The 144,179-nt window shown below is 42.3% G+C and overlaps 1 protein-coding gene across 1 annotated transcript; it reads left to right on the forward strand.

Annotated features, from left to right (window-relative positions):
- The first annotated feature begins 7,353 nt into the window (after window positions 1-7,353).
- On the forward strand, window positions 7,354-96,462 carry RABGGTA (Rab geranylgeranyltransferase subunit alpha). Its single transcript, XM_073671026.1, has 17 exons — window positions 7,354-7,483; window positions 19,538-19,567; window positions 23,959-24,069; window positions 28,391-28,515; window positions 29,132-29,319; window positions 29,406-29,603; window positions 30,456-30,539; window positions 30,848-30,930; window positions 38,500-38,592; window positions 38,976-39,078; window positions 39,167-39,218; window positions 39,431-39,519; window positions 76,425-76,513; window positions 89,030-89,146; window positions 89,227-89,340; window positions 90,869-90,956; window positions 96,257-96,462. Exons 2-17 carry the CDS (start codon window positions 19,565-19,567, stop codon window positions 96,403-96,405), a joined length of 1,686 nt encoding a protein of 561 aa, XP_073527127.1. The 5' UTR covers window positions 7,354-7,483; window positions 19,538-19,564; the 3' UTR covers window positions 96,406-96,462.
- Window positions 96,463-144,179: the final 47,717 nt, after the last annotated feature.

Raw genomic sequence — 144,179 nt, forward strand, 5'->3', positions numbered from 1 at the left:
ACCAAACGTGGACACCCGGCCGCCGGGCGGCTGGGGACTGAGTATGAATACCAGGCTACCGACGCAGCCATGACGTGGTGGCCAGATTCCACCTCCACATGCCTAAAAGGCCCAATTTCAAGTGCAAGCAAGCTAGCAGTATGGTATTGCAGCCTGGGGGTGGGTGGGTGTCAGGCTGCATACTTGCGCTTGTATTGCAAGTTATGGGGGAGGTACAATTGAACACTGCCCTGGGGCAAGGACTTGCACGGGGATAGTTGCAAGTCTGCATCTTCTGATGTGGCAAGGATCACTTCTGATGGGCACACTTTTAGGCAGTGACCTGGGTGTCAGAGATGCTTCCAGGGGTCTTCCCCATGCTGTTCCCATGTCTTTTTAGCACTGTATGCATGTGTCACACAGCACATGGCCAGATAAGGTTGTAAAATGTTAAAATGACATTTCCCGGTGAATGCATTTGTCACGGTTGAAAGCAATACAAACGTGCAAAAACGCATAAAAAATGCTACTTGTGAACATAGCCCAAGGTGTGGAGGAGTATTTTTGTTTTTGTTTATTTATTTTACCTTATACACAAGTCTTTACCCTGGAAAGGATGTTCCTTAACCCCTTTCCGACCTGGTCAGTAATAGTACGCACCAGGTCAGGAAGGCCGGTTCAGCGGGGGCTCCGGCGGTGAGCCCGCACTGAAGCGAGCACATGTCAGCTGATTATTGGAATCGCAATCCACTCGCTGCTGTTAACCTGTTAAATCTCTGACAGTGGCATTTAACTCGCGCTTCCGGGAGTCCTAAGCCCCGCCCATCAGTGACCCCGTCACGTGATCGCGGGTCACCAATGGGTGGGCATGACAACTCAGGGTCTGCAGCAGACGCCTGTGGTTGTCATGTCTCAATTGCTATGAGCGCCACCTAGTGGTCAGCGCTCATAGCAAGTGAGCATTTCTCCTGCATACAAGCTATCTGCTCATCGCTTGTATGCAGTAGAAGCAATCAGACAACTGCTGCTTCTAGTCACCTCTGGAGACTATAGAAGCAAGCAGAAAGTGTAAAAAAAAAAAAAAAAAAAGTTTTTTAAAAAATATATAAAAGTTTGTCACCCCCCTTTCGCCCCATTCAAAATAAAATATATATATATATAAAAAAAAAACCACATACACATATTTGGTATCGCCGCGTTCAGAATCGCCCGATCTATCAATATAAAAGAAGAATTAATACAAACAGTAAACGGCGTAACGAGAAAAAAATTTTAAACGCCAGAATTAAGTTTTTTTGGTCGCTACAACTTTGCAATAAAATGCAATAACGGGCGATCAAAACATCGGATCTACCCCAAAATGGTATCAATAAAAACGTCAGCCCGGCACGCAAAAAATAAGCCCTCACCTGGCCCCAGATTCCGAAAAATGGAGAAGCTAAGGGTCTCGGAAAATGGCGTCGTTTTTTTTAGCAAGCTTTGGATTTTTTTTTCACCACTTAAATAAAAAAGAACCTATACATGTTTGGTGTCTATGAACTCGTAACGACCTGGAAAATAATGAAGGCAGGTCAGTTTTAGCAATCTGTGAACGTGGTAAAAAAAGGACCCAAAAAACAACAGTGGAATTGCATTTTTTTTGCAGTTTCACTGCACTTGGAATTTTTTTCCCATTTTCCAGCACACGATATGGTAAAACCAGTGATGGTGTTTAAAAGTACAACTCGTCCCGCAAAAAATAAGCCCTCACATGGCCATATTGAACGAAAATTAGAAAAGTTCTGGCTCTGGGAAGAAGGGGAGCAAAAAAGGAAAACACAAAAACAGAAAGACCCATGGTCGTTAAGGGGTTGACATATTTCACAGGAAAGCACTTTCACTTTCGTTTTTGAACGTTTTATTGTGAGCCTGTAAAAGTGGCTTAATACCTCTGACCACGTTGTTGTCAGCAGTGACCTGGGGGTCAGAAATGCTTCCAGGGGCGATCTCCATGCTGTTCCCATCTCATTTGAGCACTGTCACTATCGTTTTGGGCACTTTTTAGGCTTTCTACAGACTGCCGGGGGAGCCACCGCAAAAATGCTCGGGTCTCCCATAGACTAACATTGGGCTCGTTGCTCGGGTCGAGCACCCGAGTATCACAGTGAGCTCGGCCCAAGCTTCGAGCACCCAAGCATTTTAGTGCTCGCTCAACACTATTCAGGATCTTTCTTAACTCTGTCCATTGAATGGTGTTATGAATCTAATTTCTTCAGATTTGTCCCTTTTCCTACCTGTATCTTTTCCATATAGAAGGGCATTTCTGGATGTTTTCCGTGCTCGAAGGTATCCCTTCCGGATGACCCTATTATTGTATCCACGGTCCTGAAACCGACTTTGGAGGTCAGTAGCTTGCTTTTCAAAATTATCCTCAGACAAACAGATGCGTGTAATACGCAAAAATTGACCAACGGGAATTCCCTTAATTGTTGATGGTGGATGTGAAGATTCTGCAAAGAAAAAAGAATTGGTGGCAGTAGGCTTTCTGAATACATCAGTAACAATAAGTCCTTCATCATTAGTGTCAATTTTGATATCCAAAAAGTCGACACTCTTGCCATATTTGTAGGTATAAACGCATCTGTTCGTCTGAGGATAATTTTGAGCACAAAAGGGGGATTTTACTTTGTAAGGGACATATAGTGGTGGGCATTATTATGTGGGGTACTAAGAGGATCAGTAATGGTGACACATACGGCAGCAGCTCAGCATTGGGGTATCAGCAGGATGAGGAGCTTGTGCAGGTTGGGGATAGATAGACGGTGCCTGAAATGTGAGAAGTCAAATGTATCTTTGTTGTAATCCCTGTAGAGAAGTCCTGGCTGGAGAAGTCGTCATGTCGATCTGGGCCAGATGGAAAACACGAGAAAAGTGAATGACTCCACCAGAAAGAACGTCAACTGTAAGTCACTATCTATAACTGTACTGTAATCTCTTACATGTTCTGTAGCACTGGTATCTACCACTATACGTCACCATATGGCGATAATATCAGTGTTGGTCATTGTATAAACATTTTTTTTAGAAACAGTCCTGTCATCTGCTGAGGTTCTCCTACATCGACAATTGGGGTGCACTACCATATTTGTAATCAGGGTTACATGGTTAGGGGCCCACTCAGAAGTTTCCACCCCCCCCCCCCCCCCCCTTCCCGAGCCAACCCCTAGCTACGTCTCTGGTCAATAGCTTTGCTTACCCAACACAGATACAATAAAAAGAAAGGGGGGGGGGAGAAAAAAAAGAGTGGAAAGGTGTAAGATGTCACTGATTTTCACATTTTAGTAGTCTGAACAAACCTTTATTATGTAGCTATTGAATAAAATTGCCTTGTATGAACCATGTCTGAAGGTGGTTCGATTCTTTGAACTAGATCCAAGGGTACCATATAGCATACCATACTGAATCCTACCTTTTATCAAACACCCCAAGCTCCTCCACTCGCTGGAGCGCATTTATTGCCTCTACCCAGTCTATTATTTTTGGTGAAAGAACATTTGCATAGCCGGGGTATCATTTTTTCGAGCGGCCACCATGAAGTATGGCAAAAAAGGTTCTTAGAAACAGACCCCAGGAACACAGATAAAAACGATATCTCAGGATCTGACTCAGTCTGGGAATTGTGTAGGCGGTTGTAGAGACAGAAGATTTCATTCTAGAGTGGTTTGATTCCCTGACAGCTCCACCAGATATGTAACATTGATCCGAGAGCACAGGAACCTCTCCAGAAAACATCCAACAGCTCCCGATAAATTCTATGTAAATTAACAGGTGTCCTGTACCACTGGGTCAAGATCTTATAATTCTGTTTCTGTAGTCTCCAGGACAGTCAGTTGATGGGTGAGTATAAAGGATTTCGTCAGTCTCTTAACTGTAATGACACATCCCAGCTCCTTATGCCATTGACCAATACAGTTCAAGGGCTTGTCTTCAATCTCTCCTGACACTACTATATTATATATTTGAGATATTACATGAGTTGGTGCCTCCTTCGTGAGACATATTTGTTCAAAGGAGGTATGGAGCCCGGGATTTAATATAGCTATGAAGTTGAAAATATTGTAACCAATGTCCAGGTGCCCTCCTCCTATCTCCTAATATAGCCTCTAGAGTTTTAATTCCTGATTGATCAGTTATGTCTCTGAGACGAGGTATAGCCCCCTGTGGTGAGGAAAGCAACACATGAGTGGGATCTTGTAGGGTGACGGGGAACTGGGAATTATCAGCCAAAGGGGGTAAGTGGTCCTGGTATATTTGCCAAACTAAGGCATCTGGCAAACCTCCTCCAGGTGGACATAACTTGGGGAAGATTAATATGTCCCCTAACATTTAGGCTATGTGCGCATGGTCAGGATTTGAAGCAGAAATTTCCTGAGCTTTTCTGCATCTCCTTGGCAGGAAAAACTGTGTTTTTTTTAAGCGTTTTTGTACATCAATAAATGCTTTTTAGAGCTAAATAAAGTTATTTGATGGGACATTGCTTAAACGCTTGGATTAGTGTCAGAACTGGCATGAGTATATTGGTTAATTTAAATGATTAAAGAATGTCTGTTGTATTTCAAATAAAGTGTTTACTCTGTTTATTTAACTCTTTGCTTTAATTAGGTTTGGTGCTGAAAGGGTCTCATTTACACCTTGTCATCACCAAACAAAAGAGCTAGGTGTCAACTAATCCCATTTGCCCATTCATGTAATTTACGCGCCAGCTGTGAGCTGCTATTTTTAGCCTAGGAAGGTGCCATTTGCAAACATGGTCCCTGGCCATTATTTACAGCTCACAGCTGTTTGGTTAGCCGCTACTTCCCCCCAATCAGCACTCAGCAGTGCTTTAGATGCAGAGTATTTTTGCAGCGTCCAAAACTCTGTGTTCTAATGCCACACTTTTGTTGTCAGTACATGTGAATCCACCACATATAATGACACTTCAATCGGTCAAAATCTGCAGCGGAGACTAGAGTGTCCGCTACAGAAATTGACATGCTGCGGGTGAGTTTGGGTATGTCGCCACGATCAGGAGCCGCTGTGTGTTTATGCAGCATCAAACCTGCAGCATTCAGATGTTACAGCATAGTGGATGGGATGATGTTACAGCATAGTGGATGGGATTTTTAGAAATCCCATGTCCACTATGCGTGCATCAGAGGCTGCAAATCACTTGTGGACACTGACATGCCGCACGTCTTTCAGGACCGCAGCATGTCAAATTCTCTTGCGGAGTCGCTAGTCTCCGCAACATAAATTTGACCACTAGAATGTATTGAGTGTGGTAAATCCGCATGGTTCGGTCAACACGTGGATTTACCTGCGTTCAATAGAATGCAATGTTTTGGACGCAGCAAAAAATATGCATCCAAAGTGCTGATACTTCTGGATCGTGGGCACAGAGCCTAAAATAAAAATAAAAAAATGGCGTGGGCTCCCGCATCATTTTTATAACCAGCAGAGGGAAAGCTGACCACTGGGGGCTGATATTAGTAGCTGGGGAAGGGGCCATTAACAAAAATGTATATATAAATGTAATATCACCCCTCAGCTGTCCCAGAAATGGTGCATCCATAAGATGCGCCAAATCTGGCACTTAGCCTCCGCTCTTCCCACTGCCCTGTAGTGGTGGCGAGTGGGGTAATGGGGTTGGGGTTCACGTCAGCCTTGTATTGGCGGCTGACGTGAAGCCCAGGTTAGCAATAGAGGGCGTCTCTAAGACGCCCCCATTACTAACTGCGTAGTAAAGTTATCGCCGCTTTTTCAATAAAAGACATGGCTAGAATAAAGTATTTTAATGCAATAAAAACACATGGTTTTAAAAAATTTTTTATTGCACTCTGTCCGCGAAGCCATCGATCTTTTGAAAAAAAAGTAAAAAAACAAACAACCATATCCCTCACCTGTCTGCCGTCAATGACGCAGTCCACAATTACACCAACGATTGTCCCTCAGCTATCCGGGTCACTTCTACGGCAGTGACATCAGCAATCACTGGTGCCACTGCTGTAGAAGACATTAATGTACACTGACCCCAGGCGTGTAAAATCACTCCAGTCAGTATACATGCTGCTGCAGGAGTGAGGTCACTGGGGTTGATCAGCTGAAGATCAGCTGATCAGCCCCGGTGAGCTCAGTACCATGGGAACATTCTTCAGAATGTTCCCACGGTGAGGTTACATGAGCGATCACCTGATTGCTCATGTGACCGCAGGTCCTGGCAGGGCAGTACACTGCTGGGAACGAGCGTGCTCGACGCAGTGGTGTACCGCCGGGAGCATCGCATAGCTAGGGACCAGGACTAGGAGGACACCAGGGGGCACTGTACAGGTGAGTATAGTGATTTTTTTATTATTATTTTAATTTTTACTTTTGTTTTTCCTTTTTTTTTCAGTGGGCACGCCAACTCAGCAGAGCAGACTACTGCCCCCCCCCCCAGTCGACCCGCTCTCGCTGTTATCAGTGGGAGCGGCGGTCGAATAAGAGGAGTAGTAGTGCTCCTCTCCCGACCCGGGTACCACTTGCAGCACATTTCCGCTGCAAATTTGCGCCTATTGGCTTTAATTCAAACACAGCAAATCCACAGGTATAAATTTTATACCTGCGGAGTTGCTGCGGTTCAAGTCAATGGGCGCGAATTTGCGGCGGAAACACCCGCACAATGGTCATGCTGCGGTTTTTACCGCAATGGTTATCCTGAGCGGAAATTTCCGCATCATGTGCACAGCACATCAGGATTGCCATTGCTATAGCTGACAGACCTATTAACGAGTTTTTGCAGAAAAAACGCAGCGGAAACACAGTAAAAACGCTTTGTGTGCACATAGCCTTATGGGAAAACAAAATATCCCTTGATAGAGTGTTGCGGAGAGCTCATGTTCTATTTCTACCCATAGTTTGGATTTCCTATTATGAAATAAGTGTAGAATGCAATTTCCAATGGTTGCACTCTGCCTCTTCCCTCCACTGTGCCTTTGCTGTAGAGCTGGGCTGCCTTGTGCTATACTTATGATGTTATAGATCCCTGCAGCTCCTGGATGTAGCTCCACATCGCCCCCTGCTGCTGGATAGTAAGTGCTGCATACACTCAAATGAAGGGGTTTACATAATCTCATGCAGCTTTTGCATTTTTTTTTATCAAACACTAGGAAGAATAAGTGTGTGTACTGCATCTTAGAAATCCCTTGTATATGGTGTAGCTTTGCTAATAGCACTGACAGTGCAGTCCTGGTGTAACAGTTACATGTTTTAGTCAGGATATTCCTTATGTCTGACTGAACGACCCAAAAGAGGTCTGCGCTTCTCCCCTCTTGGCCATGCCAGCGTCCAATCACAGCTCTCGTCTCATGCCGTGACGTAGAGGTTCCTGGTGTAAGCCGCGCTACTACTGGTAGAGTCTCCTCCGGGGAGGCGGTGCCTGGCTTCTGGGAAGTGGTGCAGCGCAGCTTCCTGTACATTTCGGTCCGGAGCCGGCTGTCAGCTGCAGGTATGCGGGTGTGTTCTTAATGCCTAGTGCTGAGGTGTCGTTACGTGGACAGCTTATCCCGTCCCCGCAGCTGTCCTGTACGCCGAGGTGCTCGGGGAGACTATTTATACCGTGCACACACTCTGCTGCCATATTTGGCCCCTGCAGTGTAATGAGGCAGGGCTATAGATGTACCTCCGGTTATACAGTGCACCATGCTGAAGTTGGTTTCTTGTACATTTTATTAATAACAAGCAGAACTGGTCACAATAATAAAATACAACGCAGGGCGGTGCCTGGGTGTGAAGACATTTTAAGCGGCTCCACAAAATATAAAAGTGGGCCCTGGTGGGTGTTAGCAAAGGATGAAATGACCTTAGGCAACTGATCACTCACACTGCAGACACAGGGATGCCTCATCGATTGTGGGGCCCTCCATCCTGCCCCAAAGGGTTCTGGGCATCAGACCTGGCGTTAAGTTGGGCGATTTCACAGATTCACCTGTTGTTTCTAAAGGGTTAAATGACTTTGGGTAATGATCCCAGGAGTAAGACCGGTGAAGGCCTCATCATGGCATTGCCCATGTGGTCTCCAGCTGGAATGGAGCAATGGAGGACTATCCTCTCCATCGATGAAACCCACATTTGTCTTGGGCTGGAGACTATGTTAGCAATACCTTGAAAGGCCTCCACAAGGCAATATCACACTGCTCCTACTCCCAGGATTATGGTGGGTGCTGGCATAGCGTACAGTAGCTGGACCCCTCTAGTATTCATTCCAAAGACCCATTGATTTGGTGAATGGAACCAGTGGTACGGCCATTTCTCCAGTGTCCCAGGTGCTGTTTTCCAACACGCTGATGCTAAGACCACGTGTCGCTCATGCTATTGTGAGCAGCCTGTGTGGCCTACACATGCTACTATGGCCTGAAGCATCTATAGACTTGCCTCCATTGAGCACATCTGGGATGTTATTGATCAGCAATTGCATAGGGAGTGGCCAACCAGGGCTGTGGAGTTGGTATGAAATGGACCAACTCCTAAAATATATGATAAATTGGGTACAGTAATTCAATGCAGTTTGTGGGGAAAATTTTTTCATAAGGATTTGGGAAAGTTATGAAATGTCCTATAAATGTCTGTCTTATTCCTGATCTAAGGGTCTAGACTTTTAGCTGAGATGAATCTGTGCTACAGTAAATTTATCACTTAGATATGAGCCATGTATGAGGGAGTCGGAGTCATGGAAATTGAGGAGTCTGAGTCAGAGGTTTGGCTTACGGACTCCACAGCCCTGTGGCCAACAGCGGATCTTGATGACTTCCATGTCGAAGTGCATTCAGTGTGGCAGAACTTTTCTCAGAAAACCATTAATAACCTCAATGAAGCATGCCAAGGCGTAAAAGTGCGTGTATTTCTGTACTTGGCACTCTTACTTGATTCTGAATAAAGCGAGATGTTTTGAAAATATTCACATTTTTTTGATTTACATATCATTAACACATCTATCAATCCTGTTATTTTTATAATCCTATGACGTTTCCTTCGTGGTGTTGCAATTTCAATGTTGATGGGTATATTTGCCAGACAAATGGGAAACCGTAAGAGTCTGTGAGCCTTAACACGGTTCAAATTGTGAAGTATGGGTGACTGGGTCTTGTGGGTCCTCACAGTGTGCAGCCATTAGTACCTACCCAATGTGGTCTACAGAATGTCGTCATCATCATCGGGTCATCGTCACCTGAAGGTCATTGATGCACAAGGCTAGTCCGTCTGATCCCACAGAACAGCTACAGCACAGATTGTTGAAAAATGTAAAGTAGCAGTCTGTGGTTAGCAATATATAATCCATCTGTAGGATACTTCATCAATATGAGATCGGTGGGGTCATCTGGCAACGGGGCTGTGGAGTCGGAGTCGGTGTCTATTTTGGTGGAGTCGGTATAAAATGGACCGACTCATAATATATATAATAAATTGGGTACAGTAGTTCAATGCAGTTTCTGGGGAATATTTTTTCATAAGGATTTGGGAAAGTTATGAAATGTCCTATAAATGTCTGTCTTATTCCTGATCTAAGGGTCTAGACTTTTAGCTGAGATGAATCTGTGCTACAGTAAATTTATCACTTAGATATGAGCCATGTATGAGGGAGTCGGAGTCATGGAAATTGAGGAGTCTGAGTCAGAGGTTTGGCTTACGGACTCCACAGCCCTGTGGCCAACAGCGGATCTTGATGACTTCCATGTCGAAGTGCATTCAGTGTGGCAGAACTTTTCTCAGAAAACCATTAATAACCTCAATGAAGCATGCCAAGGCGTAAAAGTGCGTGTATTTCTGTACTTGGCACTCTTACTTGATTCTGAATAAAGCGAGATGTTTTGAAAATATTCACATTTTTTTGATTTACATATCATTAACACATTTATCAATCCTGTTATTTTTATAATCCTATGACGTTTCCTTCGTGGTGTTGCAATTTCAATGTTGATGGGTATATTTGCCAGACAAATGGGAAACCGTAAGAGTCTGTGAGCCTTAACACGGTTCAAATTGTGAAGTATGGGTGACTGGGTCTTGTGGGTCCTCACAGTGTGCAGCCATTAGTACCTACCCAATGTGGTCTACAGAATGTCGTCATCATCATCGGGTCATCGTCACCTGAAGGTCATTGATGCACAAGGCTAGTCCGTCTGATCCCACAGAACAGCTACAGCACAGATTGTTGAAAAATGTAAAGTAGCAGTCTGTGGTTAGCAATATATAATCCATCTGTAGGATACTTCATCAATATGAGATCGGTGGGGTCATCTGGCAACGGGGCTGTGGAGTCGGAGTCGGTGTCTATTTTGGTGGAGTCGGTATAAAATGGACCGACTCATAATATATATAATAAATTGGGTACAGTAGTTCACTGCAGTTTGTGGTGAATATTTTTTCAAAAGAATTTGGGAAAGTTATGAAATGTCCTATAAATGTCTGTCCTATTCCTGATCTAAGGGTCTAGACTTTAATCTGAGATGAATCTGTGCTACGGTAAATTTATCACTTAAACATGAGCTATGTATGAGGGAGTCGGAGTTGTGGAAATTGAGGAGTTGGAGGTTTGGCTTACCGACTCCACAGCCCTGCCTGGCAACCCTACCAATCAGCTGATACCTGCTCCAACTTTGGTTGGATGTAAGTAGTGTATGGAGCGGAACACCAGAGCCTTGTACATTGTTTAGTGACCCCTGCCGAGGACCGTGGTTTTCCCATATTAGGGATTGACTTGGTCTCCAAATTTTCCATTTCACAATCCAATCTGTGGGGTGTGCTGGAAATACAAGACCTGCACTCAGTGGGTCAGTAATGTTTTGGTGGAATAAGGAGCATAAACAATATTTAGAACAGGAGCATTAAAGAGCAACATGTTATATAAAATAATGCTATTAACCCCTTCATGACCTTGGACGTACACATACATCAAAAGTCGTGTCCCTGTCTTTGATGTGGGCTCACAAGGCAAGCCTGCATATTTAGAAGGTAAATCATCACGCAATGTTGCAAAAGATGTTGGTTGTTCACAGTCAGCTGTGTCTAAAATCTGGCCCAAATACAAACAACACGGGAAGGTTGTTAAAGGCAAACATACTGGTAGATCAAGGAAGACATCAAAGCGTCAAGACCAGAAACTTAAAGCAGTATGTCTCCAAAGGAGGAAATGCACAACAAAACAAATGAGGAACGAATGGGAGGAAACTGGAGTCAATGTCTGTGACCGAACTGTAAGAAACCGCCTAAAGGAATTGGGATTTACATACAGAAAAGCTAAACAAAAGCCATCATTAACACCTAAACAGAAAAAAACAAGGTTACAATGGGCTAAGGAAAAGCAATCATGGACTGTGGATGACTGGATGAAAGTCATATTCAGTGATGAATCGCAAATCTGCATTGGGCAAGGTGATGATGCTGGAGATTTCTAAAGATGATTGCATGTAGAGAACATGCGAATTTCCAGTCATTGATAATATGGGGCTGCATGTCAGGTAAAGGCACTGGGGAGATGGCTGTCATTACATCTTCAATAAATGCCCAAGTTTGCATTGATATTTTGGACAGTTTTCTTATCCCATCAATTGAAAGGATGTTTGGGGATGATGACAACATTTTTCAAGATGATAATGCATCCTGCCATAGAGGAAAAACTGTGAAAACATTCCTTGAAAGAAGACACATAAGGTCAATGTCATGGCCTGCAAATAGTCCGGATCTCAATCCAATTGAAAATCTTTGGAAGTTGAAGAAAATGGTCCATGACAAGGCTCCAACAAGCAAAGCTGATCTGGCAACAGCAATCAGAGAAAGTTGGAGCCAGATTGATGAAGAATACTGTTTGTCACTCATTAAGTCCATGCCTCAGAGACTGCAAGCTGTTATTAAAGCCAGAGGTGGTGCAACAAAATACTAGTGATGTATTGGAGTGTTCTTTTGTGTTTTGTTTTTCATGATTCCATATTTTTTTTGGTCTTAAAAAAATTACCCTTACTGAGTACCACATTTTGTATCTTGATTTCTCTTAGGCTATGTGCCCACAATGCAGAAATGCTCAGGATTTTTTCCTGAGCGTTTCTGCATCTCCCTGGCAGAAAAAAAACGCATGCAGATTGTACATGCGGATTGTACATGCGTTTTCCTGCCAGGGACATGCGGAAATGGAGCGTTATTCATTGACCTTTCCGCATGTGGATTGAAAAGCGCTTATCAAGCGATTAGCATCACGCAAACAGCATGGATTTATATAGTGTGACCCGAGAGAGTGGTAAAAATAAAAAAATAAATATATACTTACCCTCCGATGGCCGGCGCTGGCTTGATTCGCCCGGTCCCGTCGCGTGACCCGTCACATGACTCTGACGTCAGCGCTGGTCCTTCAATTCACTGCAAAGTGCCGGGAAGCAAGGAGGAGCGCAGCGCGGGCCGACAGAAGGCAAGTATACATTTATTTTTTATTCTTTTTTACAGATTTTTTTAATGGTACCTGGGTGTGGATGAGACTCTCCTCTCATCTACACCCGGGTACCATCCGCACATTAGAACGCTTGGATTACGCATCTACATATACAGTGATATGGATTCATGAGGGATCGCTCCTGCCAAACAAACCTGATCGCCTTGTACGAGGAGGTGAGCTCACAGCTGGACCGGGGAGAGTCAGTGGATGTTGTATACCTTGACTTCTCCAAAGCGTTTGATACCGTGCCACACAAAAGGTTGGTTTATAAAATGAGAATGCTTGGTCTGGGGGATAATGTGTGCAAGTGGGTAAATAGCTGGCTGAGTGATAGAAAGCAGAGGGTGGTTATCAATGGAGTAAGCTCAGGTTGTGTCAGGGTTACTAGCGGGGTGCCTCAAGGGTCTGTCTTGGGCCCTATATTATTTAATATATTTATTAATGATCTAGTGGAAGCGTTGCATAGTAAAATAGCAATATTTGCAGATGATACTAAACTTTGTAAAGTAGTTAATACAGATGAGGATAGGGCACAGCTACAGGAGGATTTAGATAAATTGGGGAGTTGGGCCAAAAAATGGCAAATGGGGTTCAATGCCGATAAATGTAAGGTCATACACATGGGAAAGAAAAACAGCAGTCACCCATACATATTAAATGGGAAACCTTTGGGGAAATCTGACATGGAGAAGGACCTGGGCGTCTTGGTTAATAGCAAATTAAATTGGAGTGCCCAGTGTCAGGCAGCAGCTGCGAAGGCAAATAGAGTCATGGCATGCATCAGAAGAGGAATAGGGGCATATGATGAGAACATTGTTCTTCCTCTGTATAAAGCGCTGGTTAGGCCGCACTTAGAATATTGTGCACAGTTCTGGGCTCCGGTGCTCAGGAAAGACATATTGGAGCTAGAGAGGGTACAAAGGAGGGCGACTAAGGTAATAAAGGGAATGGAGGGACTAGAATACCCAGAGAGGTTGTCAAAATTAGGCCTATTTACGTTGGAAAAGAGAAGGCTTAGGGGAGACCTCATAAACATGTATAAATACATCAGGGGGCAGTACAGAGATCTCTCCCATGACCTGTTTATACCAAGGATGGTGACAAAGATGAGGGGGCACACTATGCGTCTGGAGGAAAGGAGGTTCCTGCACCAGCATAGAAGGGGATTCTTTACGGTCAGAGCCGTGAGACTCTGGAACTCTCTGGGAGAGGAAGTGGTGATGTCCAACTCACTTAATGAGTTCAAGAGAGGCCTGGACGCCTTTCTTGAGAACAATAAAATTACATCTTATGCTTAGTTAATTAATCCAGGGATTTAATCTGACTGCCAGATTGGTGTCGGGAAGTGAATTTTTCCTCAGTTATGTAAATTGGCCTATACCGCATGGTTTTTTGTTGCCTTCCCCTGGATCAACGCTGCGGAATAGCTGCAGTGCACAAGAAATAGGCTGAACTGGATGGACGCTTGTCTTTTTTCGGCCTTATAAACTATGTAACTATGTAAGTCAATGGTGGCGAAGACGCAGCAGTTCCGCAAAATAATTGGTAGTGCTGCGTTTTTTTCCGCAGCGGAAATTTCCGCAGCATGTGCACAGCACATGCGGATTATCATTGGGGAACATTGCTGCCCTTCTACCATGCGTTTTTAATGCGTTTCCGCAGCTGCGGAAACGCATTAAAAACGCATCATGGGCACACAGCCTTAGTGTTTCTTAAAGCCATAAAGTTGCCATTTGAAATGACTTTAGTTTTGTGCCATGTCTGTGATCTGCTTTTTTTCAACAACATTAAACAACTGAATGAACATCCTCCGAGCCCGGTGATTCCATAATTTTTGCCATGGGTCGTACATGTTGTCCTACTCCAAGCTGCATAAGCTTGAGAGCCAACTGCCAATTGAGTAAATCTGGTGATGTGCATCTCTGTAATGAGGAGGGGTGTTGACTAATGACATCAACACCCTATATAAGGTGTGCTTAATTATTAGGCAACTTCCTTTCCTTTGGCAAAATGGGTCAGAAGAGAGATTTGACAGGCTCTGAAAAGTCCAAAATTGTGAGATGTCTTGCAGAGGGATGCAGCAGTCTTGAAATTTCCAAACTTTAGAAGCTTTGTCACCGAACAATCAAGCATTTCATGGCAAATAGCCAACAGGGTCGCAAGAAGCGTGTTGGCCAAAAAAGGCACAAAATAAAATAACTGTCCATGAATTGAGGAAAATCCAGCGTGAAGGTGCCAAGATGCCATTCGCCACCAGTTTTGCCATATTTCAGAGCTGCAACGTTACTGGAGTATCAAAAAGCACAAGGTGTGCGATACTCAGGGACATGGCCAAGGTAAGGAAGGCTGAAAAACGACCACCTTTGAACAAGAAACATAAGATAAAACGTCAAGAATGGGCCAAGAAATATCTTAAGACTGATTTTTCAAAGGTTTTATGGACTGATGAAATGAGAGTGACTCTTGATGGGCCAGATGGATGGGCCAGAGGCTGGATCAGTAAAGGGCAGAGAGCTCCACTCCGACTCAGATGCCAGCAAAGTGGAGGTGGGGTACTGGTATGGGCTGGTATCATCAAAGATTAACCCCTTTAAAGCCCAAGACGTATTAATACGCGTCAGTGCCCTGGGCTTAAGAGCCTGACCCGTATTAATACGTCATTGCGATCGCGCGCGCACACAGGCTGTGCGGGCGCGATCGCCGCCAGGTGTCAGCTGATAGCACCGGGTGTCAGCTGTGACAATGTGCAGGGAGCGGTCCCGCACCGCTCTCAGCACATTAGCCACCGCAATGCTGCGATCGACTTTAATCGCCGCATTGCGGGGGTTAAGGGGAGGTGATCGCAATGCTCACCTCCTCTTCCGACCTCCAGCGCTGTCTGCCGCGGCTTCCCGGATGTTGCCATGACGACCCAATGTCGTCATGACAACATCCGGGTCACCAGACAGCAGGAAGATTTTTTTGGTCATGCGCAGTGCATGACCAAACTATCTTCTCCCTGTGCAGGGCTGACAGCCTGCATAGCACAGGTATGGTGCTCCATTCCTGTGCTATGCAGGCGATCAGAGTAAAAAAAAAGCGAAAGTCCCATAGTGGGACAAAGTATAAAGAAAACTGTCAGAAAGTGAAAAAAATAAATTTGTAAAAATATTAAAAAATAAAAAAAATAATCCACCAAAAATTTATAATGTACCTATCAATAAATATTATGACAAAAAAAGCAATAAAAGTACACATATTTGGTATCGCCGCGTCCGGAACGACCTGACCTATAAAATTGTCCCACTAGTTAACCCCTTCAGTGAACACAGTAAAAAAACGAAGCAAAAAACAATGCTTTATCATACCGCCAAACAAAAAATGGAATAACACACGATCAAAAAGACGAATATAAATAAAAATGGTACCACTGAAAACGTCATCTCGTCCCGCAAAAAACAAGCCGCCATACAGCTCCATCAGCCGAAAAATAAAAAAGTTATAGCTCGCAGAATAAAGCGATGCAAAAAAATAATTTTTTCTATAAAATTATTTTTATGTAAAAGCGCCAAAACACAGAAAAACGATATAAATGTGGTACCGCTGTAAACGTACTGACCCGAAGAATAAAGCTACCTTATCAATTTTACCACATGCGGAACAGAATAATAAAAAGAAAAAACAATTCCTGAATTGTTTGTTTTTGTTCTGCCTCCCAAAAATCGGAATAGAAAGCGATCAAAAAATGTCATGTGCCTGAAAATGGCACCAATAAAAACGTCAACTCATCCCGCAAAAAACAAGCCGTCACATGACTGTCGGCCAAAATATGGAAAAATTATAGCTCTCAAAATATGGCGATGCAAAAACTAGATTTTACAAAAAAATGCGTCTTTTAGTGTATGACAGCTGTCAATCCTAAAAACCCGATATGCTTCTGGTATCTCTGTAGTCGCACCGACCCGAAGAATAAAGTCATCTAATCACTTATACCACACGAGGAACGGCGTAAAAAATAAACTCTCGGGTTAGGGTTGTGCTATGGTTAGGGTTGGGGTTGGCGTTAGGGTTGGGGTTGGCGTTAGGGTTGGGCTAGGGCTGGGCTTGGGTTAGGGTTGGGATTTTTTTCAAAATTAAAAAAAAAAAGAGGACTATATGTCAACTAGTGTTGAGCGCAAGTGCTCGCTACTTGAGTTTGCATCGGGTGCTTGGGTACGAACTGAGTATTGCGGGTGTTCAAGTGACATGCTCGAGTCTCCGCCCCATATGCTTCGCGGCCAAAAAAAACTGATTGCTTGCCATGCACGAGTGATCCCCGCATGTTTTTTTTTTTTGGGGTGTCTAATAACCGTGAAACATGTGGACGGGGACTCAAGCATGTCATTCGAGCACCCTTCATACATGGTGAATACCTGAGTACCCCATGCAAGCTCAAGTAGTGAGCACTTGCGCTCAAGACTAATGACAACTTATTCAATGTGATGACCTAATGTTATCAAATTCTGTGTCTTACCTCTGGGTTCATAATGTTCACTATACCCCTTGATAAAATCCTTGAGGGGTGTAGTTTCCAAAATGAGTTCACTTGTGGGGGGTTTCCACTATTTAGGCACATCAGGGGCTCTCCAAACGCGACATGGCGTCCTCTCTCGATTCCAGCCGATTTTGCGTTCAAAAAGTCACACAGTGCTCCTTCCCTTCTGAACTCTGCCGTGCGCCCAAACACTGTATTTTCCCCACATATGGCGTATTGGCTTACTCAGGAGAAATTACACAACAGTTTTTGGGGTCCATTTTCTCCTCTTACCCTTGTGAAAATAAAAAAATTGGGGCTAAAACATAATTTTTGTGGAAAAAGTTTGATTTTTTTTATTTTCACGGCTCCATGTTATAAACTTCTGTAAAGGACTTGGGGGTTCAGGGTGCTCACCACACATCTAGATAAGTTCCTTGAGGGGTCTAGTTTCCAAAATGGTATCACTTGTGGGGGGTTTCCACTGTTTAGGCACATCAGGGGCTCCCCAAACTCAACATGGCGTCCGCTAATTATTCAAGCAAATTTTACATTCAAAAAGTCAAATGGTGCTCCTTCCCTTCCGAACCCTGCCGTATGCCCAACCAGTGGTTTTCCCCCACATATGGGGTATCGGCTTACTCAGGAGAAATTGCACTACAAACTGCATGGTGCAATTTCTCCTGTTACCCTTATGAAAATGCCAAAGTGGGGGCTGAAAAACATTTTTGTGGGGAAAAATGTGAAAATTTTATTTTTACGGCTCAATGAAATAAACTTCTGTGAAGCACCTGGGGGTTCAAGGTGCTCATCACACATTTAGATAAGTTCCCTGAATGGTCTAGTTTCCAAAATGGTGTCACTTGTGGGGGGTTTCCACTGTTTAGGCACATCAGGGCCTCCCCAAATGCAACATGGCGTCCGCTAATTATTCAAGCAAATTTTACATTCAAAAAGTCAAATGGCGCTTCTTCCCTTCCGAACCCTGCCGTGCGCCCAACCAGTGGTTTTCCCCCACATATGGGGTATCTGCGTGCCCAGGGGAAATTGCACAACAAATTTTAGGGTCCATTTTTTTCCTGTTACCCCTGCGAAAATAAAAAAAAAATTGGGTCTAAAGTAACATTTTTGTGAAAAAAGTTAAATGTTCATTTTTTTCTTCCACATTCCAAAAATTCCTGTGAAGCACCTGAAGGGTTAATAAAGTTCTTGAATGTGGTTTTGAGCACCTTGAGGGGTGCAGTTTTTAGAATGGTGTCACTTTTGGGTATTTTCTGTCATAAAGACCTCTCAAAGTGACTTCAAATGTGATGTGGTCCCTAAAAAAATGGTTTTGTAAATTTTGTTGGAAAAATGAGAAATCGCCAGTCAACTTTTAACCCTTATAGCTCCCTAACAAAAAAAAATGTTGGTTCCAAAATTGTGCTGATGTAAAGTAGACATGTGGGAAATGTTATTTATTAACTCTTTTGTGTGACATATCTCTCTAATTTAAGGGCATAAAAATTCAAATTTTGAAAATTGCTAAATTTTCGCCAAATGTCCATTTTTTTCACAAATAAACGCAAGTGATATCATAATTTTACCACAATCATGAAGTACAATATGTCACGAAAAAACAATCTCAGAATCAGGGGGATCCGTTGAAGTGTTCCAGAGTAATTACCTCATAAAGTGACAATGGTCAGAGTTGTAAAAATTGGCCTGGTCATTAACGTGCAAACCACCTTGGGTTGTAAAGGGGTTAACTTGTGGGACCTTTTCGAGTTGAGGATGGGGTGAAGCTCCACTCCCAGACCTACTGCCAGTTTCTGGAAGACAACTTCTTCAAGCAGTGGTACAGGAAGAAGTCGGTATCGTTCAAGAAAAACATGATTTTCATGCAGGACAATGCTCCATCACATGCATCCAACTATTCCACAGCGTGGCTGGCCAGTAAAGGTCTAACAGAAGAAAAAATAATGACATGGCCCCCTTGTTCACTTGATCTGAATCCCATAGAGATCCTGTGGTCCATCATAAAATGTGAGATCTACAGGGAGGGAAAACAGTACACCTCTCGGAACAGTGTCTGGGAGGCTGTGGTGGCTGCTGCACGCAATGTTGATTGAAAACAGATCAAGCAACTGACAGAATCTATGGATTGAAGGCTGTTGAGTTTCATCATAAAGAAAGGTGGCTATATTGATCACTATTTTTTTTGTTTTTGCATGTCACAAATGTTTATTTCTAAATTTTGTGCACTGATATTGGTTTACCTGGTGAAAATAAACAAGTGAGATGGGATTATATTTGGTTTTTATTAAGTTGCCTAATAATTCTGCACAGTAATAGTTACCTGCACAAACAGATATCCTCTTAAGATAGCCAAATCTAAAAAAAAAAAACACTCCAACATCCAAAAATATTAAGCTTGGATATTTGAGTCTTTTGGGTTGATTGAGAACATAGTTGTTGATCAATAATAAAAATAATCCTCTAAAATACAACTTGCCTAATAATTCTGCACACAGTGTATAGTAGTGCAATACTATATACATGTAATCTTTAAGTGATTCTTTTGTCTGACCAATTTTCATTTATTGCAGATCTGCTATCCCTGATTCCCAGACACAATGGTAAGTCCAAATTCTCCTTCACTATGAGAAAGAAAGTATATTTATTTATTTAAAGATCAATTACCAAAAAAATGTACTCAATAGAAGTTACCAGATTCAAGGCCTCGTCTCCTGTTTTGGTGTCCGCATGAGAATTCTTCCTGTCCTGTGCGCTGGTGGTTTAGCCTGTTCAGAAGGACGTTGGTGCACTTAATTATCAGTTCAGACTGCATCTTAGAGTACTTGTAGGGCATAAAATGAAGCAAATACAGTACAGACCAAAAATTTGGACACACCATCTCATTTACAGATTTTTCTGTATTTTCATGACTATGAAAATTGTACATTCACACTGAAGGCATCAAAACTATGAATTAACACATGTGGAATTATATACTTAACAAAAAAGTGTGAAACAACTGAAAATATGTCTTACATTCTAGGTTCTTCAAAGTAGCCACCTTTTGCTTTCATGACTGCTTTGCACACTCTTGGCATTCTCTTGATGAGCTTCAAGAGGTAGTCACCGGAAATGGTCTTCCAACAATCTCGAAGGAGTTCCCAGAGATGCTTAGCACTTGTTGGCCCTTTTGCCTTCACTCTGCGGTCCATCTCACCCCAAACCATCTCGATTGGGTTCAGGTCTGGTGACTGTGGAGGCCAGGTCATCTGGCGTAGCACCCCATCACTCTCCTTCTTGGTCAAATGGCCCTTACACAGCCTGGAGGTGTGATTTGGGGTCATTGTCCTGTTGAAAAATAAATGATGGCCCAACTAAACGCAAACCGGATGGAATAGCATGCCGCTGTAAGATGCTGTTGTAGCCATGTTGGTTCAGTATGCCTTCAATTTTGAATAAATCCCCCACAGTGTCACCAGCAAAGCACCCCCACACCATCACACCTCCTCCTCCATGCTTCACGGTGGGAACCAGGCATGTAGAGTCCATCCGTTCACCTTTTCTGCGTCGCACAAAGACATGGTGGTTGGAACCAAAGATCTCAAATTTGGACTCATCAGACCAAAGCACAGATTTCCACTGGTCTACTGTCCATTCCTTGTGTTCTTTAGCCCAAACAAGTCTCTTCTGCTTGTTGCCTGTCCTTAGCAGTGGTTTCCTAGCAGCTATTTTACCATGAAGGCCTGCTGCACAAAGTCTCCTCTTAACAGTTGTTGTAGAGATGTGTCTGCTGCTAGAACTCTGTGTGGCATTGACCTGGTCTCTAATCTGAGCTGCTGTTAATCTGCGATTTCTGAGGCTGGTGACTCGGATAAACTTATCCTCAGAAGCAGAGGTGACTCTTAGTCTTCCTTTCCTGGGGCAGTCCTCATGTGAGCTAGTTTCTTTGTAGCACTTGATGGTTTTTGCAACTGCACTTGGGGACACTTTCAAAGTTTTCCCAATTTTTCGCACTAACTGACCTTCATTTCTCAAAGTACTGATGGCCACTCGTTTTTCTTTACTTAGCTGCTTTTTTCTTGCCATAATACAAATTCTAACAGGCTATTCAGTAGGACTATCAGCTGTATATCCACCAGACTTTTGCACAACACAACTGATGGTCCCAACCCCATTTATAAGGCAAGAAATCCCACTTATTAAACCTGACAGGGCACACCTGTGAAGTGTAAACCATTTCCGGTGACTACCACTTGAAGCTCATCAAGAGAATGCCAAGAGTGTGCAAAGCAGTCATCAAAGCAAAAGGTGGCTACTTTGAAGAACCTAGAATCTAAGACATATTTTCAGTTGTTTCACACTTTTTTGTTAACTATATAATTCCACATGTGTTAATTCATAGTTTTGATGCCTTTAGTGTGAATGTACAATTTTCATAGTCATGAAAATACAGAAAAAGCTTTAAATGAGAAGGTGTGTCCAAACTTGGTCTGTACTGTACATGCAAAAGATTTTATAGCATCTGGCTGGGCGAAATTTTTTTTTTTTTTTTTTTTTTTTTTAAAGCATACCCATTACTTTTTGTTCATGGATATAGGTAGCCAAACTTTTATGGAATGTTTTCTATTTCAAGAATTTGCCAGCGAGCCAACACCAAATACATAGAAGAGGTTTACTACAGCTGAGTTGGACACTTTAATGTAGGACTTCACTAAGTTACAAAGTTATTTTGTTTTAGTTGCTGGCACTCCCAAAGATATATAAATGGCAAAACTCAAAAAGATGGGCATCGGCATCTCCCTTTTAGGCCTCTTTTTCACACGTCCAGATATTTCCTATACTGGAAAAACCAGTATCGGAGATATTCGTGTCCGTGTTTACCTGTGTGGCAACTGTGTGCTGCATCAGTATCACACATACCGGCACCTGGGAATCAAGGTACAGTTCGCGCTGTTCCCAAGCGCTGGGTGCTGCAAGCAAGTCTCATCTTTGTCCCCTGCTTGTGCTGCAATCAGCACGAGCAAGGGACAATGTTGAGTAGTATTTGGCCCCCTCTGTCTCCAAGTGTTAAAATAAGAATAAAATAAAAAAATCATTATACTCACCTGAAAGAAGTGTCCCACGCTGTAATCCATCTGACCGACATTTCTTCACCAGCGCGATTGGTTGCTTGAGGTGACCGCACACACTGAGGAGCAGAGGAGAATGACTCACTGTAGCGACAGGGCACCGCTCAGTGAGCTCCGTGCCAATTCAGGGACCGTTCTCTGCAGCGAGTCATTGTGTGCGGTCACCTCAAGCAACCAATCGCACAGGTGAAGAAATGTCGGTCCGATGGATTACAGCGTGGGACACTTATTTCATCTTCGGACAAGTGAATATAATGATTCTTTTATTTTATTCTTATTTTTATACTTGGAGACAGCGGGGGCAGAATTCTACTCTCAACATTGTCCCTTGCTCGCGCTGATCGCAGCACAAGCAGGGGACAATGATGAGACTTGCCTGTCTTCAAGGGACAGCGTTGCAGTTACCTACTAGTTTCCTGCATCACCACACTCCTCTGAAGACATCCTGGGTGATGGACGCTGTGGGAGATGTGAGTGCAGCGCCAGCACTCTGCTTCTATTACCACCGTAGCTTCTGTGAAAGAATACATCAGGAGGTGGAGCTATAAGAAGTGAGTGACACCAGCGCTGCCCCACAGCTTCTAGCACCACACTCAAACAAATCGTCAACATGGGGCAGTGTTGGTGTCACTCACTGCTTCTAGCACCACCCCCCGATTACTAATTTGAGGGTGATGCAAGAAGCTGTGGGGTGGAGCTGGTGTTTCTCACTGCTTCTAGCACTGTCCACTGATGCCGTCTTTCAGTTAGAAGCTTTTACGGTGGAGATGGAAGCAAAGTGCTGGTGCTGCACTCACATCTTCCATCACCAGGATCCAGGGCGTCTTCAGATTGGGTGGCAATGCAAGAAGCTAGTAAGTAACTGCAGCGCGGCCCCCTGATGACGTCCTGTTCCAGGAGGGGCAATGGATGGTGCAGAGTGAGTGCAGCCCCAGCCTCCTGTGATATCACGTTTGAGACTCCTCTCAATTGAAACATCACAAGAAGTACTGTTTAAAAAAAACAAACACCACAAGGATTAGTAGGTTAGGGAGAAGTGTAGGGTGTTGTATAATAAAGCTAATTACAAAAGTGGTTAGGGTGTAAGGATAGATATTTAGAAAATACATTTTAACTGCCAGACCAACCCTTTAACACACTTTATCTGATTAAAATACTGTTGCTACACTGGCCACAGATCAACTTAAGTAGTCAGAATGGCATCCATTATGGTGTGGAACGGAGTAACAATAAATTGACATGGCAACCAAATACAGATTAATAATTACCATGTCAAGTGTCTTGCAGCATTGGTACACTATTCAGTAATGTTTAAAAACACAAAATTATGGTAAACGGTATTCAGTATTACTTCAGAGGATATAGAGGCGCCACAATGCTGTCTCTTACATGACAAGTACAGTGGAGGAAACGGAACTAGCGTCATTGGCACAAGAGGCCAGGAAATCTTCATGATACTTTGCCGCTACATAGTACAGCGACAGCGTAGTCTGCATCCACTTTAATTATTCGTAATTATTTATCATGGGTTTTGCAACTGGAGAAGAGAACAAACCAATATTGCTGTGGCAGGGTAAAATCTAATCTGTGGATGATCTATTTGTTCTGCCCTGCAGTGACATAACTCTTGTGACTCATGTGAAGTCTCTGTCTCCTAAGCAGTAACATTGTGATTTGTGAAAATTGTATTTTTTTTTTTTTTTTTACATTTAGCCTTGGAGACACTTTTTTTGTTTTTGACAGTGTACGCTGCATAGGCTTATACACCATACATCAGTATGAACATACAATAACATTATTTCCCATATGTGATATTAAGGGGAACTGCTTGCTGTATCTATGTTCTTAAATTTACAAAGGCATAACCTATATTCTGTACTTAGCACGGGCGCATTAAAGTGAAGACTACGTTGGAGCAACAGGAGGCAAAGCGTAAGGAGAGAGAGAAAAAATTACAACTGTACGTTAGTGCTACAGAGGCAGCCTTCGATAAGGTAACTGAAACAGTCATTAATTGGCGCTCACTTTTCCACTAATATGCTTCCCATTTTGCATTGTGTATAAAGGGGTTTCCAAAATCTGTAGAAGAGTAGGGATCTTTTTTTTAAAGACCAGAAATAATCATTACTTAAATGCCTCACTGCTTTGTGAAAATCATCGGTCCTACTTCATTCACCTGACCTCTGCAGCCAATCACTGGCGTCAACAGTCACGTGCTGCCTATGAAATCCTCACAAGGCCAGTGAGTGGCTGCAGAGGTCAGGTGAATGATGTTTGCATCTTCATCACTGCTGGACCAGAGTGACCACTGGAACAGTGTCTTGGCTACTTAGTAATGCTTTTAGCATATTTACTACTCTTACGTGGTAATGTGTTTTTTTTTTTTTTTTTGTTTGTTTTTTTTGTATGATTCCTCAAAAATCCTTTAAATCAGTATTTTGATGAAATATAAAACCATTTCTGTTTAAGGAGATTTGATTAGGTACATGTATATGCAGATTTCTTGGATTTTATCTGTATTAAACCTTTTCTGACATTTGACATATATACAGGATAATGGGTAAAGAGTTCCCACATTATGACATAGTTATGTCTTAGTGATTTATGGGGGCACAGGAGCTGAGCCTGCATAATAACTTTCAGGAGCTCTGCCTAACTGACAGCTGAGCTTCTGCAGCAACACCCAGTGCCAGCACCATCCCTGGCTGTGCAATCCTCAATATCAATTGCAGCTCTTAAAGGGGTTGTCCACTACTATGACAACCCTTTCTCAATCTGAACATTTGTTCCCATTAAAATAAAAACACTTATACTCAATGTCGGTGCTGCTCCTGCGGTGTTGGCACTTGCTCACATGAGGTTGTTGCGTCACATGAGACCTGCGTCCATTCAGCACCGGCTTCACTGTCCTCGTCTTCAGATAAATAAGTAGGAAGTCAGAGCTGTAGTAGCTGCCCTCTCACTTCCTATTTATTACATAAATGTGTGAAAGCACGGACAGTGAAGCCGGCGCTGATTGGGCACAGGGCTCATGTGACATAACCTCCTGTGAGCCCTGGAACGCAAGTGCCGACACCGCAGGAACGGTCCGGCATGGGAGGTGAGTATAGGTGTTTATATTTTAACGAGGACAAACACTCTGATTGGGGGCGGGGGGCCCTCTCACTCCATCAGCCCCATCCTTCTCTCCCCCAGGGGATCAGTCACAGGTAGCAGATAGTTATCATGGCACATGGAGATCAAAGAATGACCACAGGGTCAGCCTGGTACAGTGGTCCAAAAGAATCTAAAAAGTGTCTTGCCAGTGTAGCATTGACAGGTTTAGCACCCTGTAGTGCATAAGTAGTGCAGGTTATTACACCAGTGATCAAACTACAATTTTTAAGTCCCGTAGAAGGACTAAATAAAAAAGTAACAAAAAATTGTAAAAATCTAAAATAAGCAATATAAAAATCACAATTTTCTACCATTAAATATGTATTTTTCTAAAAACCAAAATAACCCCCAAAAAGTACATATTTGCTATTGTCGTATGCAGAACGATCTATAAAATTGTTACATTTCTTAACGCCTACAGTAGACATGATAAAAAATAAATAATTAAAAATCACAGCAAAAAACATGGTTTTCTAATCATTCCGCTGCATAAAAAGTGGAACACAATGCATTCAAAAAGGCATATGTAACTAAGAATTGTATCACTGAAAACATTGTCTCATCTATCAAAAAAACAAGCCACGCATTTAGCTCCGTCGGCAAAAAACAAGTTATAGCTTTGAGTATGATGTATAAAAAAGGTGTCTTATTCTTAATTCCGCACAGTGAATGATGTAAAAAAAAAAAACCCTTATTGTTTTTTTGTTCATTCTGCCTTGCGAAAATTGGAATGGATAGCAATTAAAAAAAAAAAAAAAAAAAAAAAAAAGCTACATATCCCAAAAATAGACATAACCTAAGATAAAAACAAAATGATCACATACCCTGCAGTAAGTAAATAAATAGCAATAGTACGTGTAAATAACACAAGGCACTTACTTAACACTACTTTTTATCAAAAAAGCGTAAAAGCCATCCCGCCGCAACAAGGTGTGTGCTCATTTTGTTTTTATCTTAGGTTCTATCTGTTAAATGGGCAGAGTGTGAATGTGCACCTACACATTACACGTATTCCAACATATGTTCCTGCTCATTTCTTTGGCACCCCAAAAATAGTACCAATGAAAACTTAAACTCATCCCATGAGTGCTCATGCAACTGTTGGCAGAAAAATATAGCTCTCAAAATATGGCCATGCATTTTGTACATTTTTTTTAGGAATGCACAGAAGCTCAGTTGACCATTCTTTTGTGCAATTCTAAAAAGACAGGCACCGCCAGAACAACAGCCATGCAAAGTCCAAAGAGGTTCTATCTGAATCATGTATTTTACAGAAACCCGACGTACTTACTCAGTATAGACTAGAGCATTGGGTAAATATGAAGCTAGCTTTAAAAAATGATCCAAAATGTTATGTACTCCAAAATAGTACCAATAAAAACTTCTACTCTGATCACAAAAAACAAGGCCCCTTGGGTCCTTCACCTGACAACAGAAACATAAGGGATTTCCATGCACTTAGCTTCCATAGGCTTGGCATTACTGTAGTTGGGAGAGCCCACCTAACAATTTACAGGGTGCGTGTCTCCTGAAGCACAAGTTGGGCACAATGTACTGGGCATTAATCTGACATATTTTCAATTTTCACTTTTGCCACACTAACCCAGGCTTATTTCTGGAAAACACTTGTGGGGTCAAAATAGTTCCTGTACCTTTTTAGATGAATTCCCAAAGGGGTGTAATCACCAATATGGGGGGTGTCTGCTGTTTTGGCTCTTTGGGGCCTCTGCAAATGTTTCCCTCAAACTATTCCAGGAAAATCTGCATGCCAATAGTCAAATAGTGCTCAGACCTTCTGAGCTCTGCCATGTTCCCAAACAGTACTGTATGACCACATAATGGGGTATTGCTACGTTAATGAAACATTAATAAAGAAACAAGGGGAATAAATGGCATATGAGTGTGGCACAAAGGTTGATGTAAATATGTTAGTATATAAAGTGAATAAACACTAAAAAATGTACATGATAGTAACACGAAAAAACAGACAGTCTGTAAATTAATGGATAAAGGAAAAGGACAACAAGCAAACGGACCATAAAAGTTTAGTATAGTCAAAAGTATATTAGAATATAATTATGCTTTATTGAAAATTAGGAAGGTAACAAGTGGGTATACAAAGATGCAGGGGGTACACACATCAGAATTCATAAAACTGTATGAAGTCATATATACATAACGTGGTATAATGCCAATAAAAGTATAGAACCGCACATGATGAAATATGTATATGTCAATATGGCACATGTCACCAATTAACAAGATGCAGAAGTGCCCCTTATAAAGTGCCAGTGCAAACAATCAGACAGGAGGCAATATGGGCTGTGCTTGCTGCAATGCAAAGAAGTAACTGGAGACTTCCGGCTGAGTGGTGTTCACCACGACAGGCGTTTCGGTCATGGCCTTTGCCAGGGATTTTTTCTGACAAATGGGCCCCTCAAAGCTACTTCAGCAGTCAAGTGGTCTCCCCCTACCTACTTCTCCCAACCCCCCCCCCCCCCCCAAAAAAAAAAAAACAAAAAACAAAACAGGCTTTGTAAATTTCACTGACAAATTTCTGCTAAAGTTTTAAGACTTTGGCCAGTTAAAAAATGATGGTGATGAAAAAGTAAACATATGGCCAATTTTTAAGGCCATAAAAACTACGGTAAACTTGAAACTGGCGAAAAAAATGTTTAACAACTTTCAATATTTTTTTGAAGCACAGATTCTTTTCAACCTAAATTTACCATTAGCATAAAATACAAAGTGTCAAGAGAATCAACTTCCTAATCACTGGTATAGGTAGAAGCATTCCAGAGTTCACACCACATAAAGTGACCCTTGTCAGATTTCTAATATTTGGCCTGGTCAAGAAGGTGAACTGGCTTAGATGGGAAGGGGTTTAGGTCCTGATATATTCACTGCTTTCTAGCTCAGGTATTGTAATATTCCAGTTCCTTTAAGCTGTAGATATTTAATTGTATTGCATTCTTTTATAGAAACCTGTGATTTCTCTCAAATCTTGCATTGAACCCGTCTAGTATCTCTAATCTGTCAAACATGAACGGGACATGAACATAACTTTGACAATATATTTCTATGCCTGCTTTAGCATCTACATTTTTCCTTAGTATCAACCTTCTCTGCTATGACAGCTTATTTTTGTTTTTCCTCCAGCGAAAAGCTGGACAGTTGGATAAAGAAGCCTTGGAAATAACAGCTCAGATATTGGCTTTAAATCCAGACTTTGCCTCATTATGGAACTTGAGACGAGAAGTTTTTCTTGCACTTGGATCTGACAGGTGACTTTTTTTTCTGTACGATTCTGATATTGTATAAATTGTAGATTGTGAGCTCTCACGGGCAGGGTCTTCTCTCCTCCTGTACCAGTCGGTGTCTTGTATTGTTCAAGATTACTGTACTTGTTTTTTAGTGTGTATACCCCTTTTCACATGTAAAGCACCATGGAATAAATGGCGCTATATTAATAAATAATAATAATAAATTGTGAAAAGGTGTTGTGTTAGCATGTATGGTCAAATGGAAATTAGACTGATCACATGCATTGAGAAGGTTTGCAAGAAGTAAGGCTTGGAGACAGATGGAATGGGAACGACGACATGTATGTAGGATCAGACTACACACACATTTGTTCGTAATCTCTAACCACGGAAACCCAGATCTGCAAAGTAGCTGTACAATACTGAAAGATATTTTTAGTCAAACTGTTTGAAACAAATTTTTATTGCCATTTTCAAAGGTGTTCATACGTTTTCAGAAAAGCCACCCAATTAAAGGTACATGTGGGAAAAATGTATTAGACTAACTGCTGTTGTTATATCTTGTTGATGGCAACGGTAAGTGGTCAGTTGTTAAGCACATAAATGGTATACTTTTTGTTTTCTTTTTGTATTTGAGGTCAGATGAAGAGATGCGTTCTCTGTATTCGTCAGAGCTCTCCTTTCTAGAGAATTGTCTACGAGTCAACCCAAAATCGTATGGCACTTGGTATCATCGTTGTTGGATCATGAAACATATGCCTGAACCAGACTGGTCTAGAGAGCTAACACTTTGTAATCGATTTCTGGAGATAGATGAAAGGAATTGTAAGTACAATCTAACTAGAGTCCAATCTTGCACAGTATTGTGAAGTTAATCATGTTTGTTTTTTTTCATCTGGTATACTGTACAGTTCATTGCTGGGGTTACAGAAGATTTGTTGCACAATCATTTCATGTGCCTCACTCTGATGAGCTTGAGTTTACTAGCAACCTTATCACCAAAAACTTCTCCAATTACTCATCCTGGCATTATCGGAGCAAGCTTCTTCCCCAGATTCATCCAGACCCACAGCGTCTAGGCCGAGCAACTGAAAAAGTCTTGCTATCAGGTGAGAAGACAAAGATTACTTGAGAAATGTCTGTCACAATTATATCCATATTTCATGCAGGAACCCTTGGTGAAGGAATTCTGAGCATCAGGGTAGGTTCACAGGAGCGTATCAAAAAGAAAAAAAATCTGTTTCATCCAGAAAAGTGGGACTTCTTTTTTTTCATGGACAGCACTCAAAGCGAACATATAGTAAAAGTAACCTGTCAGGTCAAATAACGCTATTAACCTGCAGATGTTGGGTTACTGTCCAGGTTAGAATCGTTAGGAAGGTGCCTGGCCAGTGTACTGGAAGTGTAGCACCCGGGCATGCAGGCGTGCCAGTGTGGCACCAGTCATTGCTCACTGTACTGTGACTTACTCATAGCTGGCTCTGCAGTACATCACATCACCGCAGAGCAGGCTGTCAGTCAAAGTGTCGGAGCTTGCTTACAGCCTCCTCACAGTATAGTGAGCAGTGACTAGCCACACTGGCACGCCGGTATGACTGAAAGCTCGCACGTCCCGGGAAGAATAAAGTTCACTTTCTTCTGGGTACCACGCTTTCAGTATGACAACCAAGCACCTTTCCAATGCTATTAATCTGCAGATTAATCTTACCTGCACGTTAAATGGGTTCCCTTCTAATATACTCCTGATATAAGACAATTGAAAATTTTCATGCTGAGACTCTGTAAATTAGTCTAGTTAATATAAATTTGCATTCCATAGTGATCATACTTCTCTGCTTGATTGATGTATATGTCCTATATTTTTTTTTCTTTCCAATTTAGTGTTCTGTCATACATTTGACTTTTACATGTGTATAATGTGCTCTGTAATATACAGCACTTTGATTGTATTTTTCTGCTAGAACTGGAGCTTGTACAGAATGCATTCTTCACAGACCCAAATGATCAGAGCGCCTGGTTTTACCATCGATGGCTTCTTGGAAGAGGTGAGTACCTTCTAGTAAGACTTTCTGCCTTTGACACAAGTTACAAAGCCCCATCTCTGGCCTATAGCGATGATGGTATGTAGATGATGAACCAGTGTTTGCTGATTCATCTTTGATAGTTCCTTCAACGCCTGTGGTTATTAATGGAAAGCTATCACTGTTAAAAGAGAGAATTCTTACTAATAATGCTAGATCAAGAAATTACTGTTTCTAAATTTCCCTTATATATGTTTAACCAGCGTCAATGTAACTTTTTTATGTTTCTGAATTTCTATAATAATCTTTAAAATTGTCTATTCTTGTTCCAGCTGATCTTCCTCTGTCTATCCGATGTATCTCTGTTGATGTGGCTGGCTCCTGGATATCAGTAACCTTTTCTCAACCAGTTTTAGTAGGTGTACAGAAGTAAATTCCATGATATCATGTTTTAATGTACTACTGATTAATTAAGATAATATTATTTGGCTAATATATTACATAGTTACATAGGTTGAAAAAAGACCTAGATCGATTAAGTTCAATCTTCCTCCCCCAATTGTATATTTTGTCAGTAATTTAACTGTAGCCCACAATGTTATGTGTATTGAGGAAATCATCCAGGCCTTTTTTGAAAGCTATTATAGAGTCGGCCATTACTATCTTTTGTGGTCGGCATTCCTCAGACTGACTGCTCTGACTATAAAGAACCCTTTCCTATTTACTTGCCAGAATCGCCTTTCTTCCACTCGTAATGAGTGTCCCCTGGTCCTTAGTATGGTCTTTAAAGGAATAAGTCATGTGCTTGTCCTTTCTACTGACTACACATATAATTATATATGTAAATGAGATCCCCCTCTGAGGTGTCTTTTTTCAACCTCTAATCATATGAGCGGCCCCCATCCCTTGTAGTAATCTAGTTGCCCGCCTTTGTACTGACTCTAACTTCTGAATATCCTTTTTAAAATGTGGAGCCCAAAACTGTATCCCATATTCTAGATGTGGTCTCACCAGTGATATATAAAGGGGTAACAACAATACGTTGGGATTGCAGGATTTTTATCTCTTTTTATGCTCTCTAAAATCTTGTTTGCTTTTGCAGCTGCCTCTTGACATTGAGTACTGCTGCTCAGCTTACTTGTAACCAGAATACCCAAGTCCTTCTGTTCTGTTGGCTAAACCAATACTTGATCTCCTTGTAAAGGCTTACAGTTATATGAAAAAGTTTGGGCACCCCTATTAATCTTAAGCTTAATGTTTTATAAAAATTGGTGTTTTTGCAACAGCTATTTCAGTTTGATATATGTAATAACTGTTTGACACAGTAAAGTTTCTGCCTTGAAATGAGGTTTATTGTACTAACAGAAAATGTGCAATCTGCATTCAAACTAAATTTGACAGGTGCATAAGTATGGGCACCCTTATCATTTTCTTGTTTTAAATACTCATACCTACTTTTTACTGACTCACTAAAGCACTTTTTTTGGTTTTGTAACCTTATTGAGCTTAGAACTTCATAGCCAGGTGTATGCAATCATGAGAAAAGCTACTTAAAGTGGCCACTTGCAAGTTGTTCTCCTGTTTGAATCTCCTCTGAAGAGTGGCATCATGGGCTCCTCAAAACAACTGTCAAATGATCTGAAAACAAAGATTATTCAACATAGTTGTTCAGGGGAAGGATACAAAAAGCCGTCTCAGAGATTTAACCTGTCAGTTTCCACTGTGAGGAACATAGTAAGGAAATGGAAGAACACAGGGACAGTTCTTGTTAAGGCCAGAAGTGGCAGGCCAAGAAAAACATCAGAAAGGCAGAGAAAAAGAATGGTGAGATCAGTCAAGGACAATCCTCAGACCACCTCCAGAGAGCTGCAGCATCAACTTGCTGCAGATGGTGTCACTGTGCATCGGTCAACTATACAACGCACTTTGCACAAGGAGAAGCTGTATGGGAGAGTGATGCGAAAGAAGCCGTTTCTGCAAGCACGCCACAAACAGAGTTGGCTGAGGTATGCAAAAGCACATTTGGAGAAGCCAATTTCTTTTTGGAAGAAGGTCCTGTGGACTGATGAAACCAAGATTGAGTTGTTTGGTCATACAAAAAGGCGTTATGCATTGCGGCAAAAAAACACCGCATTCCAAGAAAAACACTTGCTACCCACAGTAAAATTTGGTGGAGGTTCCATCATGCTTTGGGGCTGTGTGGCCAATGCCGGCACCGGGAATCTTGTTAAAGTTGAGGGACGCATGGATTCCACTCAGTATCCGCAGATTCTTGACAATAATGTTCAAGAATCAGTGATAAAGTTGAAGTTACGCAGGGGATGGATCTTTCAGCAAGACAATGATCCAAAACACTGCTCCAAATCTACTCAGGCATTCATGCAGAGGAACAATTCCAATGTTCTGGAATGGCCATCCCAGTCCCCAGACCTGAATATCATTGAACATCTGTGGGATCATTTGAAGAGGGCTGTCCATGCTCGGCGACCATCAAACTTAACTGAACTGGAATTGTTTTGTAAAGAGGAATGGTCAAAAATACCTTCATCCAGGATCCAGGAACTCATTAAAAGCTACAGGAAGCGACTAGAGGCTGTTATTTTTGCAAAAGGAGGATCAACTAAATATTAATGTCACTTTTCTGGTGAGGTGACCATACTTATGCACCTGTCAAATTTTGTTTGAATGCAGATTGCAAATTTTCTGTTAGTACAATAAACCTCATTTCAAGGCAGAAACATTACTGTGTCCAACAGTTATTACATATATCAAACTGAAATAGCTGTTGCAAAAACACCAATTTTTATAAAACATTAAGCTTAAGATTAATAGGGGTGCCCAAACTTTTTCATATAACTGTATAAGCCCCATCTGCTGTTAGGTGTTAGCCATCCATTTTATATATGCAAAAATTTATGGTATAGAATCTGAAAAATGGCTAAAAAAAAGTTTTGATATTTTCAGCTTTTAAACACTAGGAGGAGCAACTGCTCTTGTTTGACATTAAGACCAAGCGTAATTGTAGCTTGCATTATGATTGCAGTAAATGTGGACAGAATCTGCTTGCCTGTGTCTGACGTCACTTCTCGCCTACCCTTATGGGTGGTTGCAAAAGGAGAAGGGAAGATAATTTTGTTGGTGACTGTCCACTTCGGTATCACATTGTAGTGACACAGAAGACTGCTGGCAGTGCCTACCCTAGCTTACCTGCTAACTGAGGCAAAAATTGACATATCGCCCCTCCTCACAGGGCGCAATGTCACAATTTGTTGTGAATTAGTCAATAAGTGCTCATTTTTCACACTGAGTAAAGCAGCAAGATGTTTGTTTTTTATCCAAGACAATGAATGCTAACAATATGTAAAAAAACAAATAAAGATCTGAAAGTAATGAATACTAGCAGTCTAATACAATACTTTTCCTATAAGAAGGCAGCTTTGAACAGTAAAGTGAAATGTGCAATGAGACAGAACTGAAATGGTATTTTCCACTTCCCTTTATCCTTCTTCACTTCCCTTGGTACAAAATTTTCCATAATGGCCATTTATTGAATAAAGGAGGAGGGAAAGAGATTTGCTCTTTGATATTACTTCCTAAAGTAATGTACGTTAGGGCATAGAAATGAAATTAACCGGTTCCCGACCGCCCACTGTAGATAAACGTTGGCGCTTGCCGGGCTCTGTGCAGCGCCGACGTTTAAAAACGGTGGGTGGTCTCGCAGTGCTCAGGACCCCCAGGGTCCTGCAAGCACTGCAATTCCGGTGCAGAGCGTTAGCTCTGACAGGGTACATCATCGGGACCTGATTAGATCAGGTCCCAGTGATGTTAACCCTTAGCTGTCTTCTATATGCTGTGATCTATAGTGATCGCGGCATATAGGAGACAGCAGGAGGAGAGGGGGTCGTCAACTTACCTCTCCGAAGACCTCCGAGTCCTTCCAGGACCTGGGGTTGCTATGGCAGCTGGAGGTCACATGACCGCCTCCAGCTCTGCCATATATGGTGTCCTGTCTGGCTCAGCTGCAGCTGTAGCCAGACAGGAGACTCTGACTGAAACAGTCAGGGAAGATCTCATGTAATGTAATATATGTCTATTACATTACATGAGATCAGTTATCAGAAAAATAAAAATTAATGTCCCATACAGGGACTAAGTAAAAATGTAAAAAAAAGTAAAAAAAAAGTTTTTAAACTATTAAAAAAAAAAAATCACAAAATAAATAAAATATTAAACCAATAAATCCGTAAATTATTACAAAACCAAAAAAAGTACACATATTTGGTATCGCCGCGTCCGAAACAACCTGAGCTATAAAACTGTCACACTAATTAACTCCTTCTGTGCACACCGTAATAAAAATAAATAAAAAACGGAGCAAAAATATATGCTTTTTCATCATATCGCCAAACAAAAAGTGGAAAAAAATGCGATCAAAAAGCAGAATAGAAATAAAAATGGTACCACTGAAAACGTCATCTTGTTCCGCAAAAAAAAGCCGCCATACAGCTCCATCAGCCGAAAAATAAAAAAGTTATAGCGCTCAGAATAAAGCAATGCAAAAAAAATATTTTTTTTTCTATAAAATTGTTTTATTGTGTAAAAGCGCCAAAACATAAAAAAAATACAGTAAGTGTAGTATCGCTGTAAACGTACTGACCCGAAGAATAACGCTGCCTGATCACTTTTACCACACGCAGAACGGCATAAAAAAAAACAAAAAACAATTCCTGAAGTGTTTGTTTTTGTTAACTTTACCTCCCAAAAAACGGAATAGAAAGCGATCAAAAAATGTCACGTGCCCAAAAATGGTTCCAATAAAAATGTCAACTCGTCCCGCAAAAAACAAGCCGTCACATGACTCTATCGGCCGAAATATGGAAAAATTATAGCTCTCAAAATATGGTGATGCAAAAACTAGATTTTGCAAAAAAAGCGTATTTTAGTGTCTGACAGCTGTCAGTCATAAAAACCCGATATAAATCTGGTATCTCTGTAATCGCACCGACCCGAAGAATAAAGTAATCTAATCAGTTATATCACACGAGGAACGGCATAAAAAATAAATAAAACAAATATTATTCACCTGCTACTGATTTGTTTATTATGTCTCCCAAAGATCCCAGTAAGGCTCTGCTCACATTTATCCTGTGCTCTGCGCTGAGCACTTACACCAGAGTTTCCGTGTAAATCTCTGAAATACGTGATTCAGCCAGAACCCATGATGGAAGATTCCCTGTAATGAGGCAGATATAGGCCACTGTGGATGCCGTCTAGCCTGGGATCCCACGGTGTCATTTGTTTTAGGCGTGCATAAAAGTGCGGTTGGCCACAGTTTTGTGCACTTCTGAAAAAAAGGACACCACTAAACAGAGGCCAGACGGAGTCCAGAGTAACTCTGCTGCCTCATTACAGTGAATGGATCCCGCAGGGGTTTCATCTGAATTACATCACTTGGAAAATTAGATGGAAACCCCGATGTAAGTGCTTAGCCTAGAGTGCCGGATAAATGTTACGTAAAATGTTCCCAATAAAAGCTTCAACTCAGTCCTCAAAAAAAGCTAGTCCCCACTCAGGTCCATCATCTGTTAAAAATATAAGGGACTTCCAAGTTACTGGTAGCAGAAAGGCTCTGGAAAAGCAAAATGGTCCTTGCCCCCCAAAAGAAATTCAGAAAATTTTGTGCTCCCAAATCCAAATGCCTATTCTACAATAATTTGTTCTCCAATTGTCAAATAGCGCACCTTCCCCCTCAAATCTCACCGTATGGCTAAGTGGTACGATACAGCCACATATGGGGTATTGACACTTTTAGAAGAAATTGTGTGACACATTTCGGCACCATTTTTATCCATTGCCCTGTGTGAAAATGTAAAATCTGAGGGTAAAACATTTTTTTGTGGTAAAAATATAATTATGCTTTTTCCACTGCCCAATGGTATAAATTTAAAAATTAAAAAATGCTCACTACTTCCCTAGATTAATTCCTTGAGAGGTGTAGTTTACAAAATGGGGTCACTTGTGGGGGTTTCTGCTGTTTTGGCATGTCAGGGGCTCTTCAAATGTGACATGGTGTCTGCTGCCTATCCCAGCCAACATAGCGCTTCTTTCTCTTCCGAACCCTGCCGTACACCAAAGCAGTGGTTTTCCCCCACATATGGGGTATCGGCGTACTCAGGAGAAATTGTACAACAAATTTCATGGTGCAATTTATCCTGTTACCCTTATTATAATGCTAAATTAGGGAATGAAAAACATTTTTTATGGGAAAAATGTGAAAATTTTATTTTTACGGCTCAATATTATAAACTTCTGTGAAGCAGCTGGGGGTGCAAGGTGCTCACCACACATCTAGATAAGTTCCCTAAGGGGTCTAGTTTCCAAAATGGTGGCACTTGTGGGGGGTTTCCGCTGTTTAGGCACATTAGGGGCTCCCCAAATGTGACATGGCGTCCGCTAATTATTCAAACAAATTTTACATTCAAAAAGTCAAATGGCGCTCCTTCACTTTCAAACCCTGCCATGTGCCCAAACAGTAATTTGCCTCCACATATGGGGTATCAGCGTGTTCAGGAGAAATTGCATAACAAATTTCATGGTGCAATTTATCCTATTACCCTTATGATAATGCAAAATTAAGGGATGAAAAACGGTTTTGTGGGAAAAATGTGAAAATTTTATTTTTACAGCTCAATATTATAAACTTCTGTGAAGCACCTTGGGGTTCAAGGTGCTCACCACACATCTAGATAAGTTCCCTAAGGGGTCTAGTTTCCAAAATGGTGTCACTTGTGGGGGGTTTCCACTGTTTAGGCACATCAGGAGCTCTCCAAACGCAACATGGCGTCCGCTAATTATTCAGACAAATTTTACATTCAAAAAGTCTAATGGCGCTCCTTCCCTTCCGAACCCTGCCGTGCGCCCAAACAGTGGTTTTCCCTCACATATGGGGTATCAGCGCGCTCAAGAGAAATTGCACAAAAAAATTTGGGGTCCATTTTTTCATGTTACCCCTGTGAAAATAAAAAAATTGGGTCTAAAGTAACATTTTTGTGAAAAAAGTTAAATGTTAATTTTTTTCTTCCACATTCCAAAAATTCCTGTGAAGCACCTGAAGGGTTAATAAAGTTCTTGAATGTGGTTTTGAGCACCTTGAGGGGTGCAGTTTTTAGAATGGTGTCACTTTTGGGTATTTTCTGTCATAAAGGCTCCTCAAAGTGACTTCAAATATGATGTGGTCCCTAAAAAAATGTTTTTGTAAATTTTGTTGGAAAAATGAGAAATCGCTGGTCAACTTTTAACCCTTATAGCTCCCTAACAAAAAAAAATTTGGGTTCCAAAATTGTGCTGATGTAAAGTAAACATGTGGGAAATGTTATTTATTAACTATTTTGTGTGACATATCTCTCTGATTTAAGGGCATGAAAATTCAAAGTTTGAAAATTGCAAAATTTTCAAAATTTTCGCCAAATTTCCGATTTTTTCACAAATAAACGGAAGTGATATCGAAGAAATTTTACCACTATCATGAAGTACAATATGTCACGAATAAACAGTCTCAGAATCAGGGGAATACGTTGAAGCGTTCCAGGGTAATTACTTCATAAACTGGCAGTGGTCAGAATTGAAAAAATTGGCCTGGTCACGAAGGCAAAAACAGGCTCTGGCGCGAAGTGGTTAATGTAAGCTGTATTCTTGGAAAATCTGTTTTCAGTAATATTTAAGGGTAAAGATCAGAAACTACCAGGGAAAATAAGAAGCTAATAACAGCACCGTATCTCGTTCTTATAGACATATACACTATACTCTATATTCACATTTTTACGAATCCATTATAAAAAGTATTTTTTTCCCCATTCTAACAGAGGAAGTGATCCTGATTGTAGTTTCAAAATGGAATAGAAATATGTGAGTTATGTCAGATTTTTGTAAAACTCTGTTTATTTCAGCATGGTTAAATTATTATTTTTTCTTCTACATGTTTTAGGTGGAGAGTGATTTGATACTGTTCATTGATGAGAAGCCAATAATGGTCACGTGGAAGACACCAGATGGGAAAGAGAAGCCCAGTTTACTCTGGGTACTGCGGCATGTTTTTTTTCTTTTCTTTTTTTTTTCTTGTTTTCATATGTTCATTCGTCATCAACTTTCTTCCTATGTTTTTTTGCATCCATTTGGCCCCTTTTAGCCAGGATTTGTTATACCTTTGTAGTTGATACAGCAGGAATTTGGTTAAAAAAAATAAAAAGAAAAACATATGCCTCGTTTTTTTGTTTTGTTTTTATAAATAAAAGTGGAACCCTATTTATTGCACTGTATTCCTATATAGTGGGATAACTTGGTCTTCCGTGTGAGTTTTGTATAGGGGAATCTTACAAATATATACTTTAGGCTCCAGTGCAGTGTGCACAAAGCCTTCATGCTAGTGCTTTTTTGTCATGTATATTTATATATTTTTCCCAGATCTCTGAATTCCCCAAGGATCGTTTCAGTGACCATTGTCAGCATAACTTTAAAGTTATCTGGAAGGACGGAGAAGCTCAAAAAGAGTGCGTCTTATACCCAGGTAATCACTGCTGAATGCAAGTTATCAGGAGATGGAAAAATGAACATACTGTACTTCCATCATTTGGTTTTCTTCCTTTTCAATCTAGGAAAACTCAGCACATGGTTTCGAGATTCTGCAACAGAGGATAAAATCTTCAGGTAAATATTGCTTGTGCATCAGAAGTGCCGCATTTTGAGAATCGCCACCTTTTTTTTCTTTGCAGTGTATCTTTTGTGCTGTAGTGGTGCAGCTCTTTTTCATACCACTACTGCCTTTTGTGACAAGGGCTTTACACTTCTGGCTGAGGGTAATGGTTGTGTTAGTACAATTGATGGCAGAACATAAATGCAAACCTATTTATCTTTTTCAGTTTGGAGCTATCTGAGGGAAAAAGCAACGTATTGCAACAAGAATTGCAGTCCTGCAAGGAGCTGCAAGAGCTGGAGCCTGAGAATAAATGTAAGTGTCCATTATTCTATGAAAATACACAATGGCAATTCATCTTTGTACAGACGAGTTCACTTGCTTGTTTTATTGTCAGTATTTGGAGTGATATACTTTCATTGCTGTAAAGCCAACATATTCTGAAGATCATAGTAGTAATTGACTAATGTGAAAGCAGGAAAGGATGTATGGCACAATGCATTAATACATAGCTTCATTTACATAGCGTATTGCTGATTTGTCTGTCAAGAAAGAGAGGTTGCTAGACATCATTGAACTTATTTGCGTGCATCATACTGATAAACCATTTTACCCATTATTGCAATTAAATATGTTTTGTTATAAACATGTTTATTTCCTTTGTGTGTATTGGAACAACACAAAAAAGAGGAATAAAAGGCAAATTGGCCATAATTTCACACACAACCCCAAAAATTGGCTGGACAAAATTGTTGGCACCCTCAACTTAATATTTGGTTGCACACCCTTTGGAATAAATAACTGCAATGAATCGCTTCATGTAACCATCAACAAGCTTCTTACACCTCTAAAGTGGAATTTTGGACCACTCTTCTTTTGCAAACTGCTCCAGGTCTCTCATATTTGAAGGGTGCCTTCTCCCTACAGCAATTTTAAGATCTTTCCACAGGTGTTCAATGGGATTTAGATCCGGATTCATTGCTGGCCACTTAAGAACTCTCCAGCACTTTGTTTCTATCCATTTCTGGGTGCTTCTTGAAGTATGTTTGGGGTCATTGTCCTGCTGGACGGAGGACGCAAATCCAGCTTTCTGACACTGGGCATTACATTGCGACCCAAAATCCTTTAGTAATCTTCAGATTTCATGATGCCTTGCACACAGTCAAGGCATCCATTGCCAGAATAACCAAAACAACCCCAAAACATTTTTGAACCTGCACGATATTTGACTGTAGGTACTGTGTTCTTTCCTTTGTAGGCCTCATTCCGTTTTACGAAAACAGTAGAATGATTTGCTGTACCAAAAAGCTCTATCTTAGTCTCATCTGTCCACAGGACTCTTTCCCAGAAGGATTTTGGCTTACTCACGTACATTTTTGCAAAATGCAGTCTAGCTTATTTATGTATCAGCAGTAGGGTTCCCCTGGGTCTCCATCACATGCTTGAAACAAAGTTACCCACAATTTTGGAAAGGTGCCAACGATTTTGTCCAACCTATTTTTGGGGTTTTGTGCGAAATTGTCTAATTTGCCTCTATCATTTTTTTTTGTGTTCCAATACTCACAAAGGAAATAAACGTGTGTAACAAAACATGTATGATTGTAATAGTTTTCTGGGAGAAATATTTCATTTTCTGGAAAAAATTTAAGGGTGCCAACAAGTTTGGCCATGACTGTACATGCCGAATCTCTGTGAATGGAGTGGGTTCAGGAGTTGAGCCCGCACCATACCCAAGAGATGCCTGCTGCAATACACAGCCGACTTGTTTCTGTAACAGCAGCTACCAGAGTTTTCATCGATTTTCTGCTGTTTAACCATTTAAACGCCATTTTCAAATGCTGACAGCTGCTTTTAGCTGGTTAAAGCTGAAGGCCACATTCACCATTGCTCTATATACATCAGCTCCCATCAACTCTGCGTGATGAGATTGTAGTGATGGGTTATCCTAGCAGCCAGGGGCTTGCTGAAAGCTCTCACGGCTGTCATCGTTGTCCTCATGTGAAGCCCAGCCTGTGGCACGGCTTCATAAGAGAATGTTGTTATGTTAATATACTGCAACAAACGTGTTGCAGTATATAGAACAAGCAATCAAATCATTGCAGGTACAAATTTCTTCCTGTTTAAATGGCCTGACAGGAACAAGCATTCCTAGGATTGTATTTTCACCAGATAGCGGCCTGTCTAAAAGCAGCAAGGTCATAGTTCTTAAGGAGTTTACCATGATGGCTTTCAAGTAATATTTATGGAATGTTGATCTTTTAACCCCTTGGCTGAGCCCACCTCATATAGTGCAGGGAATAGTAACTGCTGTGATCTGAGCTAGTTCCGGTCGCAACAGTCTAATCTCTGAATTGCTGCTGTCAAGCATGATGGCAGCATTTAAGAGGCCTCCAACATGACAATCGTTAATTTAACAAATTAAAGCTGCACTCTAAAATGTTATAATATGTAAACATTGAATATATGAAATTGAAACTGCATTACTGCTGTAGAAAACATGTTAAAAAATGAAGGTACTTGGCGCACAAATTGGCCAAACAGCCAGCGGCAAGACATACCCCTTTGTTGGGACCCTAAACCTAACATTATGTCTCTCCTGGGCTAAAAGTCTACAATTATATGGGCAGGTACGATAAAGCTCCATTTAAAAACGCCTTAGGCTGATGGGAGGAGTGCTCAGAGGGCGTGTCCTATAAATTTATAAAAACTGACCAGCACTTCAAAACAGAAAAGGGCAAGTGTGAACAGGTGCAAGCTAACAGTGCCACTCTATATAACTAACAAAACTGCACTCTGAAACACTATAATATGTAAACACTGATTATATGAAATTGGAAATCTTCCCATCAGCCTAAGGTGTTTTTAAATGAAGCTTGATCCTACCTGCCCATATAATTGTAGGCTTTTAGCCCGGGAGAGACATCATGTTAGGTTTAGGAGCCCAACCAAGGGGTACAACTTGTCTCTAGCTGTTGGGCTGACATGAATTGGTCAATTTGTGCGTGAAGTGCTTTTATCTTTTAACATGTTTTCTACAGCATTAATGCAGTTCCAATGTCATATATGCAATGTTTACATATTATTATAGTGTTTCAGAGTGCAGCTTTAATTTGTTAGTTATATAGAGTGGCTCTCTTAGCTTGCACCTGTTCACACTTGCCTTTTTCTGTTTGGAAGTGCCGGTCAGTTTTTTGATAGTCGTTACTCTAGAGACCATGGCCCTCACTACCGCATGACACAATATTATTGGGGACTGATTACGGTATTTAATTTCTGGTCTTTCATGCCATGGCAAACAATTGACTGCTGTTTTGCAGTTAGGGGTGGGTGATTTTGTCCAAAAAAAAATCATGTATGTGTTTAAATTATAGATGATGATTTTAAATGTAAATCTCAATTGTCTTTTTGTTCAGCTAAACTTATTCCAAGTAAGATTAAAATAAAAAATTTAAAGTGAGGAAAAAAAAAATCCACACCAAAAGCTGCTTGACTAGTTGCTGATTTGATGAGCAGATTTCCAAACAGTGTTCTCTGAATTTGCTGTGGCAACTTTTACTAACACATCTAATATATGTGAACCCTCTACCAGACATTTTTATTAACTTGTAAGCTGGTCGGACCAGGATTGGTTGAAAGCCATAAAAAGGGTCAAGAATCATCTCTATTACAGTTTATGGAGAGCATGGAGTGAAGATGAAAAATGACAAAACCGGGGGGTGGGGTTGCGGGGGGCAAATGTGATGGGGATAACCCTTACCTCTTCTTCTGCATAGAAAAAGCAATATAGGGAAAAGGACTGATTGGATGCAGAAGGTAACAAAAGGGTGAAGCAATTTGGGAAGATGTGGAGCTAGTACATTCTATTTCTCAAGGGGAGTGGCTGTTGGAAAGAAGAGGAGTACAAGGGGACATTTTACCTTAAAAACGCTCCCCAATGTAAAAATTGAAGGGCGCGTCTCACTTGTGCTAAGCATTCATCAGGAATACTTAAACCAAACTTTGTATCGCTTTATTTTTTTTTGAACTTACAGTAGTTACAGGGAGATGCAGAGTTACTAATCAGCTGCTGTTATATGGCCAGATTAAAGGGGGTTGTCCAGGACTATTTTATTATTTTTACTATGACCCTAAAAACTAACAGGCAGGTAGTTGCTAACAGACGCAACTACCTGTCTGTTGTACCCATCACCGGCTCAGAGCTGTCATTAAAGGGAACCTGTCACCAGAAATAACACTGTTAATTTGTAGATATGATGTTAATCTGTAGGTTAACAGCGTTATTATGCTGCCCAGCGCCTGCACGCAGGCAAATGCAGTGGGGAGAAAATTAACTTTTTTCTCCCTGCCAGCATTTGGTTTCAGTCATGGAGGCGGGGGCGGTGCGGGTTCAGTCATTGCTCTGAGAATATAGAACAGCCGCTTTAACTGCACTCCCGGCCCTGACTAACGCTGGCTCTGTATTGGGGCCAGCTGTCAGTCAGGACCGGGGGCGGTTACAGCGGTTCGCTCTGTATTCTCCTACATGACTGAAACTAAATGCTGACAAAGAGAATACAGTTAATTTTCTCCCCACTGCATTCGGCTGCATGCAGGCACCGGGCAGCATAAGAACGCTGTTAACCTGCAGATCAACCGCATATCTGCAAGTTAATAGCATTATTTCTGGTGACAGGTTCCCTTTAACTGCTCCTACCAGCGATTTCAGCTGCTCCATGTCAACAAACAGCTCTTGCTCTTCTGTGCTACTATCGACGGGTGTGACTGCCAACATCATGCTGATTGACAGCCAGCTCCCCGCAGTTAGGCTGCAAGGAGCCGGCTGTCAATCAGCATAACATCGTCAGTTGCGCCCTGTCAACACAGCATAGCATATGAGCATCCGCTGCTCTGTCGATGTGACGTGGGCAGGAATGGTCTGTGGCCCCTCTGTGCTGGCAGAGATCGGCGCTGGGCACAACAGGCAGCTACCTACCTATCAGTTCTTGGGCCCATAGTAAAAAAAAAAAAAGTTCTGGATAACCTCTTCAAGTTGGTGTCCTAGATGTACGGTGGAGGGGAGGGATGGGTTAGTGTCATAAGAGTGCAGACTGCAAAACTGATCACAGCCCACTCCTATTGCCTTAACACCACGTTTCCAACTAAATCTCCAGTACTTGCAAGCTGGCTGCTTCCTAGCTTTGTGCAGCAGCTCAGTACAAGATGCCCCACTCCCACCAATGGTAATACAGTGCTGCTGTGGGAGCGTGAGAACAATTTGATTTTGATTCCTAGAAAATAAGAATCTTACTGCATGCGGACAACGATATAAGTCTAATTTGTATAGATCAAAAGATTCAGCAGATTCAAATTTCATAGAGTGTAATAAAAAAAAATACGTAAAGTATTTTAAAATATATAAAAGTTTAAGCTGGCTCCCTTTGCCTCAAATGTAAATATTAAAATATTCATCACATGGTGAACAATTTTCTCACATAGTGCACCGAAGTCTAATTAGCAGAAAACTTCAAATGCTGATTAAACAAGAACAACTAAGTAAATTTCTTCACCAAAGGTTTCAATTTAATCAGTATTACAGCCCCATTACAGCAATGTCTTTATTACTAAATTGTGCTGACAGGTTCTTTTTAAATTCATTCATTTTAACATAATGTACTGATAAATGGGTAGGCGTCATTCAAAATTACTGTCTCCAATAGGGCTTAGTCTATGTCAGTATGTCTTTGGAGTGTGGAAGGAAATCTGAGTACCCCGAATAAATCCATGTAAACTCATCTTAGCATTGATAAGCCATACATAGCAAAGTATTGTCCTAAACAGACTGAAAAAGATGGCGTTCATCAAAATACAGGTGCATCTCACTAAATTAGAATATCATCAAAAAGTTAAAAGGGTTGTCCACTACTATTCAAAATAGCCCAATGTATTTTTATGATGAAAAGAAGCTTCTTTCTAATTACCTCCTGCTGCTGTTTCTGTCTGTGAGCGGCGCTATCGTAGGCCGCTCACAGGCAGCACGTGACCCCGAGGCGTGACTCAGCGCTGGGGTCCCTGCGGTGGCTGCTGGGTTGTGGGCGGGGGTTAACCCACGCGTCACACCCAGCATCCACCACGCGCTTTCCCAATGAATGGGGAGAGGGAGAACGCGCAGTGGATGCTGGGTGTGATGCACTGGATAACCCCGCCCACAACCCAGCAGCCACCGTGAAACGCAGAAGAGGTAGCCCTGGCTGCATCCGCAACCATGACGTGACATCAGCGGATGTCAGAGCCGGCTGCAGCCGGGGGTCACGTGATGCCTGTCAGCGGCCAGCGATAGCGCCACTCACAGGCAAGAACAGCAGAGGGAGGTAATTAGAAAGAAGCTTCTGTTCAGCATAAATACACATTGGGCTATTTTGAATAGTAGTGGACAACTCCTTTAATTTATTTCAGTTCTTCAATACAAAAAGTGAAACTCATATATTATATAGAGTCATTACAAACAGTGATCTATATCCAGTGTTTATTTCTGTTAATGTTGATGATTATGGCTTACAGCCAATGAAAACACAAAAGTCATTATCTCCGTAAATTAGAAAACTTTATAACACCAGCTTGAAAAAGGTTTTTAAAATCCGAAATGTTGGCCTACCGAAATGTATGTTCAGTAAAAGCACTCAATACTTGGGGCTCCTTTTGCATCAATTACTGCATCAATACGGCGTGGCATGGAGGCGATCAGCCTGTGGCACAGCTGAGGTGTTATAGAAGCCCAGGTTGCTTTGACAGCAGCCTTCAGCTCGTCTGCATTGTTGGGTCTGGTGTCTCTCATCTTCCTCTTGTCAATACACCATAGATTCTCTATGAGGTTATGGTCAAGTGAGTTTGCTGGCCAATCAAGCACAGTGATACTGTTGTTTTTAAACCAGGTTTTGGTACTGTACTTTTGGCAGTGTGGACAGGTGCCAAGTCCTGCTGGAGAATGAAATTGCCTTCTCCATAAAGCTTGTTGGCAGTGTAAGGTAGCGCTATTCATCACGCTGGGGGGCACGCGCTTCACCGGGTCAATTAAAGCACACATGCAACGTTTTTCGGTAATTCACAGTCCAGCAGTTTATTACATCTCATAAACCGCTCATAACATAGTCCATCTCACTGGCTCGCCGACATATTACATATAATATCCCAGAGCCTTTCTAGTGACTGACATGCCCACTTGGCTCCAGATACAGCCTTCAGCAAGGTAACAATATCAATGTCCACATCAAGCAGCGTTTTTACCTTTGCCGGGTCATAGCTGCTTCAGTCAGCTCGGTTCTGCCACAGCTGTGGCTTTAAGGCTTCCCAGATGAGGCCTCCGGGCCACGTACCTTCCAAGGCTACTGGTATCTCAAACACAGGGGATCCAGCCTTTGCCTTCCAGGCTAGTGGAGTCCCACTCAGGGACCAGGCCTCTTGCCCTCCAAGGCTACTGGTATCTCAAACACCGGGGATCCAGCCTCTACCTTCCAGGCTTCACCAGGCCTCTCTCTCTCTAGGCCTCACCAGGCCACTCTTTCTCTACCTGTTTCAAAACTACCAGGGTTTATATATCCTTTTGTGCACACAGGACCTGTGATGATGTCAGTCACGTGATCAGTCACCTGAGGGGGAGGTAAATGGTCAGCTAGAGCACACCCCCTGGACATTCTAGCAATGCAGCAAGCCACTGCATTACAGCAGAGAGAAGCATGAAGTGCTCTAAAATTTCCTGGTGGACAGCTGCGCTGACTTTGGTCTTGATAAAACACAGTGGACCTACACCAGCAGATGACATGGCTCCCCAAACCATCACTGATTGTGGAAACTTCACACTAGACCTCAAGCAGCTTGGATTGTGTGCCTCTCCACTCTTCCTCTAGAATCTGGGACCTTGATTTCCAAATGAAAATGGGAACTCTGGGACCTTGTGGAGTGTGTCAATGACTGCCTTCTGGACATCTGACAAGTCAGCAGTCTTCCTCATGATTGTGGAGCCTACTGAAACAGACTAAGGAACCTTTTTAACTGCTTAGGAAGCCTTTGCAGGTGTTTTTTGTTAATTATTTAAATTTACTGAGATAATGACTTTTGTGTTTTTATTGGCTGTAAGCCAAAATCATCAAAATTAACAGAAATAAACACTTGAAATAGATCGCTCTGATTGTAATGACTCTACATAATGAGTTTCACTTTTTGTATTGAAGAACTGAAATTAACTTTTTGATGATATTCTAATTTAGTGAGATGCACCTGTATATTTCAAAGGGCTTTAGAGTCCATCATCATTATCACAGACCTCAGTTTTTTATTTCCCTGTGAACTTAGGGGAAACTTTTCTCCTCATAGAGAGTTACGTGCCGGGCCTGGCATGTCAGTGAAGAGACTCATACGCCATGCATGCTCCTCTGGGAAATTACATTTGCAAATTGCCTGTTCAGAGAGGAAGAGGACTTAAACTCTAGTGCCACCTATTCGAAGTAGCAATACGAATAGTCAATATCGACCCTTTAACGAGCCTTGCTGAGGATAAAAGCCTTGGCTTTTATCCTAAGTTATATGTCAAGACTTTAAAGCCCAAGATGTACTAATGCGTATCTGCGCCCTGGGCTTTAAGAGCCTGATACGTATTAGAACGTCTTTGCGATCGCGCCCGCATACAGGCTGTGCGGGCACAGTTGCTGTCGGGTGTCAGCTGATTGTCACAGCAGACTCCCGGTGCTATGTGCTGGGAGCGGTCCCGCACCGCTCCCGGCACATTAACCCCCGCAATGCTGCGATCGAAGTCGATCGCAACATTGCGGGGGCAAGGGGAGGTGATCAGGATACTCACCTCTCCTGCCGGCGTCCAGCGATGTCTGCCACAGCTTCCCGGATGTTGCCATGAAGACCCGATGTCGTCATGACAACATCTGGGTCACCAGGCAGCAGGAAGATATTTTGGTCATGCGCAGTGCATGACCAAAGTATCTTCTGCATCTGCAGCGCTGACTGCCTGTGTAGCACAGGGATGGTGCTCCATCCCTATGCTATACAGGCAATCAGAATAAAAAAAAAAGTGAAAGTCCCATAGTGGGACAAAGAATAAAAGTAAAAAAAAAAAAAAAAATGTGTAAAAATATTAAAAAAATAAATAAAAAAAAGAATCCACCAAAAATAAAAATATAATGTACCGATCAATAAATATTATTATGAAAAAAACAACAAAACATTAAAAGTACACAAATTTGGTATCGCCACGTCCGGAATGACGTGACCTATAAAGCTGGCCCACTAGTTAGCCCCTTCAGTGAGCACGGTAAAAAAAAAAAAAATTTAAAAAACGAGGCAAAAAACCATGCTTTATCATCATACCGCCAAACAAAAAATGGAATAACACGCGATCAAAAAGACGAATATAAATAAAAATGGTATTGCTGAAAACGTCATCTTGTCCCGCAAAAAACAAGCTGCCATACAGCTCCATCAGCCGAAAAATAAAAAAGTTATAGCTCTCAGAATAAAGCGATGCAAAAAAATATTTTTTTCTATAAAATAGCTTTTATTGTGTAAAAGCGCCAAAACATAGAAAAACGATATAAATGTAGTACCGCTGTAAACGTACTGACCCGAAGAATAAAGCTACCTTATCAATTTTACCACACACAGAACAGAATAAAAAAATTAAAAAAAAACAACAATTCCTAAATTGTTGGTTTTTGTTTATTCTGCCTCCCAAAAATCGGAATAGAAAGCGATAAAAAAAAAATGTCACATGCCTGAAAATGGCACCAATAAAAACATCAACTCATCCCACAAAAAACAAGCCGTCACATGACTGTCGGCCAAAATATGGAAAAATTATAGCTCTCAAAATATGGCGATGCAAAAACTAGATTTTACAAAAACAATGCGTCTTTTAGTGTGTGACAGCTGTCAATCATAAAAACCCCATATGATTCTGGTATCACTGTAATTGCACCGACCCAAAGAATAAAGTCGTCTAATCACTTATACTGCACGAGGAACGGCGTAAAAAATAAACTCTAGGGTTGGGGTTAGGGGTTGGGGTTGGGATTTTTTTCAAAAGTAAAAAAAAAAAAAAAAAAAGATGACAATATGGTGACCAGTGTTGAGCGCAAGTGCTTCCTACTTGAGTTTGCATCGGGTGCTCGAGTGACATGCTCGAGTCTCCGTTCCCCATATGCTTCGCGGACAAAAAAACCTCGCGAGGATTGCCTGCCATGCACGAGCGATCCCTGCATGTTTTTTTTTTGGGTGTCTAATAACCGTGAAACATGCGGGCGGGGACTCGAGCATTTCACTTGAGCACCCGTGATACATGGTGCATACCTGAGTACCCGATGCAAACTCAAGTAGCGAGCACTTGCGCTCAAGACTAATGACAACTTATTCAATATGATGACCTAATGTTATCAAATTCTGTGTTGTACCTCTGGGTTCAAAATGTTCCCTATACCCCTTGATAAAATCCTTGAGGAGTGTAGTTTCCAAAGTGGGGTCACTTGTGGGGACTTTCCACTATTTAGGCACATTGATTTCAGCCAATTTTGCATTCAAAAAATCACACAGTGCTCCTTCCCTTCTGAACTCTGCCGTGCGCCCAAACACTGTATTTTCTCCACATATGGGAGAAATTGAACAAAAGTTTTTGGGGTCAATTTTCTCCTCTTAACCTTGTGAAAATAAAAAAATGGGGCTAAAACATCATTTTTTTGGAAAAAGTTAGATTTTTTTTTTTTTTTTTTCACGGCTCCATGTTAGAAACTTCTGTAAAGCACTTGAGGGTTCAGGGTGCTCACCACACATCTAGATAAGCTCCCTGAGGGGTCTAGTTTCCAAAATGGTGTCACTTGTGGGGGGTTTCCACTGTTTAGGCACAACAGGGGCTCTCCAAACGCAACATGGCGTCCGCTAATTATTCAAGCAAGTTTTACAATCAAAAAGTCAAATGGCACTCCTTCCCTTCCGAACCCTGCCGTGTGCCCAAACAGTGGTTTTTACCCCATATATAGGGTATCTGCATGCTCAGGGGAAATTGCACAACAAATTTTGGGGTCCATTTTTTTCCTGTTACCCCTGCAAAAATAATAAAAAAAAATGGGTCTAAAGTAACATTTTTGTGAAAAAAGTTAAATGTTCATTTTTTCTTCCACATTCCAAAAATTCCTGTGAAGCACCTGAAGGGTTAATAAAGTTCTTGAATGTGGTTTTGAGCACCTTGAGGGGTGCAGTTTTTAGAATGGTGTCACTTTTGGGTATTTTCTGTCATAAAGACCCCTCAAAGTGACTTCAAATATGATGTGGTCCCTAATAAAAATAAAAAAAAATAAAAAATGGTTTTGTAAATTTTGTTCGAAAAATGAGAAATCGCTGGTCAACTTTTAACCCTTATAGCTCCCTAACAAAAAAAAAAATAAAAAAATATGGTTCCAGAATTGTGCTGATGTAAAGTAGACATGTGGGAATTGTTATTTATTAACTCTTTTGTGTGACATATCTCTCTGATTTAAGGGCATAAAAATTCAAATTTTGAAAATTGCGAAATGTTCAAAATTTTCGCCAAATTTCCGTTTTTTTTTCACAAATAAACGCAAGTGATATCGAAGAAATTTTACCACAATCAGGAAGTACAATATGTCACGAAAAAACATTCTCAGAATCAGGGGGATCCGTTGAAGCTTTCCAGAGTAATTACCTCTTAAAGGGACAGTGGTCAGAATTGTAAAAACTGGCCTGGTCATTAACGTGCAAACCACCTTGGGTTGTAAAGGGGTTAAGGGGTCGATAGTGACTTTTAGGATTGCTACTTCAATAGGTGGCACAAGAGTTCAAGTCCTCTTCCTCTCTCAAGAGGCAATTTGCTTATTTCCCAGTGAAAGTCAAATAGGAAGCTGTGCATAAATCTATTGTGCACTACACAGGTGGATAAACCACTAAACAGTCTCTGTACTGTATGTCCTTTCTGCACATATTGGACAATGTGTCATTTATTGAATGAAAATTACTGTTCTTATTTAACATATTATTCTAGAGAAGACATTCCTTCTAGAGAAGACATTCCTTAAAACAAATTAAGTGTTCATTGTTAACCATTAGGAAAGGATGAGGAAGAATTGAATGGTTTTTAACATACTACTTTTAGAGGCTGCAGTAATTTGTGGCTGTTTTTTCAGTTTCACGTCAGAGTTAACAGAAGCCACAACTATCAAAAAACATATTATGAATTAAATAATGAAATTGAGTGTTCTGTAATACTGCTATTAACCTGTAGATGTTGCCATTTATTGGGATTGACTATTGATGTTTAATACTGCAAAATGAATTTCTACAGGGATCAAACGGTAAAATCACACTGACTAATGCTTTTCTCGTGCTGACAGTGCTACTTCTAAGACTTAAAGAAATTTATAGCAACCGGGGTGCTGAGATTTCAGTATTATCATGATAGAATTTTTACAAACGCCATCAAGCCTGCTAATACTTTTTAAAAATCAGTTCCCAAGTGCAGATTTTTCTATATTTATTCATAGTGTATGATCCATGGTAGGGGATATAGGTGAAAGTCCTGTCCAGGAAGCAACAGGTCATGCACAGATTTACAATAGGTGCCTCTTCCTGCAAGCACAGTCCTTGACATAAGCTAAAAATGGATAATGTTAATGTAAGCAAACAATACATGGGGCAGGGTCTGCAAACGGCAAACGTTATCCCCACTTATACTGTCAGTGTGTAACGGGTCTGGGAGACGGAACCTCTAAGCCAGAGGTCCCCAACCGCCGGTCCGCGGACCAGGACCGGGCCGTTGGGGTTTTTCAGCCGGTCCGCGGCGCCGCTGACCAGGGCCGGCGTCAGCACCCGGGCAAATGCCGGGGCTCTGAGCAGGCAGAGGGGCCCACTGGCGGTCGCGCACCCCGCTGGGCTATGGGCGGAGGAGAGCGGTGTCAGCGCCCGCCCTTCTCCGCCGCTTGCTCAGGGCCCCGGCAGCCCGATACTTACCTCTCCCCGTGCCTCCGCAGATCAGCTGTCTTCCTGCTCTGCGCTCCCTGTGACGTCTCAGGTCAGAGGGCGCGGTGACGTCTTTACACCGCGCCCTCCCCTGAGCCGTCACAGGGAGCGCTGAGCGGGAAGAAACGACAACGCTGGAGTTCGGAGCCGAGCAGCGAGCGGCGGGCAGCAGGTAGCAGGTGAGAAGGGAGGTGAGTATTTGATTTTTTTTTTTTTTTTAATGTATGGAGGCATGGGGCATTATAAAGAGGGGAGGGGGGGCATCCTGCTTGGGGCATTATAAAGAGGGGAGGGGGGGCATCCTGCTTGGGGCATTATAAAGAGGAGGGGTGACAGCCTGCATGGGGCATTATAAAGAGGGGGGGCAGCCTGTATGGGGCATTATGTGGGGGGTAACAGCCTGCATGGAGCATTAAAAGGGGGGGCCTGTATGGGGCATTATGTGGGGGGGAACAGCCTGCATGGAGCATTATAAAGGGGGGGCAGCCTGTATGGGGCATTATGTGGGGGTAACAGCCTGCATGGAGCATTAAAAGGGAGGGGCCTGTATGGGGCATTATGTGGGGGGTAACAGCCTGCATGGAGCATTATAAGGGGGGGACAGCCTGTATGGGGCATTATGTGGGGGGTAACAGCCTGCATGGAGCATTATAAGGGGGGACAGCCTGTATGGGGCATTATGTGGGGGTAACAGCCTGCATGGAGCATTAAAAGGGGGGGCCTGTATGGGGCATTATGTGGGGGGGAACAGCCTGCATGGAGCATTATAAGGGGGGGGGGGCAGCCTGTATGGGGCATTATGTGGGGGTAACAGCCTGCATGGAGCATTAAAAGGGAGGGGCCTGTATGGGGCATTATGTGGGGGGTAACAGTCTGCATGGAGCATTATAAGGGGGGGACAGCCTGTATGGGGCATTATGTGGGGGGTAACAGCCTGCATGGAGCATTATAAGGGGGGGACAGCCTGTATGGGGCATTATGTGGGGGGTAACAGCCTGCATGCAGCATTATATGGGGACCGGTATCCTGTATGGAGCGTTATATGGGGGCCAGTATTCCGTATGGGGCCTTATATGGGGGCCAGTATTCCGTATGAAGCGTTATATGGGGGCCAGTATTCCGTATGGGCGTTATATGGGGACCAGTATTCCGTATGGGGCCTTATATGGGGGCAAGTATTCCGTATGGGGCCTTATATGGGGGCAAGTATTCCTTATGGGGCCTTATATGGGGGCAAGTATTCCGTATGGGGCCTTATATGGGGGCAAGTATTCCGTATGGGGGCCAGTATTCCGTATGAAGCGTTATATGGGGGCCATTATTCCGTATGGGCGTTATATGGGGACCAGTATTCCGTATGGAGCCTTATATGGGGGCCACTATTCTGTGTGGAGCGATTCACCGGTTTCTGAGCTATTGTAGAATTTACAATAGATATCACTCATGAAGTGAAATCTTTGCATTGTACTATATATATATATTTCTCCGCCGTATCTCTGCATCATGAATCGTGGTATGTGTTAAAGGGGCCCACTGAGACTCTTTCGCCCGGGGCCCAGAAAAACCTGGAGCCGGCCCTGCCGCTGACAGCTAGCTCCGCGGCCCTGCGCCTGGTCAGAACTCGCTCTGTGTGGATTTATAATGTTTTCTGCCATAGCCGTGACAGCTCGCAGCTCCCGGCAGAGAACATTATGCAGGACGGGGTGGGGCGTCGGGCGGGTCTTAGTGACGCAGCCCTCCACAGCACAGCATGGTACCTGTTGTACGTCACGGGGCGGGTCTTAGTGACGCGGCCCTCCTGCACAGCATGGTGTGTTCCTGACGGGGTGGGGCGGCAGGCTCTCCTCACTGACACGCCCCCGGCAGAACATGTTATATGGGGCGTGCTGGGGCAGCAGACTGGCTTCAGTGACGTGGCTCCCGGTACCGGTGTTCAGTGTGTAGCGCTGCTAAGCAGCAGCGCTGTATACACTGACGCTCAATGTACAATGCTGCTACTTAGCAGCGCTGTACACCGAGGTCCCGCCAGCATCCTCCCCATACAGCTCCACCCCTCCATAACCCCACCCCCATATGACCAAAGCCCCGCCCCCACCCCCACCGGGCCATGGAAAACTGGTCTTGCTTAAAGCCGGTCCCTGGTGCAAAAAAGGTTGGGGACCTCTGCTCTAAGCAACTATACAAGGGGGCGATCCTTGTAAGGAAGCGGGTGGTGACCAGGGAAGACGGGCAGGTAGTCACAGCAGGTGACCGGGACAGTCTCTGGGTAAACGGGCAGGAGGTCACTGCAAGTGACCGGGACAGTCTCTGGGTAAACGGGCAGGAGGTCACAGCAAGTGACCGGGGCAGTCTCTGGGAGAACGGGCAGGGGGTCACAGCAAGTGACCGGGACAGTCTCTGGGTATAGGGTTGGTACGACCTGTGACGGCTGAGCCTCCAGGTAGGCTAGCAGGCGGATGGCAGGTGTGTGCTCCCAAGTGAGCAGGCGAGAGTCTCTGGATAAGCAGGTGGTCACAGCATGTGACGGCGGAGCCTCCAGGTAGGCTAACAGGCGGATGCAGATGAGTGCTCCCAGGTGAGCAGGCGAGAGTCTCTGGATAAGCAGGTGGTCACAGCTTGTGACGGCGGAGCCTCCAGGTAGGCTAACTGGCAGGTAGCAGATGAGCGCTCCCAGGTGAGCAGGCAAGAGTCTCTGGACTGGCAGATGGTCACAGCACGTGACGGCGGAGCCTCCAGGTAGGCTAACAGACAGGTAGCAGGTGAGCGCTCCCAGGTGAGCGGGCAAGCTGGTCCATAGACAGACTGACAGGTGTCGGAAGGCAGACCTTCGGACCTCAGGCTAGCAAGCAGGAAAGCGGATGACAGGCAGCAAACTGGCAGGCAATTGGCAGGTAACTGGCAACGGGACCTGAGGGCTGAAGCAGAGTAGTGAACAGTGCAACAACATTGCTCGGGCACCTCCATTTTAGAGGAGGTGCCTTATATATGGTGAAGTCCTCCGGCCATTGGCCGGGGACTCCTTAGGACGGCGCGCGCGGCCCCTTTAAGAGGGAGGGAGCGCGCGCCCTAAGCACTGTGGCCGGGAAGGAGCGCGCGCTGCCAGCAGAGCGGGAGGAGGACGCCGGGCTCGAAGCGGAGGGGTGAGGGGAACAGCGTCCCTGCCTAGCAGGGGGCAGGGACGCCAACGCTACACAGTGAGCATTCTCAGTGACTTGCATTCTGCTATTGTCTGCTGACACCCTATTGTACTTCATGAACATGGATGCCAAAGAGCTAAGAAAGAAGACCCTTATTTGGAGTTACTAGAAACCGAAGCGTCCTTGAAGATTATTGTTTGATTTGGCCAAACATTTCTTATTTTCACTGATAAAGGGGAATAGGATAAGGGGCAGCCAGATAAGTCTTGTTGTGTTTATTTCCCCAGGGAACATGGGACTGATCATGTTAAATTTCAGAATGCCATTTCCTTCCACTGACCCATCCCATTTAACAAATGTGTTACAGCTGCCTTCATACATATTGCACAATCATCAGAATCCTCCAACATTTATCTAATAAAAATGATCAACGCTGCCATGCACTGGGAAACTTAATTCATACTTTTACCCTATTGTACAATGGTGAAAGCTTGAATTAAATTAGGAGTTAACAATAAACTTATTTTGCATGCATTATTGTAAGAGTGATTCATGTATAACCCCTGTATTTTGATATGGTGGTGATACTACAGTGGATATAATAAGTCTTCACACCTCTGACATGGCAGCTTGTTATGTAAACTATTATAGCAAGAAGAACTTTTCCATCTTTTAATGTCAACCCGTAATCTGTACAAGTCCATTGAGAAACAAACTGAAATCATTTTGAGGATGGTGGGAAAGAGGGATAAAAATAACAAAACTAAAATGGTGTGATTGCTTAAGTGTAAACACCCTCTTAAAATTGAGTGGTGTTAAGAATTAGCCAATCAAATTTAAAGGTTTTTTTTACCACTCAGACAACCCCCTTCTCAATCACTGCTTGTACTGGCTCTCCTGGAGCTACTATGACATTGTCACGTGATCCCTGCTGCCAATCAGCAACCACTTCACAGTCTCCTCTTTCAGCTGTAACTGATATCCGGAGATCGTGAGAGCTGTGGCTGTTCTCACTTCCTCCAGATGTCTGAATTGTCCGAAGGAGGGAAGGGTGAGCGGCTGCTAATTGGCCGCAGGGATCGCGTGTCTTAATGTCACGCAAGAGGGCTAGCATCTGCTGAAACGGCATCGGAGGTGATGGCCGTTTTACTTGGCAGAAATGGTGATTGAGAAGGGGTTGACCAATTATTGGACAACCCCTTTAAACGCCTGATAAATAGTAGTCAGTATACAGCTGCTAGCATTAAAAACGATTCTACTTAATTCCATATGAACCTTGGCTGTTCTAGTAGAATTTTACTGACATTTTATCAGTTTCATTTTACTGCAAAGCCATGGTCCACAGACAGCTGATAACTTGCAACTATGAGATCCCTATGCTGGTTTATCAGTCAGGAGAAGGGTACTAAAAAATGAACTAGATATGCCATGTAACACTATTTAGACTGTCATTAAGAAATTACTTGAATTTAACATTACCTAGAACTGGTAGCCCCTCAAAAAGTAATGAAAAGACCAGAAGAAAAATGGGTGAGGGGCTGCCAAGAGGCCTACAGCAACATTAACCGGTTCAGGACCGCCCACTGTACATAAACGTCGGCGCTGCCCGGGCTCTGTGCAGCGCCGACGTTTAAAAACGGTGGGTGGTCCTGCAGCGCTCAGGACCCCCAGGGTCCTGCTAGCGCTGCGGTACCGGTTCAGAGCGATAGCTCTGACATGTGGCATCATGGGGACCTGAATGGATCAGGTCCCCATGATGTTAACCTGTTCCTATCTTCTAGATGCCGCGATCCATAGCGATCGCGGCATTTAAAAGATAGTAACAGCTGCTGGTCGGCGATCGGGACCCCCCACATACCTCAGGAGCGGCGGGGATCCCGGTGCTGTGACCTCTGACATCATTGAGACCTGATTGGCTCAGGTCTCGATGATGTCAGCGTCACACCAGCCAATCAGAGAGATCACCAGGGAAGTTTGTTTTAGCAACAAACTTTCCCGGGCGATCTGCCTGATAAATACACTGTTTCTCCTCCGATCTCAGTGAGAGAGCAGAGGAGAAACAATGTGACAAGAGCTGTGTCAGCCTTGCCACTGTGAAAGTAAAAAAAATAAAATAAAAAAGAAAGTAAGAGTTAGGGTTAGTGAGTCAGTCAGATCTGTCAGTCAGTCAGTCCTGTCAGATCTATCAGTCAGTCAGTCCTGTCAGATCTATCAGTCAGTCAGTCCTGTCAGATCTATCAGTCAGTCAGTCCTGTCAGATCTATCAGTCAGTCAGTCCTGTCAGATCTATCAGTCAGTCAGTCCTGTCAGATCTATCAGTCAGTCAGTCCTGTCAGATCTATCAGTCAGTCAGTCCTGTCAGATCTATCAGTCAGTCAGTCCTGTCAGATCTATCAGTCAGTCAGTCCTGTCAGATCTATCAGTCAGTCAGTCCTGTCAGATCTATCAGTCAGTCAGTCCTGTCAGATCAGTCAGTCAGTCAGTCAGTCCTGTCAGATCAGTCAGTCAGTCAGTCCTGTCAGATCAGTCAGTCCTGTCAGTCCTGTCAGATCTGTCAGATCAGTCAGTCCTGTCAGATCTGTCAGATCAGTCAGTCCTGTCAGATCAGTCAGTCCTGTCAGATCAGTCAGTCCTGTCAGATCAGTCAGTCCTGTCAGATCAGTCAGTCCTGTCAGATCAGTCAGTCCTGTCAGATCAGTCAGTCCTGTCAGATCTATCAGTCAGTCAGTCCTGTCAGATCAGTCAGTCAGTCAGTCAGTCAGTCCTGTCAGATCAGTCAGTCAGTCAGTCCTGTCAGATCAGTCAGTCCTGTCAGTCCTGTCAGATCTGTCAGATCAGTCAGTCCTGTCAGATCTGTCAGATCAGTCAGTCCTGTCAGATCAGTCAGTCCTGTCAGATCAGTCAGTCCTGTCAGATCAGTCAGTCCTGTCAGATCAGTCAGTCCTGTCAGATCAGTCAGTCCTGTCAGATCAGTCAGTCCTGTCAGATCAGTCAGTCCTGTCAGATCTGTCAGATCAGTCAGTCCTGTCAGATCTGTCAGATCAGTCAGATCAGTCAGTCCTGTCAGATCAGTCCCGTCCGTTCAGTCCGGTCCGTTCAGTCCAGTAAAAAAATCTAAAAATAAAATGGCCCGTCAGACTTATAGAGGAGGCGTATGCCCTGCTGTGTTCTGATAGTGATGACAGCGCAATCTCAGATGGAGATGTGGATTTTGAGGGCTTTAGTAGCGGCGACACTGAGAGCTCAGAAATGAGCAGTGATTCTGGTCCATCATCAAGCCCAAGGACCAGTACAGCAATAGGGGCAAATAGCGCTACTGGAGAAACGTCTCCAAATCAGGGAACACTGCCCAGTATAAGCGCTGTCCCTGCTACTAGTGAATTGGCGCACGCCAGTGTACAAGGGGCTTTGCCACATGATCTAGCATTTCCCAGATGGGAGGCTTCGGATTCGGCTGCTCCATTCAGCCCTGATTTCAACGCCACTCCTGGTATAAATGTGGAGGTGGAAGATTTTGGACCAATTCATTTTTTTAATTTGTTTTTTACAGACAGCTTGCTAGAGCATATTGTCGTGCAAACAAATTTATATGCATCCCAATTCATAAGCCAGAATCCCCGATCTTACTATGCTAGGGCAAATTTATGGACACCAACTAATGTCCCGGAAATAAAAAAAATTTTAGGACTTACATTTGCCATGGGGCTTGTTAAAAAACCGAGCATTCGATCCTACTGGTCCAACCACCCTGTTCAAGCCACCCCTATGTTTTCAGTCGTTCTGCCTAGGACCCGTTATGAAATGCTCATGCGGTTTTGGCATTTTAACGACAATAGTCAATGCCTGCCCAGAAATGCCCCAGAACATGACAGGTTATATAAAATTAGACCCATCATTGAAAATTTGTCAGAAAAATTCTTAAGCCTCTACACCCCAACACAAAATATTTCTATAGATGAGTCCCTTGTAAAATTCAAAGGAAGACTGCACCTCAAGCAATTTATCCCATCTAAAAGGGCAAGGTTTGGAATAAAGATCTATAAAATGTGCGAAAGTTCAACCGGATACACATCCGCTTTTCGCATATACGAGGGGAAAGATAGCCAACTAAACCCACCAGGATGCCCTACTTATCTGGGGACATCTGGAAAAGTTGTTTGGGAGCTGATAAGTCCATTTTTTCAAAAAGGCTACAATCTATATGTGGACAATTATTACACCAGCATACCCCTATTTAAAAGTCTGGTTGAACACAACATCGGGGCTTGTGGGACCATCCGTAAAAACCGTCAGGGGTTTCCACAACCATTGGTCAACCAAAAGTTCCAAAAGGGGCAGTCAGGGGCTGTACGCAACGGAGAGCTGCTTGCCCTGAAATATAGGGATAAGAGGGATATTTTTGTCCTCAGCTCGATCCACACAGATGCCACAAGGGCCACTGTAGAACTAGGATCCACCACTCCGAAGCAAAAACCTGTGTCAGTCATTGACTACAACAAACACATGGGGGGTGTGGACCTTGCAGACCAGGTTCTACAGCCATACCAGGTATCAAGAAAGTCCTATACCTGGTATAAAAAGTTGGTTATCTATTTGTTTCAGGTGGCCACATACAATTCTTTTGTGTTGTACAAAAAAGCAGGAAATTCAGATCCTTTTCTTGATTATCAAGAAAAGGTACCGTATATTCCGGCGTATAAGACGACTTTTGAAGACTGAAAAATCTTCTGTCTAGTCTGGGGTCGTCTTATACGCCGGTAATGCTTTTGAACTTTCAGAAATTGACATGCGGGGATACTCTGGGGGTGTTAATAAGCTGCCGTGGCCGTATCCCTGCCATGTCGGAGTTAATATAAGGTGGAGGGAGTTAAAATACGGCGGCGGTAGGTCCAGACAGTCAGCGCTTCTGTGCTGAAACTGACACATCGCTGCGTATTCCCAGCTCCGGACACAGCGCAGGGCTTCTGTGCCGACAGCTTTCACTTGTCACAGAAGCGCTGCGCTGTGTCCGGAGCTGGGAAGTTCGCATCGCTTCTGTGACCATATATGAAAAGCCGGCAATTCAGCAGCGGCATAAGCCGGCACCCGACAATTTAGAATAGAAAGAATAGAGCTTCACACATAGATTAGATAGATAGAAACATGTCAGTCACATATATATGAAGTACAGTGACAGTGTTGGTTACTGTACTTGTCATTTAGTGTAAAGGATTTATTAAAACAAATAATAGTGTTTTCATGCACCGTCTCTTTAAAAAAGCCGGCCGGCAATTCAGCAGCGGTACCCGACAATTTATAACAGACAGAATAGAGCTTCACACATAGATTAGATAGATAGAAACATGTCAGTCACATATATATGAAGTACAGGGACAGTGCTGGTTACTGTACTTGTCATCTAGTGTTAAAATAACGGATTTATTAAAAAAAAAATTGGCGTGGGGTTCCCCTTAATTTTAGTCTCTAGCGGAGGTTAAGCAGACGGCTGGGGCAGATGTTTGAAGCCTGGGAAGGGGGTAATACCCACGGAGCTTCCCAGGCTACTAATATCAGCCCCCAGCTGAATACCTAGCCTTTACTAGCTATTAAAATGGGGGATCCCAAAAAAATGACGTGGGGTCCCCCCTATTTTAATAGCTAGCAAAGGCTAGGCAGACAGCTGGAGGCTGATATTAATAGCCCAGGAAGGGAGCCATGAATATTGGCCCCCTCCCAGGCTAGAAACACCAGCCGTCAGCCGCCCCAGAAATGGCGCATTCATAGGATGCGCCAATTCTGGCACTTAGCCTCGCTCTTCCCACTGCCCTGTAGCAGTGGCAGTGGGGTAATAGGGCTGGGGTTGATGTCAGCTTATAATGCCAGCTGACATCAAGCCCAGGTTAGTAATGGAGAGGCGTCTATAAGACACCCCCATTACTAACCCCATAGTCAAAGTTAAAAAAAACACAACACCCAGAATAAAGTCCTTTAATTGAAATAAAGACACAAATCTTTATTGTTCTAAATTAAACCATACTTACCATCACGCCCATTCCAGCTGAAGCCAACGATCTCCTGTAATAAAAATAAAATAATAAAGCAACCTCATCCTTACCTTTCCATGGTTCCCAGGACGGGTCCAGCTCTGCTACATCGAGATGACAGGCTGGACCGCAGCAGAAAGCTGCCATCCAGCCTGTCATCCCGCAGACACTGAGAAGCGCAGGCATGCTTGCGCTCCTCAGTGTCTGACTGTGACGGCATCCAGATGAGCCGACAATGAACTCAGCTCACCTCCTGGACGTCCGTCACTGACAGCGTGGGAAACTTCTACTGCGCATGCGGGGAGCAGGAGAATTTTCCCACGCTGTCAGTGACGTGCATGAGGTGAGCCGAGTTCATTGGACATGATCTCGGCTCATCTGGATGCCGTCACAGTCAGACACTGAGGAGCACAAGCATGCCTGCGCTTCTCAGTGTCTGCCGCATGGCAAGCTGAACGGCAGCGTTCTGCTGCGGTGCAGCCTGTCATGTGAATGTAGCAGAGCTGGACCGGTCCTGGGAGCCATGGAAAGGTAAGGATGAGGTTGCTTTATTATTTTACTTTTATTGCAGGAGATCGTTGGCTTCAGCTGGAATGGGCGTGATGGTAAGTATGGTTTAATTTAGAACATTAAAAAATTGTGTCTTTATTTCAATTAAAGGACTTTATTCTGGGTGTTGTGTTTTTTTTAATTACTTTACTAGAAATTCATGGTGGTCATGTCTAATATTGGCGTGACCCCATGAATTTCGGGCTTAGGGCCAGCTGATAATGCCAAGCTGGCCCTAACCCCTTTATTACCCAGTGAGCCACCGCACCAGGGCCCTGGATGAGTTGGGTACAGCGCCAGAAGATGGCGCTTCTATGAACGCGCCATTTTCCGGGGTGGCTGCGGACTGCAATTTGCAGCGGGGGGGGCCCAGAAAGCTTGGGCCTCCCTGCGCTGCGGATTCCAGCCCCCAGCTGCCTAGTTGTACCTGGCTGGACACAAAAATAGGGCGAAGCCCCACGTATTTTTTTTTTTAAATTATTTCATGAAATAATTTAAAAAAAAAGGGCTTCCCTATATTGTTGTGTCCGGCCAGGTACAAATAGGCAGCTGGTGGTTGGGTGCAGCCCGTTCCTGCCTGCTGTACCTGGCTGGACACAAAAATATGGCGAAGCCCCACGTCAACATTTTTGGGAAAAATTAATTACAAAATTAATAATAATTTAGGGACTGCATCTTTATTAACCCCTCAATTGTCATTTAGTGTTAAAATAAAGGATTTTTTAAAAAGAAAATTGGCGTGGGATCCACCATCATTATAGTCTCTAGCGGAGGTTAAGCAGACGGCTGGGGCAGATGTTTGAAGTCTGGGAAGAGGGTAATACCCACGGAGCTTCCCAGGCTACTAATATCAGCCCCCAGCTGAATACCTAGCCTTTACTAGCTATTAGAATGGGGGACCCCCCCAAAAAATGACGTGGGGTCCCCCCTATTTTAATATGTTTATGAGTGACAGTTTTCCTGCTATATACCTGCATGTCATAAGAATTGAAATTAAAAAAAGGACAATGTTAAATTCAAATCTGTTTTTTTTTTAATTTTTACCGGTGTTTGGTATGCGTTGGAAAAGGGGTAGTCTTATACGGTGAATATATCCTAAACTCGATATTTTAACAGGAAAGTAGGGGGGTCGTCTTATACACCAGGTCGTCTTATACGCCGGAATATACGGTAATTGAAAATCTTGTCTTTCAAAGTGTTAGCCCCGCTCATCCATTAGAATCTGAGGATGTGAAAAGACTCACTGAGCGACATTTTATTGCACTTATTCCAGCAACGGAAACAAGAAGGAACCCCCAGAAAAGATGTTGTGTATGTACTAAGAGAGGAATGAGGCGTGATACCTGCTACTATTGCCCACAATGCCCATCATTGCCAGCCTTATGCGTCACTGACTGCTTTAAAATCTTCCACACAGAACCACGTTTTTAAACTGTAAAAATGTATCCCAATTTGTCATTCAAACATTTGGTTCATTTAGTGAATGACACATTCGAGTAGAGCTCACTTAATTTCCAGGGGGGTTCTCCAGAATCTAAACCTTCCATTGCGTGCTTGTTTCTGGAAATCATCCATTGAGTTAAAATGGTCACTAAACCCATAGATGAATTCCCAGAGGGGTATCATTTCCAAAAAGGGTTCACTTCAGGGGGGATTCTTTAGCTCTGGTACTCTGAAAAGTGCCAGAACAGCATAATCCCCCCTGAAGTGACCCCATTATGGAAATGACACCTCTGTGGGAATTCATCTATGGGTTTAGTGACCATTTACCTACTTATTTTCCCACCACTAGATTAATTTATACAGAGGAGTAGATTGTAAAATTCGGTCACTTGTTGTGGGTTTCCTCTGTTTAGGCACCTCAGGGGCTCTCCAAATGCAACATGGCGTCCGCTATCCATTCCAGTCAAATTTCCATTCCAAAAGTCAAATGGCGCTCCTTACCTTCCGAGCCATGCCGTGCGCCCAAACAGTGGCTTTGCACCACATATGGGGTATCAGCGTGCTCAGGAGAAATTGCACAACACATTTTGGGGTCCATTTTTTCTGGCTGCCCTTGTGAAAATTAAAAATTTGAGGCTAAAGTAGCAGTTTTGTGTTAAAAATGTGTTTTTTATTTTCACCCTTCAACATTATAAAATTGCGTGAAGCCCCTGGGGGTTCAAGGTGCTCACCACACATCTAGATAAGTTCCTTGAGGGGTCTAGTTTCCAAAATGGGGTGACTTGTTGGGGGTTTCCTCTGTTTAGGCACCTCAGGGGCTCTCCAAATGCAACATGGCGTCCGCTATCGATTCCAGTCAAATTTCCATTCCAAAAGTCAAATGGCGCTCCTTACCTTCCGAGCCATGCCGTGCGCCCAAACAGTGGCTTTGCACCACATATGGGGTATCAGCGTGCTCAGGAGAAATTGCACAACACATTTTGGGGTCCATTTTTTCTGGCTGCCCTTGTGAAAATTTAAAATTTGAGGCTAAAGTAGCAGTTTTGTGAAAAAAAGTTAAATGTTCATTGTTTTCTTCCACATTCCAAAAATTCCTGTGAAGCACCTGAAGGGTTAATAAACTTCTTGAATGTGGTTTTGAGCACCTTGAGGGGTGCAGTTTTTAGAATGGTGTCACTTTTGGGTATTTTCTGTCATAAAGGCTCCTCAAAGTCACTTCAAATAAGATGTGGTCCCTAAAAAAATGTTTTTGTAAATTTTGTTGTAAAAATGAGAAATCGCTGGTCAACTTTTAACCCTTATAGCTTCCTAACAGAAAAAAATTGTGGTTCCAAAATTGTGCTGATGTGAAGTAGACATGTGGGAAATGTTATTCATTAACTATTTTGTGTGATATATCTCTCTGATTAAAGGGCATGAAAATTCAAAGTTTGAAAATTGCAAAATTTTCAAAATTTTCGCCAAATTTCCGATTTTTTCACAAATAAACGCAAGTGATATCGAAGAAATTTTACCACTATCATGAAGTACAATATGTCACAAAAAAAGCAATCTCAGAATCAGGGGGATCCGTTGAAGCGTTCCAGAGTAATTACCTCATAAAGTGACAGTGGTCAAAATTGAAAAAATTGGCCCGGTCACGAAGGCAAAAACAGGCTCTGGCGCGAAGTGGTTAAAGGAGCTGAAGCAATTTCTGGTAAGTACTGCATGTGATAATAATCTCCCATTTTCCCCTTCTCCCATGACAGCACCACCTGAGAGAGGGTATCCACCCACCAAGGACAGGAACCTACTGAATAAAAAGGCGGTACCTCTCTTCTGCATCAGTTTTGGTTCCTGTCCTTGATGGGAGCCTCTCCAAGGTGGTAACTCGTACCTGTCGTGGGGTCTGGAGTGGATCCCGGGATCGATGCTGCCTGGAGGCCGTGAAGAGACAGCAGATGGCCTTCTGTTCCCAGCCCCATCTTGCTGTGCCTGGGTCTGCGTGCGGGGGGGGGCGCCTTCCGGGATACTCTCCCGCGTGCGCCGGGTCCTGCAGCCGGGTCTGCGCACGCACGATGGTCGTGGCTGGGCGCGCCGTCAGGCAGGCCTTCCGGGCTGCGCACGTGCGGTGTCGCGTCGCGCCCTGTGACGTAGTGCGCCGGAAGTCCGGGCTGCGCATGCGCAGGGTCGTGTCATGCCCTAGCGCGAGTGCGCCGGAAGCCCAGGTCTGCGCTTGCGCGGGGTACGATTTCTGGGTCATCCCCGTGCAAACGCGCCCGGAGCCGCTGGGCTGCGCAGGAGGGATCCTGCGGCATGGCGCGCCGGCAGAAAGAAAAAATATATATATATATATGTATTTTATTATAAAAAAAAGAAAAAATACAATAATTAGAGTTAATGGAAAAGAGAGAGCACACTGCTGCCGGAAGGGGAGGAGCCCAAAGGAGGTGGAGCCCCTTATGCTTTTAAGGAATGGGAAGCTGTCAAGATGGCAGTGTCTGCATCTCCGTCATCATGAGTGAGGAGCCGCAGTCACCTGGGCAGCAGCTGTCACCGACGCAGGAGGAACAGCAGCAGCCACAAGCGCCTAAACAGGTCAAGCAAAATATTAGACAACGGGAGTCTTCCCATCATCAGAGCCACAGCAGTGGGGGTTGTATGAGTGCCAACAGAACCGGTCAGAAGAAATCTCGTGAATCCACCTCCGCCAGATGGGAGCGTTCATGTGAACGGCAACCACCGCCTCCGGTACCCTAGTCTGAATGGCAGTGGGGTGAGTGATCTTCGTGAAAGTTCACCTTAGTAATGTGCTCTTCTCTGTTTTTTCTATTTTCCCTCCTTTCATTTCCTTCTGGTTGTTAGGAACCAAAAAAGAGTAGTTCCAAAAATAAGAATAAGGAGTGTGCATTATGTAAAGATAGCCTTCCCAGCTCCTACGCTAAGAACCTTTGCTCTGATTGTATACAGAAAACTATAGCGGAGGAGTCCCCTAGTTTTTCTATGGACTTGAAAACTTTAATCCAGACAGAGGTCAGGGATACCTTAAAGAACTTAACCTCTCGTAAGAGGAGGAAGCAGAAACGGGTTTCCTCGGACTCCGAGGAATCGGTAGAGTCCCGTTTCACGAGGGAATATCCTTCTCCCTCTGACCTCTCTTCATCGTCTTCATCAGAATCTTCGGATGATGGAGGGGGTAGGCCTTGTTTTTCGGTGGACAATACTGAGAAATTGGTCAAGTCTATCAGAGTGACTATGGGTATTGCTGATGCCAAAACTCCCAGAACAGTTCAGGACGTCATGTTCGGGGGCTTAGATCAGAAGAGGAGACGCACATTCCCAGTTAACGAGAGTATCAAGTCTCTTATAGATAGGGAATGGAAAAAAACAGAGGAAAGGCCAGCTGCCTTCTTCTTCTAAGCGGAGATACCCCTTTGAAGAGGAGGATGTGACTACGTGGGACAAAACCCCTAAAATTGATGTGGCCATCGCAAAGTCCTCAAAGAGATCCACACTACCCTTTGAGGATTTGGGGGCCCTAAAAGATCCGCTTGATAAAAAGGCGGAGTCTTTTTTAAAGCAGGTCTTGGAGTCCTCAGCAGGGGCTCTGAAACCGGCAGTGGCAGCCACCTGCACCGCCAGGTCTATGATGATCTGGCTTCAACAGTTAGAGGACTAGATCAAAGGGAATGTCTCTAGAGAGAAAATTCTGTCGGGTCTGCCTCTTTTGCAGGGGGCGGCTGCATTCCTTGCAGATGCATCGGCAGATTCAGTTAGGCTGGCTGCCAGGTCAGCAAATCTTTCTAATGCAGCCCGCAGGGCATTATGGCTCAAGAGCTGGGCAGGGGATGTGCAGTTAAAATCTAAACTCTGCTCAATCCTTTGTGAAGGGAACTTTCTTTTCGGGAAGGCCTTAGATGACATACTGGATAAGGCAGCGGACAAGAAACATGGGTTTCCTTCTGTGTCTCCTCCCCGATTATAAGAGCTCCTTTCGGAAGAGGAAATACAATCGGAGAAAGTTTCCTAGAGACCAAAGTGGCTGGAGAGACAGGAAGCCGAATAACAGAGGCTTCATGTTTGGGGATCCATCCTTCGAGAGTAAGAAAACCCCTAAGTGACGGACCTCCCCAGGTGGAAGGAAGGTTGTCCCACTTCCTTCCCGCCTGGGAAAAAATATCGTCCAGTGCTTGGATTTTAGGGATAATCAGGAGGGGGCTGAAATTGGAGTTCAAAAACATTCCCAGGAACACTGTCAGGATTTCAGCCCCCAGAGGCCTAAGGGAGCAGATGACCCTGCAACAGGAAGTACTCACTCTGGTTGTGAAGGGGGTTCTAGTGGAAACACCTGTACCCGAGCAGGGGAGAGGGTTTTACTCAACTCTCTTCCTAATAAAGAAACCGGATGGCTCCTTCAGAACCATTGTCAACTTGAAGAAGCTGAACGACTACTTGATTTACAGGCCATTCAAAATGGAATCAATAAAATCGGCCATAAAAATGTTGTTTCCAGAATGCTATATGAGCGTCCTCGATTTGAAGGACGCCTACTACCACGTCCCAATCTTTCCTGCACACCAACAGTTTCTGAGGGTAGCTGTACGGTTCGGCAAGCACATAAGGCATTTTCAGTTTGCAGCTCTTCCCTTTGGCATCTCCATGGCTCCAAGGGTTTTCACAAAGATTATCCTGGAGGTCACAGCGCATCTAAGGGAGAAGGATATCCTAGTCATCCCTTACCTGGACTATTTTTTAGTGGTGGGCAGATCAAAACAGCTCTGCGCACTGGCTCTGGCCGAAGTCATGGCCAGTCTAAATGGCCTAGGGTGGATGTTAAACTTAGAAAAATCGAGACTAGAACCAAAAAAGGTTCAGTCATTCCTGGGTCTCATTTTGGACTCTAAAAACCAGACCTGTTTTCTGCCAGAGGACAAGAAACTGAAGGTCAGCTCCCTCATATCACGCGTAATCAACAATCCATCCATGACATTGAGGAATGCAATGTCTCTATTGGGTACAATGACATCTTGTATCCCAGCAGTTTAGTGGGTCCAGTTCCATACCAGACGTCTTCAGCAGGAGATCCTGACAGCAGACAGACGGCTCAGAGGTCGCCTGGATGTAAGAATATCCCTTTCGAGTTTAGTAATCAACTCGCTGGAGTGGTGGATGAATCCGGAAAATCTATCTCTGGGGGTTCCTTGGTCTTTCCAGGTGTCGGATACGATTACGAGAGACGCAAGCGCAGAAGGCTGGGGAGCTCACCTGAGAGATCATTCAATACAAGGCCTCTGGTCGGACAGCGAGACGGGTCTCTCCTCCAACATGAGGGAGCTGTTGGCAGTCAGAAATGCACTAGTAGAGTTCAGTTCTCTTCTTCAGGGTCATCACATCCGGATAATGTCAGACAACCGAACGACAGTCGCCTACATCAATCGTCAGGGGGGTACCAGATCCCTCCCTCTGATGTTAGTAGCGGACCAGATCCTTCGCTTTGCGGAGTGTCATCTATTTACGCTCTCGGCGCTGCATATAAGAGGAGAGGAGAACGTAAAAGCCGATTTTCTAAGTCGACACCTCTTGAGAGAGGGAGAATGGGAATTGAATCCAGCGGTATTCCAGCAGATTGTCGGCAGATGGGGACAACCATCTGATAGATCTGTTTGCAAACAAACACAATCGGAAGACTGAAATCTTTTGCTCCCTGAATCCAAAGGAGATGCTGTTTGCAGTGGACGCGCTGCAAATTCCTTGGGACTTTACCCTGACCTATGCCTTTCCCCCTCTAATGCTGATCCCTACTATCCTGAGGAAGATCCGAGAAGAACAGGCGAGGGTTATATTGATCGCCCCGTTTTGGCCCAAGAGACCATGGTTCACTTGGATGATGAGAATGTCGCAGGCGGATCCATGGGTTCTTCCGGACACCCCAGATCTCCTCAGGCAGGGCGCAGTCTTCCATCCCCAAAGATCGGGCCTGCATTTGACGGCCTGGATTTTGAAAGGTCACTACTAACGCAGGAGGGGTTCTCTCCAGGTCTAGTTACTACTCTACTGGCGAGTAGGAATCCGGTGACTACTAGGATCTATGGCAGAACCTGGGCTAAGTTTCTGTCTACCTCGGGTCAGTCCGCCAAAGGGAGGGTTCCTATTGGGGCCATCCTGGAATTCCTTCAGGAAGGCCTAAGCATGGGGTTAGCCACCAGTACCCTTAAGGTACAAGTATCATCTCTGGGGGCACTATATAATTACAACTTGGCAGCGAATAGGTGGATCATCAGGTTCATTAAAGCTTGCAGTAGATCTAGACCTATTCCTACTCCAAGGATGCCTCATTGGGACCTTAATCTGGTTCTAGAAGCACTAACCAAGTCCCCCTTTGAGCCCTTATAGGAAGCTTCGGAGAAAATTCTCACCTTTAAAAACAGCCATGCTGGTAGCTCTAACTTCAGCTCGTAGGGTTAGTGATCTGCACGCGCTGTCAGTTAACCATCCGTTCACGCAAGTGTGTATGGATAGAGTAATCTTAGACCAGACCCGGCCTATCTTCCAAAAGTGGCCTCCAAATTCCATAGGACACAAGTAATTACTTTCCCTTCCTTCTATCCTGACCCTAGGGATTCGGAGGAACAAAAATTTCACACTCTAGATGTTAAGAGGGTATTAGTCCAGTATTTGGAGGTAACGAAGGACTGGAGAAAAAGTGACGCCTTATTCATTTCATGGGGCTAGGAAAGGGCTTAAGGTTACAAGGGGGACCATAGCTAGGTGGGTCAGGGACACCATTGGCTTAGCATACTCTTCTAGCAATCTGCCAGTTCCAGAGAGCCTGAAGGCCCACTCCACCAGAGCTGTAGCTGCTTCCTGGGCGGAGAAACCGGATGTGCTCATCAACATCATATGTAAGGCGGCAACTTGGTCATCCCCCGCTACATTTTACAAGCATTACCATCTTGACCTTTCCTCTTCTACTGATCTGTCCTTTGGGAGGAAGGTGTTGCAAGCGGTGATCCCTCCCTCAGGTGTCTGATCTCTCTAAATCTCTCAGGTGGTGCTGTCATGGGAGAAGGGGAAAAGATCCTAGTTACTTACCGGTAACAGGATTTTACAGAGCCCATGACAGCACCCTATTAATTCCCTCCCCTTTATCACTTATGGTGTGCACTTCTTAGGGTGTTTTATTAAGAAATGTTTAGGTGGCAGTTATGTACTAACCTATTTTTCGGAGGCCCTCTCATGCTCTGAAACAAAAACTGATGCAGAAGAGAGGTACAGCCTTTTTTATTCAGTAGGTTCCTGTCCTTGGTTGGCGGATACCCTCTCTCAGGTGGTGCTGTCATGGGCTCTGTAAAATCCCATTACTGGTAAGTAACTAGGATCTATTCTTCATATGTCAGCCTGGGGGGTAGGGTAGCAAGATGGAAACCTTTTCTTACAAAGAGAAGCCTCTAAACCAGACTGTTTTTATCAAAACATACATTAAGTCTGTCAAAAGCATGTGGGAAAATGGGTTATGGTTTGAAGAGACCAAGGCTGAACTTTTTGGCCATAATTCCAAACGATATGTTTGGCGCACAGTCAACACTGTGCATCACTAAAAGAAGAGCATAACCCCAGTGAAGCATGATGGAGGCAACATTATGCTTTGGGGCTGTTTTTCCGCAGCTGGAACTGGTGCTTTAATCAAGATGGAGGTAAGGCCTCTGCTGAAGATGAAGAGGAATTTCACCTTTCAGCATGACAACGACCCTAAGCATAATAAACCCTTAGCCAATAAACGAATGGCTTTGACAGAAGATCAAAGTTTTGGAGTGTCCCAGAGCTGAATCCAATTGGAAATCTGTGTTGACTTGAAGAGGAGTGTACACGGGAGATGCCCTTGTAATCTGACAGATTTGGAGCTCTACTGCAAGGAAGATTAGACAAAGATTTGGCAATTCTAGATGTTTCATGCTTATATGCTCTTATCCAGAAAAAAAAACAATGGTGTCATAAATTCAAAGGGTACTTTAACAAAGTATTAGCTTGAAGGTGTTCATATTTATATTCAACAACATTATTTTAGTTATCTTTCTTTTTTTTTACTTTAGTGTCACCCATAATCTTGACAGCTCAACTGAAAAATAATCTAATCTTTTTTGGGAGAAAAAAGTTTTGAAATGATACTAAATGGTATGATTTTTATTTTCATGACAAAAAACTGGAATTTTAAAATGTGTAGACATTTTTATACCCACTGCAGCTACCTGACCCCACCAACCTCTAAAAGAAACTGGAAAAACAGCTGGTTGTGGGGTGGGGGGTAGGCGGGTGAAGTGAATTAGTAGGATTTACATTCAGGCAATATGCCACTAATACCAGTGTTAAGACAAACCTCTTAGCTCACATACTGCACATATTCCATAAATGTGTCAAATGGAAATATCACTTTAGAGGGAACCTGTTGCCTCAAAAAATGCTGTTTACTTGCAGATAATGGTGGTGATCTGTAGGCAAATGGCCATAGCTGTAGAAAGACAAGGACCTTACATCCAAAACTTACACATTCTCTATTGCGGCTAAGCAAATATTTACAAAACTGAACATAAGGTTCTTGGTTTAACATTCTGACCAGACTCTATGATGCCCACTGCCACGTCACTACAAACCTCTCAGTGGGTCCCTAACCATAAACATGCGGAACCAACCACCGTCGCAGAGCAAGCGACCTAGTGCCCCACAGCAACTGTTTGGATCTGCAGTCCATGTCTTTACTGATTCATCAAGACCGGTGACTTTCTTGCCAGTTTTGATGAGAGGGCATGAAGGAGTCAGACATGCCTCCTAAAGAATCAGGACTGCCTGACAGGTGGCTTATTCCACTCCAGAGTTCTTACTCAAGTCCGTGACTGGAATAAGATTTCTGGGATAAACGTCACTGCTCTTCGTGAATTAGATAAGCTGTGCCTTCACAACTCCGGTTTCCACCTGTCTTGCATCAGCTCTGCCCATTTTGGAGAAGCTGGGAGAAACTGGCATGAAAACGCCAGAAGTCACTTATTTTTGTGCAACAAGTTGTGCGAAAAAATTTACATTTCAAAACAATTTACACCAGAATTCTGCCAAAACCGCTTTGATCAATTGGGGCCTTAGTTTTCTCCCAGTAGCCTCTGTCCCAGTAAGTGAGCTAGACATGATTTAAATATTATTTATCTGTGGGTAAATAGTATTTTGGAAGTGACCAGCTCCCTTTACTGTAGTTGTGAATGCACAAGGGTGAAAAATGAATGGGTTACAGGGTTTCCAGCTTTCTTAAAATAAAAAGTAAACTCATTTTGAGATTTGTGATGAAAGCAAGCTACGTGAATCCGCACTATTTTAAGAACATAGTGCCGTGTTTGATAGCTTAACTCCGCAAAATATATGTAAATTATAATTTAGAACTTCTCTTCAGTATTTCCTGCCAAAGGCTGATTTACACATAGCAAATATTTTTATGATTCATTTTATTTCAGTCTTCATAATCCCCAGTGTAAATGCACAAGAGTCCACAATAAAAACTATGGTTTATTGATGGTGACAATTGATCGTCTGTTCTAACATATATATGGTGGTTCTATATTCTCTTCTAATGTAAGGAATCTATAGGAACTAAGCAGTTAATATTATGTATGATTGGTATAGTTTCAACATTCATCTTTTGGTTCTATTGTGAATAAAATGGATAAATGTACGTTTTGATGTACTACTTTAAGACCTGGCGGATTCGTTATTGAAAATTAAGAAAACTACATTGTCTTGAAAAACCCTATTCACACGTAAAGGGAAAAGTGGCATATTTTTATTGATTTTCGTTGGGTTTTAGAAGTGAACGTAAACAATAAAACGGTTGTCCAGGACTTGGATACGGATGACCTAACTCTGTTATAGATCAGAAATATCAAATAGGTGAGGGTCCGACATCCAGCAACCCCTCCTCCCACCACCAATCATCTGTTTGCTGGGTGGTCAGAAGTGTACAGGACCTCTACACCACACCTGCATACACTGTAATAGCTTTTCTCGGATACTGGAGGTCAGATCCTATTAAAGAACAACCACTATAGTGTATTGAGCTGTGCTGTTCTAGCTTTGTTTTCTTGTTTGCAGTTTCTGTGGTGGTTCTGCCTGTCGGACTCCCACTAATCTGATATCTGAAAAGGATAGGTTAGCAATATTTTAGTCCTGGACAACCCCTTTAAATTGTTAGGCTGGCTTATGGTCATTTTTTTTTAATTTTGCAACAGTAATTTCTCCTGACCCATTGTGTTTATTTCATCGTGGAGAGGGAAATACACTGAGTTCAGAGTAATTCTCATGTATGTGCAAAAGACTGACAGCTTATCGGCAATGCTTCAAACAATACTTTCTTTCTCGTGCTGTGTCACAACTTGTTCCAAACCTTCTCACTTGCATGCTACTTGCCCTTTCCACACATGAGAATCTGGATCCCATAATCCTCAGAATTTTGGCATATTCTGCATGAGGGGGATTCAGCATTACTCCACTCCTGGTTGTAATTTACAGGAATTCTTGAAGGCTTTCCAATTAGTTAAAGATGTTTCATGTAGCAAGTATATTGTTAGCATGTGCATTGCACAAACTCCATTCATTAATATCATACCGTAATATCTTGACACGTGACAAATCAATATATCCTGAATGTGACCTTATACTTCTCAGAATATTAAGCCTTGCAATCTGCTATGATAGATCAGCAGTAGACTGGTTATCTCACGTACCAGAACCACACCTGGAAAAAATGGAGCAATCGCTCTGTTGTGAGAAACTTTGCAATGAGTTAAGGTTACCTTTGTGGGCATTTTATTTATTTTACTTCAATGCATCAACAAAGGTATCATTTTACTCAGTGTAACGGCGCCCACCTGACAGTGTATGATGTGGTTTACTGCGCACAATCCTGCTGACAGGTGCGCTTTAAATTTGAATGTGAAGGAAAGCAAAGAGGTTAAAAGCAAAACTGTGCAAAGTTTGTATTGAAACTCCATTGCAAACATGATTTTCTTATAGTACATGCATTTAAGTAAAAAAAAGGTCCCTAAAGGTGGTCAACCTCCTCACAGGGCATCAACTGTATACCACCAATTGGGGCAGTTTAATCCCTCTAATGCTGCTGTCACTAGTGGCAGCGGCATCTATCTGCTTATTTGAGGGAGAAGGGCTATTTCTTTGTCCCCATCTTCACATTGCGATCATCCGGTGACACCATTTATCACACCAGGTAGAGTTGTGGCTGCAGGGTCACCCAGCTACGGTGGCCTGTAAGGTCCTGCCAAGAGTAGCACCTGACGTGCCTTCTCTCAGTGTAATATCCTGCAATGGATAAGTATTGCAGAGTATTAGACCAGCAATCAGACCAGTGAAAGTCGAGGTCCCATTCTGGGGCTGTTTTATATAAAATTAAAAAATAAATGGCGCCCCTGAAAACATGATGTTCTGCAAAAAAAACAAAGCCCTTATTTGGCCCTGTAAGAAAGTTACAGCTATTAGAATGAAAATGCTAAAACATTGTGTTTTAAAAAATATATATAAACTGAATTGCTATTTTTGTTTATTCTGTTTTCCACACATTTAGAATAAAAGCGATTTTCAAAATTTAGGTCCTCCTGACAACCTACTTAACAATTTATTGGGCGTGCGTCTCATGAAACACAAGCTGGGCACTATGTGTTGGACACTAAATGGCATATTTGCAATTTTCACCCTGCAAAATCCACTGAAAACTATTGAGACCAATCTGGACTCAAAAATCCAAACAGTGTTTCTTCCCTTCCGATATCTGCCAAGTGTCTAAACAGTATTGTCTTTGTCACATTTCGGAGAATTTTTTTACATTTAGTGTGGGATCCATATTCTTATTAATCTTGTAAAAAGAAAGATTGAGTCTAAAGCATCATTTTAGTGGAATTTTTTTGCATCCCAATGTTAACGACTTTAAGAAGCACCTGTAGGTCCAAAAATCTAAATTCTGTGAGGGGGTGCAGTTTCCAAAATGGATTCCTTTGTGGGGAAAGTGTCTACTGTTTTGGCCCCTTGTGAAATGTTATATGGTGTCCAGAATCAATTAGACACAAAATTTGTCTTTTGGAGTGCAGTTTTGGTTGCAAATGGATTCTGACTTCCGGCGCACTCATTAGAAATTACTAGGCAAATTCTTCGGAGCATTCTTTCATTACAGATTGTGAGAATTAAATGTGAAGATAAAGCAACATTTTAGTTGAAAGAATGTAATTTGGATTTGTTTTTTCATTCTACTTTTCTTTAATTCTTGAAGCACCTGAAGGGTTAACAAACTTCCTAAATGTGGTTTTGAATATTTCAAGGGGGTGCAGTTTTTTAAAATGGTATTTCATGTGTATAACTTGACTCCGCAAAGTCTTTCAAACAAAAGCTCTGTAAGAAACAGATTTTGTAAATTTTGTTAAAAATTAAAATTGTTAAATGTTTAGCCCTTCTAACTTCCTAACCAATTACAAGAGCTTTTAAAAAATGTTTTATGTAAAGTAGACATAACTATGGTTAACTATTTTGTGTACCGGTTTATAAGGGCAGAAAAATTCAAAGTTTGTAAATTGCCAACTTCAGAAATATTTTATTTTTTTTGCTACAATAGTATTTATTTATGGATTTATAAATCACTAACCTGGAGTAAAATGTGTCATGGAAAAACATTCTCAGAATCTCTTTGATTGAAAGAAGTTTTCCAAAGTTATTACCATGCAAGAAGGGGTACAGGTCAGATTTGAAAAATGGGGCTCTGTGAGGATGGTGAAAACTGGCTTCAGTGGGAAGGGGTTAAAGTGGTGAACAACTTTCTCTTGGTAGTGCAGGAATTAGAGCAGTTTTCCTCACAAACTGACCACTATGGACTGGTCTGGTCACATCCTTCTCCACCAGCAGCCATTGTATGGACAGGAGATCTGGTCAGTGTGTGAGGAAACTGCACTAACAAAGTGGCTGATCTCATTAAATATTGTGGGTTATATATGGAGCAATTGATATCATAATTTATTACATGATTCTTCATCTCTTCTCTTGTGTATAGGGTGCCTCCTGACTATAATTCTCCTAATGCGTGCCCTTGATCCATTACTCTATGAGAAGGAGTCTCTCTGTTACTTCGATACACTCAAGGTATGTGACACTATGTGATAAATGACAAGGTTCCTGAATGCCTATTCTACAGTATTCTAGTGCATTTAGGTGTCTTATTTCATTCTTTGTGTAATGTCAAATTGACTTCAAATGTAGAAAACACAAGTGGCACCCATCATCCATAAAATCTTCCTTTATTGCGACAGCACTAAAACATGAATGGGAGGAAGCTGGGAGTGTGCTGGATGGTGGCCATTTTATGTGACACTAGCGAAACTGCTGTCATCCAGGACACTCCCCGCTTCCTCTTGATCATATTTTAAAGAAGTTTCCACTACTTTTCCATTGATGCCCTATCCATAGGATAGGGCATCAGTGTTTGATCGGCCGGGATCCGCCTTAAGTACTTATTGATGCCAGCGGCCGCCTTAAGTACTTACTTACGGTGCTTGGCCGTCTAGTTGTAGTGGGCGTCGCGGGGTACTACACATCTGCTTCCTATTCAATTTAATGGGTGGCGGATGTGTAGTACCCCGCGGCTGCCACTACAACTAGAAGGCCGCTGGCACCAATAACAGCTGATCAGCGGAGGTGCCGGGTGCGGGACCCGGCCAATCAAACATTGATGTCCTATCCTACTGATAGGGCATCAATGGAAAAGTAATGGTAAAGTAATCCCCCACACATAAATGCCCCTCATGTCTCCCTTATAATGCCCCCATTGTTGAGATGCCCAGAACAAGACTGAAAAGTCTAGGCATATCAAAAGATGGACATACAGTACAGACCAAAAGTTTGGACACACCTTCTCGTAAAGATTTTTCTGTATTTTCATGACTATGAAAATTGTACATTCACACTGAAGGCATCAAAACTATGAATTAACACATGTGGAATTATATAGTTAACAAAAAAGTGTGAAACAACTGAAAATATGTCTTATATTCTAGGTTCTTCAAAGTAGCCACCTTTTGCTTTGATGACTGCTTTGCACACTCTTGGCATTCTCTTGATGAGCTTCAAGAGGTAGTCACCGGAAATGGTCTTCCAACAATCTTGAAGGAGTTCCCAGAGATACTTAGCACTTGTTGGCCCTTTTGCCTTCACTCTGCGGTCCAGCTCACCCCAAACCATCTCAATTGGGCTCAGGTCTGGTGACTGTGGAGGCCAGGTCATCTGACGTAGCACCCCATCATTCTCCTTCTTGGTCAAATAGCCCTTACGCAGCCTGGAGGTGTGTTTGGGGTCATTGTCCTGTTGCAAAATAAATGATGGTCCAATTAAATGCCAACCGGATGGAATAGCATGCCGCTGCAAGATGCTGTGGTAGCCATGTTGGTTCAGTATGCCTTCAATTTTGAATAAATCCAGAACAGTGTCACCAGCAAAGCACCCCCACACCATCCCACCTCCTCCTCCATGCTTCACGGTGGGAACCAGACATGTAGAGTCCATCCGTTCACCTTTTCTGCGTGGCACAAAGACACGGTGGTTGGAACCAAAGATCTCAAATTTGGACTCCTCAGACCAAAGCACAGATTTCCACTGGTCTAATGTCCATTCCTTGTGTTCTTTAGCCCAAACAAGTCTCTTCTGCTTGTTGCCTGTCCTTAGCAGTGGTTTCCTAGCAGCTATTTTACCATGGAGGCCTGCTGCACAAAGTCTCCTCTTAACAGTTGTTGTAGAGATGTGTCTGCTGCTAGAACTCTGTGTGGCATTGACTGGGTCTCTAATCTGAGCTGCTATTAACCTGCGATTTCTGAGGCTGGTAACTCGGATACACTTCTCCTCAGAAGCAGAGGTGACTCTTGGTCTTCCTTTCCTGGGGCGGTCCTCATGTGAGCCAGTTTCTTTGTAGCGCTTGATGGTTTTTGCAACTGCACTTGGGGACACTTTCAAAGTTTGCCCAATTTTTCGGACTGACTGACCTTCATTTCTTAAAGTAACGATGGCCACTCGTTTTTCTTTACTTAGCTGCTTTTTTCTTGCTATAATACAAATTCTAACAGTCTATTCAGTAGGACTATCAGCTGTGTATCCACCAGACTTCTGCACAACACAACTGATGGTCCCAACCCCATTTATAAGGCAAGAAATCCCACTTATTAAACCTGACCGGGCACACCTGTGAAGTGAAAACCATTTCCGGTGACTACCCCTTGAAGCTCATCAAGAGAATGCCAAGAGTGTGCAAAGCCGTCATCAAAGCAAAAGGTGGCTACTTTGAAGAACCTAGAATATCAGACATATTTTCAGTTGTTTCACACTTTTTTGTTAAGTATATAATTCCACATGTGTTAATTCATAGTTTTGATGCCTTCAGTGTGAATGTACAATTTTCATATTCATGAAAATACAGAAAAATCTTTAAATGAGAAGGTGTGTCCAAACTTTTGGTCTGTACTGTATGTCCAACTGTTGTCTGTGGCTATGTGGTGACATGGTTAATTACCATATCCGTAGATGGCCACAGACTGCTAGGACAAAACGATCAAAGAGATCCTTTGTCCTGGCAGCTGCCGCTGCCAGCAGGGGTCCGGATGCCGGCATTGATATGATGTGAGGGCTCCCTGAACTTCAAAGCGCCCTGCCGCCAGTGTGCACACAGATGCGTGCAGGGATGCGTGCCTGGCGCGGTGATGTCATATTCACCGCAATGACGCTTGCACCCATGCAGAAGGAGGGCATGGCCTAACGGGAGCACGGCCCGCCGTCTTTAAACACCCGGCGACAGCGCTCGCTGTCTTTTTTTTTTTTTTTTTTCTGCCTAGCCTGCCCCTTCATCTCCTCTGCTCTCCCTATGTCTCTGCCCTCCCTGTCTGCAGCAACCACTTCATCCACGGCCCCTTCCTTCTCTCTCCACGTCCTCAGCACCACAGCCCTTTGTATCTCCTGCTCTCTTCTTAGGCCCTCTGCTGACTGCTCTCCAGCTCCACCGCAGTCCTCCACATCCTCAGCCCTGTCCTCTCTGCTGTTGCTCCATACAGCAGCCCCTCTGTAAGCCTGCTCTCTCTGTCTACTTACTGTCCATAGCCCCTCTGTGTCCTCTTCCTATCCTTCCTCACAGCCACACTGTGTCCCCTCTCAATTACCCGCTCTCCCTCTCTGTGTACCCAGAAGCAATAGCCCTCTTGCCGCTCTCGACGAGCAGCCCAGGATCAGTCTCCCAAGTGGCTAAGTATCACTGCTATTAACCCCTTGTTCTCCATAGGGATAGTGTAGTAGGCAGGTGGGCTATAACTATCATGTGTGGTTTTTAGGTAAAGTGGGTGGGAAGTATAATTAGGTAATTGTGGGTTAATTGTATATTAGTATTATTATTGTTATATTCGGTGTTAGTGTGATAATTTAGTAGTATAATAACTGTAGACTTGTGTGTAATAAACATCTTTTATTAATACACTGTTTTGCCTCAGTTAGTCGCCGTTCAGTATATTATATAGCAAGGGAATCCGAGTACGTAATGAGGTATTAACCGGATATTGGTTATGGATAGTCAGGCCGGACATTTAATAATATACGGAATACCACCCTGTAACACCTTTAATAGATGGGCTGTCATCAGGTTTTTGCTATGTAATCTGAGAGCAGTATGACATAGGACCTGACACCCTGATTTTAGACTTCCGATCGTGAGCAGTGTGCCTCTCTGAAGCCGGCACAGTTACACACGACTTCAGAGGATCAGTGATGAGAGGGGAAGAAGTCGTACACATGCGCGAGGTAAGTATAGCGCTAGTGATGACGCGGGCACTTGTAAGCAGGGCTGTGGAGTCGGAGTCGGTGCTCATTTTGGTGGAGTCGGTATAAAATGGACCGACTACGACTCCTAAAATATATAATAAATTGGGTGCAGTAGATCAATGCAGTTTGTGGGGAATATTTTTTCATAGGAATTTGGGAAAGTTATGAAATGTCCTATAAATGTCTGTCCTATTCCTGATCTAAGGCTACATTTACACACAGCGTTTTTGCTGCGTTTTTTGAGGATACGTTTTTCAGCTGCAAAAGCACATCAGCTTTTTAAAAAACCGCATCACCTGAAAGGTTTTTGAGCTCACAGATAATGTTTTCAATAGCAAAAGCAGATTAGAAAAACACTGAACAAACTGACATGCTCATTCTTTGTGAGGATCCGTTTTTGAGCCCAAAAACGGATCCTCACAAAACGATGTGTCTGAATGTCATATCTTGAAACCCATGGACTTTGCTGGGATGCCCAGAGTCACTGCATTTTACTGCAAAAAACGGATCCGCAAAAAACGCTGAGTGTGAATCATGGCCGTAGCAAGCGAGGGGCAGGGGGGGCAGCTGCCCCCCCCCCTAGAAGCAGGGGCACGCACCTATCAAAACTCACTTGTATACTGCAGTGCTCCCGTCCTGCACTGGCTCCAGACTGCAGGGGGCAATCTCCCCTCCTCTGTCCTGTCTTCGGCCGTCTTCACCAGAGAGAGGAGGGGGAGGGGTGCCTGCCCTGCACAGGATCTAATTCCTGGGCCCCGAGCTGGAGAAAGTGAAAGTACTACTGCTTATCTCTGTCACAGGAAGGTAACTAATGCTAATATTGTAGGTGATTATTATTATGTGCTCTCTGTACAATGTGTGTGAACGATATGTGCGATATGTGCAATGTACTATTTGCTGTCTGTAGCTGTCATCTGTCTATCACACTCTATCCCTCCCTCTATCTATCCCTCCCTCTATCATAAAAATGATTAAATGTCTGATGTTCACATTGTACTATGATAATTTTTTTACTTAAATATAAGCAATATATGTGGGAGTCGTGGAGTCGGTGTAAGGGAAGTTGAGGAGTCGGAGTCGCAGGTTTGGCTTACGGACTCCACAGCCCTGCTTGTAAGTTATGTTAACACGCCCTCAGGGGTGTGATAACATGCTAAATGAGCCGACTAGTCTTAACGCCTCATCAACTTGTCAAAGGCCTCATTTACATATCATAAACGGATTTTAGAAATACTTTTTCTAAAGATGTGTTTATGTGTGTAATGTAATACAGGGACTGTTAGGCAGAGTGTTTATATTTGCAGACCCAACTGCTGGTGGTTTTGGGGGCACGGGGACCTGACAGGTTCCCTTTAAAGCACCACTTCAGCTTTTTTCGTTTGTGTTTTTTATGTTTCAATAAATTGTTTCCTAGCGCTGGAGTGGTACTTCTGATGTAAGGTCCCTGCCGCTAGTATTACACACACCTCCTGCTGTCTTCACCTATTTTTCGACGCTGCTCTGGTCCCTCAGTTCCATCTTGTGACAGCAACTTCTGACTGGCTGGCCCTCATAGGCTTGTATTGAGTTGTGACCTCCGGTTCGCTTCAGTAATCACAAGCGATTTGGCAGGTCACAAACAGCATAAGACCGGCGACACCGATAGGATGTGAAGACAGCAGCGGGTTAGTGTGGGATGTGAAGACAGCAGCGGGTTAGTGTGGGATGTGAAGACAGCAGCGGGTTAGTGTGGGATGTGAAGACAGCAGCGGGTTAGTGTGGGATGTGAAGACAGCAGCGGGTTAGTGTGGGATGTGAAGACAGCAGCGGGTTAGTGTGGGATGTGAAGACAGCAGCGGGTTAGTGTGGGATGTGAAGACAGCAGCGGGTTAGTGTGGGATGTGAAGACAGCAGCGGGTTAGTGTGGGATGTGAAGACAGCAGCGGGTTAGTGTGGGATGTGAAGACAGCAGCGGGTTAGTGTGGGATGTGAAGACAGCAGCGGGTTAGTGTGGGATGTGAAGACAGCAGCGGGTTAGTGTGGGATGTGAAGACAGCAGCGGGTTAGTGTGAGAGTAGGGTCAGGTACCTTAGATTAGACTCACCGCTCCAGAGCTGCAATAAAGAAATTAACGGCTGGAGTGGTACTCTAAGGGCGTGGTTACATAGAGCAATTTACTGGGAGACCTGAGACACCTAGTCCTGTAGTGATAATTTCCAGCTGATTCAATAAAATCAGTGTTTTAAACAACACACAGCCTAGTAAGTGACTCATTGCTAGAATCAGGGTCCCTGCCTTCTATATCATGCTGCTTTCAGATTACATGACAAAAACTGCTGACAGATTCCTTTTAAATCTTCTTTCCATTAATGCAGTTTTTAATTCCTCCCCTATACATGGCCTGCTGTAGGTTATTAAACCTAAACAGGAGTCTCCATATTTTCTTACATATTCTTTATTAAGTGTCATTCATGGGTTGTCTGCCCTCTGGTATGGTTGCCCTAATGCAGACTCCATTTCCCAACCTGCTTCTGACTCAGTACATAACATTACTTATGTTCTGCTGAGCCCAATTTAATGGTAGCCAGTGCTAGATCTGCGACAGAACTGATTTCTGGCTAACACTGAAGAGTTTCATTGCAATGTGAAGCTGAATCTTGTGTTTTCCATATTTGTTAGCTTGGCCAACAATTATCTATTTCCTGACTCCTCCACACATGAATGCTAGGCATGTCCTATTTTAATCCTATTTCTGGGTCAGAATCGCTCATTCAAGTGAATTGGCAGTAAATAAAAAAACAGCAATTTGATGCCATGCGTATGTAATCTGAGAGCTATCAGTTTTTAACCAATCAGATTAATCTCCAGGATCATAAACATTGCTTCTGATATTGACAGTCCTGAAGATGGCACTCTTGGGTCCAAAATGGATTTGAGTCATAGGTCATTTACAAACGAGGTCAAAGTCTGACAGGATATCAAGACTCTTCAGACCTACAGATCACTACCCATTCCTGCTAATACATGTGGGGACAAATGACACCGCAAGAAAGGACCTGGAAACCATCTGCAGTGACTTTGAAGACTTAGGCAAGAAAGTGAAAGAATTGGGAGCGCAGGTGGTCTTCTCATCCATCCTCCCAGTGGATGGCCATGGAACAATGAGGTGGAATAAGATTCTACAGGTGAACAACTGGCTACGTCGATGGTGCCGTCAACAAGGATTTGGATTTCTGGATCACGGAATGAATTACCTATATGATGGACTACTTGCTAGAGATGGGGTGCACCTTACGAAGACTGGAAAACATGTATTTGGAAGTCGCCTTGCTACACTCATCAGAAAAGCTTTAAACTAGAACAATGTGGGAAGGGAAGCAAAAGGCCAGAAAAAGCCATACAGCTGACAAATACTATTGAGATCTCTGCTACTGGAAGTGGAAAGGAAGAACAAAGACAAAACAATTTAAATAATAAAAATATGGGAGGAAGAGAAACCAATCACAAACTAAAATGTTTTTATACAAATGCACAAAGCATGGGCAACAAACAAGGAGAATTGGAACTACTAATGCAGGAAAAGGAATATGATGTCATTGGAATCACTGAAACTTGGTGGGACGATACACATGATTGGAATAAAAGGCTAAAAGGATACAACTTATTTGCAAGAAACAGACTTGATAAACGAGGAGGAGGTGTTGCATTGTATGTTAGAAAAGCGTATATCTGCACAGAGATTGAAGCTTCAGAGACTGGGAGTTCTGTGGAAACTGTTTGGGTAAGAATACAAGGAGAGAACAACGGAAAGGACACCATTGTAGGCATTTACTACAGGCCACCTGGGCAAGCTGAAGATATGGATGAACTCTTTATGTATCAAATGACCAAGTTCTCCAAAAAATATGACGTAGTGGTCATGGGAGATTTCAACTATCCAGACATTTGTTGGGAATCTCTCTCAAGTAAAACTAACAGGTCAAGCAAATTCTTATCCTCTCTTGCTGACAACTTTATCTTCCAAAAGGTAGGGGAGAAAACAAGGGGATCTGCTACTTTGGATCTAATCCTTATAAACAGGGAGGAAATGGTTGAGGAGGTAAAGGTGGCTGGGACCCTAGGAGGCAGCGATCATGCTATTATAGAATTTTGGATAACTAGAGGAGGAGGACATGTGAAGACTCAAACTTCAAGGTTAGATTTTAGAAAGGCAGATTTTAAGAGACTCAGAAAGAGAATAGGAGGGATCCAATGGCTGGATGTCCTTAAGGACAAAAATGTCCAGGAAGGATGGGAAATTTTTAAAAATGAGATTCTCAAAGCACAATCGTTAACAATCCCGAAAAGTAGGAAGAATGGGAAGCATTTAAGGAAACCAGGATGGATGAACACAGAACTTAAACACATGCTAAAAAGAAAGAAAGAAATGTTTATTAAATGGAAAGAGGGAGGCATATCTAAAGAAGATTATAATGCAGTCTGCAGATCCTGCAGGGCACGTATCAGGTTAGCTAAAGCTGACAATGAATTAAGGCTTGCAAGAGATGTCAAAAGCAATAAAAAAGGATTTTGGGGGTATGTCAAAAGTAAAAGAAAAGTCAAAGATGCTATAGGATTTTTACAGGATGAAAATGGAGAAATGGTAAGAGAGGATGTTGAGAAGGCCGAACTTTTTAATTCCTATTTTGCATCTGTTTTCTCTCAGAAAGAAAATGTAACATCAACTGATCTTCACTGTCCTTTTAAAAGAATAGAGGAATCCAAGTTATCTGTAAACAGAAAGATTGTGAGGGAATATTTAGCTAACATAAATGAGTTCAAGTCTCCAGGTCCAGATGAATTACACCCCAGAGTACTGAAGGAGATCGTAGAAGAAATTTTAGAACCACTCTCCATAATCTTTGAAAATTCTTGGAGAACAGGAGAAGTCCCAGAAGACTGGAGAAGAGCAAATGTTGTTCCTATCTTCAAAAAGGGGAAGAATGTGGACCCAGGGAACTATAGGCCGGTGAGTCTGACTTCTATACCAGGAAAGATCTTTGAACAAATTATTAAACAACATGTATGTAAGTACATGGATAAGAATGAAGTGATTAACCAGAGTCAGCATGGGTTTGTAACTAACAAGTCATGTCAGACTAACTTAATTTCCTTCTATGACAGAATCACTGACTGGGTGGATCAGGGAAATGCTGTAGATATAGTATATCTTGACTTCAGCAAAGCATTTGACAAAGTATCTCACACCATCCTTATTGAAAAAATGACCAAGTATGCAATGGACCAGGCAACTGTTAGGTGGATTCATAACTGGCTTAGTGATCGGACTCAAAGGGTGGTTGTAAATGGCTTCACATCCAGCTGGATGAATGTCTCAAGTGGGGTACCACAGGGCTCCGTCCTGGGACCTGTATTGTTCAACATCTTTATCAATGATTTAGATGAAGGAATTGAGGGTAAACTGATTAAATTTGCAGATGACACAAAGCTAGGAGGGATAGCTAATACTAGAGAAGAGAGAGAGAGGATTCAAAAAGACCTAAATAAACTGGAGCAGTGGGCAGCAACCAACAGAATGGTTTTTAACAGGGAAAAATGCAAAGTACTACATCTGGGCAATAAAAATGAAAAAAGCATATACAGAATGGGAGGAATAGAGCTAAGCAACAGTACATGTGAAAAAGACTTAGGTATACTAATAGATCATAGACTGAACATGAGTCAACAGTGTGATGCAGCAGCAAAAAAGGCAAATACAATTCTGGGATGTATTAACAGAAGCATACAGTCTAGATCACGTGAAGTCATTATCGGTCTTTACTCCTCTTTGGTCAGACCTCATCTGGAATACTGTGTACAGTTTTGGGCACCACATTTTAAAAAAGACATAGACAAACTGGAGCAAGTTCAGAGAAGAGCGACCAGAATGGTGACTGGTCTGCAAACCATGTCCTATGAGGAACGGTTGCAGGATTTGGGAATGTTTAGCTTGCAAAAAAGAAGACTGAGAGGAGACTTAATAGCTGTCTACAAATATGTCAAGGGCTGTCACATTGTAGAAGGATCATCTTTATTCTCATTTGCACAAGGAAAGACTAGAAGCAATGGGATGAAACTAAATGGGAGGAGACACAGATTAGATATTAGAAAAAACTTTTTGACAGTTAGGGTGATTAATGAGTGGAACAGGCTGCCACGAGAGGTGGTGAGTTCCCCTTCAATGGACGTCTTCAAACAGAGGCTGGATAGACATCTGTCTGAGATGATCTAGTGAATCCTGCTTTGAGCAGGGGGTTGGACCAGATGACCCAGGAGGTCCCTTCCAACTCTACCATTCTATGATTCTATGAAAGTCGTAATCCTCTAGGGTTAGCATCTTTGCACTTAGGAAAGGTATTTATGACACAGGCCTGAGGCCGGCTGACCATTGCAAGCATAGGTGTTCCCTCTAATAAAGCCTTCAGATTGAGCTATAGTATTATCAAAACAATGAATACATATGAAAAAACATAATGGAGGTTGTGTATATGGTTAACAGGATTAACTTGTTGGTCATTTCTAATGTTCAGCATTCCTCAAGTCATTCATCTATTGCTTATTGACCCCTACCAGCATGTTGTCCATCTTTTTGTCCAGATGTTGCCAATGTTTGCTTCGAACAATCATTGTATGAACTCTTATTTGTTTTACTCACTTATATACCGCCATTAATTCCACAGCGCTTTACCGAGATCATCACTGTCCCCATTGTGGCTCAGAATCTAAATTCCCTACCATTATGTCTTTATCGTGTTGGAGAAAACCCACGCAAACATGGGGAGAACATGCAAACTCCTTGCAGATGTTTTTCTTGGTGGGATTTGAACCTAAGACCTCAACGCTGCAGTGTTGACCACTGAGCCACTACTTTGCACCAACTAGCAAGGCGGAAATGATCTCTTTAGCTGCACAGGAGGACATAGAAAGGAACAAGCAAGTTACAACTGGATGTGGATGTGCAACTTGGCTAACAAACTACGCGGCTAGAATATGGCTAGTGAGTTAGCATTATATGTACAAACAAAATGGATGGAATGTGGTTTTAACCCCTTCACGACATATGACGTACATTTACATCATCTGTTGTGTCCCTGCCTCTGATAGGGACAGCGCTCCTCCCATAGCTGTTAAACTGTTAAATGCCACTCAATCTTGACAGCAGCATTTAACACATGCCAGCGGGGGGTGTCATTCCACGCATCCATCCAAGATGTGATCGCAGGGCGCTAATTGGTTGTCATGACATCCGAGGCTCTGCTGAAGTCCCCCATGCTTGTCATGATGATTCCCCCCTTTTGCCCCATTAAAAATAATAAAAAAAAGTACACATTTGGTTTCGCTGCATTCGATCTATCAAAATATAAAATTAATCTGATCGGTAAATGGCGTAACAAGAAAAAAGAATCGAAGCGCCAGAATTACTTTTTTTGTCCGCCACAACATGACAATAAAATGCAATAAGAGTCGATCAAAACATCATATCTACGCCAAAATGGGTATCTGTAAAAATGTCAACTCAAGGCGCAAAAAAAGAAACCCTCAACACAAACCCATAGCTTGAAACCCGAAAATTCAAAGCTTTATGGGTCTTGGAAAACGGCAACACAAGTAAAGTTGTGGAGGGTTTTTGTTAGTTTTTCACCACTTAAACAAAAAAAAAAAGCAACTGTGCATGTCTGCGTAATCTTACTGACTTGGAGAATCATATTGCAATCATATTGCCAGGTTAGTTTTACAGTATAGTGGAACATGGAAAAAAATTTAAAAAGTGCAATTTCACAATTTTATTTAATTTTTTACGCACTTGGAATTTTTTCCCACTTTCCTGTGCATCACATGATAAAATGAATGGTGTCATTCAAAAGTACAACTTGTCTCGCCAAAAATCAAGCCCTCATACAGTTATGTGGACAGAAAAATAAAAAGGTCATGGCTCTTGACAGAAGGGGAGGAAAAAATGAAAACGAAAAATAAAATGGCCACAGCGTGAAGAGGTTGAAGATCATACTGACTAATGTAACCGTTTTAGCACACTGTTCTGGACAGTGAGAAAGTGATTTATTTAAAGGGAGCCTGCTTCTCGCTATAAGCGCATATGGAGAGACCTGTCAGGCACGCTAGGTTGGGCACGGAGAAGCCAGAAGGAACTTTGGAGTGGACTTTTCTCTCCCTACCTGGATTGTTTTTTGTCTGTTTTCAGAAAAAAAAAGCAGATCTCTGTAATGAAAGTGCCTGTCTAGATTATATACAGCCCATGCTCCAGGCAGCACGAAACTGCTGACAGGTTACCTTTAATAATTTCACTCATTGCTGTTTAGATACGGTATGAATTATTTATCAGCTTTCCACGCCTGTTTATAATGATCCTGTGTGTTCACATTGGTCTATTAATCAGGTGCAGATCGCATCCACTGCTTGTTCTAGCTATACAATAAACCAAATTTTCTATGGAGGGGAATTAACATGTCCTCAAGTTTTAGGATGAAAATGGCCAAAGAAAAACAAATCCAGACAGGCTAGTGATTGTGGCACTTGTCTGCATTTGTGTAACGAGAATTCTTTTCTGCTGATAGGAATTAGTGACATGACATTTATTTGGGCAGTAGTTTGGGGATTCCAATGAAGGTTGTAATTGTTGATGAGGAGACCTGACCACAGAGGTTTTATAATATTTTGGTAAAAAAACAATGGAGGATTACATAACAAGGCCAAACAGAGGTCAGGTATTAGTTCCACCCCGTAAAGGAAGTGTAATAATTGCTCAGTTAATTTTTGTTCCTCATTTCATCACAGGCCGTGGACCCAATGCGTTCTGGTTACTATGATGACCTGCGCAGCAAGTTCCAGATAGAAAATGCTATTTTAAAGATGGAATATGCTGAGGCAAATGTGATAATCATTTTAGATAAGGTAATATGTACAGTCATATGATTGCAGTCATAGAAAGCTAATGTAAAGTCATTATGTAAAGCATCTCATTCTCTTTTCAGGATCTGACACGATTGTATCACCTAGACCATATGTTGTTGGTCAGTCATATGTGTCTTTCGAATAATAAGCTTTGCGCTCTTCCCAGTGATTTGTCCATGTTGCGATATATTGAGGTATGTGTTAGTGGTAGGGTTTTGGTTTTTGTTTTTTTATTTTGGGCTTGGACTTTTCTTCAGAATGTAAAAAATAAAATAAATTTAGGTCTTTAGCGGAACAGTTGCAGTTTTAGATATGCCCAACTGTTTTACTATGGAGATACCCTTGACAAAATGTTCCCTGAAAGAAAAGCCACGCTTGTACAGTAAGGGTAAATGCACACAGACTTGAGTGGAAAATCCGCAGTAGTAGTTAGGTAGATGACATTTTAGAAATCTCTATTCCATCTCTCAATGTTAAAATTAACCTACCCTTAAAATTATAGACTGTTCATGTATTTGTCAGTGGGCAAACTTACAAAAACAGCAAGGGATCAAATAATTATTTCCTTCACTGTACATGTAAAACTAACTTGGTATACAGATCACAGTTGCCAACACCTGGTGTCTGCACTGAACTAACAGCCTCATATATTCCTGTAAGGTGACTAGATTAGGTGAGGAAATCAGCAGTCAGGCCAGGAATTTAGACACTGGCATTTCAGCTAGGTATGTTTCATTCTGAAACGCTGCAGCATTTCAGAGAAGAAAATACTTTTAAAGGCTTGCTGGGGATCATACTGCTCTGGTGACTAGTCAAGAGGCTGGTCCCCTGCGGCTTTTCTCACCCCGCACCCATTGAGAGATGGGTCTCTTGGACTAGTCACCCAAGCAATATGGTCATCGGGCCGGCTTTTACCTGCCTGAAATTATGGAGCTGGACTTGTGTTTATGCTGTCCGTAGTTAAGGCAGCATGGATCAACTGTCAGATCTACAGTGGGAAAAACACCTCAAAAGATGTCATCTCTTTCTACGTTCAGTTTAGTATGTTTGAGAGATTAATATAGTCTTCCAAAGCTCTGTAGAGGAATTTTAACTAATCTAGCAAGTATAATGAAATCTAATAAGGCTACTGCTTTTTTTTTAATGTGGTTTTAGGCCTTTTTTTGTTCCCTCTGAAAATGCTGAATGCACAAGTATCCATCTTCACTGCAGCATCTCTTTATCAATTCTTTCGGGTCTAGTTGTTCTTCATACACAAGAACTAAAGAGTTAATGTGATTTGCAATGAAAAAAATGAATGCTCTCATGAAAAAAATGCATTTTATGGACATGTCACTTGTTTTTCATTGCACTTTTGTCTGCTGCAGGCTTCTGATTCTTTATCACATGCATGTGAATTTAGCCTAATTACTTGAGTCATCCTTCATGATTGGCTTCTTGCATCATATTCTTATGCAGCAGCCACCTACATGTTAATTTATTCTGTGATACTTCGCAATTAGGGTGATTAATTTCAGCATGCATCCAACCATTCAGACCCAGAGTTTCTTCTCATTGACTAGGTTTCAGAAGGATGTAGAAGTTTTCTAAAGAAATCATATGTGATCTTGTGCCTCATGCATTTTACTTTGTGAATCACATCCACAATAAACTGCCGCTCTAGTTTGTACTAGTTTTCATTGATTCATTTTTACTATTTCGCATGTATTCTTCCTTTTAAAGGTGTTGGAAGTGGACAATAATGAAATTTCACATCTAGAAGGAGTGTGGAATTTACCGAAGCTGGAAGAGATGTCTTTGAAGTATAATAGTATCCTTTTGAATTAACCATTTTCTCTAAATGTTTACAGGCTTTAAATTAGTCTTCTTGCTTTAAATTACTGCCTAAGTAGGGGATAGCAACTAATTCTGCGTACTTGTAACTGGTTATTTTTAATGATTTTTTTTTCTCTCCATGATTTAAATACAGTTTATGTGCATAAAAATGTTCCCAGACTCTTAATTGCCTATGGAGAAATTTGCATTGTACTTAATCATTAGCAGTCCTTCAGGATTCCTCATGAATAATCTGTGCAGCACCCTAATGAGTTTCTGCAGCTGCTTTGCATAAGGCCTGTGAGCATAGGAGCTCATTGGTAATGAGTACTGTGGTACATGAGAACCGAGAAAGGGAGTCGTCTGGCACAGAAAGGATCTTGGGAGGGAATGGTGATGTATATATTTAATTTAAGGAAGAAGTTCACTGGAACTTGGCTGTTAATTAAATGAGCCAAGAAGGGTGGCGTAAATGCTAGAAGCTACAATGATGACCACAGATTTGATTGTTGTACACTTGGGTCTCTAAGGTAAGAGTTGGGTCTGGCTACATCTCATAACAAAATACGAGTATGTACATACACAAAAGCATTCATCCATTTAGTCCCAGAGACTGATTTAGATTTTTACCTTTTTAGTCCCTTTATGGGATTTGAACCTGCGATCGTTGGATCACTTAAACTATGCACTGCAATACCACTTACCGTATATTCCGGCGTATAAGACGACCTGGTGTATAAGACGACCCCCCTACTTTCCTGTTAAAATATAGAGTTTAGGATATATTCACCGTATAAGACTACCCCTTTTCCAACGCATACCAAACACCGGTAAAAATTAAAAAAAAACAGATTTGAATTTAACATGGTCCTTTTTTAATTTAAATTCTTATGACATGCAGGTATATAGCAGGAAAACTGTCACTCATAAACATATTAAAATAGGGGGGACCCCACGTCATTTTTTGGGGGGGTCCCCCATTCTAATAGCTAGTAAAGGCTAGGTATTCAGCTGGGGGCTGATATTAGTAGCCTGGGAAGCTCCGTGGGTATTACCCCCTTCCCAGACTTCAAACATCTGCCCCAGCCGTCTGCTTAACCTCCGCTAGAGACTATAATGATGGTGGATCCCACGCCAATTTTCTTTTTAAAAAATCCTTTATTTTAACACTAAATGACAATTGAGGGGTTAATAAAGATGCAGTCCCTAAATTATTATTAATTTTGTAATTAATTTTTCCCAAAAATGTTGACGTGGGCTTCGCCATATTTTTGTGTCCAGCCAGGTGCAGCAGGCAGGAACGGGCTGCCCCCAACCACCAGCTGCCTATTTGTACCTGGCCGGACACAACAATATAGGGAAGCCCTTTTTTTTTTAATTATTTCATGAAATAATTTAAAAAAAAAGACGTGGGGCTTCGCCCTATTTTTGTGTCCAGCCAGGTACAACTAGGCAGCTGGGGGCTGGAATCTGCAGCGCAGGGAGACCCAAGCTTTCTGGGCCCCCCCGCTGCAAATTGCAGTCCGCAGCCACCCCGGAAAATGGCGCGTTCATAGAAGCGCCATCTTCTGGCGCTGTACCCAACTCATCCAGGGCCCTGGTGCGGTGGCTCACTGGGTAATAAAGGGGTTAGGGCCAGCTTGGCATTATCAGCTGGCCCTAAGCCCGAAATTCATGGGGTCACGCCAATATTAGACATGACCACCATGAATTTCTAGTAAAGTAATTAAAAAAAACACAACACCCAGAATAAAGTCCTTTAATTGAAATAAAGACACAATTTTTTAATGTTCTAAATTAAACCATACTTACCGTCACGCCCATTCCAGCTGAAGCCAACGATCTCCTGCAATAAAAGTAAAATAATAAAGCAACCTCATCCTTACCTTTCCATGGTTCCCAGGACCGGTCCAGCTCTGCTACATTCACATGACAGGCTGCACCGCAGCAGAACGCTGCCGTTCAGCTTGCCATGCGGCAGACACTGAGAAGCGTAGGCATGCTTGTGCTCCTCAGTGTCTGACTGTGACGGCATCCAGATGAGCCGAGATCATGTCCAATGAACTCGGCTCACCTCATGCACGTCACTGACAGCGTGGGAAAATTCTCCTGCTCCCCGCATGCGCAGTAGAAGTTTCCCACGCTGTCAGTGACGTGCATGAGGTGAGCTGAGTTCATTGTCGGCTCATCTGGATGCCGTCACAGAGAGACACTGAGGAGCGCAAGCATGCCTGCGCTTCTCAGTGTCTGCGGGATGACAGGCTGGATGGCGGCGTTCTGCTGCGGTCCAGCCTGTCATCTCGATGTAGCAGAGCTGAAGCTGTCGTGGGAACCATGGAAAGGTAAGGATGATGTTGGTTTATTATTTTTCTTTTATTGCAGGAGATCGTTGGCTTCAGCTGGAATGGGCGTGATGGTAAGTATGGTTTAATTTTGAACAATAAAGAATTGTGTCTTTATTTCAATTAAAGGACTTTATTCTGGGTGTTTGTGTTTTTTTTAACTTTTACTATGGGGTTAGTAATGGGGGTGTCTTATAGACGCCTCTCCATTACTAACCTGGGCTTGATGTCAGCTGGCATTATAAGCTGACATCAACCCCAACCCTATTACCCCCTGCCACCGCACCAGGGCAGCGTGGAAGAGCGAGGCTAAGTGCCAGAATTGGCGCATCCTATGGATGCGCCATTTCTGGGGCGGCTGACGGCTGGTGTTTCTAGCCTGGGAGGGGGCCAATATTCATGGCTCCCTTCCTGGGCTATTAATATCAGCCCCCAGCTATCTGCCTAGCCTTTGCTAGCTATTAAATTAGGGGGGACCCCACGTCATTTTTTTGGGGGGGTCCCCCATTTTAATAGCTAGTAAAGGCTAGGTATTCAGCTGGGGGCTGATATTAGTAGCCTGGGAAGCTCCGTGGGTATTACCCCCTTCCCAGGCTTCAAACATCTGCCCCAGCTGTCTGCTTAACCTCCGCTAGAGCCTAAAATTAAGGGGAACCCCACGCCAATTTTTTTTTAAATAAATCCTTTATTTTAACACTAGATGACAAGTACAGTAACCAACACTATCACTGTACTTCATATATATGTGACTGACATGTTTCTATCTATCTAATCTATGTGTGAAGCTCTATTCTGTCTGTTATAAATTGTCGGGTACCGCTGCTGAATTGCCGGCCGGCTTTTTTAAAGAGACGGTGCATGAAAACACTATTATTTGTTTTAATAAATCCTTTACACTAAATGACAAGTACAGTAAGCAACACTGTCACTGTACTTCTAATATAAGTGACTGACATGTTTCTATCTATCTAATCTATGTGTGAAGCTCTATTCTTTCTATTCTAAATTGTCGGGTGCCGGCTTATGCCGCTGCTGAATTGCCGGCTTTTCATATATTGTCACAGAAGCGATGCGAACTTCCCTGCTCCGGACACAGCGCAGCGCTTCTGTGACAAGTGAAAGCTGTCGGCACAGAAGCCCTGCGCTGTGTCCGGAGCTGGGAATACGCAGCGATGTGTCAGTTTCAGCACAGAAGCGCTGACTGTCTGGACCTACCGCCGCCGTATTTTAACTCCCTCCACCTTATATTAACTCCGACATGGCAGGGATACGGCCACGGCAGCTTATTAACACCCCCAGAGTATCCCCGCATGTCAATTTCTGAAAGTTCAAAAGCATTACCGGCGTATAAGACGACCCCAGACTAGACAGAAGATTTTTCAGTCTTCAAAAGTCGTCTTATACGCCGGAATATACGGTAGTTGCAATATGTACTGAAATCAGCCAATGGCTGAACTTCACAGAAACACCAAAATGACAATGACAGAGGCCTTCAGCAGGCTGCCATGGTGACCCTTCAGTTCCCCACTATTGTTACATGGGGCCAATGGAAGTTCCAGTTGCTGCACATGCCATCTGTTACATAGCTGCATCGGCCTGGTATGTAGCAGGCTCAGCTCATGAGCCGGTTTCATTTTTTCCTTAACGACCCATGACATACATTTTTGTCATAGGGCACTAAGGAGTTAAATCAAGCCAAAACTGGATACATCAGAATGGAGCTGTTTAAGTCCTTACTTTATATTCTTTCTTTTTGAATCTGCTTCTAGTTATGGAATGAAAAACTGATGTATTTTCAAATAACATGCTGTTTGGTTTAAATTTCAAGAAATTAGCTGTTTTTATTTTATTATTTTCATTTACTTTTGGCAGGTACCTAGGCAATACCTATATGTGCGAGAGCCCTGTGATCTGCTGTTAACTTTAGTGGAAAAACCCAATAATGTACTTGCATCGATAGTGATACATTGTGCAACACTTATTGGATCTAAGTCCTCTAGAAAGCTGCTTAGTGTTTAATAAAAGACGGTCCAGATCTGATGGGAAGACTTTCCCCTTCACTTTATTATCCCCATAGGCTCTGGAAAGGCATTGACCAAAGTGGATACCAATAATCTAATTATAAAAGGAAGCAAAGATTGTTGAAGACCATATGAAAGTAGTGATGTTTAGGCAAATGAAAGTGGGAAACAATTTCTATTTTAGACGGCCTGTGTTTTGCTGATAGCATTGCAGGGCAGCAAGATTTGTGTGATTCCTCTGGTGTTCAGGTGGTTATTTACTTTAAATGTTTTGTTATTTGCAGACCGCTTGCCACTCTTCTGGAAAGTCCTGATTGACCATACCCTTTACATCAATAATTGTGATTGATTGTACATTTATATTTATACAATAAAATGTTTTTCAAAGTCACAAGAAAAACACTTTTGTTTTTCTACTTAATGGCATTTAGGCCCCCAATTCATCAAGACCGATGATTTTTCTCATCCGGCAAGATGGAGTCTGACACTCCTGATTCAGGAAGGGGTGCACGCCTTTAGGAAGTCTGATGAGTGGAGTCTGCCAAGCCAGAAATACCACTCCATTAATTTCTGGCATAGGGAATGCCACAGCTCATCATGAATTAGACAAGCTGTGGCGTTTCGCCAATTTTGGAAGAGCTGGGAGAAACTGGCGTTAAGGCGCCAAGTTGCAAAATTTTAAAGCAACGCTGAGTTGCGCAAAAATTTTGCAACTTTTTAAAACTTTTACACCATGTTTTGGATGTTAAAGGTTTGATGAATCATCAGGGCTTTAATGTTTAGAGATGTATTAAATGCTATATGACAATTACTGATCTTCAATACGGGTCCAATAAACTTCCATGGGACTATGTTGTATTGTTACAGCTTGTAGAATATATAAATTATTTGTCAAAAATGTCGCCTTGCTTTTCCTTAACTACATGTCTTAGAAATAGAGAGCGTTTTGAACCTGCAACCTCTTTGTAGCTGTCCTCGACTATCAGTGCTACGTTTACAAGGAAATCCCATCTGTGAAACAGTAGATACTCAAGATCAGCTAAAATTTCTTCTACCACATGTGGCCCTTATTGAGATGTGACATATTTATTATGACTATTATTATTGTCACGTTATAAATAAACTATTTCTGTTGTAATTTTGGATTTTGTTTCTTGATAAAATAAGGAAGTTTACACTAAGGCTGTGTGCCCACGATGCGTTTTTGAAGCCGCGGCAAAAACGCTGCGGAAACGGTTAAAAAAACGCATGGTAGAAGGCCTGCCATGTTCCCCAATGATAATCCGCATGTGCTATGCACATGCTGCGGAAATCTCCGCTGCGGGTTATCATTGCGGAAAAAAATGCAGCACTACCAATTATTTTGCGGAAGCGCTGCGTTTTCGCCGCCATTGACTTGCATTGGAACGCTTGGATTCCGCATCACTGGATCTGTACATGCGGAATCCAAGCGTTTCAGTGTGCGAATGGTACCCGGGTCTGGAGGAGAGGAGACTCTCCTCTGGACCCAGGTACCATAGAACCTGTAAAAAAAAGAATAAAATAAAAAATTAAATATTATACTTGCCTTCTGATGGCCCGCGGTGTGCTTGTCTTCCCTTGCCGGCAGATCGCGGTGGACTGAAGGACCTGCGCTGACGTCATTTAGTCATGTGACGCAGGTCCTTCAGTGTAGGGTACCGCGAGCTGCCGGCAAGCCAGGACGGAGCGAATAAAGACTCCGGGGGACATCAGAAGGTAAGTATAGATTTATTATTTTTTTTTTTTAACCATTCTTTAAGGTCACACTATATAAATCCATGCTGTTTGCATGGATTTATATAGTTGACCAAGTTGTCAAGAACTTTCCAAGTGATGCTAAAATCGCTTGGAAAGCGCTTGTCAACCTGCATGCGGAAATGCATGTGAATAACACTTCACATCCACATGTCTCTGGCAGGAAAAACGCATGTACAATCCACATGCGTTTTTTCTGCCAGGGAGATGCAGAAACGCTCAGGAAAAAATCCTGAGCGTTTCTGCATCATGGGCACATAGCCTAAAGGAGCGATATCTTATTCTACCAACAAAAGATCTGGGAGAATTATTAATATAGAAGAATCTTGTCTTACCCATATATAGCAAAAATGCTACTAGGTTTAAGTCTTGACCACCCTGGGGTTTTCTATAATATCTATCTTGTTTGGTTAAATATCGGAAATTTGGTTATGAGAAACTGCAAGCTGAGAGCACAACCACCACCTTCAAGTTTGAAGCACCACTGTACATAGTCAGGTGTGAGCAAAGTTTGTAAACCCTTCAGAATTTTCCATATTTCTGAATAAATTTAACCTAAAACTACATCAGATTTTCACACAAAATGTAAAAGTACAGTTGTGCTCAAAAGTTTACATATCCCAGCAGAATTTTTCCTTTCTTGGCCTTGTTTCAGAGAATATGAATGATAACAAAAATTTTTTTTCTCCACTCATGGTTATTGGTTGGGTGAAGCCGTTTATTGTCAAACTACTGTGTTTTCTCTTTTAAAATCTTAATGACAACCAAAAACATCCAAATGACTCTGATCAAAAGTTCACATACAGTGGGGAAAAAAAGTATTTAGTCAGCCACCAATTGTGCAAGTTCTCCCACTTAAAAAGATGAGAGAGGCCTGTATTTGACATCATAGGTAGACCTCAACTATGAGAGACAAAATGAGAAAACAAATCCTGAAAATCACATTGTCTGATTTGGAAAGAATTTTTTTCAAATTTTGGTGGAAAATAAGTATTTGGTCAATTACAAACAAGCAAGATTTCTGGCTCTCACAGACCTGTAACTGCTTCTTTAAGAGGCTCCTCTGTCCTCCACTCATTACCTGTAGTACTGGCACCTGTTTGAACTTGTTATCAGTTTAAAAGACACCTGTCCGCAACCTCAAACAGTCACACTCCAAACTCCACAATGGTGAAGACCAAAGAGCTGTTGAAGGACACCAGAAACAAAATTGTTGCCCTGCATCAGGCTGGGAAGACTGAATCTGCAATAGGCAAGCAGCTTGGTGTGAACAAATCAACTGTGGGAGCAATAATTAGAAAATGGAAGACCTACAAGGCCACTGATAATCTCCCTCGATCTGGGGACAGTCCCAAAACATTACTGCTCTAGAGGAGATCTACATGGAGGAATGGGCCAACCTATCAGCAACAGTGTATGCCAACCTTGAGAAGACTTACAGAAAATGTTTGACCTCTGTCATTGCCAACAAAGGATATATAACAATTCAGTATTGAGATTAACTTTTGTAATTGACAAAATACTTATTTTCCACCAAAATTTGAAAAAAAAAATTTCTTTCCAAATCAGATAATGTGATTTTCAGGATTTGTTTTCTCATTTTGTCTCTCATAGTTGAGGTCTACCTAGGATGTCAATTACAGGCCTCTCTCATCTTTTTAAGTGGGAGAACTTGCACAATTGGTGGCTGACTAAATACTTTTTTCCCCCACTGTACCCTGGTGATTTTGGCCTGATAACATGCACAGAATTTGACACAAATGCGTTTGAATGGCTACTAAAGGTAACATCCTCACCTGTGACCTGTTTGCTTGTAATCAGTGTGTGTGCATAAAAGCTGAGTGAGTTTCTGGGATCTAGACAGACTCTTGCATCTTTCATCCAGCCACTGACATTTCTGGATTGTGAGTCGCAGGGAAAGCAAAAGAATTATCAACAGATCTACGGGAAAAGGTAGTTGATCTGTATAACACAGGAAAGGGATACAAAAAAAATCCAAGGAATTAATAATGCCAGTCAGCAGCGTTCAAACTGTGATTAACAAAGGGAAAATCAGGGGCTCTGTAAAAACCAAACCACGGTCAGGTAGACCAGCAAGAATTTCAGCCACAACTGCCAGGAAAATTGTTCGGGATGCAAAGAGAAACCCACAAATAACATCAGCTGAAATTCAGGACTCCCTGAAAACTAGCAGTGTGGCTGTTTCAAGATATACAATAAGGAGGCACTTGAAGAAAAATAGGCTGCATGGTCGAGTCGTCAGAAGAAAGCCATTACTGAGCAAATGCCACAAAGTATCTTGCCTACAGTACGCCAAACAGGACAGAGACCAGCCTCAAAACATCTGGTACAAGGTAATTTGGAGTGCTGAGACCAAAATTGAACTTTTTGGCACAACCATAAACGTTACATTTTGGAGAGAGGTCAACAAGGCCTATGATGAAAGAAACACCATTCCTACAGTTAAGCACAGAGGTGGATTGCTGATGTTTTGGGGATGTGTGAGCTACAACGGCACAGGAAACTTGGTAAAAGTTGAAGGAAAAATGAATGCAGCACGTTATCAGCAAATACTGGAGGCAAATTTGCACTCATCAGCCCGGAAGTTGCGCATGGAATGTACTTGGACGTTCCAACATGACAACGATCCAAACCACAAGGCCAAATCGACCTGTCATTGGCTACAGCAGAAAAAAGTGAAGGTTCTGGAGTGGCCATCTCAGTCTCCTGACCTCAATATCATTGAGCCACTCTGGGAAGATCTCAAGCGTGCAGTTCATGCTAGACAGCCCAGGAATTTACAGAAACTGGAGGCTTTTTGCCAAGAAGAATGGGCAGCTTTACCATCTGAGAAATTAAAGAACCTCATCCACAACTACCACAAAAGACTTCAAGCTGTCATTGATGTTAGAGGGGGCAATACACGGTATTAAGAACTGGGGAATGTGAACTTTTGATCAGGGTCACTTGGATGTTTTTTGGTTGTCATTAAGATTTAAAAAGAAAACAGAGTAGTTTGACAATAAATGGCTTCACCCAACCAATAACCATGAGTGGAGAAAGTTGTTTTTTTTGTCATCATTCATATTCTCTGAAACAAGGCCAATAAAGGAAAAATTCTGCCAGGGTATGTAAACTTTTGAGCGCAACTGTAGATAAAAAGAACTAAATCAAAGATATTACTTTGGATAATTTTCCTTAAAAAAATCAAAACAATCTTGCATCTGTAGGTGGCAAAAGTAAGTGAACCTTTTAGTATTAGCAAATAATTTGAAGGTTAAATTGGAGTTTGCTTTTCAATCAGTGGAATGATGATGAATTTCTATTCTTTAAGTCTGATCTTCACAACACGTTTGTAGAAGTGTATCACGGTAAAACAAAAGATTTCTGAGGACCTCAAAACATTTGTTGATGCACATCGGGCTGGAAAAAGTTATAAAACCGTCTCTAAAGAGTTTTGATTCTATGAATAAAGTCATACAGATTTGTGTACAAATGGAGCAAGTTCAAGACCAATATTAACCTTCCAAGTAGTGGTCGACCAACTAAAAATCACTCCAACATCAAGGGGTATAGTGGTCCGCAAGGACACAAAGGAACCCAAGGTATCTTTTAAGCAACTAAAGGCTTTTCACATGAGATCATGCGAATGTTCATGAGTCCACCATAAGAAGGACACTAAAAAATAAGTGTGCATGGCATGATTGCCACTGCTCTCCAAATAGAACATTGCTACCAGTCAGTAGTTTGCTGAAGATCACCTGAACAAGCCAGAAGACCGCATTTAAGCCAGAAGACTGCATTTAAACCAAAAAGCTCTAATTTGGTCTCATCCATCCACAAAACACTATTTTTAAGCAGTGTAATGCTTGGACATATTTTGCTGCATTTGTGCCAGGACCGCTTACCATCATTGATGAAGCAATGAATTCTGAATTATACCAGTAATTTCATTACATCTGTCCATGAGCCGAATCTCTGAATCACAAGTCGTTCTCCAAAAGAATAGTTAAAGAAGAATAAGGTCCGGATATTGACTTCACCATTCCAAAACTTTAATCCTATGGAAATGATGTGTCCTTAAACAAGCAGTTCATGGGAGAAAAACCACCAACATAAAAGAGCTGAAGCTGTTTTCTATGGAGGAAAGCTCTAAAATTTCTCCAAGCCGTTGTGCAGAACTAAGCTACAATTACTGGAGCTATTAGCAGTTATTGCGGCACAAGGATCACACCAGATAGTGAGTGGAAAAGGAATGTGCTTTCAGTGACATTTGACATTGGATCATTTTTCTCAATAAAAAGGATAGTCTTTAATATTTTTGACTCATTTATTTCATTTGGTTCTCTTATCTACTTTTAGGACTTGAGTGAAAATGTGACATTTTACTCCCTTACAGCCTAAGCCTGTTTTCACCTTCCTGACCAGCCCAAATTTTTTAATTGACTAGTGTCACTTTATGTAGTAATAACTCAGAAATGCTTAAAAATGGCTGTCATTCTGATTTTTTTTTGCTAGTTTTTTTAAACTAATGTTGATATGATTTGCATTTATTTATGAAAATTTGGAATTTTTGAAAAATTTAATTTTTTTTTAACTTTGAATTGTTATGCTCTGTAAAACAGTCATACTACTAAAATAATTAATAACATTTGCCACATATCTACTTTTACATCAGCATAATTGTTTAAACATATTTTTCATTTTTCCATCAAATTACAATTGAAATGACTTTTAAGAGCCTATATATCAAACACCCAAAAGTGACACCATTTTAAAAATTGCACCCTTTATAGTATTCAAAACCACATTTAAAAAGTTTAACCCCTCAGGTGCGTCTCGTTAATTAAAACAAAATGGAAACAAGAAATGAAAAATTAGTTATTTTCTACAAAAATGTTGCTTTAGCCCCAAATTTTTCATTTTCCCAAGGGTAATGGGAGAAATGGACTATACAATTTGTTGTGCAATTTTTCCTGAGCATGATGAAACCCCATATGTGGTCAGACGCTACTGTTTGGGCGCATAGCGCTCCTTCCCTTCCAAGCTCTGCTATTTGAATTTTTGGATGGAAAAAATTGCAGACAATGTCACACTTGCCAAGCCCCAGATGTGCCAAAACAGTAGAAACCCCCACAAGTGACCCCATTGTGGAAACTACACCCATCTCAGTAATTCATCCAGGGGTGTGGTGAGCATATTAAACCCGCAGGTGGTTCACAGAGTTTTATAACATTGGGACGTGAAAGTGAAAAATTAAATTTTTTTCCACATATTCCTTTAGTTCCAAATTTTTCATTTTCACAAGAGCAGCATAAGTAATCGGACCATACAATTTGTTGAGCAATTTCTCCTGAGTACAACGATACCCCATTTGTGGTCGGAAATTGGCCCCACAGCAGGGCTAGGACGATAAGGAGCGCTACTTGAATTTTGGAGTGCCAGTTTGGCTGGAATAGATTGCGGATGCCATGTCACATTTGAAGAGCCTCTGACATGCCAAAACGGCAGAAAAACCCACAAATGGCCCTATTTTGGAAACTACACCTCTCAAGGAATTATTCTAGGTGTATAGTGAGCATTTTTAACCCTGAGGCGATTAACAGAACTGTATAACATTGGGCTGAGTAAATTTAAAAATTACTATTTTTATTTCCACTAACATGTTGCTTTGCTCCCAGGTTTTTAATTTTCAAAAGGGCTTATAGAAGAAATTGTGTAACAAATTGTACCATTTGTTTTCTCCTGAGTACCCCAATACCCCAAATGTGTTTAAAACTACTTTTGAGGCACCATGCAAAGCTCAGAAGGGAAGGGGCGCCGTATTGTAGTTCAGATTTTGCTGAAATGGTTTGAGGGTGCCATATCACTTTGGCAGAGCCCTTTATATGCCAGAACAGGAGATCCTGCACCCCTATAAGTGACCATATTTTACAAACTACACCTTTCCATGAATTCATCTAGGGCTGTGGTGAACATATTGTCACCAAAGGTGTGTCACAAAATTTTATACCATTGGGCGGTCAAGAAGGAATAATTATATTTTTACCACTAAAATCTTGTTTTGGCCCCAAAGTTTTTTGTTTTTTTTTAGAAGAGCTAGTAGGGTAAAAAATGGACTGCACAGTTTGTGCAATTTCTCCCGAGTGTGCCAATACCCTACATATAATCGGAAAATACTTTTCAGGGCACAAGTGGAAAGCTCAGAACAGAAAGCACACCATATGATAGTGCAGATTTTGCTATCATGGTTTGCTGGTGTCATGTTACATTGGCAGAGCCCCTGAGGTGCCAGAACAGTAGGAACCAACGCCCACCCCCCTAGTATGTGAATTCATTTTACAAACCACCTCTCAATGAATTCATCAAAGTTTGCAGTAATCAAATTGACACCACAGATGTCACAGAATTTTATGCCATTGGGCGATGAAGAAAAAATCATTAACCTTTTTACCACAAAAATGTTGTTTTAAATCTAGATTTTACATTTTCACATGGGAAAATGGGTAAACATGGCACTAAAATTTGTCACACAATTTCTGCTGAACATTGCAATACCCCATATGTGTCTATACAGTACTGCTTAGCCACACAGCGATAAGGAGCACTATGTGACTCTCGAAGAACGAATATAGTAGAATAGTTTACGGACTCCGTATACAGAGCTCCTGAGGGCCAGAAGAGCAGAATCCCCTACCTCAAGTGACCACATTTTGTAAATTGCATCCCTCTGGGAATTTATCTACAGATGTAGTGCCTATTTTGACTCCATGGGTGTTTTCCAGAAACAAGCAACAGTGGATGTTGAGTGAAAATTGCAAATTTGCCATTGTAGTGTCTGTATATTGTAGTGCCCAGCTCTTTCTTTTGGAGACACTCACCCTGTAAATTAAGCGGGCTCTCATTCCTGCAGTACTGACAAATATGTGGGTGCTATGTGGTTTAGGCACACTGTGGGGCTTAGAAGGGAGGTGGGCATTTGGATTTGGGAACACAGAATTCGCTGGATTTTATTTGAGGGGAGGCATTTAGAATTTCCAGAGTCGGGTGCTTTCCAAGTATCTTCAGCGTTCTCGTATATTAAGTTTGAGTCCCTGCATCTGCATGATTTATGACTGTTAGGCTGGGTGCCCACGATGCGTTTTTTTAAGCAGAAACGCTTAAAAAACGCATGGTAGAAGGCCTGCCATGTTCCCCAATGATAATCTGCCTGTGCTGTGCACATGCTGTGGAAATTTCCGCTGCGTATTATCATTGCGGCCATTGACTTGCATTAGATCGCATGGATTACGCATCACTGTATATGTAGATGCGCATTTCATGCATTCTAATGTGCGGATGGTACCCAGGTGTGGAGGAGAGGAGACTCTCCTCCGGACCTGGGTACCATAGAAAACTGTAAAAAAAAAGAAAAAAATAAATATATACTTTCCTTCTGGCGGCCCCCAATGCGCTCTTCCTCGCATGCCGGCAGTTCGCGATGGACTGAAGGACCTGCGCTGACGTCATAGTCATGTGACTGGTCACGCAACACTGACGTCGGCAGGTCCTTCAGTGTACTGCTGCCAACAAGGGAGAACGGAGGGAAGCAGGACACTGGGGGCCATCAGAGGGTAAGTATATATTTATTTTTTTTACCATTCCCTCGGGTCACACTATATAAATCCATGCCGTTTGCATGGATTTATATAGTGTGACCAAGTTGACAAGCACTTTCCAAGTGATGCTAAAATCGCTTGGAAAGCGCATTTCCTCATGCGGGTTGACAAGCAAGTGAAGAACGCTTCACTTCCGCATGTCCCTTGCAGGAAAACGCATGTATAATCTGCATGCTTTTTTTTCTGCCAGGGAGATGCAGAAACGCTCAGGCAAAAATCCTGAGCATTTCTGCATCGTGGGCACATAGCCTTAGTCAGCCTCAACACATGTGAGGATTCCCTAACAAACAAGCAATCTCTGCATGTGTTGAGGCTTACTAACAGTCATAAATCATGTAGACGCAGGGACTCGAACTTAATATACGAGCACGCCGAAGATACTCGGAAAACACCCGAGCGTGCTCGGCGAAAGGGTTAAACGAGCACACTCGCTCACCACTAATTACCAGTAATGTGGAAACCTCTGGTTCTATAAACATATGACTGACCTAAGTGGAGAATTGTTTAGTTTTGTGAGTTGTTAAAGTTTTTATTGGGAACATTTTACATAACATTTTGGTCCATATTTATCCTGTGCTGTACGCTGAGCACTTACATCGCAGTTTCCATCTAAATCTCCGAATGACTTGATTCAAATGAAAACCCCAAGGGATCCATTAACTATAATGGGGCAGCAAAGTTACTCTGGATGCTGCCTGGTCTCTGTTCAGGGGTGTCCTTCTTTTCAGAGGTGCACAAAACTGTGGTCGTCCGCACTTTTATTGCACGCCTGAAAAGACTGGCACCCCTGTACCATAGGACAGAGACAGTCTAAAGTGACTTGATCTGCCTCCTTATAGGGAATCTTCCATTAAGGGTTCCGTCTGAATCGCGTAATTCAGAGATTTACACATAAACATGTAAGTGCTCAGTGTAAAGCGCAGGATAAATGTGAGGCGAGCCTTATTGCAATCTTTGGGATGCATAATAAACAAAGCAATAGCAGTTCAAGAATTGGCTTTATGTAATTTTTTCTACGCCATTCTTCATGCCGTATAAGTTATTAGGCGGCTTTATTTTCTGGTCAGAATAATTACAGTGATACCAGATTTATACAGTGGTTTTTTTATGTTTGGCTACTATCACACACTAAAAAAAATATATTTTTTTACAAAAAAGTATCACATTTTTTTGAGAGCTTAAATTTTATTTTTATTTAGACAGTAAAAAACATTTTATAGAAAAAAATAATGTTTTTTGAATCACTGTATTCTGAGAACGATGGCTTTATTTTTCCCCTGATAAAGCCGAGTGGGGGCTTGTTTTTTGCGGGGCAAGATGATGATTTGAGCGATACCATTTTTATTGACATTCAACTTTTTGATTACGTTTTAGTCCACTTTTTGTCCACTTTTTTGGCGGTAAGATGAAAAAGCAGTTTTTTGCAATATCTTTTATTTATTTTTTTACAGTGTTAATTGAAGGGGTAAACTAGTGTGACAGTTATTTTTGATTTTTACATAAATATACATATTTATTGGTATATTTTTTCAGTTTTTTGTTCTTTATTTTGTGATTTGTTATTTAAAAAATTTATTTTTTTTTCTTTTTTCCTAGTCCTGCTATGGCACTTTAACTTTTATTACTCTGATCACTGATAAAATGCATTGCAATGCATTAGACCTGTCAGTGTTACATTGACAAAATACCTTTTAGACCATGCTCCTCGCATGGCCCAACAGGCAAGCATAGCTGGCAGACTAGGAGATCACTGAACTCCTGCTGTCATTGCAACCATTGGGCCCTTTGGCACCCCTATGGTAATCAGGTGGGAGAGGGAGTCCCCTCCCTCTCCTAGCCTTCTAAATGCTGCAATCACTATCAATTACAGCATTTAGAGGGTTCACTAGCCAGGGGCGGTGCGGTCCTGACTGTACAGCCAGAGGTCAGCTATCACTTGAGCCAAACTGTCACGCCAGGTGTGAGTGCAACACAGAGGGGAAAGGGAGCTCAGACACTAGGGAAAGGGGGAAGAGGTGACCTCCTAATCTGGACTAGTGTCACCCTGTCTCCCCCTAATGTCCCTATACAGCCTCCGCAGCTGTCGCCAATCACGTGCCTCGCCCTACTATTCCTGGTGTAAGGCTATAGCTGGGGGTGGAAGAAGATGAGTACTTGTCATCCTCCGCTAGCACTCTAAAGACAAAAGGGGAAGACCACACAGGGGAATTACAACTTCGCTTTAGAAGAACTCCAACAGGGCACACAGCCTCAAGACTCCAGAGAGGACGTGATGCTGCTTCAGCCAAGTTCCAAGTACAAATTAGTATAACCGGCGACGCCCACCTGGAGAGATCAGGTATATATACACCCAGGCCAGAGGGAGGCAGTCGCTGGGTCCTAAAGACAGCCGCCTATCTAGGCATCTGTCTGCATTGCCAAACGTGGAGATCTCCTGCAAACCACTGCAGGACGACTGTCACCTCTGACACGCCCGTGACACAAACTCCCAGCGGCGATCGGCAGGCACTGCTCCGGTGCCCAGATAATCGCAGTGACGTACCAGAACTTTATTCTCTCCGGCAGGGCTCCCATTTAAGTCACGAGGGCGGCGCTGGTTCAGTCACCACTCATATACAGTGCGGCGGCTGTAATGGCACAGCTGGCCCTAATACAGAGCTAGTGTCAATCAGGGCTGGAAGCGTGGTTACAGCCGCCACTCTGTATACTTAGAGCGGTGACTGAACCCTTGCCGGCGCCACCCTCGTAACTGAAACTGCATCCCCGGCCCTGACTGACAGCCAGCCCAATGCAGAGCCAGTGTAAATCCGGGCCGAGGCGCGGTTTCAGTAACGGGGGCGGGGCTGGCGCTGGTTCAGTCATTGCTTTAAAGTATACAGATCAGCGCCGGTAACTGCGCCCCCCCCCCAGCATTAGGGCCAGCTGTCAGTGCCAAGGATGCGGTTACAGCTGCCGCTCTGTATTCTCAGAGCGTTGACTGAACCGGCGCCATGCCCGTAACTGAAACAGAAACGCTGCTAGGGAAAATAAAGTCCATTTTCTCTCCGCAGCATTAGGCTAAGTGCAGGCACCGGCCAGCATAATAATGCTATTAATCTGCAGATTAACCCCATATTTGCAGGTTAACACCTTTTTTCTCTGGTGACAGGTTCCCTTTAAGTCAAATTTATGCAGAAATGTATAAAATTCTGAAGGGTTACCAAACATTTAAGCACCAGTGTATGTTATAGGAAAGAAATTACAATAAATATAACAATGTTAATATCTTGAAAATTACACCGAGGATCATAAAACTACTTGTAGAATGCACCCTTCTAACTTTGCATATGTTGCATAATAGACTCTTACATCATGATTATTTTCTTCTGTTCAGAATCTGTCCACCCTTTCCTCCAGTTGACTATGTGAAATGATGAGGTAGCAGAGCAGGTTTTACTGTTTCATCTGTGTTTTGATATCATTTTAGCTCACTCTCGATGTATGACAAGTTCTCGTTCTTCTACATGTATATGGGAGTGGATATTGCAGCACTTTTTACTGGCACATTTCTGAAATTTTGAGGGAAGGGTTTTGGCTAATAAATGTTTATTGGGAGTAGCCGAGACTGGGGTTTAACCCATCATTATAAAGCAATTATACTGTTCATGTACTAACCTAAGAATGGAGGGGTGGTGTTCATTCTCCTGCTCTTGTTCCACCTGTTTGAAACTAACACACCCAAGGGAAAACTTCCTTGTGAATCAGCACTTACTAACAAGTGTTTGATTGCACATGCTGCAAGAAGTAGGATGTGGTGCTTTATATGCAAGCACACGTGTAGAAATTCAAATCCTATTCAGGCTGTTGTCTTTTACTCTATTTATGACGTTTGCTTGCATATACTGCTCTGATCTTTCAACAAGATCAACAATTAAAAAAACATATCAATGGGCCTCATCATGCATAACGCAAGTTTATTTTTCTTTGAAGTAACTAGTGACCGTAAGAATGTGTGTGAATACTTAGAAGGACTTGGTGTCTAAATTCCTTATCTATTTTTGGGCTGCACTTTTTTTTTTGTTAAACAGAAATTTTAAAAAAATCAAGAAAAATGTATAATTGGTGTTATTTTCTTTGTGATTGATTTCATAACAGGCCTAGAATAGAAAATGGTGATATTCTGCACATTTGTCATATTTACATTATATTTCACATTTACTTTTCAAATGTGATCGCATATTAACCCCTTTCTGACGTGGGGCGTACTAATACAGACAGACATTAGTACTAATACTAATACAGGCTTACAGATAATATCTGTGCCCTGGGCCTATTGGGCCAGATACGTATTAGTACTCCCTGGCAATCGCGCCCGCACAGAGGCTGTGCAAGCGCGTTCACCGCCAGGTGTCAGCTGATTGTCTCGGTGCCGCACCGCTCCCTGCACATTAACCCCTGAAATGCTGCGATCGAAGCAAGGGGAGGTAAGCGCCGTTACTTACCTCTGGCGTTCCGCGCGGTCTCTGCTGGGTCCCGGTGGTTGTCATGGTGACCTAATGTCGTCATGACGACATCCAGGTCACCAGACAGCAGGAAGTCACTTTGATCATGCGCAGTGCGATCAAAGTAACTTCTCTATGTGCAGCGCGGACAGCCTGGATAGCATAGAGATGCTGCTACATCTCTATGCTATACAGGCGATCAGACTGCAAAAAGTGAAAGTCCCATAGTGGGATAAAGTGTAAAAGTAAGAAAAAGTATCAGTGAAAAAAAAAAAAATACTACAAAAATATAAAAAAAAAAATGGAAAAAAAAAATAAATTATTTTACTCATAAGTAAATATTGTTATGAAAAAAACAAAACCATAAAAGTATACATATTTGGTATCGCCGCGTCCGGAATGACCTGACCTATAAAACTGTCCCACTAGTTAACCCCTTTAGTGAACACGTTAAAAAAAAAAAAAAAACAATGCTTCATCATTATACTGCCGAACAAAAAATGGAATAAAACGCGATCAAAAAGACGAATGTAAATAAAAATGGTACCGCTGAAAACATCATCTTGTCCCGCATAAAACAAGCCACCAGACAGCTCCATCAGCCAAAAAATCAAAAAGTTATTGCTCTCAGAATAAAGCGATACAAAAATAATTATTTTTTCTATACAATAGTTTTTATTGTGTAAAAGCGCCAAAACATACAAAAATCAATATAAATGTGGTACCGCTATAAACGTACTCACTAGAAGAATAAAGCTGCCTTATCAATTTTATCTCACGCAGAACGGCATAAAAAAAAAGAAAAAAATTCCTGAATTGTTGGTTTTTGTTTATTCGGTCTCCCAAAAATCGGAATAGAAAGCGATCAAAAAATGTTACGTGCCCGAAAATGGTACCAATAAAAAACGTCCACTTGTCCCGCAAAAAAAAGCCGTCACATGACTGTCGGCCGAAATTTGGAAAAATTATAGCTCTCAAAAGATGCAGAAACTAGTGTTTGCAAAAAATAGTGTTTTTTAGTGTGTGACAGCTGTCAATCATAAAAAGCCGATATGAATGTGGTATTGCTGTAATCTCACCGGAAGAATAAAGTCGTCTAATCACTTATACCGCACGAGGAACGACGTAAAAAATAAACTTTAGAGTTAGGGTTGCGCTAGGGTTAGGGTTGTGCTACGGTTAGGGTTAGGGTTGTGCTAGGGTTGGGGTTAGGGTTGTGTTGGGGTTGGGAGTTTTTCAAAAGTAAAGAAAAAAAAAATGACGATATGGCAACTAGTGTTGAGCGCAAGTGCTCGCTACTTGAGTTTGCATCGGGTGCTCGGGTATGCACCAAGTATCACGGGTGCTCAAGTGACATGCTCGAGTCTCTGCCCCATATATTTTGCGGCTGTTATACAGCCAAAACAACTTTGCGGGGATTGCCTGCCATGCTCGAGCGATCCCCGCATGTTTTTTTTTTGGGTGTCTAATAACCGTGAAACATGGGACTCGAGCATCCACGATACATGGTACATACCCGAGTACCCGATGCAAACTCAAGTAGCGAGCGCTCAAGACTAATGACAACTTATTCAATATGATGACCTAATGTTATTAAATTCTACTGTATGTCGTACCTCTGGGTTCAAAATGTTCACTATACCCCTTGATAAAATCCTTGAGGGGTCTAATTTCTAAAATGGTGTCACTTATGGGGGGTTTCCACTGTTTAGGTGCATCAGGGGCTCCCAAAACGCAACATGGCAACCGCTAATTATTCAAGCAAATTTTACATTCAAAAAGTCAAATGGCTCTCCTTCCCTTCTGAACCCTGCCGTGTGCCCAAACAGTGGTTTTCTCCCACATATGGGGTATCGGCTTACTCAGGAGAAATTGTACAACAAATTGCATGGTGCAATTTCTCCTGTTACCCTTATGAAAATGCAAAATTGGAGGCTTTAAAACACTTTTGTGGGAAAAATGTGAAAATTTTATATTTTACGGCTCAATGTTATAAACTTCTGTGAAGCACCTAGGGGTTCAAGGTGCTCACCACATAGCTAGAAAAGTTCCCTGAGTGGTCTAGTCTCCAAAATGGTGTCACTTGTGGGGGGTTTCCACTGTTTAGGCACATCAGGGGCTCCCCAAACGCAACATGGCATCCGCTAATTATTCAAGCAAGTTTTACATTCAGTCAAATGCCGCTCCTTCCCTTCCGAACCCTGTCGTGTGCCCAAACAGTGGTTTTCCCCCACATATGGGGTTTTGGCGTGCTCAGGAGAAATTGCACAACAAATTTTGGGGTTCATTTTTTCATGTTACCCTTGCGAAAATAAAAAAAAATTTGGGTCTAAAGTAAAACTTTTGTAAAAAAAAGTTAAAAATTTCTGTGAAGCATCTGAAGAGTTAATAAACTTCTTGAATGTGGTTTTGAGCACTTGGAGGGGTGCAGTTTTTAGAATGGTGTCATTTTTGGTATTTTCTGTCATAAAGGCCCCTCAAAGTCACTTCAAATGTGATGTGGTCCATAAAAATATGATTTTGTAAATTTTGTTGGAAAAATGAGAAATCGCTGGTCAACTTTTAATCCTTATAACTTCCTAACAAAAAAAAATGTTGGTTACAAAATTGTGCTGATGTAAAGTAGCCATGTGGAAAATGTTATTTATTAACTATTTTGTGTGACATATCTCTCTGATTTAAGGGCATGAAAATTCAAAGTTTGAAAATTGCAAACATTTTCAAAATTTTTGCCAAATTTCAGATTTTTTCACAAATAAACACAAGTGATATCGAAGAAATTTTACCACTATCATAAAGTACAATATGTCACGAAAAAACAATCTCAGAATCAGAGGGATAGAATCATAGAATCATAGAATGGTAGAGTTGGAAGGGACCTCCTGGGTCATCTGGTCCAACCCCCTGCTCGAAGCAGGATTCACTAAATCATCTCAGACAGATGTCTGTCCAGCCTCTGTTTGAAGACGTCCATTGAAGGGGAACTCACCACCTCTCGTGGCAGCCTGTTCCACTCATTAATCACCCTAACTGTCAAAAAGTTTTTTCTAATATCTAATCTGTGTCTCCTCCCATTTAGTTTCATCCCATTGCTTCTAGTCTTTCCTTGTGCAAATGAGAATAAAGATGATCCTTCTACAATGTGACAGCCCTTGACATATTTGTAGACAGCTATTAAGTCTCCTCTCAGTCTTCTTTTTTGCAAGCTAAACATTCCCAAATCCTGCAACCGTTCCTCATAGGACATGGTTTGCAGACCAGTCACCATTCTGGTCGCTCTTCTCTGAACTTGCTCCAGTTTGTCTGTCTTTTTTAAAATGTGGTGCCCAAAACTGAACACAGTATTCCAGATGAGGTCTGACCAAAGAGGAGTAAAGACCGATAATGACTTCACGTGATCTAGACTGTATGCTTCTGTTAATACATCCCAGAATTGTATTTGCCTTTTTTGCTGCTGCATCACACTGTTGACTCATGTTCAGTCTATGATCTATTAGTATACCTAAGTCTTTTTCACATGTACTGTTGCTTAGCTCTATTCCTCCCATTCTGTATATGCTTTTTTCATTTTTTATTGCCCAGATATAGTACTTTGCATTTTTCCCTGTTAAAAGCCATTCTGTTGGTTGCTGCCCACTGCTCCAGTTTATTTAGGTCTTTTTGAATCCTCTCTCTCTCTTCTCTAGTATTAGCTATCCCTCCTAGCTTTGTGTCATCAGCAAATTTAATCAGTTTACCCTCAATTCCTTCATCTAAATCATTGATAAAGATGTTGAACAATACAGGTCCCAGGACGGAGCCCTGTGGTACCCCACTTGAGACATTCATCCAGCTGGATGTGAAGCCATTTACAACCACCCTTTGAGTCCGATCACTAAGCCAGTTATGAATCCACCTAACAGTTGCCTGGTCCATTGCATACTTGGTCATTTTTTCAATAAGGATGGTGTGAGATACTTTGTCAAATGCTTTGCTGAAGTCAAGATATACTATATCTACAGCATTTCCCTGATCCACCCAGTCAGTGATTCTGTCATAGAAGGAAATTAAGTTAGTCTGACATGACTTGTTAGTTACAAACCCATGCTGACTCTGGTTAATCACTTCATTCTTATCCATGTACTTACATACATGTTGTTTAATAATTTGTTCAAAGATCTTTCCTGGTATAGAAGTCAGACTCACCGGCCTATAGTTCCCTGGGTCCACCTTCTTCCCCTTTTTGAAGATAGGAACAACATTTGCTCTTCTCCAGTCTTCTGGGACTTCTCCTGTTCTCCAAGAATTTTCAAAGATTATGGAGAGTGGTTCTAAAATTTCTTCTACGATCTCCTTCAGTACTCTGGGGTGTAATTCATCTGGACCTGGAGACTTGAACTCATTTATGTTAGCTAAATATTCCCTCACAATCTTTCTGTTTACAGATAACTTGGATTCCTCTATTCTTTTAAAAGGACAGTGAAGATCAGTTGATGTTACATTTTCTTTCTGAGAGAAAACAGATGCAAAATAGGAATTAAAAAGTTCGGCCTTCTCAACATCCTCTCTTACCATTTCTCCATTTTCATCCTGTAAAAATCCTATAGCATCTTTGACTTTTCTTTTACTTTTGACATACCCCCAAAATCCTTTTTTATTGCTTTTGACATCTCTTGCAAGCCTTAATTCATTGTCAGCTTTAGCTAACCTGATACGTGCCCTACAGGATCTGCAGACTGCATTATAATCTTCTTTAGATATGCCTCCCTCTTTCCATTTAATAAACATTTCTTTCTTTCTTTTTAGCATGTGTTTAAGTTCTGTGTTCATCCATCCTGGTTTCCTTAAATGCTTCCCATTCTTCCTACTTTTCGGGATTGTTAACGATTGTGCTTTGAGAATCTCGTTTTTAAAAATTTCCCATCCTTCCTGGACATTTTTGTCCTTAAGGACATCCAGCCATTGGATCCCTCCTATTCTCTTTCTGAGTCTCTTAAAATCTGCCTTTCTAAAATCTAACCTTGAAGTTTGAGTCTTCACATGTCTTCCTCCTCTAGTTATCCAAAATTCTATAATAGCATGATCACTGCCTCCTAGCGTCCCAGCCACCTTTACCTCCTCAACCATTTCCTCCCTGTTTATAAGGATTAGATCCAAAGTAGCAGATCCCCTTGTTTTCTCCCCTACCTTTTGGAAGATAAAGTTGTCAGCAAGAGAGGATAAGAATTTGCTTGACCTGTTAGTTTTACTTGAGAGAGATTCCCAACAAATGTCTGGATAGTTGAAATCTCCCACGACCATTACGTCATATTTTTTGGAGAACTTGGTCATTTGATACATAAAGAGTTCATCCATATCTTCAGCTTGCCCAGGTGGCCTGTAGTAAATGCCTACAATGGTGTCCTTTCCGTTGTTCTCTCCTTGTATTCTTACCCAAACAGTTTCCACAGAACTCCCAGTCTCTGAAGCTTCAATCTCTGTGCAGATATACGCTTTTCTAACATACAATGCGACACCTCCTCCTCGTTTATCAAGTCTGTTTCTTGCAAATATGTTGTATCCTTTTAGCCTTTTATTCCAATCATGTGTATCGTCCCACCAAGTTTCAGTGATTCCAATGACATCATATTCCTTTTCCTGCGTTAGTAGTTCCAATTCTCCTTGTTTGTTGCCCATGCTTTGTGCATTTGTATAAAAACATTTTAGTTTGTGATTGGTTTCTCTTCCTCCCATATTTTTATTATTTAAATTGTTTTGTCTTTGTTCTTCCTTTCCACTTCCAGTAGCAGAGATCTCAATAGTATTTGTCAGCTGTATGGCTTTTTCTGGCCTTTTGCTTCCCTTCCCACATTGTTCTAGTTTAAAGCTCTCCTGATGAGTGTAGCAAGGCGACTTCCAAATACATGTTTTCCAGTCTTCGTAAGGTGCACCCCATCTCTAGCAAGTAGTCCATCGTATAGGTAATTCATTCCGTGATCCAGAAATCCAAATCCTTGTTGACGGCACCATCGACGTAGCCAGTTGTTCACCTGTAGAATCTTATTCCACCTCATTGTTCCATGGCCATCCACTGGGAGGATGGATGAGAAGACCACCTGCGCTCCCAATTCTTTAACTTTCTTGCCTAAGTCTTCAAAGTCACTGCAGATGGTTTCCAGGTCCTTTATTGCGGTGTCATTTGTCCCCACATGTATTAGCAGGAATGGGTAGTGATCTGTAGGTCTGAAGAGTCTTGATATCCTGTCAGACGCATCTTTAATTTTTGCTCCTGGAAGACAGCACATTTCTCTTGAGGTTATGTCTGGTCTGCAGATAGCGGCCTCTGTTCCTCTTAACAGGGAATCCCCCATGACCACCACTCTCCGTTTTTTCTTCACAACATTCTTCTTTCTCCATCCAGGAGGATTCTGAGGGCTACAAGGTTATTCATTGCTGGCAAAGTCTTATTTTGCTGTATTTCTTCATGGTTCTCCTGCGTGAGAGCCTGGTACTGGTTCCTGAGCAGTATGGATGCTGACTGCCTCTCGATCCTCCTGCTTCTCTGGGTCACATGCTTCCATTCCTCTGTTTCGTCAGGTGCAGTTCGAATTTCTTCTCTTTCTGAATCATGAAGAGATAATTCTGCTCTGTCTAAGAACTCTTCACCTTCCTTAATTATTTTCAAGGTAGTTAACCTCTCTTCTAGATTTCGCAACTTTTCCTCCAACAGGGACACAAGTTTGCATTTCTGGCATGTGAAGTTTGGCTTTTCCATTGGCAAGTCTGTGAACATGTAGCAGGATATGCAGCTCACCAAATGGCTCCTGGACTCTTCCATGTTCTTACTGTTAATGTTCTGAAAACAGTGAAAAAAGCTTAAAAAAAAAAGCTTCAAAATGCGCGCGCCGGAAGGCGCGCGGTTTATCGATGTCCTCTTTTCAGCTCCAACAGCCAAAATCCAATGTTCTTTGAGCTCGCGGAGACTCTTCACTTACCCCAAAGTGCAGTGGGAATATGCAAATTATCTCCTCAGGACTCCTCCCCTGGATCCGTTGAAGTATTCCAGAGTTATTACCTCATAAAGTGACAGTGGTCAGAATTGTAAAAATTGGCCTGGTCATAACCGTGCAAACCACATTCTGGGGTAAAGGGGTTAAAAAAAACCCTAGCAACACTGCAGGTTTTATAAGGTTGCATCCTTCAGCGCTCAATTATAGATAATTGTCTTAAAGTGAAACCGTCGTTTTAATTTCTTTCATAACAAAATACACGTGAAAATTAGAAATTTTGTAATACATCTTATCAGACAAATCTGCTTTCTAGTGCAGGACTGGTCATTAATTTTCAAAATTCTCAGACAGATTTTTGAGATATGAGTAGCAACTGCCATCTCTTAAGATTCCATGTAGATGTGAGGCGGGAGGGGGGTCTGCTTCTAATGCTACATTCCCATAATGATCTTTTGGTGCATTTTTGACCCTACATATTTTTGCTGCGTCAAAAACGCAGCGTCTTGCAGTTTCAGCAAAGTGGCTCGGTTTAGAGAAATCTCATGCCCACTGTACTTCTTTTTAACATTGCGTAAACTCACCTGCAAATCCGCAGCATGTCAATTTCTCTTCCAGGTACGCTAAGTTTTCACTGCGGAATTTCCCTATAGACTTGGTGCGGAAATTCTGCAAGTAAAAAAACGCACATGCAGAAGCGCATCAAAAATGCATATAATCTGCACCTAAGTATGTCAATAAAGTTTTATCAAAGCCAAATACAAGGAAGTATCAAAAACAAAGCAGATTTATTTAAAGGATGACACACCAACAAGAGATAAAAACGCATGTTAAAAAAACACACAAACGCAATTAAAAAAATGCAAGTAACCTAATTTAAATACTAAGTGCAGAAATTCTTCAACATCAGAAGCTCAACAAAAGCTCATCATGGGAACATAGCCTTACTCCTCCCTTTCCCCCACCTCCCATCTACATAGAATCTTATTAGTAGTAACTTTCATCTCCTAACTAGTGATGAGCGAGCGTGCTCGGCACTGCTCATTAATCGATCGAGCATAGGGTGCTTGGGCACGCTCGTTACTCAGCCTAGTATCGGGGTTGCTGGAGCGCAATGCTTGAGTCCCTGTCCCGCATGTTTCACGGCTCTTAGACAGCCAATCAACAAAGGGGATTGCCTGCCATGCACAGTAATGCAGTAGCCATATTGGCTACTGGCATTACTGTGATTGGCAGGCCGTATCGGGTCTAAGACCCAGGGACCCGAAGCTTGGGCACTAACGTCTGAAATCAGAGGATAAAATGAATATTCACTGTCTCCCCTGCCCATCCCTCGGCGCCGAGAGATGGGCAGGGGAAGCAGTGAATATTCATTAAACCATTTGCATCTGCTTAACTGCTTACCATTTAAAAACAAATTAACACACAAAAGTCCTTTATTTAAAAAAATATTGCCCTACATTTCCCCATATTTACCCATTTATTAGAAAGGAAAGGTCCTGCGCAGGTGTGACGTAGTCAACTGCACCACAATCACCGCTCCAATGTCCGCAGCATATGAAGCCTCGTACACAGAACGAAGCTTGATATGCTGTAGCAGATGCTGCCAGTTCTCACGCTGAGGGTAGCATCAGAGCTGGCCGCAGTGACGTCAGGAAGGTTACCGCTTGTCACAGCTGTCGGTTCCCACGCTGCCCTCAGTGTCACCAGCGGTAACCATCCTGACACAGCCGCCAAATTTAGAGTCATGGATCGTCGTGGGACCTCGATGTGGACTAAGTTGGACCTGCGGTGGAGTGTTTTTTTGGGTAATAGATTGGTGAAGGAGGGGATTTGTCTGGGAGTGTTTTTTTTTTAAATAAAGGACTTTCCTGTGTGTGTGTTTTCTTTCTTTTTACTTACTGGGTTAGTAATGGGGGTGTCTCACTGACTCCTCTCCATTACTAACCCCTGGGCTTGGTGTCAGCAGCAACTGTTGTCATCAACCCCAAAAACAATTGCCACTGCTCCAGGGCAATCGTGAAGCGCTGAGGCTAAGTACCAGAATTGGCGCATCAAATATGATGCGCCAATTCTGGGGCAGCTGAGGACTGGTATTTTTAGGCTGGGAAGGGCCCAATAACCATGGTCTTCCCAGCCTATTAATATAATCCCACAGCTGGCTGCTTGCCCTTATCTGATTATTAAAAATTTGGGGAACCCCATGCCGTTTTTTTTATTTATTTTTTTATTACAGTAAAATACCTAGAAAGCAGTATCTATCTAGCATCTAAGTATCCATCTATCTAGCTAGCTAGCTGTGTATCTATCAATCATCTATCTGTCTATATCTAGCTGTGTCTCTATCTATCCGTCTATCTCTTTAATTAAGCCTTTTTCCTTTTTTTTTTTTCAAACTAGCTTTCATTACTGTACAGAAACGCAGGTAAAAATGCACTCAAAAACATGACAAAAACGCAACAGCCGGGAGACTTTAAGGTTACTGAAGTTCCTAGCTGCTGGGACACCTGGAGGCTGTGAACTAAGGTTACCAGAGTTCACAGCCTCCAGGTTTCACAGTCACTGGGTCACGCAGAACACAATCCGAATGACCCGTTAGAATGGCTATAGTACGCCAGACTGCGCTCTGTGTGTCATGGTGCTCCGTGAGACCCAGGCAGTTGTGAACTGATGTAACCTCACTGAGGTTACATCAGTTCATAGCCAGCTATTCTCACAGAGCAGCGTGCCCGGCAGTGGCGGTTGCGAAAGCCTATGGAGCATCGTTACGGCCTTCCATAAGCTTCAGACGACGTGGGATATCATGGGATCGTTAGACTACTGCGAGACTTGATGGGATTTGTTTGTTTTTTTAATAAATGGGAGAATGAGGGCATTTGTCGGGGAGTGTTTTTTTCCTTTTTCTTACTGGGTTAGTAATGGGGGTGTCAGACAGACACCTTTCCATTACTAACCTTAGAGTTTGAAGCCAGCTATGATTTTTTACAAAACACAGCTGTCATCAATCCTAAATCCAATTACTCTGATATTCACCGCACCAGGGCAATCGGGAAGAGCTAAGACATTGCACCAGAATTTATGCAGCTAATGTGCTCTGCCAGTTCTGGTGTGGCTGTGGGCTGGTATTTTTAGGCTGGGAAGGGGCCAATAACCATTTACCTTTGCAGCCTGATAATATCAGCCCGCAGCTGTCTGCTTTGCCTAAGCTGGATTTTAAAAATAGGGGGTACCACACATCATTTTTTTAATTATTAATTTATTGCTAAAACAGCAGGGAAATATGGTGAGAGATGTGCTTTTTTTTTTCTTTCCTTTTTTTATTTTTCCTTGTGTACAAGTCGTTATACAGGAAAGAATGTTTCCTAACATTTTTTCCTGGAAAATTTTGTATGTTTTATTGTCAGTACGTAAAAGTGGCATAAGACTCTGACAACATTGTTCTCAGCAGCGACCTGGGAGTCATAGATTCGTCCAGTCATCTTCCCCATGCTGTTCCCATTCCATTTCAGCTGTGTTTCCATCCATTTCAGCGATTTTCTGGCCCCCCCAGACCTCCTGGTAGGGTATGCCGGAAAAATGCTGGAGTTTCCCATTGACTTCCTTTAGTTACTAGTTACTCAAAATGAGCACCCAAGCATTACAATGAGCACCCGAGCATTTTAGTGCTCACCCATCACTACTCCTATCTCAATAAAATACAAATCGGTCTTCACTGAAGACAGATTTTACCTGAGAATTTTGAAAACGATCAGTCCAAAAGGAGAAAAAAGCTAATTTTTCTGCTAAGATACAGTTCAGACCAAAAGTTTGGATTTCCTTCTCATTGAAAGATTTTTCTGCATTTTCATGACTATGAAAATTGTAAATTCACACTGAAGGCATCAAAACTATGAATTAACACATGTGGAATTATATAGTTAACAAAAAAGTGTGAAACAACTGAAAATATGTCTTATATTCTAGGTTCTTCAAAGTAGCCACCTTTTGCTTTGATGACTGCTTTGCACACTCTTGGCATTCTCTTGAGGAGCTTCAAGAGGTAGTCACCGGAAATGGTTTTCACTTAACAGGTGTGCCCTGTCAGGTTTAATAAGTGGTATTTCTTGCCTTATAAATGGGGTTGGGACCATCAGTTGTGTTGTGCAGAAGTGTGGATACACAGCTGATAGTCCTACTGAATAGACTGTTAGCTGCTTTTTTCTTCCCATAATACAAATTCTAAGTAAAGAAAAACGAGTGGCCATCATTACTTTAAGAAATGAAGGTCAGTCAGTCCGAAAAATTGGGAAAACTTTGAAAGTGTCCCCAAGTGCAGTTGCAAAAACCATCAAGCGCTACAAAGAAACTGGCTCACATGAGGACCGCCCCAGAAAAGGAAGACCAAGAGTCACCTCTGCTTCTGAGGATAAGTTTATCCGAGTCACCAGCCTCAGAAATCGCAGGTTAACAGCAGCTCAGATTAGAGACCAGGTCAATACCACACAGAGTTCTAGCAGCAGACACATCTCTACAGCAACTGTTAAGAGGAGACTTTGTGCAGCAGGCCTTCATGGTAAAATAGCTGCTAGGAAACCACTGCTAAGGACAGGCAACAAGCAGAAGAGACTTGTTTGGGCTAAAGAACACAAGGATTGGACATTACACCAGTGGAAATCTGTGCTTTGGTCTGATGACTCCAAATTTGAGATCTTTGGTTCCAAGCACCGTGTCTTTGTGCGACGCAGAAAAGGTGAACAGATGGACTCTACATGCCTGGTTCCCACCGTGAAGCATGGAGGAGGAGGTGTGATGGTGTGGGGGTGCTTTTCTGGTGACAGTTGGGGATTTATTCAAAATTGAAGGCATACTGAACCAGCATGGCTACAACAGCATCTTGCAGCGGCATGCTATTCCATCCGGTTTGCGTTTAGTTGGACCATCATTTATTTTTCAACAGGACAATGACCCCAAACACACCTCCAGGCTGTGTAAGGGCTATTTGACCAAGAAGGAGAGTGATGGGGTGCTACGCCAGATGACCTGGCCTCCACAGTCACCAGACCTGAACCCAATCGAGATAGTTTGGGGTGAGCTGGACCTCAGAGTGAAGGCAAAAGGGCCAACAAGTGCTAAGCATCTCTGGGAACTCCTTCAAGATTGTTGGAAGACCATTTCCGATGACTACCTCTTGAAGCTCATCAAGAGAATGCCAAGAGTGTGCAAAGCAGTCATCAAAGCAAAAGGTGGCTACTTTGAAGAACCTAGAATATAAGATATTTTCAGTTGTTTCACACTTTTTTGTTAAGTATATAATTCCACATGTCTTAATTCATAGTTTTGATACCTACAGTGTGAATGTACAATTTTCATAGTCATGAAAAATCTTTAAATGAGGTGTGTCCAAACTTTTGGTCTGTACTGTATATTACTAGGTTGCTTATTTCCGAGTACTATTGATTTATGAAATAAAAATTAACTGGTGGTCACTCTTTAACCCCTTTACTCCCGAAGGCTATTTGCATGTTAATGACCAGGCCAATTTTTACAATTCTGTCCTGTGTCACTTTATAAGGTAATAACTGTAGAACGCTTCAACGGATCCCACTGATTCTGAGACTGTTTTTTCGCGACATATTGTACTTCATGATAGTGGTAAAATTAATTTTATATGACTTGCGTTTAGTTGTGAAAAAATTGGAAATTTGGCTAACATTTTGAAAATTTCACAATTTTTAAACTTTGAATTTTCATGGCCTTAAATCAGAGACATACAGTGGGGAAAAAGTATTTAGTCAGCCACCAATTGCGCAAGTTCTCCCACCTAAAATGATGAGAGAGGCCTGTAATTGACATCATAGGTAGACCTCAACTATGGGAGACAAAATGAGAAAAAAAATCCTGAAAATCACATTGTCTGATTTGGAAAGATTTTTTTTTTAAATTTTGGTGGAAAAGAAGTATTTGATCAATTACAAACAAGCAAGATTTCTGGCTCTCACAGACCTGTAACTTCTTCTTTAAGAGGCTCCTCTGTCCTCCACTCATTACCTGTAGTACTGGCACCTGTTTCAACTTATCAGTATAAAAGACACCTGTCCGCAACCTCACACTCCAAACTCCACTATGGTGAAGACCAAAGAGCTGTCGAAGGACACCAGAAACAAAATTGTTGCCCTGCACCAGGCTGGGAAGACTGAATCTGCATTTGGCAAGCAGCTTGGTGTGAAGAAATCAACTGTGGGAGCAATAATTAGAAAATGAAAGACATACAAGACAACTGATAATCTCCCTCGATCTGGGGCTCCACACAAGGTCTCACCCCGTGGGGTCAAAATTATCTCAAGAATGGTGAGCAAAATTCCCAGAACCACACAGGGGGGAGCTAGTGAATGACCTGCAGAGAGCTGGGACCAACATTACACAGGCTACCATCAGTAACGCACTACGCCGCCAGGGACTCAGATCCTGCAGTGCCAGATGTGTCCCCCTGCTTAAGTCATTACATGTCCGGGCCCATCTGAAGTTTGCTAGAGAGCATTTGGATGATCCAGAAGAGTATTGGGAGAATGTCATATGGTCAAATGAAACCAAAGTAAAACTGTTTGGTAGAAACACAGCTCGGCGTGTTTGGAGGAGAAAGAAAGCTGAGTTGCATCCAAAGAACACCATACCTACTGTGAAGCATGGGGGTGGCAACATCATGCTTTGGGGCAGTTTCTCTGCCAAGGGACCAGGACAACTGATCCGTTGTACATGAAAGAATGAATGGGGCCATGTATCGTGAGATTTTGAATGCAAACCTCCTTCCATCAGCAAGGGCATTGAAGATGAAACGTGGCTGGATCTTTCAGCATGACAGTGATCCCAAGCACACTGCCAGGGCAATGAAGGAGTGGCTTCGTAAGAAGCATTTCAAGGTCCTGGAGTGGCCTAGCCAGTCTCCAGATCTCAACCCTATAGAAAACCTTTGGAGGGAGTTGAAAGTCCGTTTTGCCCAGCGACAGCCCCAAAACATCACTGCTCTAAAGGAGATCTGCATGGAGGAATGGGCCAACATACCAGCAACAGTGTGTGCCAACCTTGTGAAGACTTACAGAAAACGTTTGACCTCTGTCATTGCCAACAAAGGATATATAACAAAGTATTGAGATCTTTGAAGTCTACTTATGATGTCAATTACAGGCCTCTCTCATCTTTTTAAGTGGGATAACTTGCACAATTGGTGGCAGACTAAATACTTTTTTTCCCCACTGTATGTCACACAAAAAGTTGACCAGCGATTTCTCATTTTTCCAACAAAATTTACAAAATCATATTTTTATGGACCTCATCACATTTGAAGTGACTTTGAGGGGTCTTTATGACAGAAAATACCAAAAATGACACTATTCTAAAAACTGCACCCCTCCAAGTGCTCAAAACCACATTCAGGAAGTTTATTAACTCTTCAGGTGCTTCACAGAAATATTTGGAATGTGGAAGAAAACAATGAACATTTTAACTTTTTTTTTACAAAAGTTTTACTTTAGACCCAAATTTTTTTTATTTTCGCAAGGGTAACAGGAAAAAATGGACACCACAATATGTTGTGCAATTTCTCCTGCCTGAGCACGCTGATACTCCATATGTGAGGAAAAAACACTGTTTGGGCACACAGCTGGGCTCGGAAAGAAAGGAGTGTCATTTGACTTTTTGAATGTAGACCCCTCAGGGAAATTATCTAGATGTGTGGTGAGCAACTTGAACCCCCAGGTGCTTCACAGAAGTTTATAACACTGAGCTGTAAAAATCAAATTTTCACATTTTTCCCACAAAAATGTTTTTCAGCTCCAAATTTTGCTTTTTCATAAGGGTAACAGGAGAAATTGTACCATATCATTTTTTGTGCAATTTCTCCAGAGTAAGCTGATACCCCATATGTAGGGGAAAACCACTGTTTTGGCGCACGGCAGGGTTTGGGAGGGAAGGAGCACCATTTGACTTTTTGAATGTAAAATTTGCTTGAATAATTAGTGGACGCCATGTCACGTTTGGAGAGCCCCTGATGTACCTAAATGGTGGAAGCCCACCCACAAGTGACACTATTTTGGAAACTAGACCCCTCAGGGAACATATCTAGATATGTGGTGAGCACCTTGAACCCTAAAGTGCTTCACAGAAGTTTATAACGTGGAACCATGAAAATAAAAAAAATCCCTTTTTTCCCACAAAAATGTTTTTTTAGCCCCAAATTTTTTATTTTCTAAGGGGTAACAGGAGAAAATGGACCCCAAAATTTGTTGTACAATTTCTCCTGAGCACGCAGATACCCCGTATGTGGGGGAAAACTATTATTTGGGCACACGGCAGGGCTCAAAAAGCAAGGAGTGATATTTTGGAACACAGACTTTGATGGAATGGTTTGCGGGTGTCATGTCGCGTTTGGAGTGACCCCATTTTGGAAACTAGACCCCTCAAGGAATTTATTAACATGTGTGGTGAGCACCTTGAACCAACAGGCGCTTCACAGAATTTTCCAACGTGGATCTGTAAAAATGAAATAAAAATATATTTTTCCCACAAAAATGTTGTTTTAGCCCTGAATTTTTTCATTTTCACGAGGATGGCAGGATAAATGGACCCCAAAATTTGTTGTGCAATTTTTCCTATATACGCCGATACCCCATATGTGGTCGAAAACTATTTTTGATGCACAGTGCAAAGCTCAGAAGGGAAGAAGCACCATATTGGAGTTCAGAATTTGCTGGACTGGTTTGAAGGTGCCATGCCACATTGGAAGAACCCCTGAGGTGCCAGAACAGCAGACCCCCCATAAGAAACCGTATTTTATGAAACATACCTCTCAATGAATTAATCTAGGGGTGCAGTGAGCATATTGACACCACAGGTAGATCACAGAATTATATACCATTGGGCAGTGAAGAAAATAAATAATTACATTTTTACCACCAAAATGTTGTTTTAGCCCCAGATTTTACATTTTCACGCTGGGAAATAGGTAAAAATGGCACCAAAATTTGTCCCACAGAAGTACCCCATATGTGGATGTTGTTGAGTGAAAATTGCAAACTGCCGTTGTAGTAACCAGTAAGTTGTAGAGACCAGTACGTTATGGCCAGCTCATGCTTCTGGAGACATGCACCCGTAAATTAGGCAGGCTCTCATCGCTACAGAAATGCCAAACGTGGACGCTAACTGCGTTTTAGGCACACACTAGAGTTCAGAAGAGAGGGGGGCATTCGGATTTGGGAGTGAAGAATTTGCTCGATTTCTTTTGGGGGGCGATGAGCCATGGCACTTTTCCAGAGCCTTTGTGCTACCAGTAATGTGGAAGCCCTTATATTTCTGATAACTGATGACGGAACTGAGTGGAGACTTGCTTTTTTTATGGATTGAGTTGAAGCTTTTGTTGGGAACATTTTACTTAACATTTTGGATCACATTTATCCTGCGCTTTACGCTGAGCATTTATATTGGGGTTTCCATCTAAATCTCCGAGTGACGTGATTCAGATGAACCCGTGAGGCATCCATTCACTATAATGAGGCAGCAGAGTTACTCTGGACTCCGTCTGGCCTCTGTTCAGTGTTGTTCTTTTCAGAAGTGCACAAAACTGAGGGCCATGGCACTTTTATGCATGCCTAATAAAAAGATGGACGCCGACAGATCCAAGTGGCATCCACAGTGACTCCATCTGCCTCATTATAGGGAATTTTCTGCCAGGGGTTCTGTCTGAATAATGTATTTCAGAGATTTACACGGAAACCCCAGTATAAGCGCAGAGCGCACGATAAATGTGAGGCGAGACTTATTATGATCTTTTGGAGGCCGAATGAACAAATCAACAGCAGGTGAAGAATTGGTTTTATATATTTTTTACTCCATTCCTCGTGCAGTATAATTGATTAGGCGACTTTATTCTTCGGGTCGGTGCAATTACAGCGATACCCGATTTCTATCGTGTTTTTATGTTTGGCTGCTGTTGTGGCGCCCCTGCGGGTTCAGTCGCCACAGAGGTACTGCATCTCATCCAGAGGTGTGGTATCCCACTCTCAGGTAAGGATGGAGTACTGCCCGGGACCCACACACTTGCATCCATTACACTCCACTTCAGAGGGAAGGGCGAGATTGCTCCTAAGGGAGAGCACAGTCCCTAGTCCCTAGCTGGAGGGTGGAACCATGTAGTGGGTGTGGGTGGAGGAAGAAGGACAGGGGAGCACTTCATAAGGAGTATTAAAAGGGGAACCATCTTGGAAGAGGGAGCTCAGTCTGAGGAGAAGGAGTGGGAGCAGGAGCTCTGTAGGAGCTCTTCTCAGAGGAGCGGGCCTAGAGTGAGAGGCCCAGGAGGACTGGCAGGACGAGGAAGGGAGCAGAGGAAGGCTCCAGAAGTGAGGGGATCTTAGGGGCACGGGAAGTGCAGGAAGCCACCCGTGCGCCCGAATCTGCAGGAACGTGGAGGGATCAGGCCACAAAGGGGACCAGCCCCTAACTAGTGGAGAACTATAAGGCTCAGCTTGAAACCGGAGGCTTCTGTACTTTCAGGGTGCAGCTGCTCACAACCGCAACTACATCGCTAAAAAGATAGCCACGTAGGATTCAGGGGACTGCAGGTTGCCCGCCAAAATCCGAGGTTACCGGCTTGGGACACTGGTTGGGAGGCGCAGGGCAGGAGGGTGAGAGCCAGCGCAGGAAGACAACACAGAATGGGGTCCTGTTATGTACTCCTGAAACACCTGGGAGTTTGTGGAGCCCCTGCCTTGGTAAACACAGGACAGTGTGGAAGGTTACCCTGGTAGCCTGGAGTTCAACAACTGTGAGTAAACCTTGAAGACTGCACCCCACTGTGTCCTAGAATTATCTGCGCCATCCCCTGCACTACACTGCACCGCAACATCTACCTCATTAATCATCGCTGCACCGCCCTGGAGCTTAGCTCTACCTGTGGAGAGCTGAACCAACTCTGCTGCGTCACCATCAGCTCCAGGGGATCTGCACCGCAGCGGAGGCTCCATATAGCCGCATACCACAGGTGGCGTCATGAACATTAAACTATAAAATTATAATCCCCTTTTATTGACTGCCCTGGGTCACGGACCGGGCCACTGCCACTGTGACATCCCCTGCACCGACCGGCCCGGCACCGAGTACCCCACGGCCCAGGGGGCGCGTCACTGTCACACACTAAAAGACGCTTTTTATTGCAAAAAAACTAGTTTTTGCATCGCCATATTTTGAGAGCTATAATTTTTCCATATTTCAGTTAACAGAGTCATGTGACAGCTTGTTTTTTGCGGGATGACTTGATGTTTTTATTGGTACCGTTTTCGGGCATGTGACATTGTTTGATCGCTTTCTATTCTGGCCCACAGGCCTGCCCCTATCTGTATCTCTGTCTGGCTAGCTCTGTGATGAGGAACATACTTGTGTTTCGGGGCGGCCTGTAGGCCGGTCTTTTCTTGTTGATCTGGCCTAGAGCACTAGAGCACAAAGGAAAGACCCTGCCTATAGTCCTGCCCCGGAGCACGGGCATATCAGTAACTCAAAACTGCAAACACTGATTACACTAGAACCACAACATGGATGTCTTCACCTCAAGTATCATATTAAGCAGTGCACCAGCCCCAACATGACACTTCCTGTAGTTCACTTAGAGCAATCATGCTGACAGATTTGCTTTAAGGCCTCATTCGAATGTCTGTTTTTCACTTGCATGTTCTTTGTTTTCCACGGATAGAACACATACCTGTTATAGTCTATGGGGCTATTCACATGTCCATGTTTTTTCGCAGACCGTCCGCCTGCAAAAAATAACGGAGACCTGTTTGATTTGTGTCACGTATGCCATCCATGTGCTGCACTGGTGGACACAGACAGAAAAGGGCCCCTGTGCAAGTACAATATATGGGCCCTTTGCAGCCCAAAATTGTACCTGCTTTGGAGGTAGAAATGGGCCCCTGTGCGAGCGCACAGGTTGCACCAATGATATGTCCTCCCCTGCTGTGATGTCCATTTTTAACATTGAAATTGGTAATAATAATAATTTTTTATTTCTATAACACCAACATATTCCATAACACTTTACAATTCTAAGGTACTTGTACAAGCAAGATCAGACATTACAGTGTAACACATAGCTCAACATATACCAAGAAGAGTGAGGGCCCTGCTGGCAACCTTATAATCTATGAGGAAATAGGAAGGGGACACGAAAAGTAAAAATAAAGTGCTCGTCTTGTAAGGGCCAGGTATCAATATAATTAATAGCTGCATTCAAATAAAGCTGCATGAACCAGTCACCTGCCAGTATCTGTACAAATACAGATACAAAGTGCTATTGAGTGCATGGTAGGGAGAACAGGGGATAGTTAGTTAGTTTGGATTATTGATGTAATTTGATAGGCCAGTCTGAAGAAATGTGCTTTTAGGGTGTGCTTCAAAGTGTGGATACTAGGTATTAACAGGATTGTCTAGGGTAGTGCATTCCAAAAAAAACTGGTGCAGCATGAGAGAAGTCCTGTAGACTGGAGTGGGAGGTTCAGATTATAGTGAATGTTTTGTTTTTCATTGCATGAAAGAAAATCACTCATGAAAATTGGACTGTTTTTTTTTGTGTATGAGAAAAGTCACTGACGGCTGAATGAGACCCAATGGTGTTTTTCTGGATCTAAAATATTGATGGCTTATCCCCTGAGGGCTGCATCCCTTTTATTTATTTTTTTTTACTCTGATAAAGTGGCTTTTCCAAATCTAGCATAACTGTCTCATTCAACTCTTGTGGGTACCGTGTTCTCTTCATTCTGCTGATGGATGGGGGTCAGACCCAAACTTTACAAACATTGATCGACTACCCTAAAGAAAAATCAGTGGTATTCAGGTCTCAGAAAAACATGTAAAAAGTTAATTTTTCAAGAATCTAAACTGATTTGGTAACCATTTACAGTTATAGTTCTACTTTTAGTATATGTATGTATTTATTAAGTGTGGATTGCGTCTCTAATTTAGGTGATATTTTGATGATAATGACAGTGTTATTGTAGATTGAAGAATGTAGCCGAGAATTACATACTGTACAAGTGCGATCATCTTATAGGTATTAGAGGCATTTAAATAGTGCAGCGAACCAGCTTCTACTTTTAAATGCTTGTTTTGTACAGTCATGGCCAAAAGTTTTGAGAATGACACCAAAATTATATTTGCACATGATCTGCTGACCTCTGGTTTTTATTAGTGTTTGTCTGATGTTTATATCACATACAGAAATATAATTGCAATCATATTATGAGTACCAATAGGTTATATTGACAGTTAGAATGAGTTAATGCAGCAAGTCAATATTTGCAGTGTTGCCCCTTCTTCTTCAAGACCTCTGTAATTCTCCCTGGCATGCTCTCAATCAACTTTTGGACCAAATCCTGACTGATAGCAGTCCATTCTTGCATAATCAATGCTTGCATTTTGCCAGAATTTGTTGGTTTTTGTTTGTCCACCCGTCTCTTGATGATTGACCACAAGTTCTCAATGGGATTAAGATCTGGGGAGTTTCCAGTCCATGGACCCAAAATCTCTATGTTTTGTTCCATTAGCCATTTAGTTATCACCTTTCCTTTATGGCAAGGTGCTCCATCATGCTAGAAAAGGCATTGTTGGGCGCCAAACTGCTCTTGGACGGTTGGGAGAAGTTGCTCTTGGAGGACTTTCTGGTATCATTCTTTATTCATGGCTGTGTTTTTAGGCAAGACTGTGAGTGAGCCGATTCCCTTGGCTGAGAAGCAACCCCACACATGAATGGTTTCAGGATGCTTTACAGTTGGCATGAGAGAAGACTGGTGGTAGCGCTCACCTCTTCTTCTCCGAATAAGCTGTTTTCCAGATGTCCCAAACAATCGAAAAGGGGATTCATCAGAGAAAATTACTTTGCCCCAGTCCTCAGCAGTCCACTCCCTGTACCTTTTGCAGAATATCAGCCGGTCCCTGATGTTTTTTCTGGAGAGAAGTGGCTTCTTTGCTGCCCTCCTTGAAACCAGCCCTTGCTCAAAGAGTCTCCGCCTCACAGTGCGGGCAGAAGCACTCACACCAGCCTGCTGCCATTCCTAAGCAAGCTCGGCACTGCTGGTAGTCCGATCCCGCAGCTGAAACAGTTTTAAGATACGGTCCTGGCGCTTGCTGGTCATTCTTGGGCGCCCTGGAGCCTTTTTGACAACAATGGAAGCTCTCTCCTTGAAGTTCTTGATGATGCGATAGATTGTTGACTGAGGTGCAATCTTTGTAGCTGCGATACTCTTCCCTGTTAGGCCATTTTTGTGCAGTGCAATGATGGCTGCATGTGTTTCTTTAGAGATAACCATGGTTAACTGAAGAGAAACAATGATACCTAGAACCAGCCTCCTTTTAAAGTGTCCAGTGATGTCATTCTTACTTAATCATGACTGATCGCCAGCCCTGTCCTCATCAACACCCACACCTGTGTTAATGGATCAATCACTAAAACGATGTTAGCTGCTCCTTTTAAGGCAGGACTGCAATGATGTTGAAATGTGTTTTGGGGGTTAAAGTTCATTTTCTGGGCAAATATTGACTTTGCAAGTACAGTAATTGCTGTTAAGCTGATCACTCTTTGACATTCAGGAGTATATGCAAATTGCCATTACAAAAAATGAAGCAGTAAACTTTGGAAAAATTACTATTTGTCTCATTCTCAATACTTTTGGCCATGACTGTACAACTGACATCATTTATAAGTAGCCTATCCCTTTACACATTTAGCTAGTTTTTATGTCATAGTATCTATTTACCTTGATTAACTTTTTTTGTTTTTTTTTAACTATTGATAGATGACTGATCTTCAGATTTAGGTTCATGTAAGAAAATGTTGATCCTGGGAAAACGTGTAAAAAAATGCTACCTTATTTTTATGTAATGGTTCATGCTTGAAAAAAATATACTAAATGGATTTTTTTCTACATTGCAATCTTTCTAGGTCAGTTTGACTTGCTGTTATTGTTTTATATATTTAGAATAACCTGAAACTAAAATAAAAATCTGTTACTGTGTTCTTTGTTTTGCATGCTGTTGAGTGAGACAGACCAGTGTATACATAGGAGATTTAGAGTGTTGATTTATGGAGGTGCATTCCATTGATTTTAACTACCGTATATAAAAAAAAATATATATATTTTTTCAGTCTCTTTACATTGTTGTATGGATAATACATTGCTAAGACAAAATATTGTACTTTTAGTTTGATATGATAGACAAGCCCTATGTCTCCTAAATAAAAAAAAAAAAAAAAAGTCAGACTAAAATCAAATAAAATCAAATATTTGAGTGCATAGTTTCTGTTTGTTATATTTAGTTTTTGTCATAAAGACCTAAAAGACTCCTGGACATGATCAGATAAACGGGAACCTGACAGCCGATCCAGGGGCAACATGTATCAGACACTGGCTGTATGATCTTAGCCAGGTATGTTTGACTCTGAAACGCCGCTGCTGGGGACCAAGCGGTTCTGGAAACTAGTCGGACAGGCGCGTACAGAGAGAGACCTGTCACTCCAGGAGAGTTGACGGCGAGAAGCCGCCGGGGACCCACCTGCCTGACTATTCTCCGGCAACACTTGGTTCCCGGCAGCTCATTAAGTATGTTTTTCTCTGAAACACTGCAGTATTTCTGAGTCAAACATTCCTAGCTGAGATCATACGGCCAATGCCTGATGCATGCTGTCCGTGGATCAGCTGTCAGATTCACTTTAAAGTAGACCAGCTGCCGTCATTCTCTATAAAACCCAAAGAATTATTCCTGCCCTTCTATCTCACCTTTACTTTTGTGATATATGACAACTTTCACAACCTTACAGTGCTGGCCAAAAGTATTGGCACCCCTGCAATTCTGTCAGATAATACTCAGTTTCTTCCTGAAAATGATTGCAATCACAAATTCTTTGGTATTATTCTCTTCATTTAATTTGTCTTCAATGAAAAAAACACAAAAAGAATTGTCCTAAAGCCAAATTGGATATAATTCCACACCAAACCTAAAAAAGCGGGTGGACAAAAGTATTGGCACCCTTTGAAAAATCATGTGATGCTTCTGTAATTTGTGTAATTAACAGCACCTGTAACTTACCTGTGGCACCTAACAGGTGTTGGCAATAACTAAATCACACTTGCAGCCAGTTAACATGGATTAAAGTTGACTCAACCTCTGTCCTGTGTCCTTGTGTGTACCACATTGAGATGGAGAAAAGAAAGAAGACCAAAGAACTGTCTGAGGACTTGAGAAACCAAATTGTGAGGAAGCATGAGCAATCTCAAGGCTACAAGTCCATCTCCAAAGACCTGAATGTTCCTGTGTCTTCCGTGCGCAGTGTCATCAAGAAGTTTAAAGCCCATGGCACTGTGGCTAACCTCCCTAGATGTGGACGGAAAAGAAAAATTGAGAGATTTCAACGCAAGATTGTGCGGATGGTGGATAAAGAACCTCGACTAACATCGAAACAAGTTCAAGCTGCCCTGCAGTCCGAGGGTACAACAGTGTCAACCCATACTATCCGTCGACGTCAAAATGAAAAGGGACTGTATGGTAGGATACCCAGGAAGACCCCACTTCTTACCCCGAGACATAAAAAAGCCAGGCTGGAGTTTGCCAAAACTTACCTGAGAAAACCTAAAACGTTTTGGAAGAACGTTCTCTGGTCAGATGAGACAAAAGTAGAGCTTTTTGGGAAAAAGCATCAACATAGAGTGTACAGGAAAAATAAGAGGCATTCAAAGAAAAGAACACTGTCCCTACAGTCAAACATGGTGGAGGTTCACTGATGTTTTGGGGTTGCTTTGCTGCCTCTGGCACTGGACTGCTTGACCGTGTGCATGGCATTATGAAGTCTGAAGACTACCAACAAATTTTGCAGCATAATGTAGGGCCCAGTGTGAGAAAGCTGGGTCTCCCTCAGAGGTCATGGGTCTTCCAGCAGGACAATGACCCAAAACACACTTCCAAAAGCACTATAAAATGGTTTGAGAGAAAGCACTGGAGACTTCTAAGGTGGCCAGCAATGAGTCCAGACCTAAATCCCATAGAACACCTGTGGAGAGATCTCAAAATGGCAGTTTGGAGAAGGCACCCTTCAAATATCAGGGACCTGGAGCAGTTTGCCAAAGAAGAATGGTCTACAATTCCAGCAGAGCATTGTAAGAAACTCATTGATGGTTACCGGAAGCGGTTGTTGGCAGTTATTTTGGCTAAAGGTTGTGCAACCAAGTATTAGGCTGAGGGTGCCAATACTTTTGTCCGGCCCTTTTTTGGAGTTTTGTGTGAAATGATCAATGATTTGATTTTTGCTTCATTCTCTTTTGTGTTTTTTCCTTGCAACCAAATTAAATGAAGAGAATAATACCAAAGAATTTGTGATTGCAATCATTTTCAGGAAGAAACTGAGTATTATCTGAAAGAATTGCAGGGGTCCCAATACTTTTGGCCAGCACTGTATATACTATGTGTAACACACATACTCACAGGTGGATTACATACTTTGGTATTTTCTCACATATATCCCAAGCAATTGAAAAGAGTCATAACTTATGCACTTAAAGAATACATGTAAGTAAAACTGAAAACTTCCTTGTTCTGCTGAGTCCTCATGGGAGTAAAGTGTGAATTATTACTTTTCTACATTCATGCTATACCGGATTTACTTCTATTCTTTCAGAATATTTGTTGTATTAGGTCAAGTCCACATGCAGCATTTTCGCTGTGTTACCGCGGTGGCCTTTCCAGCGCGGAAGCGCTGCGAAAATGCTTGTTAATGGGTCTGCCAAGTATTCCAACGGTATTAATTACCATTGCAGAAATATACGCAGCATGTCAATTGTGTGCGCGTTTCCGCCCCAAATTCGCGCCCATTGACTTTAATTGAACCGCAGCAAATCTGCAGGTATAATATTTATACCTGCGGATTTGCTGCGTTTCAATTAAAGCCAATGGGCGCGGAAACGGTGCCGGTGGTACCCAGGTCAGCAGAGGAGGAGTACTACTTCCCTCATCCGACCGCCTCTCCCGCTGATAACAGCGAGAGCCGGGTGCCGGAGGGGAGCAGTATTCTCCTCAGCTGAGGCGGGAACCACTTGCAGTAAAAAAAAAAAATAAAAAAAAAAAATACTATACTCACCTGTCCGGCGCCCCCCGGTGTCCTCCTGCCCCTCGGTCCCCGGCGATCTGATCAGGTCGGCGGCCGGCGGTACACTGCCGGGAGCACGCTCGCTCCCAGCAGTGTACTGCGCTGCCAGGACCTGTGTTCATGTGACGGTCACTTGAGCTCACTTTATGGCACCGATGCTGCGTGGGAACATTCTGAAGAATGTTCCCACCAGTACTGGTGCTGAGGTCACTGGGGCTGATCAGCTGATCTTCAGGTGATGAACCCCAGTGACCTCACTCCTGCAGCAGAAATGTACACTGACGGGAGTAATTTTACACTCCTTGTCAGTGTACATTGCCGTCTTCTACAGTGATTGCTGATGTCACTGCTGTTGAAGTGACCTGGATCACCGAGGGACAATCATGACGGAATCGTGGACTACATTGCGACGGCGGACAGGTGAGGGATATGGTTGTTTTTTATTTAACTTTTTTTTTCAGGAGACAAGGGATTCAGGGACTGAGTACAATAAAAAAAATTTTTAAAACCATGTGTTTCTTATTTCATTAAAATACTTTATTCTTGCCGTGTATTTATTGAAAAAGCGGCGACCACTTTACTACGCGGTTAGTAATGGGGGCGTTTTATAGACGCCCTCCATTACTAATCTGGGCTTCACGTCAGCCGTCCATACAAGGCTGACGTGAACCCCAACCCCATTACCCCACTTGCCACCGCTACAGGGCAGTGGGAAGAGTGGAGGCTAAGCGCCAGATTTGGAGCATCTTATGGATGCGCCATTTCTGGGACTGCTGAGGGGTGATATTATTAGCCGCAGAGGGGGCCAGGATCCAGCTGTCTGTTTAGCCTTTTCTGGTTAGATTTTATAGAGTGACCCCACGTCAATTTTTTTCTGGGTTCCCCGTGTAATCTAGCCAATAAAGGCTGATATTAATAGCTAGGGAACATTTTTGGCTAATGGCCCCTTCCCCGACTACTAATATCAGCCTCCAGTGGTCAGCTTTCCCTCTGCTGGCTATAAAAATGACGCGGGAGCCCACACCATTTTTTTTTTTAAATTTAGGCTCTGTGCCCACGATCCGGACGTAGCAGCACTTTGGACGCATATTTTTTGCTGCGTCCAAAACGTTGCATTCTATTGAATGCAGGTAAATCCACATGTGTACACTGAACCATGCGGATTTACCGCATTCAATACGTTATAGTGGTCAAATTTCTGTTGCAGAGACTAGCGACTCCGCAAGAAGATTTGACATGCTGCGGTCCTGAAAGATGCACCGCATGTCAGTGTCCACGGATGATCCGCAGCCTCTGATGCACGCATAGTGGACAGGGGATTTCTAGAGATCCCATTCACTCTGCTTTAACATCTGGATGTCGTGGGTTTGACGCTGTATAAACATCTGCAGCGGCTCCTAACCGTAACCATGTACCCAAACTCACCCGCAGCATGTCAATTTCTGTAGCGGACACGCTAGTCTCCGCTGCAGATTTTGACCGATTGAAGTGTCATTATATGCGGTGGATTCACATGTACCGACAACAAAAGTGCGGCATTAGAACACCACGTTTTTGAACGCAGCAAAAATCCGCTGCGTCCAAAGCGCTGCTGAGTGCTGATCGGGGGACATAGCCGCTAACTAAACAGCTGTGAGCTGTTAATTATAGCCAGGGACTATGTTTGCCTAATGGCACCTTCCTAGGCTAAAAATAGCAGCTCACAACTGCCCCAGAAATTACATGAATGGAAATGCTAATGAAGATTGGGTGAATGGGATTAGCTGACACCTAGCTCTTTTGTTTGGGGATGACAAGGTGTCAATCAGACCCTTTCATCACGAAACCTAATTAAAGTAAAGTAAAGAGTTAAATAAACACAGACACAGAGTAAACACTTTATTTGAAATACAACAGACGCATTCTTTAATCATTTAAATTAACCAATATACTCACCCCAGTTCTGGCAGTGATCCAAAAACCAATGTACCACCAAATAACTTTATTTAGCTTCAAAAATAATTAATTGATGTACAAAAATGCTTCAAAAACCGCTAAAAAAACGCAGCAAAGCCGCACGTTTTTTCCGCAGCATTTTTCCTGCCAAGGAGATGCAGAAACGCTGCGGCAATTTCTGCTTCAAATCCTGAACATGCACACATAGCCTTACAGAAGTTAAAGAAGCACTCCTCCCATCAAAATTTTTATTCCCTTAACATATTGCAATCATCATATTATATAGCATTGTGTACTTACAATTGCTCATTTTGTCCTTTTACCCACTTAATTCTTCTGTTTTCAATTAAGTCTATGAGAACACGTGATTAAAAACGGACAATCTGAATCCTTCTAAGCTCTATGTAGAAACAGGAGGTCAATTTTCCCTGTATGAGTCATGAGTCACTGCAAAAGTCCCTGGCAGCGGGGAGGAGGGAGCAGCTGGGTCAGAAGTTGAAGAGAGGAATGATTTCTGCAGGAACAATAAACTTCCTGTTTCTACATAGAGCAGAGAAACAATAAGAATTAGCTGGGTAGAAAGGCAAAATGAACAATTGTAAGAACACAGTGGTATATGATATGATGATTTCAATATATTAAGAATATAAAAAATTTGATGGGAGTTCTTCTTTACTGGAACGCTGGTTGGTTTACTCGACAAGTCCTTGATCAGTTAAATGTGAGATTTTCACCTAATCAATGTAGCATTTTTACTTTATACTCTAGGTGATATAGCACAGTGTTTTCCTATTATAGTTCCTAGACTTTCATTTGTAAAGGAGTTTTTCTACATTTGTTTAAACTGTTAATTCCAACATAGTTAGTTATCCCCTCTCCTTGTTATAAAGAATAACTTACTAATCACTGAGACTCTACCTGGTGAGACCTAAAATGATGCTGAGAATTGAGCACCTCAGAGCTCAGTCTTCAATGGCGTGGAGGTATGCATGCTTGACTTCTTCAGTCATGGTCTATGGAACTTCTGGAGCAGGACAGCTACAGGCTGCCAAGGCTGAGGTGACTGTGCAGGGAGCAACATCTCATGTATGAGCTATGCATAAGTTGCCCAGGAGGAGGAACTGCACACTCACGGGTACCACTGATTTGATACTGGTGGCTATGCCAAAGTGGTCAAAATAGGTAAGACATTTTTTTGAGATGACAGCATTAAAAAAATAGTATGCATTTAATCCAGTACAGCCTGGATTAAAGTTTGTGGAATAATTAGAACTGAAACAATCATTGAGTTGGGAATAACCCACTAATTCCCATAAAACAAAATAGCTCAATTTGGGCAATCTAAATGTGGGTATTCTCCGTACTAAAACTTCCAAAAATGCCACAACACTGGACTTTCTGACAAATAAGTCATTTTAATGTCTTCTGAAATATGGCCCAGTTGTTTTATAGTGAGATTTTATGTTTTAACCTTTCTCCTCCATACATCTCTGAATTAATCTCCCGATATATATTCCCTTACGTGATCTCCGGTCCTCCCAAGACCTCCTTCTCTCCTCCACATTTATTCGTTCCTCAATCCTCACACAATTGCCTCCAAGATTTCTCCCGAATTATATTTTGATTTATATATAAAATTATATTTACTAACACAAGCATAACATTGACAATTAAATTTTATTCTGAACAATAATACAAAAGCCCTTAAATTTTATCAACGCAGGTGCTCAAACTGTTTTCCATTACAATTTGCACTGCTTTGAAGTCTGCCTCTTACGCTTCGACAAACTTTTTTGCACAAGTCTCTTTGGGTATTAATTTCTTGAAATGCATCTCTTATGTAATTTTTCAAATCACTGACACTTTTTGGTTTTCGACTATAAACTTTGTCCTTGAGTACTCCCCAAAAGAAAGAATCCATTGGGGTCAAGTCTTGTGAACGTGTCGGCCAATCAAGTGGGCCTCTTCGGCCAATCCATTTATTAGGAAATGTTTCATCAAGATACTCGCGGACTACTCTTGAATAATGTGGAGGGGCCCCATCTTGTTGGAAATAAAGGTCATTTGAATTAGGCTGTTGCTGTAACTGGGGAACAACTTGATTCATTAGAATTTCGAGATACTTATCTCCTGTGACTGTTCCATCAAAAAATATTGGTCCTAAAACACCAAAACTTGAAATACCACCCCAAACATTGACACCAGGCTCATTTAGTTGTTGCTCTAATGTTAAATGCATGTTCTCATTATACCAGTAAATACAATAATGTCTGTTAATATGGCCGGATAATTTGAAAGAAGCTTCATCACTCCACATAATGTTATCTAAAATTACTGGATTTTGTTTGATAAATCTCCCCCTTCATAACCTTATTACACTTTCTGTCCACCTACTTTTGGACCACCCTGTATTTAAAAAGACACACATTGTATGATTCCATATATTATCAGACATAATATGGGCAGGTGAGGCAACAGAGGGTAGATAGAGACACAGTTGGTATCAGATATAAACCAAAAATGCAGTCACATAGTCCAACCAAAACAATCAATTGATCACAGCAAAAGGTGTGTAGGTCAGGTCACAATAATAAAAATCATATGGCCCAAACAAAGGTCAATATAGATAATCAAAAAGTAAAATCCTACAACACACAATAATGCAAGTATCACATAAGTAAGGCTGGATAAGGCATACTTAGTAACAGATGAGAGATAACCAACAGTGTCAGGGGAAGCCCCAACACGTGTTTCCGTACTTCCTCAGGGGGAGTGGTGGGGTGTGTGTGGATACAAGGCCTCTTATATATGTGAGTCGTCAGGAGACTAAGGTGGGTATTGACCAATAGAGGCGCATAGCGCCCCGTACCTCTGGACATTGGTGACAGCGGCGCGGTCTCAGGCAGCGTCCCGGAAGAGGGGAACTCCCCCATTGACGTCACATGTTCCGGGGCACCGCCCACCAGAGACCGCGTCACAGTCACATGACCGAGGCACTCGGAAAGTCAGCCCAATTAACAACAGAGGGAAAGAAGCCGGTCATAGACATGCAGGGGAGAGGAATGGGGAGGAGCAGGCGGCTAATACCGCATGAGACAGCACACATATATACCGCATCTATTCTCCATGTGACCACGTTACCCCACTCATAGTATATAATCTAAACAGCGCATATGGTGCACAACAAATCACATTGATGAATGTCCATAGATATGGATAAATGTCCATGTTCACTGTATAACTTGTCTTCTTTAGAAAGAGGAGGGGGAAATTCCATTTAAGTCCAAGTATGTCATCTGTCATCAAACAATCCGATTCTCCTCCCACTGTAATTCAAGGAGGGCTCAACATTTGGAAAGAGGCCAGGGAAAATAAGTGAACTAAAAAGGGATAAAAAATAATAACACACACACACACAATTAAAAGACAGACTGTAAAAAGAGGTGTGTGGCAGAAGCACAGAGATAAATCCATCAAAATGTTAATTAATCATACATAAAACAGTCATATCATACTTTTCCTTCTTCTTCTTTCCTTTTTCCTTCTGTTATTGACCTGGCTATTTAACGGACATATTGAATAGGCTATATGTTGTTGCTCGACTTCTCCTTATGATGGCCCAGTGTATGAATATTATAAATTTTCATATTTGGATGCTTTGACCTCCTGGTGACCTCCCCTACATACTGTTTTAAGTATGTTGCATCACTCTCCATCTAGCATCCAGGCTCTAAAAGAGGTTGTTCTTGAAGAATGGGAAAAGATAGATGTTGCAGTATGTCACAAACTTGTTCATTCCATGCCTAGAAGACTTGGTGCTGTCCTTAAAAATCATGGAGGTCATACAAAATACTAGATGTAGTTGTATTTGATGTGGAGTTATTTATTTTTGCATCAACTAATTTGAGTAAAACTGAAGATTTTGTAATGAAAGTTATATTATTAACCTTACTTTTATGTTATGGGTTAAAAAATATTCAAAACTCAGTCTTATCAAAATGTTGGTAATTGTTCTTGTGTTCAGTAAGATATTGATTAAAATCTTACGTTTCAAAAGGGGGTGTACTCATTTGTACTGAGCAAAATACTTTAAATTAGTAAATCATAATCGTTTTGTCTAGGAAAGGAGTCCCTATCGAATTAAAATGGCTCTGCCTTGTTAAAGGATCCTTTCCCAGAATGTTAGGACAGGTGCATGTGAGCGCATAAAGTAGGAGGCTCCTCTGCTGTGACCTGGAGATAACCCATACAATATATTGCCATTCAGAAAAACAGGGTAGACAGCATTATCAGTGGCCTCTTCATACCTCAGCACCCCTAGTATCCTAAACATTAGATCAGAAAGACAGGATGGATAGCAGTGTCAGCAGCCTCATCTTATCTCCAGTATTAGATCAGAAAGACATGGTGGACAGTGTGAGCAGCCTCGTCTTTCCTCAACATCCCTGGAATCTCCAGTATTGGATCAGAAAGACAGGATGGACAGCAGTGTGTCAGGCTCTTTTCACATCAGCATCCCTGATATCTCCAGTATTAGATCAGATAGACAGGGTGGACAGCAGTGTGAGCAGCCTCTTCTTACCCAGCTCTCCTGGTATCTCCAGTATTAGATCAGAAAGACATGGTGGACTGTGTGAGCAGCCTCTTTTTACGCTCTGGAATTATATCTGATAGACAGGGTGGACAGCACAACTTTGCACAAAATATAATGTTTTTCTTTTTTTTTTTTGTTTTGTCTGTTACCTTTATTTGCACATTTTCAGAGCAATAACTCATGATGCTTTACAATGTTACATGGTAGTCTTCAACTGTGCAAAAATAAAAAATATAAGATTTTGTACTCCAATAGGGTACTGTACAATTACACACAAATTTGTGTCATTTCAAAAAGTAGAAATAGGGAATTAAGTTAAAACATCTGGATAAAGAAAATCAATCCCACACTGTCAAAAAACAACACAGATGAAGCCAAATTAAAGTTATCTTAAAAAGGGCACATATTAAATAATAAATACTGGTGCAAACATAAAAGTCCCTATTAGAACCATTTTTACTCCAGAAAGAAGACGCAAAGATGAGGATGAATCGAGGTCTGTGTGTCATATTACTTTGTCATAAGATTGTTAGCAGAAATAACACAAGCAGAGAGTAGTCATAAGCTTCTGCTCTCTGGAACGTTATTATAATAAAGAGTGTAGTAACAGGTTCAATAGACAACAGGATTGGTGCAAAACAGTCCAAGAATCCAGAACAGAAAGGATTTATTTGTATTTGCCAACAATCTAGAAGAACCACAACAGAAGAAAGAAAGGTGTTAACAAGCTCTACAAGTTCCCTCTGCACCTGCTCAATTTTTTTAAGCCCCTCTCCTTTTGTATTGTGGTCTGGGGCAACTAGTAATTGTATCCTCAGGCTGGTATAGTTATTTAGGGTGAGGTGACTCAACTGGACAGGTAAATGATTGCAATTTGTGAACAATGTTGCAGAATATGAGAGAAAAAAAATCAAACAACTCTGATTTTGGAAAAGAACTAATTTTGGTAAAAAAGTAACAAAGGAGAATAGCTTTAATAGGACTTTAAGGGGCTGTCCAGGTTTGGCATGAAAGTCTGCACTCAGGACTCTATGTGACTACAGACATGTCACATCACTCATGGTTAGGATTCTCCGATGCCAGCATCAGGGGTGGGTGGTTATGTGACCGCAAGTATGCGATATGCGTACTCCCGGCACATTTTGTCTAGACGTGCATGGCCTCACTCAATGCAAGTGAAATGCAAATCAGATACCTGTCTCATCAAGCGGCACAAGAGAATCCTGACATTGCAATCTGTGTGCGATGTGAGGATTCACAAGTCTGCAGTAACAGAGAGTGACTGCAGACTTTTGTGCCTTTACCCTAAAGTCCATACCACTGTATAAGCCTTGTTCTAATTTGAATGCTCTTTATCATATTATTTATTTATGCTACTAGACACTAATGATTTGGAGCACATAATATTTTTTTTTATCAAACTGTTTTCATTTACCGAATTCTCAATCTAAAATACATATTGTATAATGGGCAGACATACCATTGGTGCAACCTGTGAAGCTCCTGATGCAGCTGCACAGGAGCCAAAGAGGTAAGGGGGCCCACCTCTACCTCCAAAGCAGGTGGAATTGTGCATTATGATGAGCCTTTCGACTGAAAGGGGGCCCATTTACTTTTCTTGCACAGGGGCTTTCTTCTGTCTGTGTCCGCCCCTGTTCTTGTATATATAGCTTCCCACATTGTTACAATATTATTCTGCATTAGTGGAAATACACAATTCTTCTGACAAAGATGAGATTTTGACTTTTGAGATATTTAAGATGATGACAGCAAAAGCCCCGATTAATATAAGACAGTCATCATTTGAACGAACCGATGTGGGGTCTGATACTGTTCACCAACAGATTATGGCAGGGGAGAGAAGGATCCTGCACACCGGATTTCCGACAGCTGATCCTTTTCTTCTGGAGATAAGACAGCTCAAGAGGAGTCTGGCAGCAGCTGTCTCATGAGGAATACTGGAGTGCTCCACTGTGCCAAACGTGCCTGTTTATGGGGATCTGGAAATGACAGCTGTTGGACAAACGATCGGCAAAACGATCATTCAGGCTTTAGGATCCTTTTACGTGGACAGATAAACATCAGTTGATGTTTGATTTACTTGCAATCATTGTGAATGGGCAAACTATGTGGATAAACCATATTTCTGCACCATGCAGTTTGAATATTTTTGGCAGCATATCATTGTTTTTTTGTGTCAGTCCCTTTCTCTAAGTGATTTTTTTTTTATCTCTTTCTTTTTCAGTTTTTCTGATTTTTCTTCTCTATAGTACTTGAAAAACAAAATGGATGAAAACAATGAGTGAATACCCTACAGTAAGCAATAAATAAATAGTAATAGCAATGTAAATATCATAGGGTACTTGGTTGACACTTTTGATCAAAATAGCTTAAAGCCATCCAACATTGACAAGGTGCACTCAATCAGGATGGTCCTTAATTCTAGTGATTCATCTCGCTATGTACCAGCAGGTCTCAAAATATACGGGGGCAGAGCAGGACCTAAATCTGACTGTTTCGCACCTGCCCGTGTAAAGCTTAAAAACTCCAGAAAACAGCATGTAACAAATGGAATAAAATAGAAATGCCTCCAAGTATGCTTTAAATAAAATCTTTAAAAATGATTGATATTCACGTTTGAAAACACACAAAAAATGATGTTGTGATGGAGATGAAGTATGTTTAATATGAAGTGGATTCAAACAATATGGCATTTTATGATGCTAGATTCTAAGTGGATTCTGCTGTTGGTCATAGCATGCAACTGGCCTTATGGTACATAATGACATCATGCAGCCGTATACACATGTGCATAGAAGGTTTCGTATAGTACATCTATGTGTAAATTAAATATATTTTTGAGTGACAGTATTTTATACAACTTAAATATTTTTACTTTTTTACATAGAGTAAACTTGGGTCTTATAGTCAGCCCTCTCGAGAGTCATTAAATGTGTAATTGAACCAGAGCCCTGCAGGCGTTTTCTGCTTTTCTCAGGACAGTATAAAGTTTGTGTTCATTCCCTTTGCAGGAACGCAAATTGCTTCTTCAGCATTTGTACAATATGTTGTTGAAAGGAATGTTCTAGGATGCCTGTGCTTCTTCACACAGTGTGTGACCACTCCTTTATGCCCAGCAGATCAGCTACATATTGCTCAATATTCAGTATAAAGAATATTTTTTTCTCATCTAACTGAATTCTCTGCGTCTATATACAATGTACATTCTAATCTTCCTGATAAAATTACTTACAGTCGTGTGCTGTGATTAGTTTTACATACTGTAGCATTAATT

Source organism: Phyllobates terribilis, unplaced genomic scaffold (assembly GCF_046119375.1).
Source record: "Phyllobates terribilis strain yellow unplaced genomic scaffold, ASM4611937v1 Scaffold_1__5_contigs__length_1240528914, whole genome shotgun sequence".
NCBI lineage: Eukaryota > Metazoa > Chordata > Amphibia > Anura > Dendrobatidae > Phyllobates > Phyllobates terribilis.

Excerpts from the sequence above, each read along its gene's own strand:
- RABGGTA (XM_073671026.1), top strand. Across the intron at positions 39,079-39,166 it reads AGAGTGCGTCTTATACCCAG|GAAAACTCAGCACATGGTTT; the intron begins GTAATCACTGCT and ends TTTTCAATCTAG. Across the intron at positions 39,219-39,430 it reads ACAGAGGATAAAATCTTCAG|TTTGGAGCTATCTGAGGGAA; the intron begins GTAAATATTGCT and ends TATCTTTTTCAG.